Here is a 144,179-nt window from a genome sequence, read left to right as displayed (position 1 = left end):
GTGCTCTCGTCTGGCAGCAGCTATGGCATTAGGGCGGGCACTTTTGCCTCACCAATGACGCGTGATCTGCTGCCGGACTGGATTCAATGCCAGCGTTCTGGAGGATCTAGTATGGGTGTTTGCTCGAAAGTTTTGCAGGTGGGTTTTCGGCTCAGGATCGATGGAAATCTCTGAGGTGCGTGTAGTGCAGTCTGGCGGGTCTCATGTGCAGATCGACGGCATTGCAGATTGAGGGCGCTGGGTCAGGGCAGTTTCGACTTCGGGGCGGCGTTGGATAGGGGTCGTGGCGGTTTCGACTTTGGTTACAGAATTGTGGAGCGCTGGGTTGTGGTAGGGTCCCTGGCGGTGTTCACGTCGTGCCGGTGGGTATCTTGCCGAAGCGGGCGTGGGTGTGGTGGCGGCTGAGGGCTACTCGGCTTGTTGCACGGGTTTGGAGATGGAAGTTGGTCTGGGCCAATCTTGGCCTGTTGAGCTTGGGGTGGGCCTGTCTTTGGAGCCTCTTGGGACAGAAATTTGATGGGCTAGGGTTTTGCTTTAAGCCCATCCCTATGTTTTTAGTTCGTCTAATTACAACAAATTCCTTGTATTTCATGGGATCTATGCACTTTTGTTTTTTATGTGCCTATTTACTATAACTGTTCATAGTTCATAGGCTCGCTGAATAAGTGAGCACTGGTTGTCTAATGGGTGGTGCTAGCATACCACGTCCTAAACTTGTGCTTGGTATGGCAAGGGAAGGTATGTATCAGTGTCATTCTGGCTTAAGTATGAATGAAATTGATGTTTGGTTCAAAAAAATATATATAATATGTATATATTGACCATCTCATGCTGAGTTTTATTTTCTTCACACGGTTTGTTGCAACTCGATCAGGTTCAGAGCTTTGGTATTATGGCTAAGCATGTAGGAGGGTCTTGAACGTTGAATGTTTTGAAGTGTTTAGTGTGTGCTAACCTTTTACACGATAAGAGCATACTATTTTGACAAAAAGAAATTCAATTTTGTTTATTTATATGAACTACATATTTCACACAAAAAAAAAAACTGCATCTATTATAGTGATAACAAAATTTGATTGGATAGATGGAAGGTTTTAATTGTGTCGCAAATTTCACTTTCCCACTCTTTTACCCTAAATCCTAAAATACATATTATGGTGGTAACAGAATTTGACGGGATAGATGGAAGGTTTTAACTGTGTCGCAAATTTCACTTTCCCACTCTTTGACCATAAATCCTCACTACTACAAAAAGTTAATCACACAACACTAATCACAAAACGGAACAGAAATTGTATGTTGTGTGTTTAAGTGAACTCTATTGTACAATGGTATTAGTGATTTTCTGTTGTGTGAATGTCAATAAAGTGATAACTTTTTTCTCAGAACTACATTGCACAACGCAATTAAGTATTGTCCGTTGTCTGAGTCTTAAAAAATATAGCGGCAGATTTCCCTCCACTCTCGAGTCTTGGTTGCCTCTTGACATCTGAAATTTGGGCTACTTGTTACAACGGTGCTTGAGATTTCCGTTGTGTGATTGAAAATTGGATGCCAAATTTTGAGGAAGCTTGCATGAATGTCTTCCACTCAGTACACCTAGTGCAATCTGTAGAAATTAGACAACATAAGTTATACTTTTCTGTTGTGTGAGGTAGGAACATAGGCGGCAACATTTTGAGCCAAAATGTTGTAGGCGGCATATTTCCACATTTTGATTTTATGTATTGCACTCACATGACAGTTGGTGAGGTTTCTGTTGTGTGAGTAACTTGAGAATTTTCTGCTAGGTTTAATTGCCATGCCGCATTGTGTCCCAAAGAAAAAAACAAAACAGAAGGAAAACAAAACCTAGCACGACATACAAAGCCTCTCGACCCTATCTCGATCCTCTCTCTTGAATAGCCTCCCCGAAACGCCTCTCTCTCGTGAAACCTCGATCTCTCTTGTGAATCTCTCAATCTTCCTCAAAAGCTCTCTATCTCGTGAAACCTCTCTCAGCCCTCTGTCCCCAGTTTCTAATTCCTCACTTAATTTCAACTCTCTAAATCCCTAAATCCCTAAATCCTCCACCTTCACGGGGAGCTGACTACGATGGCCTCGATTCTTAAGCCGTCCAATAGGGTGAGATGGGAAGACAATGGCGACTAGTAGTAGTGGCGGTGGTGTTTTGTTGGCCTTTCTAGAGAGGCAGAGGGCTAACTTCAACAATGTTTTGAGAGAGATGAGTATTTTCGCTACTCAGGCGATTGTAACTTCCAATTCTGTGCTCAGTGAAGAGGCCTTCAAGGGGCTAGGTGACAGGGTCCGCCCCGGATTCCACCCTGGAATCTGAAGTGGCCCCGCGGGACCCACCTTTAAAGAAGGTTTACCAAAAATTTCGGCATAACCTCCCTTAAAATGGGCAACCCAAAACCTGTAGAAATTCAATTTCACTTCTAAACAACCCTCCCAAAACTCCTGGAGCCACCCTGCTCCCAAAACCGCACAACTCCACAATTTAGAGTATCAAATTATCCCATTAATTCAAATTACAACCACGTCATAGGTCACAATATTAATACAGAAATCTCAAGGTTATTAGAGCAATCTAGAACCAAAAGAACAACGATACACATAGTAGGTTAGCAAGTAACCTACGAGGGATAGATGACAGCGGTGGTGCTAAGCCTCAACTCCTAAAGCCGAACAGCTACACTGCGAATTGGGCATTTGAAACCGAAGGGCCCAGGGGAAAGTACATAAAAACGTTAGCGTGAGTGGACAAAAATAAACAATTTCAAACAAAAGGGATTTTATACTTTCCCACATTTATTTCTTTAAAAATTCTCGATGCATGCAATGATCAATGAAAATAAAACAAGAGGAGTTCCGCTCAAGAAAACCAACTAGCCCTACTAGTCACATACGATTTAAAAGAAAAAGTTGGAACTCTGATACTCAAGGAAAAAAAAGACCAGCCTCGCTGGTTAAACGAAAATCGAGCTAGCCCCGCTAGCCTAAGTAGTAAAGTGAGTAGGGGAAAGCGATAGCCATACGAGTGAGCCTCCCAGGCTCGGGTGATAGCCTCCCAGGCTAAAATACTCTCATTACTCCCATAATATACCCTCACGCCACTATGTGTAGCGATAGGATACTGGGCTTCAGAATTACTGTCACAGAGACAGTAACCAGCGCCACAAAGGCGGAGGGCTTCGGTGATCCCATCACCTCGCCACAAAGGCGGGAGATCAAAGCTAGCAATGATAAGTCACCCAAAGTATGGCAAAAGAAAATCCGAAAACTTCCAAATCCATAAAACTTCCCCAACTCTTGTAAATGAATTTCCAACGACGTGTCCCACACGCCAAGATAATCTCAAGTTCAAAATAAATAGGAAGAAATAATATTACTCGTAAACCGGAACAAAATCAATTTCCAAAATCATCAACAAGGCATTCTCGATGCCAAAACCGAAGTCGATAAAAAAAATAAGCATTAACTTCATCGAAATCCCATTTCGAAAATCTTTCTAAAAAAAATCTCATTAATAAAATAAATAGGAGGGAAATAAGCATTCCAATGACGTGACCCCGCACGCCATAAAACCTTCAAATAATCATAAATCCAAATCCATTTTCGAAAATAACCATATGCTCGAAAAAGTAAATTGATAAATAAATAGAGCATAATCAAGAAATAAATGCATGCATCATTTACTTAAAAACAAAAGTCCACTCACGATATACGGCTAACGTGGTATCCAAGCGTAAGGATCCTCATCGAGCGATAGGTCGGTATCACGTCCTGTACACAATTATAATCCGTAAACAACAATTTGATAAATATTTACGATAATCAATAATTAATCTCAAAACCCATAACCTCAACTTCTCCAATCCTCTTCCACACCCAATCAAACTTCACCATTAATATCCATCCGTCGATTAATGTATTCCATATCGGAACAAGGGAAATCCGAAGGTCGGATTCGCACAATTCAACAACCTAAACTCCCAAACTTCGGAAATTCATAATCCATGTCAAACTTCTCCCAAAATTAACCAAAATCACATATTTAACCTCTACAACAATTATAGAATTTAATAAGCTAAAAATTGAAATTAAAAAGAACCCCTACGCGCCTCCACGCGCAACCTACAGTGACAGCGCGTGGGACCCACGCGCCGACGGCCACCACCTCTGATGGCCACCAAATTTCGGCAGCAACAACTACTCAACACGCCCAATCTTTTCTCAACTACAACACAATCTAATTTTACCTTGAAACAGTCGAAATCAACCGGTGAAGAAAACCCAGAAATTCAAGAACCCTAGGTTGTCGATTCTGCCTCTACACGGCAAATTGGAATGCAAGGCCTTAGGGGAAATGATCTCCGTCGAAAACCGAGTCTTCGACGCCGGTTTGGTGGCCGGAGACGGCCGGAAACGAAAGAATTGCCAGAAAACCCCAATCTGCTACAGTTTGCTTCTCGCCGTCGATTCTCGTTTCTCCGACCAAATTGGCGTGACTCACGGGTACTAGAGTGAAGAGGGGGAGTAGGCGCGTCGGTGATGATCGGTGACCCGTCCCCAGGTGGCCGGACGGCCGGGAATTGAGAGGAGGAAGATAGAGGCCGAAAGGGAAAAAGGGAGAGATCGGGGGAAAGAGAGAGAAAGGGTGGGTTTCCAGTTTTGGAAACCTACCACAGTAAAATTTCAATATATATAAATTTACCATGAACAGTAACTTCCTTATTTCGCTCATAAATTTCGCATACGAACTCCGATTCCTACGTACCACATATGCACGCGCTCAGTTTAACGTCCTCTACAACTTTCATGAAGGAAATTTTCTCAAATTTGGACCCGAACAAAAAGTCGACTTTTAGGGCCACTAAACGTACTGAAACGATAGTAAAAGTGAAAATAAAGGTCGTTTACGGTCCAAATGACTAGTAAACGGGTAATTGAGATACGGGACGTTACACTAGGGGAGTTTTTGAAGGAGGAATTGGACTCGGAGTCGAAGTATGAGTCGGAGAGTGAGGTGGTTGAGCCGGCTAATGAAGATGAGTTGGCTCTTTTGAAATTGTGCTTGCCTCAGCGGCTTATGGATAGCTTTGAGAGTAGTAGCATTTCTTCATTTTTTCCCATTCAGGTAGTCTCTTATCCTTTGAAGTTGTGTTCTTTACATCAAGACCTTGCTCTAATTTAATCCGAATCAGAATTATCCTTTAGATTATGTGTTGTTTGTGTGTAAAAGTTGTCTGCAGATGAAAATAATTGGCACATGTTCATATAGTATGGCTTAAGTTTTGAATATTTTGTTGAATAATTTGTTTACACTCATATAGGTATGTAATGTTGTGTATATGAAATGCTGATTTGCGACTATCTGTGTAATATCTTCAGAGTTGATGATGACTACTGAGGATGTAATGAATTGAGCAATTACTGATTGATATCTTAACCAGATTTCACTTTAACCTTCTATGCGAGTGCCTTAACAATAAGTAAACCTTCTTTCTTTGTTGTGGGACCTTTGGTCCTGCTGGTGCTTTGTTTTAGTTTTAATCGAGAGCTCTGTATCTTCTTAATATGTAGTGCACCAAAGTATGTGCACACCTAGTGTTTGTGGAAATGCTTGTATGAATATTTCACTGCATTTCAATTGTTATGCTTGTGTGGACTTGTGTGTATGTAGTATTTACTTTCTGCTTGGTTCAACTCAGTCCAGCAGGGAATGTTGTCTGCTCAGCAAAACTTCTTCGTTCAACAGGGCCACCTCCAAAAGGGCTTTGTTGTCTGCCTCACCTAATTCACCTGCATCACAGTCCAAACCCGCCAGTATGTACTAGCTTTTCTCTTCCTTCGTTTTCGAAATTTGATGCTTTTTTGGTCAAGTTTTAATTGATGTGTTTGTTTTGGATTTTTGTGTTATGATTAATGGAATTGAGAGGAAATGATACTGAAGCTGTGTTTTAGTTAATCTAGAATTTTGGAGTCTAGTGCTTTTCGTTGCCCATAGTTGATTAGGTTGGGAGCAATTTACCCCAAAGACAGTTTCTTGACACCTTTTGTGGCTTTCTTTCTTTGTTTTGTTTTTCATTTCTAATGAGATGGACTGGATATTGGATCCATCTATTACCTTTTGTGGCTATCTTTTCTTTTTTTGTTTTGTTTTGTAGTTCATTTCTAAGGAATTGAAAGGTGCCATATTTGCATTGGCCTCACTTCAAGGCCATCTATTAATAGCTTCTGGTCCTAAAATTATTTAATAATAGTGGACTAGTAGTGATCTAACCAGTGTTGCATTCTTTTTTTAGAGAGAATATGGGGGGTTTGTGGTGATAGAACGGGAAATGGGGGTAATTTCAGTATGATCCTTTTGTTGGAAAAAGTAGTAATTCAGAAAAGCTTTTCATTTTTTTCATAGAGGTGATATATGATGTGGGAGAATGAGTCATGAATGTTTGTCATTTTGAAATGAAATCTGGATTGAAAAAAATGAAAATAGTGGAGGATGGAGTAACATATTTTGGCCTCTTATTACTTTTTTCTTGATGAGTCATGTGGCAGTGTTTGTCTCTTTTCTTTGTTTGATTTCATACCAATTTAAGTGTTTGTTCTGGGCTTTGTTCTTGTGTAGAATTGTGAAGTCAATTGAAAGTAGTTGTTCTGTTAAGAACTTGATAGATTGCCGGTAAGCTGATGGTATCTTGAAAAACCCAAGAACGGGAACAACTGTATATGCCATTGAAGATATGTTCCACTAGCTCAATGGTGAAACAGAAAGCGACCACCTTCCGGAGGCAATTAATTAGAAACTTTTCAAGATTCAGTGACTTTTTGTTTGATGTGAATTAATGACATTTAGCATGGATCACTGAGACTGTATATGATTCGATGCTGACAAGTATAATGAAGTTGATGGGGGAAATCAGAGTTATAGTGTGCTCTTGCAATTTCAAGATGTAATTGATTAATAGTGGATGTGTTAATTTATATTTTTTCTTTCGTTATAGTTGATGGATGAAATAACATTCCTTTCTCTGGTTTCAGGTTCTTCTACAGCCAGATCCCTTCCTTAATGAACTAACCAGTATGTTTGAGAAAAGCACTAAGAAGGGATCTACTTAGGTTACCTTCAAAAGATGTATGTGCATACTATTCGAATGAGTTTCCTTTCATGTTAAAATGATATGTAATTTGACAATATTTAGGTAGTATTATTTCAAATGGCTAATTACTTTTCAATCTTATTATTTCAGAATCCTTGAAGTTCAAGGTGCAGAGGAATAAAATGAAAATTGTTGGTCAAGCAATTGACTACAGATGCCTTATCCGTGCAACTTATGGGAACATGACAATATCTACTTCGGTATGTATTTTTGCCTCTTCATGTGTATAGGATTTTGTTGTGCTTTTTTTGTCATGAAACATGGATCCAGGCATGCTTTTAAAATAGGGTTATAGATAGTTTTTTTTTGGTTGTGTCAATTCCATTCTGGTATTGGTTGTGTGATGTATACAAAAGACTGCTAAATATCAGGCTCGTATTCTCTTGTAGTTTAGTAGTTTAGTCTATTAGTTGGGTAGTGAAATTGTTCTAGTTGCTAATGTTGGGTAAAACTCTGAGTTTAATTGATGCCCTTGTGTTGTTGTCCTACTGAATTGATATGAGATAGTTAAACTTGAGATTAGTAGCCAAAGTCACCATGCAGTTTTGTTTTCTTATCTGCATTTTTTGTTGGGCATACATGGTATGTATGAGAAAACACTAATTCATTCATATTCACTTGCTTTCTTATCTTTTCCTTTCTTGTCTGTAACTACTGCATGTTGTAATAGGTCTGCTAATAGCCGAAGTTAATGTAAATACCATATCTGAACTCGGTTCTGGTAGTGTATCACTGGTACTTAATTCTTTCTCTTCTTTACTCGAGAACTGTCTTCAGTTTGTACCAATGCATATACTACTCCCTATCTATACATTATATTTTGGATTGCACAAACATATGTTATATCTACTAGAGAATACAGAATCAAATTATGTCTGAAGAATGATAGCACAACAATAATATTGCTTTAATATTACCATCTATTACCCTATGCTTGTTTTCTATTAGTTTAATTTTTATTTGTTAGCATCATATGCTCCATATGCTCAAAAATCATGCATATGATGGTGTATATACCATCTTCCCTGTGATATTTTGGTCACTTGCACATGAGAGCAATACTGATTTACCACCTCATTAGGCACATTAAACTAAATCAATGTAGCAGAACTTTAAACCATACGTGCTATTTCTTTATCATCTAGACCTGATAGGAGAAGTTGGGAAATAACTATTTTCTTCTTCCTTTCATCAACACCGTCCTACTATGATAACCTCATCTGTATCTCTCATATGCATGGGATTCTAAAAGATAGTAAATTAATAAACTACTGAACATAGATAGAAGTAGATTAATAGACTACTGAAGATAGATAGAAGTGGAGTGAGAAACCTCCCCTTGTAAGACAAGCTTTCTTACTATCTCAGTCTCTTTCGTAACTGGGATTGATGAAGGTAGCTCTTCAATTTCCCTATGTTTTGAAACTATTCAAGTAGATGACACTTGGGCTTACATATTTTCCGTCCTAAAAAGCTAGGAGAAAAGAAAAAGCTCTGACCACTTAATGTTGTGTCCAGAAAGATAAAAGCCATATTCCTTCTATCTCTTCCAATTGATAGCCCCTCCATCATGTTATTACCTCCTTAATGTTGCGTATACATCTAGTCCTAACAATTTAGGTTCCAAAATAGTATAATCATTCTCTATATATTGTATTGTTTACAATTGTCTCTTACCAAGAACAAATATAGGGCTAACAACTCCGGAACCTAATATAGTTGTCTTGTGACTGACTTCAGGTATCCATGGCAATGAGGACTGTTGGTAATGTGGGAGTTCAAATTGTTTGGTAGGTTAACATTTGTTATTATCTCTCTCTCTCTCTCTCTCTCTCTCTCCTAGCCACTATTGATATATTCCAAGTTTGTTTGTACTTTTTTAGCTGTACACCTGCTGGTATTTGATAGTTGAAAATAGAGAGGTCTGTTTGGTTAGTGAGAAAACAAAAGGAGATTGTTATTATCATATTTTGAACGATTTGCTTTGGGTGTTCTAAGCCTTATCTTCAACAATACCGTTCAACTAACAGGGACAATGAAGCCACTTCTATTCACAAATGCAAGTTTGTCCTTCATTTTTTGGATTTTCCCATATGGGTGTGAATTGTACTGAGCTTCTTCTAAGTGTTTCATATTGATCTCTTTCATTAGAATGGGGCTCAATTATTATTTTTGCATCGACAATTTGATCCTGGGAATGGGACTGTTTTCGTACTCTCTAGCTATGATTTACTTAGATATTTGTTTATGCTTCAATGGGTCTGCAAATGATTTGAAGTTTTGTTCTGGCATTGTTAGATGCATATTCCTTGATGAAAAAGAAGGCCCTCCACAACAATGTATTCTCATCCAATGAATTTATTGTGCAGGAAGCATATTAGAATGACACAACACCTTGTCAACGCGGGGGTTTGATCACTCCATATGATGTTATTTGGACAATGTGAAAGGCTCACGTTCCGAAACCCAAGTTTTATGTAAACATTGCGAAAAGGTTCAAACTTGCCTCATGTTGGAAGTTTTATCAACTTTGAAGTCAAACTTTTTCATTGTAATTGTATTCATATGTAGCTAGTTAGGAATGCTATCTAGTTTGGTACATTATTTAGTTACTTAAATGTATGGATGTTTGAAAAATGGTACTTGAATGATATGGAATAGAGTACTGTTTATGTGGTAATAATTGTCCAATACTAAGTCATACAACACAATACAAAACAATGTGTTGTATGACTGTAAAAGAGATCAAAATTAAGCTTCTCCTACAACAGTAATTGGTTATTAGCCAATTTGATTATAATATTCACACCACAGCTAACCAAATATAGTTGTTGTGTGAACTAACAACCAACAATAAAAGAAAACAAAATTCTATTGTGTGAGATTCATAACGCACAACAGAAATAAAATCATCTCTGTTGTCTGAGTGAATCAACAAACAAGGGAGATAATTTCAGTTTGGTTGTGTGTTACTTATCTCAGACAACAAAGAAAGAATTATAGATGTTGTGTGTTATTAATCTCAGACAACAAAGAATGAGTTATATCTGTTGTGTGTTATTGATCTCAAACAACAAAAAATGAATTATAGTTATTGTGTGTTATGAATCTCAAACAACAAACAAAGAGTTATGGCTGTTGTGTGTTATAAATCTCAGACAATAGCAAAAATTATCTTCTGTTGTCTGAATGGCCGAGGCATCCCTGCGCATGTCATGGCAGGCACCTGCTGCGCAGAATTCACACAACGGAAAAATAGCTATTCTGTTGAGCCAACTACTGTCAGACAACGGTGGAATTACCGTTGTGTGATTTTTCAATCACACAACACTGACTTAGATAACGGTGGACTTGGTCATCAGACAACAGAAATCCACCGTTGTCTGATTAACTTTTTGGAGTAGTGCCTAAAATACCAATGACTTATGAGATTTACCCAGTTCTAATATCAAAATACATGAAATAATTATTACAACAATTGCATGGAATCCATACATATTTGCTAGCGAGTCGTTTAAGATTACCCTGTCGATTATAAGCTCCGGAAGCGAGTCATACATGAAACCCGAAAGATTTTCTTAATTAAAGACCAATATGTCTTTATTTTATTTTTATTTTAGAAAAAAAGACCAATAAGTTAAAAGACCAAATTAGTATACCCAGGGTCGCTCTTCTAGATATGTATGGGTCAAACAACCTTATACCCAAGTATCTTAAGCTTCCTATGCAATTGGGCATTTGGTCCATCAATGTATGGAGTTATTGATTACTTATTTTTGATATATTAGCACAATTAAGATCGACAAAAAATTCATAATAGTCATTAGAGTACCTTCAGTTGAAAGCAAATTCCTTAATGTTTCTAAGGCGACATATTGATCCTAGCCTCCGTTGGAAGTACCTTCAGCTGAAGACACCCAAAGAACTGTGGGATGCCCTTAAGGGACGTTTTGGGAACACTCATGACACTTTGCTCCCAGAACTAACCGTTTAGTGGAATGAAATCCGCTTGCTTGACTACAAAAGGGTCAATGACTTCAATAAGGACATGTTGCACCTAAAGACAAGTCTCAATTAATTCTGTGGAAGGGAACTCACAGAAAATGATATGATCCAAAAGACTATTTCCACCTTTCCTACTTCAGCATTTATACTAGCGAACCAGTATAGGCTGGAGTATGACAACAAAAGAATCACAACCTTCAATAAGCTGATCAACCTACTGCAAGTGGCTGAGAGGCATAATGAGGTTCTTTTGAACAACAATGCCAGGCTCGTTAGGACAAAGAAAATTCCCGAGGCTAATTATGGAAAAATGAAAGGTGGAAAGAACCTCAATGCAAAAGGGTTTGGACGTGCTGATCCCTACCCACGTGGCAACAATGCACCACGTGGCAAGGGACGTAGGGGTCGTGGTATGGACCGTGGAGGCCCTCCCAATGCACGGTCCATACCATGACCACTAAGGGACGTGGGGGTCTTGGAAACAAGGTACAAAAGGCACCTAAGAAACCTTCAGTCAAACAGGAAAGAGTTGGCAATGAACCATGCTATAGGTGTGGAGTCATTGGGCATTGGTACAAGAACTGCCAAGCAAGCAACAGAGTAGCAGCCACTTACGAGAGGTATAGGGAGTCTAAAGAACAAGAGGCTCACTATATGGAAGAAGGAGGTCATGACCCAGACGTCAATCCCACAATTGCAGACTTTAATGGCAACGAAGAACTTGCTCAGTCAATGGATGCACTAGATTTTGACTGATCTGCTTTATTTACTTTATTTTCCAAAGATAGTTGTGAAGGCATAATTCCTCCTTTATAATTAGAGTATTGCTTGGTCTAAAAGTTTATTTCAATAATGGTTTGATGAATTAGTTTTCTGAACAAGACATTGATTTGATTATCATTGGCTTATTAATAAATTTTGGATTTTATTCTGAAGCATTGAATTTATTCGACTGTATTTAATACACAAATATGCATGGTTCGAAATAGCACAATAAAGATGTAAAGCAATACATCTAGAAAAAGGAAAAATTATTAGAATGAAAATAATATCATTCTACCCAAATAGGAATACTATAAAGAATAAGAGATATATTTTCGAATTCTTTAATAACCTCCCATTTACTTGTAGGAATGAATCGAGGAGAACTTGAGTGCTTAGTTAATAGTGGGGACTACCCACACCATATTCAGGAATAGGAAATTATTCATTGAATTAATAGCCTATAATTCCTCCGTGGCTACGATGATTGGATCATCACAAGTAATAAAAGGGCGAGGAACTACCAAATTTCTACTACCTAACGGCACAACGTTTAAAGTCACAGACGCTCTGTATGCACCAAGAGCTAATCGAACCTTGTTAAGTTTCAAAGATATTCGTGCCAACGGTTATCATGTAGGAACACATTATGAGAATGGAACTGAATACCTTTATATTACCTCTACTGAATGTGGAAGGAAATGCATTTTAGAGAAACTAATGAGTCAATCTAGTGGATTGTACCTCACTACTGTTCGGATCATTGAATCCTATGCTGTCACTAACAATGAAATGTGGGACTCTGACGCATACAAGCTTTTGCATGACCGCCTAGGGCACTCTGGTCGTGACACGATGATCCGTATTTTAAAGAACTCACACCGACATCCCTTCTTTCAAGTGAAAAATAAAATGGGAAAAAAATCCACCACACTACAAGGTGTCGGTCCTAGTACTACTCAGATGCAGCCATTGCCTTCTAGCATTACCTCCCTTCCATTATGCCTCATTGACTATTTCAAAGGCACATCACTCATTTTGCAAAGCCTGCTCTTTAGCAAAAATAGGATCGAGACCTTCCTATGCTAAAGATACAAAACAAAACATTCCATTCTTACAAAGGATATAAGGAGATATCTGTGGACCTATCCATCCAGAAAGCGGACCATTCAAGTACTTTATGGTTCTGATGGATGCTTTGACAAGCTGGTCACATGTGGCATTATTGTTCACAAGAAATCTTGCATTTACAAAACTCCTGGCATAGATTATACGTTCACTACAAGAAAAAGGCTTATTTGCGACACTTATTTGAGACACGAGACGCGGCCCTCGCAAAAGTCTTTAATTTTAGGCGGTATTAAGCGCCCAAAATTGGCGCCGATATATTTGCGTCCCCCATTAAATGCCGTCGTGCACACTGTCGTAAATAGGTAGAAAATAAGGAGGTTTTGCGACAGAACTCAAAACACGTCGTATCAGCAATAAAAAAACATAATAAAAAATAAAAAAACTGAACATCGATCTAAATCAGTTCCCATCCCGTTTCCTATAGCTAGACGTCAAGACTCTCTCTCTCTCTCTCTCTCTCGCTCTCTCGCTCAAAGCTGGTTCTTAGCAATCCGACCTCAGTTGCTATCACAACTACAGAATCAAGCAAGGTTTGTTATTGCGTTTATGAAGGTTTAAATTGATTGGAGGATTATTGCTCGTTATACCCTAATTTCCCCCTTTTCTTTCAGGTCTCTCTATCACTGCCCTAAATTGGTGATTTATGTTCGTCTCAGTCAGGTAATGTCATTCAATATATTGTTTTTTTGTTTTCTATGAACTAGGTGAGTCTTCTTTTTGTGATTCCTCTATTGTGAATTGATGAGGGTTTAGTTAGTGAGTCGTCTATGAAAGGGAAAGGGTTGTGATTCATCTTTGTTGAAGACATTCAGTTTTGTGTTTGCTGTAAATTCCCAATTGCAATTTGTAGTGACTTAGTATGTGTGAACCCATTTTGTGCTTCTGAAATTGAATGCGAGAAAGTTAGTCTTAAGTTTCTGGATGCATCCAACACTTAATGATCATTGAACTGCCTCAATTTTAGTACATTGCAAGTTGCAAAGTCATTGATTTTTCCTCATATGTTATGATTTCAGATTTACACATAGACTTGTAAGTTTCTGGATGCATCCTTAAAGATTTTGTTTTGATAACTAAAAATTATGTACGAAAAAAAAAAAAAAGATGGCAGAACTACCATAGATATGCTTGTGTTATGGGAAAGCCTTCATGCCCTCTGACATCAATCACTCATGTACTATATTCCTTTGGTACCAAAGCAACATAACCAACTATAGGGAAATTCATATTCGTGTTAAGTGGCTGTGTTTATGTCATGTCATTTTTGTTTTTTTTTTCTGGCTGTTCTTTCCTCTTTGGTTTGCTGCCAAGCTATTCTTTGCTGGGTTGCTTCTGTATTTGGGTGGCCTGATCAATTATTTGAGTGCTACTGCTGCATTTTTCATTTCGTTGCTATTTTGGTTTTCTCTTTTTTTGCTGCTGCAGCATTTTTCACTTTATGTTGCTATGTATCTGAAGACTTGAGAGGGTAGAGACTTGACATGTTTTTGCTAGTAGTTATGTTTCTCCTTTTCTTTTTCTTTTTTGTTTTTGCTATGTTATGTCTTCTTGTATAGTTGTTTTGTTAATAACCATTGATAAGTTGTTGCATTAATCTAGCTGATCTATGTTGTATCTATGAAGAACAATTGAAGCTAGTTTTCTTATATAATGGTCATCATCTGGTATCTCACAGTTGTATTCATCTAGCTCTTTTTTTTTTTTTTTTTATCTCTTAGGTGAAGAAGAAAAGTTACAACTTTGATGCACTATTGTCATCGCTAATTATTCCTGGGATTGGTCTTGGATAGGTATTCTTAATATTGAAGAGGTGCCTATAGTTTTTTTTTTTTGGCTAATGATATGATAACATTGTTTGTTGTTTTTTAATTTGATATGCTGCTCTGCTTTGGTGGTCAAAAAATATACATATATATATAAACATAACATAGACCTTCTTTATCTGATCTCTCTCTTTCTTTTTTTTCCGTTCTTTGTCTTGTTTGGCTTAGATGTTTCCTTATTCTTAATTAAGCAAAGCTTGAGTACTACCATATAACACTTCCAAATAAGTCAGTAGTTTAGTTTAGGAACAGGTGATCAGGAACTTGCCCATTGCTTGCTTATAATAAACTGATATGGGATCTAAACTCCATTGACAATAACATTAAAATTGAACCACATAGCAATTCTTGAAAAAAAAAAAAAAAGTCAGTAGTTTCGTTATTTCATATGCTTGTTGTTTCTACATTTTGCTGCATTTTATTTTGATGCTGCACATTGTTATTGTTTGTGTATCTTATTTTGCATATACTAATATATTTACATGTCAAGGATACATATTGTACTTGGAACATTTGCAAGACTATCAAGCAAGGTGTAGCATTCTCTTGGTAGAAAATCGTAAGTATCTTTTCTATTTCATGTACAAAATTCTCTGTTTTTCCATGCTTTTTTTTGGTCTACTCTGTTTTCCTATGCTTAAATGATTAATAAATATGTTAAAAAAAATCTCTGCACAAAATTGAAGTTTTTGTTCTAATAGCAATGCAATGTAAACATAATTTAGTTCCTACAGTAAGAATTTTGTTAGGGTTGTTCTAATAGCAAGTGAACAGGTATGTTTTTATTATTTTTTGTTTTTGTTTATCTTCTTCAAGATACCTAGGGTATAGCTTTTGTTATTTATTTATTTTTACTTATAGCTTTCATCTCTGTTGACTTTCATAGATTCATGATTCCTCAAGTCCACAACAACTTAGGTGTAATATAGATACTGATGTACATCGTCAATTGGATTTGGAAGGGCAGCGACAATTATCTTCGTCTACAAACACAACTTCATGATAAACTATAAGGTTGGAAATAAACGAATTCATCATTATAACAAAAATAATTTTATTATTTGGCTAAGTATATTGATCAATGGGTTTTCTTCTCTTTTTTCCAGGTTGGAGAAATATCTAGGTGTTGATGCTGGAAGTACAAGATGTTAATAAATTTTACAATTAGCTTGCTACTCTAAACTCGATCATTTTGTTTAGTATTTTGACTACTACTGTATTCGCAGCGACATTTTAGTTTGTATCACTCAAGGCATTTGTTATACAATTATTATATATATTACTCTTTCGTATCATTTCAACTGCGATGAATCTTAAAGTTTATTTTGGTTATAAAAAATCAATTAAAATTCTCAAATTGAATTTATTATAAATCATTTGTAAAAAATTTGACACAGACTTCTTGCGACGGGAAAATTATAATAACTAGTGTCGCAAAGACTATTTAACGACATTTATATGGCGTCGTAAATATTTTTTTTGCGACAGACCTTCGCGTGGCAAAAAAGCGTCGCAAATATCTTTTGTGAGAGACCTTCGCATAGCAAAAGAGCGTCACAAATATCTTTTGTGATGCACCGTAGCGTGGCAAAAACATGTCGCATATATATTTTGCGACGGATTATCGCGTAGCAAAAAGGTGTCGCAAAAAAAAAAGTAAATTCGACGGAATTTTTACAGACGCAAAGTCAACCGTCGCAATTCCGTCGCAAATAATTATTAGCGACGCGAGTGACATGTCGCAAAAAGTGCTCGATTATTTGCGACGCGTTTTTTAACGACATTTCTTTCCCCGTCGCAAGTCCGTCGCAAATAACCTTTTACGACGCTTTTGGCCTCTTTTACGACGAGTTCTTAACGTCGCAAAAAAATGACTTTTTTGTAGTGGTTGAAGGGCTCACCACCCTGATCACCCTATCAAGTCTATAAGGCATGATAACGCTGGAGAGTTTACATCAAAAATATTTAATGGTTATTGCATGTCTATTGGGATCGTTGTAGAACATCTTGTACCCCATATACATACACAAAATGGTCTCACAGAAGCCACCATCAAAAGGCTACAAATGGTGGCTAGTACAAATGGTGGCTAGGGCACTGGTTATGGCACCAACCTGCCTATGCCTGTATGGGGTTATGCAATATTGCACGCAGCTTTACTTTCTCGTTTCAGACCCACTGCTAGCCAACCATTTTCTGCGTACTAGTTGGTAATTGGATATGAGCCTGACATTTCATACTTATGCATATATGGTTGCACAGCATATGTGCCTATTGTGCCCCAACAGCGCACCAAAATGGGTTCTCAGAGATGATTAGATATTTATGTTGGATACGAATCTCCAACAATTATCCGCTATTTGGAACCCTTGACATGCGATCTCTTTTCCGCTAGATTTGCAGATTGTCTCTTTGATGAGACAGTCTTCCCATCGTCAGGGGGAGATAGGAAAAAGGATTTTCCAAGGGAACGACAGGAATTATCGTGGTTTGTCCCCATTCTGTCTCAATTTGATCCCTGCACTTCACAATGTGAAAGTGAAGTGAAAAGAATAATCGATCTTCAGAACGTAGCAGATTCAATGCCTCATGCATTTACTGATATCATAAAAGTGACAAGATCACATATACCAGCTGCAAATGTGCCTGGAAGGTTAGAAGTCCCCAACAAGGGGCACGGCGCCTCAGATAGAGGCGCTACAACCACACTTAGTGGAGGTGTGGTTGAGGCCGTGGCTCCCAAAGGAAGAGGGGGAGGCCCCTTGGTTCGATTGACACTTACCCAAGGAAGAAGAGGGCGAGAAAGGCACAAACAGATCCATTAATCATCAATGTAAAGAATCCCTCTCATGAGATTGTTTCTGATTATAGTTATGTCCATGAATCAATACTAGAGGACGTTCCGATGTTTGAAATAATTCCAGAGAATAAAGAAATCTCAATGGATTATGAGAGTGCATATGAGTTGATGGAAAGATCTTCTATACACATTGATGATGTATTTGCATACATTGTTGCTCAAGAAATCATAGAGCACGATGATATCAAACTACACTCTGTTGCAGAATGTCAACAAAGAGCATATTGGCCTAAATGGAAAGAAGCAATCCAGGCAGAATTAGATTCTCTAGCAAACAGACAGGTATTTTGTCACACCCCGAATTTCAATCACAATTAAGAGAACAAAATCAATCAAACACAAGAACTCCGGGAGTGATGGTTCGGACATCAAACAAAACAGCTAAGAAAATTTTCCTTTAAACAAATTCAACTAGCTATGTCCCGAACCCACAATGCGAATACAGACTCATTCTTTAGAGTCACATATTACATTACACAGAGTTTGCGAATTAAATTGCGTTAACAACATAATAAGAAACCGCTCCTTAGAACTTACTATACAGCGGAAGTCTTAACAACAGTAAAGCCAAAAAATTAGCTTCCTAGCTGATCAGCTGCTACAAGGTCTCAGCTTCAGCCATGATTTCCTTGACCTGCAGGATCAACCCCTACACCATTGAATAGTGCACCGGGTTGCCACACAACAAACCTGGTAAGCTTATGAAAGCTTGTATGAGTAAACTCAAAACCATAAAACAGAAACACATTCTAAAGTCACCTCAACCTGAAGAACGATAAGCACATAACTCATAACTACAACCATCTGTTTCATAACCTTCCATAACATGCTTACGTAGGTCAACTCTGGCTAAAACCACATGCTCAGATCTCAACCTAGCATTCAATTACACAAATTTCAGTCAAACAAAACCTCCTCACGTAATGTTTGGAAATCTTTTAGACGCACAACTGCGAGTCACAGAGATCACACTCCTTTCCTTCCCACTGAAAGCCTTTGTCATCAACCTGACATCAAAGGTGAAAAACAATGAATCACCTTCCTATCCTCACCACAAAGCACAATCGTCACCACTATGGCCTTTAAGATCAATCAAATCATCAACAATTAAAACCAAGAAGAAAACAAGACAATCATAAATCAAACCAAAGTGAAACAATTCATAGTAACCCCTGCATGTAGTTTTAGTTCAGGAGGTTACATTAAAACAAACAATTCAAGTCATCGAAATCATCACAAACCCCTACTCAAACATTTGTAGGTAGCTCCGACAATCACAACAGTCATCTCGATCGTTGTTAACTTAATAACAATTCAACTTCTCTACAGAGCAGTCATCACACTGATCATCACACAAATTTCACCGGTCATCACACAGACAGCCATCATCCTACTGATCATCACACAGATTTCGCCGGTCATCACACAGATATTCCTACACAAGCTTTACATGATAATCATCACAAGGATTCATCACACTAATGTGCTCGATTCATTACGTAGATATTCCTACACAAGCTTTACATGATAATCATCACAAATATTCATCACACGGATATCCTCTATTCATTACACAGATATTCCTACACAAGTTGCCATATCTTAAATCACCCATTAAGATGGTCATACTAGACTCATGGTATCTCAACAATTGAAATTATACAATCACAACTCAATACACAATTTCACCATTCTCGAGCACTAATGAACTCATTTCAAATATTGTTCACATCACAACGAAGCCACTAATACATATATATTTTATGTAAATATATATATATACACACACGTAATCATCCACTCAGGAATGCCACTAATACCAACTATGGTCATAGTTAAACTAATAACTCCAAGACAATATGGTACTATGCTCATAACAAATATAGTGAGATTTACTCATCTTTGAATCCCGCTGCATCTTCACACGCTAACCGAGATAAGCACAATCATCCCAATCTGCTCAACACAACTTTGTCAAGTACCTAATCACATACGGTCTTCACTTAGTACACGAATCACAAGCGATTAAAGTCCGAAAAACCAGTTTTGAACTAAAACCACAAAAGTGATGCCACTCGAGGCAAAACCACATCTGAGACCACCCAAAGTCTCTGGAATACTTCTACAATCGATATGTCAAAACCACAAGTCGATCGAACACTCGAATCCTCACGGATCCAATAATCGAACGGTAAAAACTGTAAAAATCAGAACATACTCATTCAATCTTCAAAAATTATGTATTATATATAGAAATACTCATATCGACGAGTAGATCAAAATCAGGAATTCCTGAGGTGGCCTGATGTAATGCCCCGTACCTTAAAATTTTTACTAGTTACATCTTTACCGTTATTAACCGGGGAGTTGACTTTTCTTTGTCCGTTGAGTTAAGAAATTTCTTTGAGAATGTCGTAGTTTACGGAAAATCGAGTTCGTGGACACGTAATTTGTTTAAAACGGGGTTATATCAGGAAAGTTGTGACCAAAAGGGGAAGTTACTATTCATAGTTGTTGTTTTAAATAAATTTCCATTTTGGGAAAGAGGAGAGAGAAGTCAAGCAGCCCCAAATCAGGACAGACCTGACCCCTCCCCTTTTTCCTCCTTCCTTTCGCCGTCCCTGGTTTTCCTGCGATTCTGTCGCCGTCCGGCTATCTCAGGATGAACCGCTTGGCATGGAATGATCATCTCTTCCTCCTTTCCCTATCCATGTAAGTTTTGTCACCTTGGGTAGCTTTGATTTTAGAGATTCGAAGAGAAATTCCCAGAAATGGGAAATCGGGGATTTGATTCGATCTCCCGTTTTCGGCCGGATTTCTTTAGGGTTTTGGGTCCTGGGGTGATGCTAACCTTCATCCCTAACCTCTTGCAGCTTCTCATGATCGGTGGAAGAAGAATTGAAGGTGTTTGAGAGTGTGAACTGTAGCGTGAACAGTAACTGACGAAATCTTGATTTTGGGACAGAATTTTCGACCACTTCTGCTTGGTTTTGGTTGTTGTTGCAGGTATAAAGATTATTAGGTTTGTTGTGGAGATAATTTTGAGCTAGATAGGTTGACCAGAATTGGGGATTGGTGTGGTGGTGCTTGAAGCCACGCGCCGCCGCTGGTGGTGGTGGTGACGAGGCTCCGTCAACCCCTCCAAAACCCATTAATTGAATCTTTGAGTTATGTTTTAGACTTGAGGTTGTTTGGGTATTGAGACTTCTTGGAAATTTTATGTTGGATATGGTTGTTTTGAATATTATGGTATAAATTTGATGGGTTAAATCTCTTGGTAAAATGCTATTGGTGAATTATTTTGTTGAGAAATTGGAGTTGATATTGTGGATTGAAAAGGTAAAAATTAAGAGAGAATTTGGAGATTTCGGAAAGGGTTTATTTCATAATTTGGTGGTTAGTTATGGTTATTAAGAAATTGAAATTTAATTGGCTAAGTTATCGAAACGATCCTTGTGAAGATTAAAGATTAAGCGAGGGCGTTGATTAGTTAAGGAATTCCGAATTCGAGAATTTAAATCCTAAATTGAAGAGTAGGATTTTTTTTAGAAGAATTTATGAGTACACAATATTAATTTTTTGAGGGAATGAGTTATGATTCTTAGATGATTTTCTTATTGAGGTTAATTATATCCTGTCCATTTGCTACAGGACATATTGATCCCTCGAGCGAGGAGGATATGGGCAGGCAGCAGGATTAGCTGCGAGATTCACCTGTGAGAGGACTTTTATTTTATTTAAATCATGCATGCAGCATGGCATTAAATTTATAACTTGATTATTGTTTGGATAAATGAGGTTTTCGTGGAAAGAAAAGAATTTAAAGAAAGGAGTTGGCAAGGAGACTATTTTCGGTGCATGCGTACATTACCTAGTCGACAGTCCCCTCTAGGTAATAGTCCGGTCGGCAGTCCCCTCCAGACTACATCCCGGTCAGCAGTTCCCTCCGGTGAGTCATCTGGTCGGCAGTCCCCTCCAGATGACATTAGGTAGTTAGTCGGCAGTCCCCTCTATCCACCACCTCCTAAATCCTGCCGGCAGTCCCCTCCAATGCGTCATCTGGGCGGTAGTCCTCTCCAGATGGCATGAGATGTCTAGACAGCAGTCCTCTCTAGTCATCAAATGATTTTCATGAAAGGATGGTTTTCAAAGGAATGAGTTGGAATTGTTTTATAAATCTCGCTGCATGTCGGATTTTATTAACGAGAAAATAGGAAAGCATACAAGCATTGGTTTCATAACTTATTTCAGTTTTGTCTACTCACTCTAATGGATTTTTAATGTTTTCCCCTAGGCCCTTCGGTTTCAAATGCCCAGATTTCAAATTTGCCGAGATCGCGTCCAGGAACTCGAGGCATAGGAATCAGGGCTTCCGTTTTGACTGTAGGTTAATACTTAACCTACCTTGTATGATATCGGCTTAGTTATGTAGAACTGCTCTGATAACCATTTTAAATTTGGAGAATGTTAATGCTTGAGAATCTATTATCGTATTGAAGTTAAGATGACATTTGTGCTTTCGGAATGTAATATATACACTTGGAATGTAAGTCTTGGAATGTATCTATGAGTGTAAGTTTAGTTTTAAGCATGTCCAGGTTTTGAAATTTTGGGTAGTCCATTTTAGGGGAGGTTCTGTCGATTTTTCGGTAGGATTTTACCTAACGTGGGCCCCACAGGCTCGTATCCGGGTTTCGGGGTGAAACTTGGGTCGGGTTCTGTCACCGGAAACCGCCGCCAATGAAAGTGGCAGAGCCGCCGCCGACCTCCGATCTAGGTGGCGAGACCTATGCCAAACTCATCCTCACAACATGTACATCAATGTTCATAACTCGCACAAAGTCTGAATCAAAACCATTTGGCTAGAATTTACCTCGAAAGCTTTGAAATTTGATGAACCCTAGAATGCCAATCTCCAAAATTCGATCTCCATAAGTTGAATCGTTGCAAGCCACCTTGGGAGAAAGCTTCTATGTCCTCTGGGCTCCAAAAACCCCCCAAGAATCTCCGCCTGAGGTGGTCGAAAAAGTGAGTTCCAACGAGGCCAAGAATTGTAGCGCCGCCACCACTTCTCACTATCGTAGCGCCCCCCATAGCTTGACCAGGTGATGAAACTTACCAGACTTAGAGAAAGAAGTGAGGCCAAGAGAAGGGATCATCAAGTAGCATGTCAAACAGTGGCCAGAGAAGGAAGAAATAACGAAAATCAGTCCCCGACTGCGGTTTGGAGAGAAGAGAGAGAAAAAGTTTCCAAAAACGCAAATTTGGCTGTTTCTGAAATTTTCCTATTTAACCAAAATGAAACTTTTTTCGATGGCCATAACTTCTTCATACGAACTCTGATTTCCGCGTTCCATATATCCACGAACTTGTATCAATGCGCTCTACAACTTTAGTGAAGGAAGTTTTCAAAGAAACCCAACGTATAAAAAGTCAACATTTGCGCCCCCCCCCCCCCCCCCCCCTAACACCATAGTTTTCGAATAAAAATTCGTCTGAAACACTTCCGCCTCATCCACGAACCATGAAATCGTCCAACAACCACTAATTAAATTCTGAAAAATCCTCGAAAAATAATAATGAATTTCCAGGGTACTACATATTTGGCTCGGTAGTGCTAACCCCGCCAAGTGTAAAGCCTGTAGGACATAAATTGGTCTTTGTCAGAAAGCGTAATGAGAAGAATGAAGTCATAAGGTACAAGACTTGCCTTGTGGGGCAAGGTTTCTCAATACACTTTGGAATTGACTATGAGGACACATACTCTCCCGTAATGGACGTTATAATGTTCCGCTACTTAGTTAGCTTGGTAGTTTTCGAAGGACTGGAAATGCAGCTCATGGATGTGGTTACTGCATATCTCTATAGGGATCTTGATTCAGAGAGAGAGAGAGATAGATAGATATATATATATATATATATATATATATGAAAGTGCCTAATAGGAGCATAAAATGCGACAATATAATGTGCAATCCTTTACACTTTTCTTCTCTATTTCCTTTAAAAAGTCAGTTTTAACTTTATTTTCTTTTTAGGTAGTTTGTGAAGCAAGAGAAATAAGAGCTTAAAGGAAGCAATGAAGCCATGGATCATGAAGTACTGATGCAAAGGACTAAGTTTAATCACCCTTTGGCCAAAAATAACAAAGGAAGTCCACAAAAAAAGTTGTGCAAAACAATTGCTGCAAAGCAAGAAACTGCAGTTTTAGAATAAGTTTTTCAGGAACAGTTTTGGAGAGCGATTCTTGCATCCTTCCAGCTGCAAAAAAGGCCAGTGATCCTTGAAGATATGATGTTTTACTTCAACATGAGTCAAAGAACTGGTCAAAAGCACCAACGAGGCAGTAGGAAATCAAGCTCAAAGCAGGCTTCCCGATAAGGCAGAAACTGTCATCTTTTCAAGAAGCTTTTTGGGATATCTTTTCCTACGACTTTCTTGGAGTTTTTTTTCATAAGGTTATTGATCATTATAGAAAATGTGATGTCATAGAACACGTAGGATTCAAGAACCATCCAGAAACTTGGCAAAACAAAGTCGTTCCTTGTCCAAGAATTAAGCTTCAGAGACAGAAATTGAGTCCCAGTCAAAACATGACAGTTTGACAGAAATCTTCTATGGACGGATTTTGGGTTCCTTTTTGGAAGGTTATTGATGCTACAAATATCAAGGAGAGTCCTAGAATGATTCCTCAATATTTTGGGAAGATTACTAAGGCTTGATGGCAATTGAATTGTGCACCAATTAAAGGAATCCTCAAGCAACTAGGGGAGGCTTTCAAAGCAGAATTGGAAAAGGAAACTTGGGCTGTGTATTCCATACATATAGAGGCTCTGAACACATTGCTAACCACCACCCTAGAGCGCCATCTTCTGCCCCAAACCCTAGTACACAAAGTCTTGAAATTACCAAGTCCTCCAAGAGCAAAAATCATGGAATCCATCTTTCATCCTCCATCAAGCTTAGACGTGAACCATCTTGAAGGAGTTCTTGCATCCAAGGCTGCCTAAAAGTGAATTTGTGACTCTCATATTCTCCCTTTTATGGTTTTTATCCTCTTGCAACCTAATACTCATGTTTTTATTTGTTGAATTTCAGACGATGTGTGGCTAGTTATTTTTTGTTAGGGGCGAGGTTTGAAGCCCCAATTATGTAGAACATATGTTTGTTTTAATTTAGTTTCTTGATATTTGGTGTGAATTGGTTGTTTAATTCTAATTGATTGAAAAATTTTACATTTGTTTGTTTTATGGTGGCCAACATAGGATTTATGCATGTAATTGGAGCTAGGTTTAGAAAATAATTCACCTAATCATCTTGTTTTCTAATCCACAAGTATGCACGGCTTTGGACAAAAGTTGACGTTTTAAACAACTAGAAGAGCATGCTAGGTAGGCGTTCCACACTAGACTACAACTCTATAACCAATCGTTTCCATGAGATCTTAATGCTTCAATTATGTTGACATTATATGTATTGTTGATATGATAGCATTTTATACCTTGATTGCATGTTTGATAGGCTTAGCTATTGTACGTTCACATAGGCTAAGTAATTAGGGAAACATTAATAAAGGATATGATCTGCTCCGACTGTTTCTTGGTTGGTTTCTGTTCACATCTTAGTAATTGAAACTAGGTTAACTTAACATTATTTGAAAGTAATTGGTGGTGGATTTCCGAGTCTCTAACGTTTTCTCCATCTTATTTTCTAAAAATCAAAAAACAAAATTGTTTTCTTTTTGTTTTCTCTTTTATTTTTGTAGAAACTTAAAAAACCCCAAATCTGTTTCAACTTAGGATTGCAATGCACCCTTCAATCCCCGTTTTGTCCTGCCATCTCTTTTAATCTTTGAAGTTTTTCTTTAGATTAGTATTGTTATTTGTTTTGTGTGTTAGTTAGTTTAAATTAGTTAGTTTTTATTTTGTGTGATAAATTGTAGGGCTGGGATTTGGAACCGTAAAACCGATGGAACCGCACCGAACCGCACCGAAATTCTCGGTTCGGTTCGGTTCTACAACATATGTATACAAATTTTTTTCGGTTCGGTTCCTAGAGTCATATGATCGGTTCGGTTCCGGTTCTTGTTTTTAAAACATCCTTGGAACCGAATTACACATGTCACTGTATAAGTAGACATTAGTGGTGAGCTTATTTATGTAAAATAGACCCTTTCTCATGTGATCGGGCCTTCCAAATGCAATCAGAGCCTTCCATCTCTTCTCATAATATCCTAACCGTTCGATCAAAACCCTATCTGACTTATCTCTTCGACTCTCCCGAGTTCCCTCAAACTCTCACTCTCTCTGTCTCTCGAAACACAAACGGCGCTCGGGCCTCTCCCTCATCATACATCGATCAATCCAGTCATCCGGTCCTCGTCCAGTCGTCCAGTCGTCCTCGTCGTCGTCCAGTCGTCCAGTCGTCCTCGTCGCTCCTTCTGCTCATCCAGATCCAGTCGTCCAGTCGTCCTCGTCCAGTCGTCCTCGTCGCTCCTTCTGCTCATCCAGATCCAGTCGTCCAGTCGTCCTCGTCCAGTCGTCCTCGTCGCTTCTTCTGCTCATCCAGATCCAGTCGTCGTCCAGTCGTCCTCGTCCAGTCGTCCAGTCGTCCTCGTCGCTCCTTCTGCTCATCCAGATCCAGTCGTCCAGTCGTCCTCGTCCAGTCGTCCTCGTCGCTCCTTCTGCTCATCCAGATCCAGTCGTCCTCGGCTCGATTGTAATAGAAGATCGAAACCCAGACGACCTCCGTCGAAACCCAGACGTCCTCCGGTCTCCGCCTAGGTATCTCACTATCTCTCTCTCCCTCTCCGAGCCCCGCTCCTCCTCTTCTTCTCTTCTGAGTTTCTGAATTCTAATACCAACTAATCTGTACAATTGGGTTCAATACTTGGATTTCCATTTAATCTTGTGGGAAATACTTCGATTTTGAATGGGTATAGTTGACTAGGTTGATTCGGCCGAGTTGGGAAGATAGTCTTCTATGGTTGAATTTTTTTTGCAGACTTCATGTGTTTGTGATTTTGTTTGATGGGTTTAATTACTCTTCTATGGTTTTGGTATTCATGTGATTGTATTTAGTGTTTCAGTTTTGATGCAATAAATTGTAGTTGTCATTGTAGTTCCCTTGATCAGTGGTTACAAGAATAACAGAGGAGCTATACTTCCATTTTGTTTTTCTTTGTTTACTGGAGTTCCACTTGGTTATATTGGCTGTAGTGTTGGTTTTGTATCTTTTGGGGGATTCTTTTGGTTTTCGGCCTATTGATGATGAGAATTTGAAAACTTTGAGATAGTACTGTTACTGTTTTAGAAGATGAGAAATTTGGTTTTGGAAATGGATGAGAAGTTGCTTCGTGAGGGTCTGTGTGGTTGAGTGGAATTGCAGTGGCGGTTTGGATTCGTAGATGATTGTGTTTGTTAATGTGTGAACTTGTATGTGTGATTTGTGTGGAAACTGGACATAAAACCACTATACCAGTCCATTCCCTTGAGCTTGTACAAATGATCAAAATAGGTTCTTTAGTGCCAGTGAACTAGTGAAGTGTGCTCGACTTTTTTTAAGTTTGCAAGTTCAAATGTTCAAAGTTTGCTTTTGTTACTTTTGGAACTGAGTTTATTAGAAATTAATCTGTTGGGTATACATATATTAGAAATTAATTTCTAATCTGTTGGGTATAGGATGTTTTACGGTATACATATGTTTGATCGATTTTAACTGATTTGATCTTGATGTTAATTTTAAATGTTGTTGACTGGTCAGATTGCAGGAGGGACTGGTCAGATTGTCAGAGGAATCTTCATGTGTAGCAATGCATATACTAATCAGGTCTGTTTTAAACTTTTAATTTGGCCTTGCTTTTTAGTCAATTTGGTGTCCTGTGTTTACAATTTAACTATAAAATCTATGTGATTTACTGTTTTGAGTTTTGACATTGTGCAGACTATGAAAAAAAGGATAGAGAGAATGATAAGAAGGGCAAGAACACTATCGCTGCTGCATCTGCATCTGCATCTGCACCTAGTGGCAGAGTAACCAAGAGTTCTGAGGCTTCAGCTTCAGCCCCTACAACCAAGAAGAAAAGACAGAAAAAATGATGCAGCAAATTGATTTAGTTTTCAGTATTTAAGTTTGCTGCAAATTGATTTAGTTTTCAGTATTTAAGTTTGCTGCAAATTGATGCAGCTGCATTGTTTAATTTGGACTAAGTTTATTCACTTTATTGTTTAGTTTTATTTGCTGCATGTGAGACTTTGAGTTTGCAGTTTATGCATGTGAAACTTTTGATTGTTTGTGTTTGATAGTTTGAGAGTTTTGAACTTTTGATTGTTGGATAGTTTAATGCTTTCATCACTTTCATGCTTTGACAGTTTGGGAGTTTGCAGGAAATTGTTAATTTGCTATGTTGATGTTGATTGTTAAATATGTATATTGTAGATACCGTATTGAGTTTGAATGAGTGAATAAATTGTGATATATTGAATCATTTGAATGTATGTATGGAAATCAGGAAAAGTGAAAACTAGAAAGTAGAAACAGCTGAAAAGCAGTGTTTCTATATGGAAAAACCGAGGAACCGAACTTGGAACCGATCCGAGTTTGGAACCGAAAAACCGATAATGGAACCGATCTGGAATGGAACCGGGAAACCGAGGAACCGAACTTGGAACCGATCCGAGTTTGGAACCGAAAAACCGAGAATGAGACCGATCTGGAATGGAACCGAAAAACCGAGGAACCGACCCGAGAAAGGTCGGTTCGGTTCTGCATCGGTTCTTCATACAAAAAACATCAAACCCGAACCGAAAATCAGTTATCGGTTTCGGTTCCGGGTTCAGTCCTTGACATTGAAAAACCGACCCGAGTCCAGCCCTAATAAATTGGTAATACTCAATTTCTGGCATCGAACGATCCTTGCTTAGTTTATATTACTAACGACTACATTTTGTAGGGTTAACTTGAATGCTTGATTTTAGCGTATCAGTGTCTGATGGCCTTATACTACCCAAATCAAGTTACTCTAAACCACGGAATGCGTTTGCAATTAGGTTGAAACGCTCACTTTACGGAGATGTGGTATACCCGTCTAAGTGACTACTTGATTGGGAAGGGATATAAGAATGATGAATTATGCCCCTGCGTATTCATAAAGAAAACAAGTTCCGGATTTGCAATTGTAGCTGTGTATGTCGATGATATGAACATAATAGGTACTCTTGATGAAATAAGAGAAACCGCGAGTTACTTGATATCCGAATTTGAGATGAAGGATCTTAGGAAAACTCGATTCTATCTAGGCCTTCACTACTAGAATTATGGCCCCAGACATAGGCCAAAAACCGATGAGAAACAAAAACCTGACCGATGTCTTAGTGGGTGTTGAGAAAGATCCGGAAAATCCAGACATCGGTTTTTAGCCGATGTCTAGTATTAGTTTAGACATCGGTTGCTCGTTATAAATCGATGTAAATAGGTTTAAATGATAACAAACTTGCATGTTTTACTATTGTTAAACCCTCATTTTATTGTATTTAATGCTTAAAGAAATATAGATCATACAGCACAACTTTCCATTTTAACATCGTTATTAATTTAAGAAACGAAGACTGATATTGTTACAGACATCGGTTCCCATAAACATTTCTTGTTGGTCATGATTTTGAAGCGTAATTTGCCGCATATACCACGATTTTAGATTCAAGATACAAAGTGTAGTATTGTATGAACCGATATATTTACTTAAATTAACATCAGTGTATAAGGGAAAAACGATGTCTGGTACTCAGTAATATATCGTTTTTGACAAAAAATCGATGTCTGTATATTTTAGTAACATCGATTTTCATTTTGAAACTGATGTCTGGTACTCATGAATATATCGTTTTTAATAAAAAAAAATCGATGTCTGTATATTTTAGTAACATCGATTTTCAATTTAGAACTTATGTATCTCTATTACTGGACATCAGTTTTTATGGATAAAACTGATTTCAACTTTATATCTAGACATCATATTTTATAAAGAGGATGATGTCCACAAAATATGTAGCTGCTGCTATAAATTGCGATTTGAACAGTTGACAAGAGTGATTTGAATATTGGGGTATTTTATCTGAAATCATCATCTTTAACAGTTTACAAAATGGGCAAAATAAAACCCCAATTCACCTACTACAAAACAATTTGGCTACAAATGGAATGGATCAATTATTCATAATGATCCAATAAACATATATGGCCGTGAGAAACAAATAAGGCAAGCTTCTTTCTTGTCTTCTTCAAGCTTCACTACTTTGACAAGAGTAGGAGCTCATCACAATTCCATGACAAGCAGCACTTGATCTTCAATTCGTATGTTGGGGGATATGTAACTTTGGGTATAGTTGGATGCTTCATTGACCTGAAACATAATCAAACACGAAAGCATAAAAAACTTTCACCACACCAAGTTATTACAATAAACTGACATGCTCTCAGTATACCAATGTTATTGTCTTAGTTATTGATAGGATATGCAGCATATATTATAGATACATTGTGTGCTATATATGGAGGAATGGACAGCCATATAGAGACTATTCTTCCTCTTTCTTGAAAGTTAAAAACAGGACATAAGCGATTTATGTGACCTACTTTGTGTTAAGATAGAATCCCAAAAGGCCAAAACTATCTACACTCTTTTTTTTGCATATTGAGAAAGTGCAATAACATCATCAGCATTATTCCAACCTAAGACTATCTATAATCACTATAAAGCAAAAACAACTATAACAAAAGCCATGTTCTTTTAAAAGCTATTTGCAGAAAGATTATGTGATGAATTTACCCTTATAACATTGTAGGAATGTTCTCCCTGAGGGTAAATTAAAAGAACTCAAAGCCCACGTAACACTGCAAGAATGTTCTCCCTGAGAAGCAAAACAATTGCAACTGAGAAATCGTAGTGAGTACCCTACATATTATACATGTTGTTATCATATATAACAGGAAAAACCTTGGAGTTCTCTATTATATGCAAGAACTTCTTCAGCTTCAAATATGACTTAAAGATGCAAAAGAGAAAAAGGGATCAAGTTACTATATTTACCACATGTCTTCACGCTGCATAAGTACTAGCTCATTAAAACATGATACTAGTAAACAATTCGATGGTCTAATAAATGCTAAATTCTAATTGGTCTGAACCCTTCGTCAGAAAGGGAAAAAGAAAAAAAAACTATAATGAACTCACTTTGTAAAATTCCATGAGTTCATCAGCTCTCAAGTTCTTCACCTAATAAAGATATCAAAATAACATGAAATTAGTGATATTTATAAACTGAAAAAGAGATTTTGCAAAAATATATTCACATAAACTATTGATTTGACAATAGGACAAGATGCCCTAGTGAAACAGCCGATGCTTCACTGGTTTACAGTATAAACAAGTAGATGAACCAAATCTTAAAAGCAACCAAATCTAACATACTTCCCAGATACACCTCAATTGCTTGAAAACTCGACACTACTTTGAGTAGTTTGCAGATTATTTAAATTAACAACAGAAAGACTCATATCTTAAAACAAACTAAAGAGTGACTCACATCTTGAAATCTAAATTCCCTGTTAAAGGACCCATCTAAGTGGAACCATAAATTAAACACTTCCATCACTAAACAGATAGAGTCAAATTCAGATTACCTATTTCAGTGGCACAAAACTTATGCTTGAGGGTGGCAAAGCCTGAAAATGTAAAGATATAAGTAACCAGTAGTATTGACACTATACTTGAAAAAGAACTTAGCATTCAAAATTTTTCAGTGCAAACAATGTGTATAGAGTTCTTGAGAAGCAACTACTTAGGTGAACATGCATTACTATAGAAAACCTTCAAAGCTGGTTTTCTGCAGATGCGTATAAAACCATCACGAGACACTAAACTGATATGGTAAGCAAATGGTCTCAAGATTGGTGAAAATTTTCATTTTTTCATTCCTAATGATGAGAGTTTCAATAGAAGATCTGAAGAACTGAAATAAATTTACCACATGATCCAAAATACTAGCTATAAGAAAATGCAAAATACATATAATAGCAAATAGAACAAGTATTACAAATGCCCACCTCATATGAGAAAGGAGCTTGTATTGTGTCCAAGTCATGAGTCCCAATGGCAACTAGGGTTCGTCGCCTGTAAAAAAAATGGCACATATATGTAAGGACTTTACTAATAAGACACAGAAAAGAAAAAAGGGCTCAGAAGATCAGGACTGGATGAGTTCGACAGTTGCAATATGTGCGTAAACAAGATTGCTAGTCCCTTGAGAAAACTACACAACTCAACATGAAAAAGAAACTTAAAAAAAAAATTGGTAGAAGAAACTACACAACTCAGCCCTTGCTCCAAAATAGATAGGAAACCTTTGTGTCACAGTTCAACTGGAAGCTAGCAACTGCATATGATCTTTTCACATCAAATGGCCACATTATTATACTTGCATAGCTGCTGCTGAAGCCAGCAATGCTTCACATTAGTCAAGCATGGCTTTCTCTTACACTGCTTCAACATGTTCAGAAACCAAACCAATCAGCCCGTCCACCTGCTCATATAAATATAAAGTTTCAAACCATTAGTACATTCTTTTGTGTAACTTAAAGCTCACACAAACTTACCCTGCCAACAATGAATTAGTTGCTTGTAGACAGGGAAGCAGGGGTCATTACCCACAGAAGATTGAATAACTAGACTAATGAACACAAAACAGATTAACTACTCTGACCAGAAACCAAAACGAAAATAAAAACCTAACCTAAACTGCTCAGATATCAATGAAATTTTATAGACATTAAGCTAACATACTAAACTGGATACTGGTAAATTTTTAGGGATTTTGGAGATCATTTGCTATGGTAATTAATTAAAAGAATACAGAGGACAGAAACCTGCAAAAACAGAAACTAAAGAAATAAACAATAAAATGATTTTTGGGCTTTTGGTTTTGAGACAACAATCAAAATAAACAAGTTAGAGACAACCTATCCACTCCAAAATAATCAAGCAACAAAGCTTTATAACTTGCTGAATTCTTTTTTGATGTCCTATACTTCCCCTACCAGTACCCTACCCAAATCTTGACTTATCCCTAGTATGAGAATCTCACCCATAATCGGAACGGTAAATGATCAACTTAAGAAGATAACTAAGCCAATCCCATTGTAAAATGAAGCTCTAGACTACAAATCAAGTTTCTTACTTTTTCTATAAACCTATAAGACTGAATTATAATTCTAACAACAAACACTGTAAAAATATATACCAAATCAACTTCCATATGATGATGTTAGCCCAGGAAATAATAGATGATGATACCATATATATATATATATATAATATATTAATATATATATATAATATATATAATATATATATATATATAATATATATATATATACATATACCAATCACTACAATCATAGCCAGACAACTATACTACAGCAGTGGAGTAGAAAACAGATACAATTTTCCAAATGCAAACTTTACAAATAAAGACAGACCACCTACCACTTAAATCATATCATGTACTTTAAGCTCACTTGACTTATCGTAAGCCATTGTGTCCATTCATAATTCCACTACACAATGTAAACATTCGAATTCATGCTTGAGAACCAAAAATCAAAGTAGTTCCACATAATATACATTCATGAATCAAATCAAAGAAAATAAAAAAGTTGAATTGAATTTAGACCTCGAAGGACTTGTTGGGATTCGTGTTCTAATTGGCGGCCGACATGAAACTCGACATCGAAGAAGCTGCTACTTACTGCGCTCAAACAAAGATTACAGTGACGATTGGTTAAAGGAGAAACACAGAGACGAACAAAGACAGTAGCGATTTGAATCAATTTCAGGGTTGCTGTTTTATAGAGAAAGAGAGAAGCAACTTACAGAAGCTGGTAGTGGCGGTGAAGAGCAAAATCTAGAGAGAGAGAGAGCGAGACGGGGGGGGGGGGGGGCGGGGAACTACTTTTGCTTTGGGGATGGCTAAGGTTTCGTCACGAACCCGGTCCTTGATGGCCTGGACCTAAAGCTCCATGTTCTTCACGGCGGCGTCGGTGGCCGAAAAATTGGTGACGCTGCTAGCTGGGTACACTGAATCGTTCAATTTCAGAGCTTTAGTGGATGCTATGCTTGTTATTGGAGACAAAATCATAAATTTAAGGTTGGGTAATCAGGTCAAGTCTTACGATTTCTGTGATGCCCCGGAAATTCGTATTTATTTTCCGAGGAATTTCCAGAATCTAATTTATGGTTGTTGGACGGTTTCGTGGCTCGTGGATGGAGCTGAAGTGTTTCGGACGAATTTCTATTTGAAAGGTATGACTTTAGGGGGGGGCTCAAGGTTGACTTTTTATTCTTTGGGATTCTCCGAAAACTTCCTTCACGAAAGTTGTAGAGCGCGTTGATACGAGTTCGTGGATATGTGGAACGCGAGAATCGGAGTTCGTATGAGAAAGTTATGGCCATTGGAAGGAATTTCCATTTTGGTATAAATAGAAGTTTCCCAAGTTGGAAACTTACTATTTTCATTTGGTTTCCTTTTCTGGAAACTATTCCTTTCTCTCTCTTCTCTCTCGTTTGCACCTTCAAAATCGAAATTATCCGGCTGACCTGACCCGACTTTTCCAGCGAACTGCGGCGGTCTCCGGCGACGAAACTTTCCAGATCAGTTCGTCTCCTCCGTCTGGTCGTCCCTGTGGTGTCCTCTAGCACCGATTCTCGGTGGTGGTGGCGGTAGAAGGCGGTGCAGGTTGGAGTTTTCGGACCCGGTCGGAAATCCTTGTTCCGACGTCGGCGAGGCTTCAAGTCTTCTTGGTTGAGCTCAGAGCAGCCTCGTTGATCGATCCTTGGTGGTTGTTTGGATCAATTCACGTGAAACTTCGATCAACTCGGATTAGATTACTGTTCACGGCTTGTGAGGTAGTTTTCGATCCCTTAAGCTTGTTTTCTGACTTCGAGCCAGTTATGATAGTTCACAAGCATGCTTAGATGAAGAACTTTGATGTTGGGAGTTTTGTGAAATATTGAGTTTTGGCCAGCGGCGGTGCACCACCGTCTGTGGTGGCGTTCCGGCGGTGTTTCGGCCACTTAAGGAACTGTTTTTGGTATTATATATGTTCTACTCGTTGATACGAGCGTTTCGATATATAATATGCAAGTTTTGGAGTTCGTTTGGAATTGTTATGATTTTTGCAGTTTCATACCGATCGATTTATTCTGTCCGTGAGGATTTGAGCGTCTGATCGACTTGTGGTTTGGTCACATCGATCGTGGACGTATTCCGGAGACTTTGGGAGGTCTCGGATGTGGTTTTGCCTCGATTGGCGCCACTTTGGGGATTTTAGTTCAAAATAGGGGTTTCGAACTTTAATCAAATGTGAATAGTTACTGATTTGAGATCATTGGTGATTAGGTGCTTCTAAAGGTGAATTGGACGAGTTGTTGGTGATAGTGTTAGTTCGGTTCTGTATAGAAGACGCAGCGGGAATCTGAGGTGAGTAATCTCACGAAGTTCATTCACGAACGGGCTTACCTTTATCGTTTTGAGAGTTATTTAGTTAACTGCAAACTATAGTTGGTATTAGTAGGCATTCCTAAGCGGATGACTACGTATATATATATTTACGTGAAATATATGTGTTTTGGTGGTTTGTGGATTTTGAAACAATATGCATGAAATGATGCTTTTTATGGTTTTGGGTTGTGGCTTTTGGAAAACAAATGAGTGTGGAAATGTTAATTTCGATTTGTTTTGAAAAGCGTTGAGATTTGTGTATTTGAGGAACATTTTAGTTCGCGGGTGGTTTATTTAAATATGGGTTTTTACCGGGAGTAATTGATAGGGGTCAATTACGGGGAATCTTTCATTTTAGATTCGTGTAACATTTTGGGTCCACTGTGACTCCTTTAATGTTTTGGTATTTATACCGCGGGTCCAAAGACTTACGAGTTGAGGATTGTGGGTGGGAAAATCGGGACTTCACACCTTTGGCCGGGTTAGTGAATACGATTAGTTAGAGCTCTAGTTTGTCCGCCGTGCTTGTTTATTCATTTAAACGTGTGAGTTTATTTCGTGATTTGAGTGAGTTTATCTCGTGCTTTGTTTCTTGATTGAAACGCGTTTGTTTATTCATTTAAACGTGTGAGTTTATCTCGTGATTTGAGTGAGTTTATCTCGTGCTTTGTTTCTTGATTGAAATGCGTTTGTTTATTCATTTAAACGTGTGAGTTTATCTCGTGATTTGAGTGAGTTTATCTCGTGCTTTGTTTCTTGATTGAAATGCGTTTGTTTATTCATTTAAACGTGTGAGTTTATCTCGTGCTTTGTTTCTTGATTGAAACGCGTTTGTTTATTCATTTAAACGTGTGAGTTTATCTCGTGCTTTGTTTATTGATTGAAACGCGTTTGTTTATTCATTTAAACGTGTGAGTTTATCTCGTACTTTGTTTATTGATTTAAACGTGATTTGAGTGAGTTTATCTCGTGCTTTGTTTATTGATTTAAACATGATTTGAGTGAGTTTATCTCGTGCTTTGTTTATTGATTTAAACGTGATTCGTGTGAGTTATTCTCGTGATTCGTGTGAGTTATTCTCGTGATTCGTGTGTGTTGTATGTGGTTTGAGTTACTCATACGGGCTTGCAAAAGCTTACCGGGTTTGTTGTGTGGCAACCCGGTACACTATTCAAACGGTGTAGGGGTTAATCCTGCAGGTTAAGATAATCGAGGTTGAGGCAGCGAGCTAGCAGCTTTACGGTAGGAAGCCAATTTTGTGACCTTACCGTTATTAAGACTTCCGCTTGTAGTGAGCTCTGAGGAGCATTTACGTTTTATGTTGTTGTTATCAATTTAATTCGTAAGCTTGTGTAATATATTACTCTATGGTACCAGTGTATATTAACTTTGAGGGTTCAGGGCATCAATATGTGTGTAAGTTAAAGGGAAAAAGATTTCAGGTATTTTGTATTGATGACTGAACGTTCACGCATGTATAATTATGGGATTATATATATCGATTTTCATGTGTGTAAAATCAAGGGCGTGACAATTTCGCTCAATAACGAACTCTTGGAGCTGTGAGATCTGACTGTTGAACCCGGCGATCAATGAATCCAACGACGCCTTTGTTGTCTCCGTTCCCATCTCACTCTCTCTCTCGTCAGAAGAAAAAGACGATGAAACGCCGGACAGAAAATCAATATTGGTGGTGGGGAGAAGAGAGAGAGACCTACACTGTTGGTGGTCGGAGAACGAGGTCGAGGCCGCTCAGGTTTGAGAACGAGCTCGGGGTGGGTCAGGTTGGAGAACGAGGTCGACGCGAAGAAGGAGGCGCGCGCCGGAGTCAAAGTGAGAGTTAGTAATTAGGGTTTGTAAGTTTTAGACAAAGTGCAAAAAGTCTAAGTGTTGGGGGAAATGAATATTTTGGTCCCCCCGGGTTTCTGAAATTTTCAACTTAGTCCCTCCGCGTTTTTAAAAATTTTTTGAACAAATCTTTTCACATCGGTTAATTTGGTGACTGATGTCCATAATAACAATAGAAATCGGTTATTTCACAAACTGATGTTAGCACCTTTTTTAACATCAAGTACAATCCTGATCCATTTAATAGTGGTGATGTCTAATAATGACATTATTCTAGAAGTGCTTGAACTAGAACACCGAGTTTGTGGAATACTAATCCACCAGTCTGCGTATGTCCAAAAGATGCTTAGGTGATTTAACATGGACAAATCGCATTCTGCTAGCACTCTCATGATCGGTCGAAGTTTGGATGTAAAGAAAGATCCATTTCGTCTAAAGGAAGATGACAGAGAGGTGTTGGGAGCTGAAATTCCCTATCTAAGTGCAATAGGCGCATTATTGTACTTAGCCCAATGTACTCGACCAAACATTACATTCTCAGTGAACTTGTTAGCTAGATTTAGCTCAGCGCCAACGCAGCGTCACTATAATGGTATCAAGAATATTTTCCGATACCTAAAAAGAACCATTGACTTGGGACTGTTCTTTTCCTACAAAGAGACAAGAGGGACCGCAAATGGAACTGCAATCCCAAGAGGAAATATTGATGGCAAAAGAGCTACTCACTACACCGAAACCCCAAATGATGTTTTGGTTGGTTTTGCTGATGCTGGGTACCTCTCTGACCCACATAAAGGTCATTCCCAAACTGGTTATGTATTTACCATTGGGACCACAGCAATATCTTGAAGATCAACCAAGCAAACTCTTGTGGCTACCTCCTCGAACCACTCAGAGATCATTGCTTTACATGAGGCGATTCGTAAGTGTATAAGGTTAAGAGCTATCATTACACATATTTGAAGGACTAGTGGTTTGAGTTCTACGATTGAAGAACCTACTTGCATTTATGAAGATAATGCAGTTTGCATCGAACAAATAAAGCTAGGTTATATCAAGGGTGATAATACAAAACACATATCGCCAAAGTTTTTCTATAATCAGCAACAACAGGCTCTCCTCAATATTCAAATGAATCAAGTAAGGTCTGAAGAAAATGTGGCATATTTGTTTACCAAATCATTGCCTAAGGCCATATTTGAGAAACACATGAAAGACATAGGAATGCGAAGACTCTCCAAGCTCCCTTGACTAATGCAAGGATCAGGGGGAGGTGTAGACATTATGGGGAGTCTAACACACATGTCATCCTCAAATGTAAAAAGTGCGTTGTGCTCTTTTCCTTCGACCAAGGTGTATTTTTTGTCCAACATGGTTTTTATTGTTACTTGGCAGGGTTTTTATTGTTACTTGGCAAGGTTTTTAGTGAGGCAACAACTCATGCACCATTTCGTCTTTGACTTGGCACAAGGGGGAGTGTTAAAGGAAAAGCACATTATGTGTCTTCGTCAAAGTAACTGACGAAGAGGAAATCAAGGAATTACAATCACAGCTCAATCAGCATTTCTTATCATTATCGTAATTGATGTTTCCGTTGTAATTCTATCCTCATATAAAAGGACTATGAAATGAAATGAGTAGACTAATTCCAATTTACTTTTATAATTCCCAAAGTGTAACACTACTCGTCATATGTATGCCTTAAGCTTAAATTAATCTAGAGTAAAGAGAATTTCAAAATCAACCTCCATACTTGAGCACAATTGTGTGCAACCAATGATACATAGTAAAAGCCTCTAGCTGAACGAACCCACAATCAATCTTTATAGCAGCACCAACCTAGTCAATTATCCTAACATCCCAAGCCCAGAACTAGGAACTAACTGGGTCTATCGCCATTGGCAAACCCTGCCTTCCAATTCCTCATATTGATCCAATCCTCCACCAAAGAATAGTGCCAAGGAGAAAAGCCAGAAGCACGGAATCGTCAGTGTCGAGTGCTGCTAATCCAATGGGATCAATCATAAGAGAATCCATGGAGATCGTCATAGAAACACCAAATCTAGAGCTGCTGGCAAAACCATCAGCGAAACCACGAGCAGACTCCAAAACACCGTTGAACACTGCACCGGATCCTGGCGCGAGAAGAGTACCAAATAGTACAAAGTACAAAGTAGTAGAGCCATTGTGAATCCGAGGCCGATACATCACCAATCCCTCATGGTAGGAAGTCCAGTCCCGCGTGAGAGACACTTCTTGGAGAAAGACAGGCTAGGGCTAGGGTTGTTATAAGAGAGTATTGCCTAGGTTTCTAAACTTTGCTACAGAAGAAATATATATATCAAATCCTTTAGTACTGAATAGAAACAATCTATCAGTTGAAACATTGTTAATCATAATAATTCTAAGACTAAGGCTCTGTTTGGGATTGCTTCGTTTTTATAAAAATCAGCTTTTGTTCAAAATTTTAGGTTTTATTGTGTTTGGTAAATAAATAAAAAGCAGCTTTAATTGAAAGTTATAGGTCACTGGAAGCAGATTTTAGAAGCAGCCTAGAGGTTGCTTTTAGAAACTGTTGTGGATCAAAACATGCTCTGCAGTTGTTTTATGTACTGACAACATTTTTAAAAATATTATTGACCAAACACGAAACTATTTTAATTCACAACTGATTATTCTCATAACACAGCAGCAGCAGTTTTTTTTAAAAGTCACAGCAATTCTAAACTAGCCCTCAGAAAAGCTAAATTAAATAACAGGCACAAATAAAATAAAATAAAAATATGACAATAGTTACAAACTTGAGTAAATTGCATTTTACATGACGAAAAAGCTGCATGCCTTTTGATTCAAGAATCTTCAACACTATACATATTTCCTATTTCAACCCTCGATTATGCCTAATTGTAGGGTCCACAAACCCAATGCAACCCTAGAAATTAAACCTAGGGGTCTTAATTAGTTTCCCCAAAATCGTGCTTTCCATATCACTGGCCGGCCGGACCCTGTTCTCCTCTTTGTACAAAGAGAAAGGGTCCTTTTCAATAATGTAATCGTTCCTCAGATTTGACTAGACCCTTACGAAGAACACACTGAGCTCAGGCCCATTATTCCCATCGGGATTCAACATGTAGTACGTTTCCGAATCCTTGGACCCGATCACACGCTCGAACTGTGCTCTCATATACATGAACTCACCGTCCGGCAACTCGTCGCCGTCGTTTGGTAATACCCCGGCTCCCATAGAAATTGCATGCAATACTTGCATGACACTCAAGTCATCGTCCGTCGCTTCCCTCCGAACCCCATACCCCGATTTCTTCCCATTGCAATACAACATCCATATGGGCTCATCGACGATCTTTGTCTTATCACCTGGTCTCTTCTCACACTCGAGGGCTATTCTCACGAACCCGACTCCCATGTCCTGGAGAAGCTTTCCTGTGGGAATCCCTAGCTCAATTACGAGAAGGGGGAGGCACTTGGGGCTTTCTTGGATTGCAATGCTCACCCTAGATTTACGGTTCCCAAATAGGGTTCCAGTCATCCTGATACCACCGTGGATGTGTCCTTCCCCGGTCCGGCTCCCGTGGTGGAGAGAGACCGGGATTTTGCACGACGGTGCTATGATGGGAAACGACCGGAAAACAGCACGGAAGCGCAGGAAAATTTTTCTGGATTTTGAGGGTCCTTTTTTGTTTGATGCGGGTTGGAGGGAGATGGCAGGTGGTGATTGTGCATTCGCAACAGCTGGGAATGACTTCGCTTCCGGGTTTTGAGACCGCGGTGAGGATGGAGGCAGCGGCCGCGGTTGTGGTTTTGGTTCCCCCATATGTTTTTGTTTGATTTTTAGGGGGCAATGCTAGCAACGCTAGGTTTTATGACTTTGGTAAGCTTGGTGGTGATGATGAGAGTGTATATATATGAAGAGAGCAATGGAATTGATTTGTGGTGTGCACGTTGGGAACTGTCAATAATTTATTGGGAAGAATGGGGAATGTTTTTCTTGTTCATACTGAATTATAGTTGGTTTTTAGTTTTGTGGTTTAGCTAAAGATAGATATGTATTATTGACTCAAGCGGCAGTTTCAACTTTTAGTTTCGGTCCTTATACCAGCTATAATTTTCTAGAGAATTTTCAAAGTTATTAGCTCCACTTGAGGCTTTATTGCTGGCATGTATACCGGGTGAATTTGACTTAGAGAGTGTAGTCTACAACAGATTCTGCTCACTAGGATTAATTAACTAGCAAATGAACGAACCAAATTTCTGTAATTCATCTAATGAGCCACATAGATATGTAATAGAATCAGACTGTTTTATTGATTAATCTACATTCATGTGCCAAAAACAACCATACATCCAAGTTCTTTCTCCTCTATTCCGAGGACCTGGCTATACTGTCATTAGTTTTTCACATCAGTCCCCAATGAGAGCTGTCACTGCTTCCTAAACCCTAACTACCATGGCCTGGGTCTCATAGTAAATCTTGTGATGTTCCCATGAGGAATGGGTGCCGCGTACCGCACCACCCGAGTGGTTTCTAGCCGAAGTGTTTCCAAGGACACTGGCAAGATCAATGCTGAGTACAAAGAGATTGTGGAATTAGCCTTTTGGATTCGAGTGATCGACTTAATCTGGTGGCTTTGCCCGCATAGGGAATCTGGTGGCTTTGCCCGCATAGGGACCGTCTCAAGGCAACCTTACATTATGAAGTATGGAAGATCATGGTGGCTATTATGGCTCTCTATGGCATGGCTTCCTCGAGTCTGGGTGGTATTGATTCCGGAGGAGTCGATTCCTAAACCCATATCCCCCCTTCGGAATCAAATTCCTGAGTATTCAAGAATCGATTCCTTATAAAGAGGTGGGACCTACACCCATTCTGATTCCTTCATGTGTTAGGAAACGCATGAATACTTTTACCCGGAATCATTCCAATTCCTTTATGTGTTAGTAAATGCAGGAATAAATTTACCCCGTAATCATTCCCACCCATTCCAAGTAAGTAAACATGCCCATAATGTTATCATAGTCCCTATTTTTTTAGGGTTCTAGAATTTGGAACACTGAACGAGTGCCTACTGATGTCAACAATGTTTTTCTTGGGGTGGTTTCTACCGTCAAATTCTTGTTGAATCAATGATTGCTATATACTACCACCAAAATGACATTTTGTTTTGTTTCTTTTGTCTTTTCACAAAATATTTTGACTTATAGTTTGGCGGACGAAGGTATCCTTTTCTGCCATATATGTAGACCTGTAAATGGACCGGATTTGGATCGGATCGACCTAAGGACATGTTTACTTACTTGGAATGAGAGGGAATGATTACGGGTAAAAATATTCATGTGTTTACTAACACATAGAGGAATCGGAATGATTATTCATGCGTTTACTAACCTTATCAGGAATCGGAATTGGTGTAAGTCCCACCTCCTTATTAGGAATCGATTCCTGAATACTCAGGAATTTGATTACGAATGGGGGAGATGGGTTTAGGAATCAAATCCTCCGGAATCAATACCGATTCCTTTCTTCTCCCATTCCCTCCGATTCATGATTATTTTCCATTCCAAGTAAGTAAATGTGCCATAAATCCAAATTCGTTTACTTAAAAAAAAAAAAAAATCGATCCAAACCCGCTCCGTCAACCCGGCGGATCATTAATAGTTCGATCCAAATCCATATCCGCTGGATTGACGGATACCCAATCCGCTAATCCGAACCCGTTTATAATTTCAAATATTTTAAAATTTTAAATAGCATTATTAAATTTATATCATAATACCTCATAAGATATTAATAAAATATTAAAACAACATGAACAGTATCACCAAAAGTAGAGTTACATTATCAAAAATTTTAATGCTTCTTGGAATCTTGAGTGATGGATTGTCCCTTAGGGGGATGTATTGTAGTTGGATTTTAGTGGATTTTTCTTAAGTGATAGATTTCAATAGATTTTATGAGTTTATTGATTTGTAAAGACTTTTCAATAGATTTGTAAATTTTTTCAGGATTTTATATAAATAGATTCGTATAGACTTTTTCTTATTTGTATAAACTTTTTGCTAGAATTTATGGATTTTGATGGAGTGTTTTTGTTGGCCCAAGACCAAAAGAGTGAGAAAAAAAAAACAAAAGGAAACAGAAAAGGAAATCGAGACAAGATGGAGAGTGAAAGCAGAGAGTGGGTATGGTTTATCAAATTTTCTGATGGTTTATCAAAAGCTTCTTTTTTCTTCATCTTCTTTTGAGTAGACCATCATGTATTCCCTATATTTTAATTCTGCTAGTCAATACGAACAAATTCAAAGAACCAAGAATGGTTTATATTATGAGTGCATTATCTTGAAAAATACCAAAACATAAAAGAAAAACAATTGTACTAATACCATTGTAAAACAGTCGTATGCACTAGGAAAAAAAAAACAAAACAAAACTTGGAAATCCTGCATCTTCAAACAATCATGATTGTTCTGCTGCATTATTGCCTTCAACAACGAGTGGAGGATTGGGTTCAGGATCAGGTGCAGGTCTTGCATCTCTCCACATATGATTAGCTATCTCCATTCTCCAATCATTAGCTTCCTCTCTTTGTTGGTCTTGGGTTTGGAATTCATCTTCCGGATCTTCTTCATGTTCAGAATCTTCTTCATCCTCCGGTTCAACAGGAAATAAATCAGAACGACATTCCTTACGAAGAAAGTTGTGAAGTCCTGCACAAGCCAACACTAGCTCCGCTTGTTTCTTAAATGGGAATGGAGGTGCAGTCTTGAATATTGTGAAACGGGATTTAAGTACTCCAAATATTCTCTCAACTACGTTTCTCAAGGAAGCATGATGAAGATTAAATAACTCACGCGCATTTTCAGGGTGGCGACCCTGACCACTGAACTCTTTGAGATGATAGCGGACGCCTCTAATAGGTGCTAAGAAACCACGTCTATTTGCAAATCCAGCATCCACCAATAAAAATTTACCTAGTTAGACATGAGGTTAGAATTAGGAGACTAGTCGAATTAAAAGAAAACTTATGAGCTAATAAAATTTAGGAATAGGGTATAGTACCTGGAGGTAACTTAAGCCCATTTCTCCTTGTCAATGCATCATTTAGTACTCTTGAATCATGAGCTGAACCTTCCCACCCACTGAGCACATAAATGAATTCCAAGTCAAAGTTAGTAGCAGCCAATACATTTTGTGATGTTTTTCATATCGGTTTCGGTATGCGCTTATCTCAGGTCCCTTCACCATTGCTGGAATATGTGTCCCATCAATCGCTCCTATACAATCCTAAAATTGAAAAAAAAAAAAAAAAAAAAAGTAATTAGCTTACACAAATGATTCTGTACTAAAATTAATAAAACTTGCACTATTTACCTTAAAGTAAGGATAAAACCTTGTACTTTCTCTTATTTTAGCTTGCACAGACACAGGTTTGACCATTAGCTCTGGAGCTAACGTATTTAATGCTTTAAGAACTTTATTGAAGCTTCTGCTACAAGTGTAATGAGAACGACGAAATGTCAAGATAGCCTGCGAATATCGATTATTTTGCCCGATAATGAGTAGAAAAATTGCAAGCATTTCTTCGATGCAAATATGTCTTGTGTCTCGAAGAAGTGTTTTTTGTCTGATAATACTGCATAGTTTTCGAAACACATCAGGAAACATTCTGTACACACGTCTAAACACTCTAGGGTCTTCATCTAAAATCTTGTTTATATATATGTATCCATCTGTAGTAACTGGTCTTCGAGTTAGTAGACGTTCAATACGTCTATGATTTTGGATGGACATAAACTCATGTACCAGATGGATAATTGCTTGTATTGCCATCAAGATACCCTTTATAGCTTCAAAAAATTCTTCATCAACCATATCATCTTCATTCATGACATCCATATCTTCATTTGTATCTGCCATTATGCAAATACCTAGAAGTATCTAAAAATAAACTGTAGCCTATTAATAGATATAACTCATAATAGCATATCATATTTGGCTATATTTACTTGTGGCTTATAGTTTTCATTGTTCAAAATACAAATCCAAGAAGTTCATTTACATACCTTATAGTTAGATTGTGGCTTTTAGTAGCTAACTGATGTCCAAGTTGACTCCTTAATCTGCATTGACAGCCTACGAGCAGAAAGATATGATTATGCATTTGTAACCAATTTCCCATCTCTTTTGTAACATATCATATTAACAAAACAGATCATATACATATCATAACTCATAATAACTTTAAACAAAAACAGACCACATTATTTAAATCAATTTTCATTCCATAAGAAAGATAACAAAACAAATATCAATTCTGGAAAATAATTCAAACAAGTCATCTTATTATGCAATTAGTTTTCCATTAGACCACATTCAGGTCATCCATAATTCTAGAAACCAAACATAAAGCAAAAGCAACAATATGATCCAAGTAACAAGATTTATTGCATTGTCTTGAATCCAATCCACTTAAATCGCTCCTCCGGGGTCATTTCCAGAAAAACATCCTTCAATGCTTTAGTATTGAGCAACTCAAGAGCCAAGTAACGTGCTTCATCATTCAAGCCTAGAGTGTCCTTAATAGCATTCCAACATTCTGTATCCCTTGATTCTCTTTTCTCCATTAGGCTATACATTTTGTTGAAATTGGTGGCAATGGAACCAATGCTTTTCCTAACATCAGCTTCAGAAATATCATCAGTCAAACTATTATTTCTCTCAAACTCATTCCTGTTGCGTTTTCTCTCAAACTCAAACTCATTCATGTTGCAATGGAACCAATACTTTTCCTATATGTACTGTCTGCGACATTACAACAAATTAAGCAAAATGCTGCTTTGTAGTTTTGTAGCCTAATGCGTAAGTATGTATATATGCTATATGTACTGCAGTAATCAAAAAAGGTCAAGGCCTTCCATCAAAAAAAAAAAAACAAGGTCTTCATTGAATCAACAAAAACACAAGTCCAAGCAGTCGTCTTTGGTATTTTTTTTTCTTCAACTGTATTTCATTATAGTTATCTTTGATTGTTTGTTTCTTTTCTCTTTATCTTCTCTTTACCCTATTTGCTTTTAGGAGAAGTTTAGGTTTCGCAACAAAAGTCAACAAGAACATCCACATAATTTCAAACCGTCTACAGGTTATTTCACATTAGTAAGAATTGATCCTTTCACAACAACAAGAATTGATTAATTTCACACCAACGAGAATTGATTATTTTCACACCAACAAGAATTCTACTGAAGTCAACCTAGGGCATATGGCACAATTCATAGATGATCAAAATATGGATACATACAATAGCAATATGTTCAAGAGCAAAGAAAAGGATTGAAACGAGAGAAAGGAGATCCAAGTTTCAATCCAAAACGAGAGAGAAGAGAAACCCTAGAAAAGAGAGAAGAAGTTTCACGTACCTACGTCGAGCTGCTGTGAAAAAAGAATATTGTGAAAATCTTTGGTGGAGACGTTGGATTTGTTTGGAGCTTTGGTATTTATATCTGAGGCTCTACAATCCACAAGAGTTCACTATTTTATAAATTCTATAGAATTCGTAGATTTTTTGAATACTTTCAGATTTTTATGGAATTAAAATCTCCCTTTACAAATCCACATTGAATACCCTAAATACTTGCAACAACTCTTTAAAAGTCTTATTAAATCATAATTGAATACTCCTAGATTTTTCAAATCCAAAAAAGTCTGCAAAAAAAATTGTATTAGAAACTCTTAATATTTTTTATTTTTTATTTTTTAAAAATAATAATATATTAATAAAAAATAATATGTTATTATTACGAAAATGGGCCAGATCATTAACGGATTTGATCGACCTAAATCCGTATTTGATCCGTTAAATAAACGGATTAACGGATTCGGATCAACAGATCAAAATTTTTAATCCAAACCCGTTTAATAGCCACGGATTTGGAGCGGGTCCGAATCAAAATCCGATCCATTTACAGGTCTACATATATGACATGACATATTTATATTAGTTCAAAAGAATAGCGGAAACAAGTCAATATTCTTTTTTGCAAATCACTCCCTCTTTTTTTTCACATGAACAAGTCGGGGAGTGAACTCAACAGATTTTCTTTTTGGTCTTTTATAATATCATGTTGTCACACGTAAAATTCTAGTCTGACTTTACAAAGTCTCCTACCAGCCGTCCATTGGAGTTGACTTTTGATCTTGCGCATTGACAGCGGACCATATATGAACAAATATATATTTAGCTAGCCAATTAATTAGTAGTTGTCTAAAAGATATGGTTCAATAAACACTTACTCCATCGTGGATCGATGATCAAAGTCCGTTTAGCTCAACGGGGAATTGGGGATATAATAGCACTCCGGTCCTTCCAATGGAGTTATAATTGCAACAGAAAATTTATAGTCTCACGTGGCTCAATCACTACGAAAGAAGTGAACTGAAGTTCAACACTATCTTCAATTTCAATCAAGAAACTAGTGTTCCCTATATTAAAATTTCAGAAATGAAAATAAGATTGTTTTGTTGTCTATTCAATATTCATAATGAGGTAATAAACTAATCGTATAATTCTCAATGTCGAAGTTTCAATATTCAATTAGTAACATAGAATCAAATTTGTCTCATTATGATGCAAGCAACTAAATGTTATAGTAGTCTTAGTTGAGCAGAACCGGACAGAGAATTCACTGAGTATGTGAATAAGACTCTCTGACGTAAAGACATAGGCTATGAGCCATTACACTTGAAGTGAGTTTGCATATTTGTTTCTTCTTCTACTGTTTCTGTTTGAATCTATCTTAACACTTGCGTGTGTACGTCTGTTTACTGCCAAAGGGCATTGCCTATGCAAATTGGCGAGACATCCATTCTAATGTTTCACCTGATCATCATGCTTCCTTAGAGGACTGATATAAGAAGTACGTGAACTATGAGTATGAACCGAACTCTCCATCTGCTCCTTCCCCTTTTGGTTCCTCTCGAGTTTGTAAATTTGCATGGGATGGAGCTACAGTTCAAGGGCTGAGGCAGTCTTCAAGAAGGGGTTTTGCTATTCTAAATTATCAGAATTCGAATGTGTTTTAAGTATTTGTTGGTTTTTTGTGACTTTAACATTTGAATGAGAACTTGTTTTATAAGAAATAACCCTCTATGTTTTCTGTTCTAAGAACCGATGGACTACCATGTCCTGTTGTTGACCAGTAGTCGTTTCAGCTGCTTGTAGCTGGTGTTTCTTTCCTTTTATCTCTATGCATCTGTTGTTCTTTGTTGTTCTCTCTCTTTTTGGGCTTGATGAAAGTTTGGTGGTCTCCCCCTAAAAAACAAGAGGGAAACGAAAAGCAAGAGGTACACAAGAAATTCCAACAGCGAGAAGCTGGAAGGCATCAGTATTAGGATTGCGAGTCCAGTATTTGTCACATCCTTTATGCTTTTTCTAGAGGCTTGTTCATAAACTTCAAGGATATGCACCATAATTAAGAGAAGAAAAATCATTGGGAGAAGGGAGACTTAACACCACAAGATCTATGCACATTCCATGTGGTAAATTGAAGTGGTATCGAAGTCGTGAGCATGCAGGTCGGTGTTTTTTAACCACAAGATCACAGATCTTCCGAATATAACAGAATGAAGTAGTACAATAGTAGCACTAGTTTTCATTACAGAAACATAAATCCATGTCTATAACAAGCTACTACATTAAATCCACTCATTTACATGCCGATCAAAACTGAGCTGAACGTATGGATCCAGCAAATCTTTAAACATTGCACACTAACTATATGGGGTATATGTACAAGCAACTCATGAATGATCTTTAGAGTAATTTCTTTAAAGTTCTTTGACCACCGGATCCTTCCCGTCATGCCACTCTTCAAATGGCCTTTTAGAACTCAGTTGCAGACCCAAACTCACTCATTGGAGTCTTCCTCTTTCCACCAGCATTACTTGTTGAGAAACTTTTATGCACGTCTCTTTGACCAAGTATAGGAACCTCAGCATCATGTGGTAAAACTGAATTGCGATGCGAATGAGAGATTTGTAGCCGGCAGGGGTTGTCAGATTGTTGTTGACAAGACACTCCATTGATTTCATGTTTGGAGTCTGATGATGATCCTCCAGAAAGGTCTTGTGCATTGAAGTCTATCTCATTAAACATGAGGTTTGCAATTGCACGGTCAATGGTGTTTGTCTCTGATTCTGTGCCTTCCTTGCTCCCAGACCTGAATATGAAATTTATGTTCAATGCCAATAACCAGGAAAAGGATGGGAGAAACATTAAACAAACCCACTTGTGCCATGGATAACAGGATATGTCTAAAACCAGGGCCTACCAGATTAGCGTGTCCAGATTGCAACTACAAGCTAATAGAAGGATTAAATGTTGAATATTATATGAAAACACTTCATGAAAGTCCAATTCGTACAATATAATATTTTTTATTCATTTTACATGTACCCAAAGATAAAAGAGAACCCTGAAAGTGCCAAAAGAAAAGTTCTCAAGCTATTGCCAATATGAAACAAAGTTAAAGGGATGTCAACATTAACTGTCTGACATGGATATTAAATTTAGCATAAACCAGCTTATCAACATTATATTTTCATGAAATATGAAACCTTATGATTCAACACTTCGCTTCCATGATAATGTGATGAGGACGTGGATAATATGAATGAAAAGTTACAATCCCGAGGAACAGAATTCAAATGTAGAAAAAAAAGCATAGAACATACCTCGTTGTTTCATCATGTGCTGCCCATGAAGACAGTTCTTCAACAGCAAGGTCTCCATCTTGGCTCTGGGAAACTGGATTTCCTTTTGAGTTATCGGCAAGGCGGTATAAAGCATCTCGAAAACAGATTCGGGTCTTTTTGGTCAACTGATCATTCCGAAACAGAGAAATTTAGCATCAATGTACGTGTATCATCACAATGCATATTATTCTGATTATAAAATGTAAATTTACCTGTGTCATCACCATTTCCAGCTCCTGCAATACAGATTCTTCAACTGATGTTTCCTCATCCACACCACTAGGCATGCACCCTTGCTCAGATGGAGACATGAGTCTAACCGTTCGTGCCTTCAAAAGAATTACATAGATAAGATATCAGCTTTGAAGCCAAGAACTAGCGCTACAAATTTACCATTGGTAAAAGTTAAACAGATGGTACAAACTGCATGCATTTCACCATATTCATTTTTTGTGTCTGCACTAGTTAAAAATAAGAACAGCAACCTTCAGCAAGGGCTTCTGTTTTTAAAGATTCCCTTTCACGGTAGAAGAATTAAAGGAGCAACTTTCCATTTCATTGTCAGCAAAAGAATCCAGCGAAGGAAAGCATAGTGATGTATCAATCAAACAATATGACAGTCATATATATCCCTCTGCAGCAGTCAAAACAATTTTTCCCCAGTCTTAATTTTTTAAAACATTTTTTCACTAATAATAAAGAAACCTAAAGGCCTGTGTGCTTGCTATTATGTATATTTTTGTCTATTTTTTCATTCGAAAACAGTGGATGAGAGATGAGAAAGACCACGTGTACTTTGTGAGGTTACAGAACATCTCATGATCAACCATGTAATGAACAAGAACTTTTCCTGTTGCAGAAATCAAGCTTTATGTTTCTAAAACTTAACATAGAGACTATTATACCCGTGTCAAGAACATGGAATCCTGAATTTTACCCTATTAAAATAAAATGAAATAAAATAAAATAAAAGGCTCAACATTCAACTGACTAAATAACATGCATGCAATAAATAGTAAGATACATATTTTCAACATATTAATATAAGCACACTATTAGTAAGCATGCTGGTGAATATCCATCTTAGCAAGCAAACAACGTAAGCTAACAGTTCCACCATCAAGTTTGGCCAGGTCCCAAGTAAAATGCAAATAGAAATCTCACCTTTACTGGTGGAGAGTCTTTTTGCTCTGAGTTGCATGGACTGAACTGTGAAGTAGTGGTATGCCCCTTCTCTGAACCCAATTCTGGTGAAAATGCATGAGTTTTGAGATACTTTGAGCTGCCAGCACTGTGAACACTGCTTGAAATACTTTGTGATTCCAAATTCATACTAGTCGAGATACTGTCACTGGCTAACATGCCACTGGAATCAGAGCGAAAATAAAACGACGATTTATGTACATTTTCTGCCCCAGGAAGATCATCAAGTAAGGAACTCCTGCAATAAGAAAAAGCTAGATGATGAGAAACCAAAACAAGGAAAGCTAAGATGGCATTTTATGAAGATAAAGTGCTTAGCAGTTCAGAAAATTTTGGATATTGCATGGATATTGAATGACTCTATTGCATAATCAATTATAAAAACATTGTTTTCTTCCAGTCAGCGGAATTCTTGCTTTTTTAATTGTGGACTAGAGAAAAATATGATATGAAAACACAATGGAGCAATTCAATTTCCATTGGTTTTCATGTGATGCCACAATTGATCATGACAAAGTAAGACAGTCAGAGAAACTATATGATTTCCTACATGCATCAAATAAGTATCTTAATCCCAGAAGTTACGCTTGTACAAGAAAATGTCATCCATCTGTTGTAGTCCTGCTACGTCCTCAAGTTGATTGTAGGCCCGATTGTAGGAAAGTGAGGTCTTCTGAAGAGAGCCCTCAGACAATCCTTCACAAACACTTGAACTGCTGGATAGATCTCTGTCATTAGCAGAAGTTCCCATCTCACCTTCATCAAATAAACCTTTCCCACTGCTGAAGTTGAGTTCTTTACTGAATTGTGGATACATGGAAAAACATTTATTAGGAAAGTACTCAGATGCACTTATTCCCCATTTTGACCAGCTATCTGGTGATGGAAGCCTGTCAGATCCTCCATCATTTGGAACAACAAGGTCATCAATTCCATTCCCGAAATACCAATCCATGGAGACTTGTTCTGAAAAAAGCGATCGACATGTTATAAACACTCACAGAGGGAATAATTGTCATATATACAGATCTCCATGTAGTCAATTAACTTCGACTCACTCACTTCAGAATTTTTCATTTATCTTTAAATAATAACACTATACACAATGAATTATAGAGATCTCCTATATAATTTACAATCCCATCTCCTGAATTTTCTTTGGGTTAATCAAACAGAGGCCTAGATCTAGATCCTTTAATTACTGTTACTCTAAAAATAGCTTGTTTTCAGAGCAACCCCTCCAAGAAGGACACTTTTTTAGACAGATTACTGTGAAAACTAGTTGAACTACTTCAAACAAGGCCAAAAACCAAAAAGAATGAAACATGTAAATAAACTAACACAACCTTAAAGCTAGTTCCAAATCTGATGGTACCCAAAGGTGAATCACAAATCAGTATTCAGGACACAAAGTCTCCACTTTTTCACTCCAAAACTGATTATAAAACCATCTTAACATACTCAAACTCTTTGATTCCAGATAAACTGACCCACATCCAACATGGTTCTACAATTCAAATTTCATTTCTTTTTCTTTTCAGGGTAATCACTGAAAACTTGGTAAGCAAAGAAACTCAGCTGAAAACACAGGGTTTGTATCCCACACATCTACCACCACAAAATTCTCCAAAAACAGAAACCAAGACCAAAAAGCTTGATGAAACAACATACCTTGTGATGGACTAGTTAAGAAAGTGATCAAGACCCAGTTTCTGATTCAGGAAATCAAGTCAGCCCAGATGAAGAAAGGTGATGTGAGGCTGAAAATAGTTTAATGGGTTTTTCCTGTGGGGGGGGGAGTCTCTGAGTCTATGAGTGCTAAATTTGGAAACAAATGAAGGAGGCGGCCCTCGTTTTTGGTTATATATTTTTTTATTTTAGGAAAATTGATCAAGTTGCAAGAGAAAAAGCGAGAAAAATAATAAAAGATTTGGTGCTGGGATTTTTTCTTGTGGCTCACAAACCAGGTCGACATTAGTGGCTGAGAAAGCCCATCTAAAACTGCTCTCCCATTCGTCCACGTGTTGGAATCTGGCCCCACCGCAGACGAAATCGGATTTATTACTTGGTGGAAGATTGGCCTCGAGGTTGCGTGCCCAACCCGGCCGCTTCTTGATATTTTTTGTTTCCGAAAACGCCCCTCTATTATTTAACTGGAACTAGGGTCACTGACCGTAGGAGGAACGTGGCTCGAGTGGTCATTTCACACGTCTGAGGCTGGGAGCTCTTCACGTTCTTGGTGGCCCCCCACCCGCGTAGATTTGGAACCCGGACACGCGGTGGATATGTTCCGGCAGGGGGACACGTGGCCGGATGCGCTTGGAGGAGAGTGACACGTGGCGACGTCGCAGAGGGAATGGAGGACAGCAGGAGGGGTGCAAGTTGGCGGGGATAAAAAAGGTAGAGATTGGTTTATTGTGACGAAAGGGATAAGATGCAGTCGGAAACAGAGTCACAGATCAAGCAGGTGATGAGGGCCACAGGATTCCTGGTACGAACTATCACTTTATTTTATTTTATTTCTTAACTGTAAGAGATTTTTCCGATAACATCGCTCAGTCATTCCAAGAGTATACCCAATTATGTAAACGTCATCTCACACTAAAAAAACCTAGCTTGAATATTTTTTTTTGTTAATGAACTGAATTGTGATAGTTTAAGAGATTCTTAACTTGGTGTAAGACAACCACAGACTCGGGGTCGAGCCATGATTTTACTTTTAGGCTATGTTTGGTTGGTGGAAAGGAAAGGAATCAATTTCCTTTCCCATGGCAAAGTGAATCCGGAGGGGAGGGGAAGGAATGAATTTCCTCCACTTTTTCCCTTCATTTGGGAAACACTTTCCCTTCCAATGGCTGTCCCAAACACAAGAAAGGAAAGTGTTTCCTTTCCCAATGCCAATTTTCCGGGAAACAAACATGGCCTTAGAGGAGGCTGAAACATAAATGTAATTTTTTCATGGACAAAATAATTTTTATTATTTTCCTAGACTCATGGTAACAAAAGACGATGTAAATGCATGTACGGGACAAACTTCTACTATGGAAATGCCATGTAATTTATCTTTGCCAAAATTTATATTCATAAATTTATTGAATTTGTAAATATCAATCAATAAGCAGGAAAAAAGGAGATGATATCTTAAATTCCTCGTTAATTGGCGGTTAAGCATCATAACTATAAAAAAAAATTAAAAAATTAAAAAGAAGAAGAAGAAGAAGAAGTTCATATATTAAAAGGAGCTTAGGACAAGATCAATAAAGAGAAAATCCTATTAGAGAACCCTAACGCGCTTGGCTTTCTTCATTGCGCCCTCATGCCTTATCCGACAACCCCTCGTGGCGGCAACGGCGGACAGGCTCTTCAAGGTGTAAGGGCTGATCGTTGGTCCTTCAGTATGTCCAATCAATGTGGTGATTGGGTGTTGCCAGGATTTGGCTTTAGTTAGCTGGCATCCAATCGCGACGATGGGAAAGGCCGGCGGTGATTCAATGGGTGGCAGCGGCTGTCGTGGTCTCCTGGACAAGATCTTGCAGCCCTTCATCTCGGGATTTTGTCAATGGAGACAGATCTAGGTGGCCGAAATAGGTGGGAGGCAAGCATGAGTTCGGATTGCAGTTGGCTTGGTCTAATAAAGGAAAAAAAAATTGTGAAAATGTGATTTTGTGATATTAGGGGTCAGCAATGGGCCGGGCCGGGCCGGGCTTTGCAATAAATTTTAAGCCTGAGGCTTGCCCCAGAGCCGGCCCTGGGATTTCCGGGGCTCTAGGCGGAAAAAAAAATTGGGGCTCCCTACCTTTAAATATATTTTATAAAAAAAAAATAAAAAAAATTCTCTTATGTACTGTCATTCACATTATCATTCTCATTCTCTTGTACTTGTTCATCATTTGCGTTGAAGTACATCCGACTTGAAGCTTAACCAATGCCTCTCTCTTTTGCTTCTCTTTTCTTTTTTTAACCCCAGAAGGATACTTCCTAATCGGAGCCATCATAACCTATAAAAGATAAAACATAATACCAATGTATCAAACCAACAATGAGAAAATAATAAACATATAATGAAGGTACAAAACAATGATCATAACTAGACAACCTAGAAATGAACTACAGAACATTATTCTTATTAAGATTAGATCAGCACAAATGAACCAAGAGATACGAAGCACAGTAGTAGCACAAACAATCAATTTGAAATTAAAGAATTAACCAGAGGCTTTCATCTCTTACATTCCCACAAACCCATTCACCAACCCAGTACCCAAACGCAAACCATCATCACCCAGTACCCAAACACAAATCATCATCACCCAGAATCCCAAATCTCGACCTTTCGTTTCTACCCAATTGAAGAACTAGAAGAGACATGGAATTCGAGCAAGAGAGAATTACCTGGAGAAATTTCTGGACGAATTTCGTGACTTTCGTCTGAAAGTGAGGAGAGAGATTTGGGAGAACACTCAGAGCAGCAGTCGGCGGAAGAACAAAAGTCAGGAACAACCAATCTTTTTTTTTGTTTTTTTAAGAACAAAATGTCCATAATCTTTTTTTTAACATATATATAAAAGGGGTTATATTTTTTTTAGGGGCCCATGAAACTGGGGGCCCTAGGCCTGCGCCTATTGGGCCTATGCCCAGGGCCGACTCTGGCTTGCCCATGGGCAGGGCTAAACCGGGCTTTTCGGGCCGGACCGGGCCTAATTGTACTTTCACGGGCCGGGCCGGGCTTTTTTAACCAAACCTATTCTGAGATCACTTCTGACTTTTAAAGATGAATTATGTTACATAGTCCCTGACTCCCTGTAATTGAGTCCCTGAATTATGTTACATAGTCCCTGACTCCCTGTAATGGAATCTGGAAACCAAATTTAAGTACTTCTACAATATAATTTCAAAACAGCAACTTCAGAAATAAACATCATTTAAATCTTCCATTAGTTTAGCATCAGTCCAAAAAAAAAAAAAAACATAGATGGAGGCCGCCACCATAGTATTGTACTGAAAATTCAAAAGTATGGGAAAAGGCTGCCTAATTTTATAGTCACATTTGCTACGGTGCTTGGATGTCAAGTTTTCTTCTCCTACCTTAATTCTTGACTTGAATTTGTTGCTGACCTTGGATGCCTGTTTCAAGATAAAGAGAAGTCATTCAGTTTTAAATCAGACGAACATGAAATCTAACTAGAAGACTAACTGTAAGTATATTGGGCTATTACCATTCAATGCATGATTTCCCATTGTCACAAGGAAATCGGAGCTTCAAGGAAACAAAGAGGAAGATATGATCAAGCAAAATTGATTCACTGATCTTGAGTTTAATATATATGCATTCCAAATCATGTTACATAATTTAAATTGATTTGGTGCATTTTGCATTAAAGACTTTTTTGCATGCATAACAAATAAACAGGAAACATTGATTTCAGTTTTTGATATCTTTCTATATTTAACTTATTTGATGATTAAAGAAAAGATTTGTTTGAGGGGGAGTTTTTCTCCTGTATAAAAGGTTTCGAAACTAATACAAGTTTAGGGTTTTTACGTTTTTAATGCATAAACGTTGTTCACTCTTGAACCATTAGTTTTTGTTAAAATCAGTTTTTGAAAACTCTCATTATTTGTTCCGTGTTTCTCATGTGTTGTCTATTGCTTTCAAAATTCATTCTCAAAGATCTGTGAGACGTTGAGAACAAGGAAGATCAGTTGGTTGATTAGAGTTGATAGATTGATAATCGAGTAAACGTTAGATCAGTTGTAAATCAAGTTAGCATTTGTTGCTAAGTGAATGTGTTTGTTATGAACAACACAACTTGTATACTGTAAACTCATTTGATTCATATTGGATTGATTTTTTGTGTTGGCTACGTTAAAAGCCACGCAGTGAAGTTTCCTCAGTGGAGAGGTTTACACTGCGTTAGCAATTTCTGTGTCCTTCTTGATATAGTGATGTCTTAGTTAAGTTGTTCTATTGATTATAGCACAATATCATTCTGTTTGGTATTTTCATTTGGCATCAAAGCGGGTTCTAGATTATTCTAGTAGATCGCAGGGACGATGGAACAACATCGAGATAGGGTTGCTGGTGGATCTGTTAATAGTCCTCCATGGTTTGATGGAGGATATGAAAAGTACACTCAATGGAAGATATACATGAAATCATACTTGTATGCGCAAGATGAACATGTATGGAACATTGTGGAAAATGGCTGGAAGACACCAATAATTCTAGCTAAAGGCGAGGGCTCATCAGTCTCTATTCCTAAGCCACGGAAGGACTGGACTGACGTAGAAGTACGTGATCTTCAAGCTGACTTCAAAGCAAAAAACAGCATTTTCACAGCTCTCTCTGAACGTGAAAAGCTGAGGATTAGTCACTGCGACACTGCAAAACAAGCTTGGGATCTGTTGCAGACTACATATGAAGGAAACAAAAAGGTACGTGCACAAAAACTGCAAGGTCTGATTTATGAATTTGAAACTATGACCATGGGAGATGATGAAACCGTAGATGACTTTCATGGTAGAATTCTAAAGATTACTGATCAATGTCGTAGTCTAGGTGCCCCTTTTGATGAAGATAAGGTTGTCAAGAAAATACTTAGAGCCTTACCAGAAAAGTTTCACTCTAAAGTCACTAGTATTGAGGACTCTTTTGACATTGATGAATACCCTTTGGATGAACTCATTGGAAATCTAAAAACTTATGAACTAAGACTAAAACCAGAAAAGAAATCCAAAGGTGTGGCTTTCAAGGCTGTGAAAGGGAAAGAAGAGGAAGATGAACCACTTGATCTTGCTCTTCTGACCAAAGAGTTCAAAAAGTTTCTTAGAAATAAATCCTCCTCTCAAAGTTTCAATGCTCCCAAGAAAAACTTTGTTAACAATGATAACAACGTTAAAGGGAATTTTAGAGCAAATAAATCTGGAAAAATAAAATGCTATGAATGTGGTGGCTATGGCCATATTTCTACTGATTGTGGTAACAGGAAGCATGGAAATAGCAACAATAAATCCCTTCTCTCAACATGGAGTGATGATGAACATCAGGAGGTCGAAAATGTTGCCTTCGTGTCGTTTCTTTCACTGGAATCTGAAACTGATGAAGAATTCTCAGATGATGAGACTAATGTCCTCTGCAAACAACTCTATAAAGCGTCAAAAGCCACATTAATCAAAAATGCAAGTTTGGAGGATGAAATTGTGTTGCTGAAGGCTAAAAATGAGAAGTTGGAACTTGTATGGGGGACTTCTCAAAACACTTGGGAACAAGAAAGGAACAAACTCATAGAAGAGCTACAGAACTCACAAAGTGATAAAAGTTCCTAGACCTGGAAGATACAATGTGCTGAACTGAAAAACAAAATCAAGATTCTTGAACTTGAGGTAAAAGGACAACATGCTCTAAACTTAAATCTACTAACTGAAAATGAATCATTGCAGAAAGAGCTGAAGTCCACTCAAGAGAAGTTCACAAAGTTTGAGATAAGCTCTGCAACAGCATCTAGGTTGTTCAGCTCTGGAAAAGCCCATCATGATATATTCGAACTTGGATAATCTGGAGAAAGCTCCAAAGGCACACACTTTGTGAGAGAGTCCAATTCGGAAGTGGAGAAAAGTGATCCAATCACCCAAGTCATCAAGAACACTATCACAAGGGTTGACAAGGAACCAAAATCTTCTCAGAAGGTCACTCATGTAAGGATGAATCAGATGCTTCCGACTGATCATAATAGGTATGCAACTCTTAAGTCTTTTATTCCTACATGTCATTACTGTGGTAAATTAGGACATATCAGACCAAGATGTAATGAGAGACATAAGTCAAATCCATCTGGTGAGGATAAGCTATCTGTAAAATCTTTACATTGTGAGCTTAAGGAGCAGAAGGAGCTTATCAACAAATTGGCTAACCTGATTACTAAGGCAAACATGCAAAATAGAGATAAACCTGTCTGGATTAGAAAGAACTTGAATAATCATCGTTCTAATCACTCTGATTCTACTGACTCTATTAGTGATATCTGTCTCATGACAAGTGTAAGTACAGATAATTCTTCAACATATATTGAGGCAACCTGCCTGGTAGCACTCACTGCCTTGGCAGACAAGCGGAAGGATTTCTAGTATGTGGATAGTGGTTGCTCCAGACACATGACTGGAGATAAAGCTTGGTTCATCTCATTCGAAGATGAAAGCACTACTGGTTCAGTTACCTTTGGTGATGGAAGAAAAGCTAAAATTCTTGCACGAGGAACAGTCAATACTCCTGGAATTCCTAATCTAAAAAATGTTTTGTATGTAGAGGGTTTAACTGCCAATCTAATAAGTGTCAGTCACTTGGCTGATGATTATGAGGATGTTTGGTTGAACAAGCAAAGATGTGTGATTCTCGATAAAAAGGGAGAAAATGTTATGAGAGGTAAGAGATCTTTAGATAATTGTTATCACATTCAATCTAATGAATCTCTAAATGTCCAGGATTGCTTGTCTGTGAGATTTGCCGAAGAAAACTTCGAAATATGGCATAGAAGATTAGGACATGTAAACTATCAGGATTTACTCAAATTATCCACCAAGCAGTGTGTCAGAGGTCTACCACCACTAAGTGGTAAGACCGACAAGATATGTGGAGTATGCAAAATCGGTAAGCAAGCTAGATCTCCTCATAAAATAATAAACGCTGCCACTACCACAAGAGTATTGGAACTGCTGCATATGGACCTTATGGGACCAGCTCAAACAGAAAGCATTGGAGGTAAGAAATACATACTTGTGATCGTTGATGATTTCTCCTGGTACACTTGGGTTAATTTCCTAAAAGACAAAGCTGAAACTTTTAAATCATTCAAGGGCTTAAGTCAAAGAATAAAAATTGAAAAGCAGTCCACAAACATGTGCTTAGTAAGAGTAAGGTCAGATAATGGAACTGAGTTTAAAAATGCTGCTTTTGCTAACTACTTTCATGAGTTAGATGTTTCCCATGAGTTTTCAGCCCCGATCACTCCATAACAAAATGGAATAGTTGAGCGCAAAAATAGAGTGCTGTTAGACATGGCAAGGGTAATGCTGCATTCTGCTGGTCTAAGCTCGAACTTTTGGGCTGAGGCAATCAGTACTGCATGTTACACCATCAACAGAGTCTTCTTGAGACCTGGAACTGACCAAACAGCTTATGAGCTGTGGAAAGGTAAGAAACCAAACATACACCATCTTCGTGTGTTCGGAAGCCCTTGCTACATATTAAGAGATCGAGAGCAACTCATAAAATTTGATGCTCGAAGTGATGATGGTATCTTCCTTGGATATTCTATTAATAGTTGAGCATATAGAGTCTATAACAAACGTGTCTATTGATGATTACTACACTAGACAGGAGGAAGCCTTTACCGATACATCATCTCCTCTCAGCTCAGAATCAGAAGACACATCAGCTACTGATGACCAGAAAGAGGATGATGACAACATCTTCGAGCCAGCTCCTCAAATGAAAAGAGGGTTCAAGCAAGTCCAAAAATATCACTCTCGTCAAGATATTATTGGACAAATCTCAGATGGTCTCAAAACAAGAAGCCAAGCTGCTCCACAGGTAAGTGCAGAGGAGGTAAGTCGAGGTAATGCCTTAATTTGTTTTATCACAGAAAATCAAATTACAATGAATATCATATCCCAGTGTGGGTTTGTTTCTCTAATTGAACTAAAGAATATTAAGGAAGCCTTTACTAGATGATGATTGGATTAGTGCTATGCAGGAAGAATTAACTCAGTTCACTAGGAATGACGTGTGGTACTTGGTACCAAGACCTAGAAACTGTAATGTAATAGGGACTAAGTGGATATTCAGAAATAAAAGTGATGAAAAAGGGAATGTAATCAGGAACAAGGCTAGATTAGTGGCACAGGGGTATTCACAAGTTGAAGGTCTAGATTTTGATGAAACCTTTGCTCCTGTTGCAAGATTAGAATCAGTGAGACTACTTTTGTCTGTAGCTTGTCACTTAAGATTCAAATTGTTCCAAATGGATGTCAAAACTGCCTTTCTGAATGGGGTGTTGTAGGAAGAAGTATATGTGGAACAACCTCAAGGTTTCAAAGATCCACATAATCTAAATCATGTTTCTAGACTCAAGAAAGCTCTGTATGGTTTGAAACAGGCTCCACGAGCCTGGTATGAAAGACTTTCCACTCATCTGGTGGGAAAAGAATATACAAGAGGATCAATTGATAAAACATTGTTTGTAAAACAAGTGAAAAATGATCTTATCATAGCTCAGGTGTATGTTGATGACATTGTTTTTGGCTCTACATCTAAATATCTTGTCAATGAATTTCAATCTGTGATGGAAAGTGAATTTGAAATGAGCATGTGTGGTGAACTAACCTTTTTCCTTGGACTGCAAGTAAAGCAACTTGATGCAGGTATTTTTCTCTCTCAAACCAAATATGCTGAAAATCTCATCAAGAAATTTGGCCTTAAATCCAAGAAAGTAGTTAACAATCCCATGAGCACAACTACAAAGCTGAGCGAAGATTCAAATGGAAAATCAATCGATTCGACTCTCTATAAGAGCATGATTGGCAGCTTGCTATATCTCACTGCCAGTCGACCTGATATTTCATACAGTGTGGGAGTGTGTGCTCGATTTCAAGCAAATCCCAAAGAATCACACTTGGAAGCTGTCAAGAGAATCATTCGATATGTTTCAGGTACAGTTAACTGTGGCATTTTCTATACCTTTGAAACTAACATGGAAGTTGCAGGGTATTCTGATGCTAACTGGGGAGGAAACTTAAAGGATAGAAAAAGCACTTCTGGAGACACAAACTTGATGACTGGTCTCTATGCCAACTACACCCTTACCAAGATTACCACCATAAACAGTAAGGCGTACACTACAAAAAAAAATTCAATTGGCTTCACCAATTTGCGTCGGCGTAAAAATGCCGTCGCCAAAGCCTCCTATTTCGCGACGGCAAAATAATTTCCGTCGCAATTGTGCGAAATATCTGCGACCGTAATAATTACCGTCGCCACTGGTCTTTGGGAGCCACTGTTGGTCTACTTCAGCGAGAATAGCCGTAGCAAGATATTAAAAGTTTGCTACTGCAAAGTAGCTGCCGTCGTGTCAGGGTGGCTTTTATGTTTCAATTCTCATACTTTGTATTCTTTTAACTTGTAAGGTTAACAACATCTGAATCTCTTGGAATCCCTCTTCTTTCTTTCACTGCTCTGCCCTCTTTCTTCTTTGAATTCATGACTCCGTCTCGATCCGATACCGATGAGTACTTCCAGATTTCCTTCTCTCTCTCCATCACCTCCTTCAGCTATTTTCCATTCTCGATCTATCAAAATCGCGAAGAATGCAACGCGACCAAATGCGCCTATTTAGGTCAAATCCGGCGAGTTACCAGAAGATCTACCAACCAATCGTTCCTCGAAAGCGTCCTCTATAAAACCCAGCAAAAGTGTGAGAAAAAGGAAAAGGTTAGGGTTTTGATTTGATTGGGTTCGTTTAAGTTTCTGTTAATTTGATTGGGTTTTCATATTATGAACTTTCACATAATCTAATATCAAATTCTGGATAAGATAGGTTAGGTTTTTGTCTAAAGAGACCGAGAGAGAGTGGTGATTTCGAAACAGAGAGAGCGAGAAAGAGACCGAGAGAGAGTGGTGATTTCATTTTGCTACGAGGGGAAAGAAGATCTGTGTCGAATCTGTCTGCAAGATTCAGATCGGTGGAGAGAAAGCGTTTTGTATCGAAGGTATTGTTTCCCAGATTTCTATGTTTTTTTCGTTTTTGTTGGGGTTTTTGTTTTCTCTTTTCATTCATGTTATTGACTCTGTGTTTCGGAAATTGGGAATTGAGTTTTATTGTGTTGAGTTTGATTAGCTTTTACGGTTAGGGTTACTGAATTGGGGTTTTTTTTGGGTGATTGAATTTGATTCTGTAATTTCAGAGTTTTGATTCTGAGTTTGTTCTGTTTATGCTTTGAAGAGTTGGCTAAGATTTAGTATCTGCCGAGGCCTTTAAGTATTGTAATAGCAATATAATTTTTTTCCAAATGTGGTTCAGTGCTATGTTCAAATGGTAGAGGAAGAAGAGGAGTAATAGATATGAGTTTGGTTTGGAGAGTAGGGATTGCAGGTTCAGAAATTTGTGTTTTTGCTGTTGTGTTCTTCTTCTTTTAGTTTTGTTTGTGCTGGGGTTAGAGATATAGGTATTTGAGTGGAATGGTTTTATCAATTTTGGTAACCTAAGAACTTTTTATCAACTTTGGTGTTATATGATGATCATAATGAGAACGTATAGGGATGTGATGGTGGGATTATATATATATATATATATATATATATATATTTGGTAATATGATATTATAAGCAGCAGCAGTGTATTAATTGTTACTACTATAAGAAGCAAAGATTTTCACTATCTGCAATCTACAGTGTGTCAAAACTTTTATTAGGAATGTGCTTCCAAAGAGGCAATCTTTGTCAAGTTTAGTCATGTTATTCATTCGAGTCACGTCTTCTAAGTTGAATTTGAGTTTAGGTTTTGGTTTCTCCAATTTTGGTTATAGTTTTGAGTTTAGGATCATGTTCTGGACTTTGCCTTTTGACTGATACAGATTGTGATCTTTTGAGTACTTTGTTTGTCCTGCACTTTGCAATTTTGATGGTTGATTGAAAAAATTAGAAGATAGAGATTTCTTAAGTTATGTTAGATTCTGATTTTTATTGGGTTATTTTTTTCTGAATTTCTCAGACATTAGATAGTGGCTTGCTTGATTTGACGAATTTTTATATGTCTTCTGTGATTTCATATGATTATACTACTTGATCTTATTGTATAAGAAGTGAATCTATTTTTCAGGTAACCTAAGGGATGTGAGAGTTTAAGCGAACACCCCCTGAAAAACTAGAACAGGTTTGATTTTGAATGAAACTGTTTTGCTATTATTGTTTTCTGAATTTTTATGTGGTGCAGTTTTTACGTAATTATCTGCTGTTGTTAGTTTTCAAATGATGTGATTTATTATGTTCTGCAAATTTTGTTTGCCGTTTAGTTTGATGTGTGTAGTTCATTGGAGTGGCTTGAAGGGATAGCTTTTGTTTTTAAGGATTTAAAATTTTTCATTAATTTGTATATGCTTTTCATAAATGTTTTCACTATGTAGACCTTTGCTGGATACTGATCAGTTTCCTACTATGCGCTAATGATGTTGTCTTCAATTTTGTTCGATTAGAATTTCGGGGATATGTGATGATAATTGTTTCTTTATGTTAGGAACTATTTATAGCAATTCTGTTTGATTAGAGTCCAGTGAATCAAAATAGTATTTGATTGGTTCAGACTTGCAATTTATAATATCTAAATATTTGTTGTTACCATCATATCTTTGATGGTGGTAGTCTTAGGAATATGATTTGATCTTTTCATGATATTGTTAAACCCCAGAAAGTGAATTTAGTTTAGGCTTGGCAGATTCAATGTTCTTTTTGCCTTTGACTTGATAATTACCTTTTTGATTAAAGATGTATATCCTGTGCAGTAAATTGATTGTAAATTCATGGAAAAATAGAGCCTTCGGTTTGTATTTCTTCAAACAGCATTTAAAAGATTCAGTTCTTTTTGTACAAGTATTTTCATTTGAATGGTTGGCCAATTTATCTTCTTTTAAGCATTTGATAAAGTTTGTGAGTAATTAAGATTCTTTTAACAGTATTTGAGTTTATTTAGTTCTGTTTAGTATGTTGCTGAGTTAAAGTTTGCACAGTATGTGTTTTTTTTTTTTGGGTGTAATGAGACTGTTTTGATTAAGGTGATTAAATTTCCTTTTTTTTTTTTGTTTGATTTCAAGGGACTGTGTTTCAATTAAGTTGGCCAGTTTACTTATCAAGGAAAGGATCGATCAAGGTAATACTAGAAACTCGAAGTTCTATATATGTTCTGATATCTTTTAGCAAGCATGTTAGTCCTTTAATAGAGTGTTTTTCTATCTTGGCAAACTTTGTCCTTAAAGTTACCTCCTTGAATATTGTATATAATATACTGAATTTGTAGTGATTCAAAATCTTCAATGATAGGTAAATTCCTTCTGTGAAGAATGAAGAATAGGTGTTCTTTTTTGTTGTTTCGTGTCTAAATTACATTGTGTTTTAAGTTGTTGATGAACATCACTGTATATACAAATTTCTCTTCTTTTCTTTAATTTCTTGCCAACCTCAAGTAGGAAAAGTGGGAAATATACCATGCCACAAGATGAATACCATAGAGTTGAACTCCAACAAATATCTGCTTGTAATTTAAAGGCAGTGATTTAGGTGTTCAAGTCTGCTCTAGTACTGCATTTAGACTTGAATTGTATGTATTTGTTAATCTTTTGCATGGTTCTGTATTATATTGAAATAAGTGACAGCCACATATTTCAGGTTTGTAATCTTTCTCCAGTCTTCGAACTAGAATGAAGTTGCTAATATCTGTTCAGTTTCTGTTTTGCTACATATTTACAAAAGTTTTTGTATGGTTGTAAATATGATCATATGCAAAAACTGATACAAATGAGCTTCGGATCTTTTGGCCTTCAAAATGTAAACTGCTTACACGATGGTTCACATCTTCTTTAGATTGGATCATGCAATAATATTGCCAGTAGAACAAAATAGCTAGGCGCACATTATTTCATGTCCTTCTCGTATTTGATAGTATATTAGTTATGGATGAATCTCCAGCCCATTGGTTCTACAAAGTAAGATTGGTGATTGGTTACTCAAACATGATCGAGTTATCAATTTCTTTGTAGTTTTGGTTTGTAAATTACTAACTTATTTTCTTTTTGAAAACCAGTGAGGCAGACAATGGGGTTAAGAAATCAGAATTTTCAAGGAATCCAGCTGAGGGTGCTGTGATCATTTGCTTCACTTATGGTATGAACTGTCTACTTTTTCTATCTGTTTGCGAGTGAAGGTTTGATCTTGCTTTATTTGGATTGTTGTTATTGTAGCTCAGCTGAGTTCTAATTTACAGTTAATATTTCCTTTCTGATGCTGGTTCAGAGGCTAAAGAGTTTTTGATAATATGGTTGAATTCGTTATCTGATTTACATTTTTCAACTTTCTCAGGGAAAGGATCGATATCTTGGAAATCAACCATCCCGAAAGTCCTGTCGGCACAAAGTCCAGAGTGATATGAAATTTTAGTAAATTTAGATTATGTATAAAATTTAAGAAAATCAAACAGAAACTGGCAGCATCGCATGGGCGAGCTGCCTAGTTTTAGCTAAGGTTCAAATATTGGTGCATTTTTGTATATGTATAATCATACCTCAAATATTATTTATCCAGACTTTGTATTTCAAATTTAATTATCGTTTGAGACTTTGTTGGCTCTGTACTTATAGATTATCTTGTTTGCATAATCAAGTAATCAAACAGAATGTCAATTGTATGTGTTTTGTTAAAAAAGAAAAGATTTTTTTTTAATTAATAATTCACATTTTGCGACGGCATTGTTTCTGTCGCAAAAATTCCGTTGCAGTAGGTGGCGTCGCTATTGACCTTTGCGATGGCATAGTTGCCGTCGTTAAACTTCAAGCTACGGCATAATTGCCGTCGCAAATAGCAATGGCGACGCCCTCAACGACAACGGAAAAATTGCCGTCGCCTAGCCGTCGCCATTGGTCTTTTGCGACGGCAATTTGACTTTCCGCGACGGCGTTGCGCCGTGGCAAATTGAATTCTTTTTTGTAGTGGTAGCGAGAGTGTCAATTTACGCCGTATCACCTAGAAATGGTGTGTCACACCTCAAAGGATGTATGACGCCATACCATCCATACAGCCCCTCCAGGGGTTTAGGGGATCAAAACCCAAGGTAGTCGCTATGCTTCGCTCACTCTCAGGTCATCACATGATATAGAAAAACATTGAAATCAAGCATGGCAATAAAATATCAAATCCTTTAAATTCATAGAGAAGTAATCACAGTCATGCAATATTATTTATATAGAAGAAAGATCATAACCGAGAGAGTCCCGAGTCACCTTACCTGGAATATAGCAGCTTTGACTCCATTCGTTTTCTTAGGCCAACACCACCACCTTTCACATTCCGGATAACTAGAGTCCCTAAGTTCGAAAATGATTCAAGTGCTTGTCATTATAAAATCCCAAACTGTAATGCTTGATAATAATCAATCCCATTTAGTTAATTTCTTCCAAGAATGGTTTCCTTTCCTTGTTGGGCGTAATCCTTTTTATTTATCTGGACACCCAAAACTAGTTTTCTTTCTAAACAGTTCTTCAGTTCGAACCAAACTCATACTTAAGTGACCAGAGTTCTTAGAATTCTATTTGACAAGAATTTCATATGATCCCAAAATGCAAGGCTCTACACCTCTATGCCATCCATTAACACACAAGGTGTACATACACGTACTTAGAAATTTTGTCCAGTGCCACAATCAATGATAAACCAAGTGCACTAGAAGCGATACCAAATTAATTAACAATATATACACCAGGTCCCAACTCATAGTTTTCATATATACCACAAACAAACTTATAATTATCCCGCTGGCTTAATGCCTTAACCATTAACTATGCAAAATCACAGGAACTTGTGATAATGACACTGACAAATTCATTCCTTAGCTTCCAGATAATATCGAACCATGATTACAGGAGCTAAAGCCTTGCAACTTAATTCAAACATCACAAATTTCATATTTACAGTATCATGACTTCATACCCTTGAAAGAAATCCCAGCTTACCTTACTTCAAATTTTGACCAATTTTGTCTCTTTATTTAGCCGGGTTCTTGGTCCAAGGTACACGTTGTCATTGTTCTTCACAGCTTCAACTCTTGTCCAAATGACAGAGCTTCCACCACAACCTTAGTCTGACCATTTGCTTCTCCTCAGTCTCCAATCTAGGTAAGCAAAATCAGTACCTCAATCCAATTCCAATTCAAACCAAGTAGAAATCTACAAGTCTCCAACAATTATGGCTGGACGTCTTTTCTAAGCCTAAGGAATTTACCTTCAATGATACATGCTTATAATTATGAAATCCCAGACTTCATTGTAGTTCCATTCAGCCAAGTCCATGCTCTTAAAGTCTGGAAACAACAAACTATATTTTGAAGCACATCAACCATAGCTATTTTGTACGTCGTTTTCCATTTACAAAGATAACCCACTTCATCTCACCAACTCAACCAATTCTGCAGTTCAAGCATAACCAGGCATTATTATACGCTTTAAGATATGAACCAAGGTGAAAAGTAAACTAAAAATGACCCAAATCGCCGTTGTTCACAATGAACACAGCGGTGGCTGTACAACCCCAAAACACCAACTTTTCCAAATTTTAACTGAAATTGACATGCAGTTACATTTTCTTGTAGAGCTCGACGAGGAGATAAATCTTCATACCTCAGTTGCTATCGTCAGTGATCGGAGTCGCCGGAGAATGCATCAAAACCGCCATAGCTTTCAGGCTTCATTTTGCTATCATGAAGATTTGGTTGATCAATCTGAGTCTATTGTCAGAATGGCGCCGTCGAAATGAAGAGAACATTGCCGGTGCGACACCGTGAATCGAGCGGAGGGTGGTGATAAGGTCCGGTAGCCTGCGCGGGTTGACGGGTTGAGAAAATGGGTCGAGAGACTGGAGTGTTCTAGACTTCTAGGTTCTCCGATCAAACTTGTGTTGCCGTGAGTCATACTTACCTTATTTATATAGATATTCTGTAATATTCCATGATCTCTAATATTCTGTAATATCTGTAGTATAATTAACTTTACTACTTGCTTTAGGAGTAGTACTTGTCTTATTAGGCGCAATTGTAATTTGTATATAATTCCTTCTTGTAAGATGAACGAGATATCTGAGTTATTCAGTCAAAATTATCTCTTGTTTTTTGTTATATTTGACTTGGTATCAGAGCAGAGATCCAATCCTGGACTCTGACTCATTGTTCTTTGATCCTTGACCCTTGTTCTTTGTGATTGGATTTGTTCCTTGTCCTTTGATCCTTTCATCACTGTTGCCTTCTTATATTTCCAAGTACTTTGTTGTTTTTCCTTCCGCTGTATATTCACCATGGTGAAAGATCAAGACGTTTCGACTGTGATCAAGCAAGATGGAGATAGTGAGACTTCTCATGGTTCCAACCAAATTTTTGTCTCCATTAAAGATGATTCAATTGGAAGTTATGGAGGTGTCAAGCTCAATGGCTCTAATTACCGAACCTGGAAAAAGATGATGGAGGCTCACCTCTGTGGAATCGATAAGGTGGGCTATGTTGATGGTTCAATTACTGAACCACCAATTGCAGCAAACAGTTGTTCAAAATGGAAGACTGCAAATGGCTCGGTAACCTTTATTCTTTACAAATCCATGAATGAAGATGTTTCACAGATGATTATGGGGTGTAATACAGCTGAAGAAATCTGGGAAAGCCTTAAGGAGATCTACTTTAACGGAACGGATTTTGCCTAGGTTTATGAGTTGAGCACTCAAGCCTCCCGTATGACACACGATGGAAAACCAGTTGCCATGTATTTCGCAAAACTAAAGGAGATTTGGCAAGAAATTGATCAGATGCGTCCATGTCGCATGAAGTGCCCGGATGATGTCAAGATTTATAAGGAGGAGCAGGATCTCATGAGAGTTCATGTTTTTTTGGCTGGCCTTGATCCAATATTTGAGAATGCAAGGAGCAAATTACTTCGCCGCACTACCACACCAACCTTGCAGCAAGCCTTTGCTTATATTGGCAAAGAAGAGACCCAAAGGGCTGGAACTAGAGTAGTTACTTCAGAAGTTGCAGGCCTTGCAATATAATCAAAGCCATCCAATCCCTCAAGTAATCGGTCACTCTCAGGTAATCGACCTCCTTCTTCTCTGCGTCCCTCTCCTCAAGGTCCTCCTTCAGGGTTTTCCTCAAATCTGACTTGTAATTATTGCAAGAATCTAGGCCACATCAAAGCAAATTGTTACAGGTTAGTTGGTTTTCCAGTAGGCTACTTTGATAGGCCCCGACCTCAGGACAACAAACCCAAGGGAAAGGCTGTTGTTCATCTTGTTCAAGATCAAGATTACTATGCGGTGACAGAACCAGATTACACCAACTTTGCTTGACAGGACCCACCCCGAATTTCACCCTGAAATCTGAGGTGGCCCTGTGGGGCCCACCTTAGGAATAAGTTTACCAAAAATTCGACAGAGTCACCCCTAAAATGGACTACCCAAAACCTGTAAAAATACATTCACACTTCTAAACAACCCTCCAAAAACTCCTGGAGCCACCTTGCTCCCAAAACTGAACAACTCCACAACATCTTCCAATTCACATTACACAAATCTCAACTTAACAATATTAATCCCACATGTTATCAGAGCAATTCTAATAACAAAGATAAACAAGGAAAACATGGATAAAAATGAATACGCGGACGCGGTGCTGTTAGCTATGCCTCAACTAACTCCATGTACGCCCGACCTCAACTAATCTAGCCTGCAAATTGGACATTTGAAACTGAAGGGCCCAGGGGAAAAGTATTGAAAACACGTTAGAGTGAGTGGACAAAATAAATAATCAAGATAATATAAATGAAGCAAACTTGAATACTTTCCCACATTTATTCCTTTGAAAATCCAATGCATGCAACATTTATAAAACCATAATTATTTAAACTCTAAAATCTCGTGAAAACATACCAGCCCCGCTGGTTAAGAGAGAACTGACTAGCCCTGCTAGTCAAAATAAATATAAAATATGGGGTCAGAAGGGAGCCATACGATAAGAAGGGAGCCTCCCAGGCTCCGGTCAGAGTGTCCCATGCTCTGCTCAACTCACCCACAAACACAAAGTAAGTGGGGAGGGGTACTAATAGGCTAACTAGCAATACAATATATCGACCCAGGTATGATAGGTTAAAACCACGAAAATCGAAAATCAGAAGGGCTTCCCCAATATCTCACAAGAAAAGAGATATATTCCAATGACGTGGCTCCGCACGCCAAAACGTTCTTGAAAACATAAACAATTAGGCGAGAAATAATAAATATAACAATCCTTCCAAAAACCTCAAGTCCGATAATATGGCAGAAAACTCAAAATCGACAAATAAAATATATAATGTTTAATTCCGGAAATCACTTCGGAAAATAATTCGTCGAGAACTCATATAAATCATAATTTCAAATAATAATCAAATCTCGGAGAAAAACATCGAAAGCTCAATATCCAAAAATGATGTGACGAATCCATTTCCCAAATCATAATTAATCTCCGAAAAATCGATTCATATTCCCAAAAACAATTCATAAGTCCAAACCTGAGTATGATAAATTCAATTCCGAAACTCATATGGAAAAACAATACAAAAGTATAGTCCAAAGCCAAATATTATGCTTAATAAATAAAACGATAAATAATTAAATAAATCAATCATCATTTCGGGAAAATAATTGCATGCATCATTATTTAAAACAAAAGTCCACTCACAGTACTATATAGGCGACCACGCATACGAGTTTCTTCTTCGAGCAGTAACTCGGTATAGCGCCCTGTACACAATTATATTCCGTGAATAACAATTCGATAACAATTCGATTCCCAAAATCAATCCTCTTAAGCCAACATCTCTATTTCCTTCTCCGATCCAACCCAAACTTTACCACTAACTCCATTCCATTAATTTACAAGTTCTAGGGCAGATTCGAGAGAAATCCGACGGTCGGATTCTCGTAAATCGATAATCAAAATTCTAAATCTTCGAAAATTTATAATCTACACAAAATCCTCCAATCTTCACCAAATTCACATATATAAGCTCTAGATCAAAAATAGGATTTAACTAGCTAAAAAATCGAAGCTAGAAAAATGCTTTACACGCCTCAACGAGCCACCCACAATGGCGGCATGTGGGCCCCACGCGCTGTCGGCCACCACCTCCGATGGCCACCAAATTTTAGCAGCAATACCTACTCAACAAGCCTAACAACTTTCTCAACTGTGACAAAGTCAGAAAATACCTCGAAGTGGTCGAACAATTAAGCAACCCGATTGTACAGTAAAATCTTCCAATTATGCTTTCTTCCTCCACGCTGCAAATTGTTGCAAGAGGATTGGAGAGCATGAAGACTAGCTCAATGCACTTGTAATGGACCTAAGTTTATGGCCGGAGGTGGCCAGAATCGATAGAAATCGGCGTTGACCACTTATGCTACAGTAACTACATGCTTCTCAGTGTTGGTTCTTCATTTTCTGGCCATGATGCCGTGAAATACCAGAGTAGGCGTCGAGAGGAGGAGGAGACGAGTCGAACGGCGTTGGTTGGGCGTCGTTTGGTGGTCGAAGTGGAGAGCGAGATATAGTTGTAGAGGAGAGGAAGAGAGGGAGCTCGGGGAGGAGAAAGAGAGAGCGCAGGGGAGGAGAGAGAGAGAGAGTTACCGGCTACAGTAAAAAATTCAAATATATACTATCTACCATAAACAGTAATTTTGGTATTTCGCTTATAACTTTTGCATATGAACTCCGATTTTTACGTACCACATATGCATGCACTCGGTTTAATGTCCTCTACAACTTTCATGAAGGAAATTTTCTCAAATTTTGACCCGAACAAAAAGTCAACTTTTAGGCCCACTAAAAGTATCGAAACAAAGAAAAAAGTGAAAGTAGTTGTCGTTTACCGTCTAAATGACTAGTAAATCGGAAAATTCAGGTTCGGGACGTTACATTGCTGGTAACGATACCGCATCTGTAAGTCGCGGTGGTAATGGTATGATTGGAGTTGCTTTAAAAATTTCTAGCTTTACTGGTGGCAATACTTGGATAATTGATTCTGGAGCATCTGGCCATATGACCTATGATCGTAGTTTCTTTCTTTTTCTCAATCCAGCCTCTATTTCCTCTATTGTCAATGCCAATGGTGATTCTTTTCCTGTTTTAGGAATAGGGTCTGTTCATCTCACCCCTTCTTTGACACTACACGATGTTCTTTATGTCCCTGATCTCTCTCATCATCTTATATATGTGCCTTAGCTTAATACTCAATCTCGATGCTTAATACTCAATCTCGGTGTTCTGTAACATTTTTTCCGTTGTATGTGATTTTTCAGGACCTCCTCACCAAGGAAATAATCGGCAGGGGTTGGGGTCAACTATTTCATCTGGATTGCATGTTCGCCGGAATGAAGCCGGAGAAGGCCGTTCAAGTAGCTTTGATTTTGACTGGGGTTACTAATCAAGTTGAAGAATTATGGCTATGGCTTCGGAGATCGAGACATCCTTCCTTTAGTGTCATGAAGAAATCTATGCCATCCTTGTTTTTAGGCATTGATGAGTCTAAGTTGCACTGTGAGTCATGTGTCTTAGTTAAAAGTCATCGTACTAGTTATCCTTCGAGTACTACTAGGAGGTCTTTTCCTTTTGAACTTATTCATTCTGATGTATGGGGACCTTCGTGAGTCAACCTTGTTTGGCAAACATTGGTTTGTTTTGTTTATTGATGATTATACCCGTCTTACTTGGGTCTCTTTATTGAAACACAAATATGAAGTCTTCTCTGCTTTCCAAGAATTTTCTACTACAGTGACTTTGATTATCCAGCTGCGAATCCGGTCATCTTCCAAGCTCTCCGAACCAGATCTTCTTCTATTGGCCATTACCGAAAGGGAAGCGAAGCTTCACATTGCGAATCATGAAAAAAGACAAATGGCAGGAAGACTAAGCGTGGCATCCAAAATCATAGGCGAAAATGACATCGTCCATTATTCTATCACCTCCTGTCTTCGGCTCCACGCCAACATGACCTCCTCGGCAAACACATTGTCCCCAAAATATCTCTCCCCGTCAACGACAAGCTCGTCTGGGACAGCAGCACGCCGTTTTCCAAACCCTGTATTAATTGCATCGCAGACACTGTCAGAAAGTATGAAGCTTTGGCTTGGCTGACTGGAGGTCTGAGTTGCTTCGTTGGCCTGTGCTTGTTGGCCGTGTGAAATGAGAAGGCAATCAAAATTCCATTTTCCCTAAAAGTGTACCCATATGAGAATCTACGAGTGCAGCTCGGCGAAGAACCATAGAGGGGTATTTAGCTTCTTCTAATTGTGTGGTAATTGTTGTTTCAGATGTGTTTTTGTGCATTTCCCATATTTGATATGGCTCTAAACAATGTTCTGTACCCCAAAACTATGAGCATTATATGTTTTGGATGATACCAGCTTGGAACAAAGTGCCAATCTGATTTCATTTGAATCACTTTCTCTCTGATGTTTATGCATTGTTTCATACCAAAAAACAGAAAAAGAAAAAGAAAAAAAAGAGAACAAAGCGTGAAGTTGCAAAGAGATAAGAGAGATGAATATTGAAATATTGAAAATACCCTTGAAAAGTTAACAGGGTTAACGTTTTTACTGTTGCTAGGTACGGAAATTGGGTCGGGCTTAAATCGTGATGTACCATTTTAATATTTTCTAAAACATAGGTATGAAAGTTATTAATAATCCGAGAAAGTTCAAACACCGTTTAGAAGATTTTCTCTTTTACATAGAAAAGACTTTACAGGAGGCAAAAAAAAAAAAAAAAATGGGATGATGACCATTAACTACAATGGGCCATTAATTCTTCCCACACGCAGGATTTATATTTTGCTGTCCATGTGGTCATCTTTAGGATGAGTAACACTAGTAACCCATTTGCACATAAACAAAAGGGCACAACAAGTTCTAGTTAATTACGACAATTGCCACAACTGTTATTTCAATTTTCTCTCAAACCAAATCCGTAAAATCTAGTTCTCCCAAAATCAAAGCGATCCCAAATTCAAAACCGTTTGAAAATCACAATCCTTTCTAAATTGGCATCTAGGGCTCTGGCGAAGCAACAACGTGACCTCGGCGGAGAAGTAAGGACGCGACCCCGACAGTGAACCAAGCTCGCGACCCTGGCGGCGAAGGAAGCGCTTGAACTCGGCGGCGAAGCAAAGGCGCTACACGTGTAAGTCAGTGGCTATAGTCTTGAAGGCCAGTAGAGAAATTTGTAGTTACTGAAGGTCAGTAGCTATATATAGTCTGATTTTTGTCCGATGCATTCAATACTGTCAAAATTTGATTATGCTTATGCTTAGGTTGAGAAATTTTGGTAAAAAAATTTTGAGGGTCAGTACCTTCAGCCTCTTCTTGTCATAGTCTGTCCCTTAGGTAAATGATTTTAGTTGAGAAATTTTGATTATTCTCAATGGTGGAGAAATTCTGAGGGTCAGTAGCTTTAAAAAGAAATTAACATTTAGGCTATTGAGAGTCAGTATTCTATAGAGCGTTAGTAAACCTGTGTGCATTGCAACCTCATTTTTATGTGTAGCTAGGCAGCGAAAATCGATGTTATGTGGCTGATAATAGTACGAAATGAATTGTCTGAGCTTATTGATAGTTAGTAACATTAAAATGCCGCAATATGTGAAATCTATGATTATTGAGAGTTAGTAGCAGTAAAATTCTGCAATATGTGCAATCTATGATCATATGGACCCTCTAAAAATCATTAACTTTAGTTTCTAAGGGTCAGTAGCTTTAGTTTCTGAGATTTTTTTGTCCTGGTGAAAAATGATGAATTCTGTAACTAACAATAGTACAAAATGAATTGTACGAGCTTTAGTTTCTAAGGGTTAGTAGCCTTAGCTTCATGATTTCACTAACCCTATATTTATTGTAAGCTCATTTTTATGTTTATTTCTTAGGGTCAGTAGGTTTAACTAATTTTATTTGTATTGCAACCTCATTTTTATGTTTATTTATGAGGATGAACAGGTTTAGCTTCATGATTGCATTCGCTTGATTGCATAAAGTATTCAACTCAAATCTATTATCAGTTCGGCTGAGCTTGGACTTTTCGACATATTTCTTAGCTTTACTTTACGGGAAGGGTCATTGAAATTATGTCTACCTATAGGCTCTGTGGATAATTGATCTTATTATTGTTGTTAGTCTTTTTTCTCTACTTGAAATTCCGGTCATTGATATGCTGCAACTGTGAGGATCTTTTTATTAGGTCTTTCGCATTTTTATAAGCTACAATGGTTTCTTAATCAAACTAAGGGTTAGTACCCTATTGAGGGTCAGTAAACTGCAGAGGCTCAATACTCATATATTTGTATTTATCATATACACAGATTAATAGCAAATGGCAAAGAGGAAGGCTGCTGCAATAGACAAAGAAGATGTATCGATTGAAGAACATGAGAAGAACATGGTGGAAAGATTTCTTCATCGCTATGATGAAAGCCAGTAAAGTAGGTGTGATTGAAGGCAAGTAGAGACCATATTAGGTTGGATTGTATTAGGATTAGGATTTGCATTTGATCAATCTGAATTGTTTTGTTTTGTTGAACGAGATTAATAGCGAAAGGTTGATATTTAACAGATGTGGATTTGTGTTTATGAGTTGATAGGATTCTGACAAAAGTAAATTGACATAGATGCATGCTTTTTGAAGTCTTCTTTATTGGTTAATGTTAATAGATCGATTTAATTACTAAGTTTCAAAAAAAAAAAGGGCTAAATACTATTTACCACCCTGTGGTATGGACCTCGCATTAATTCAGTCTCTCGACTTTCAATTTCATCAAAAACACCCCTGCGGTATTATTTTCTCGTCTAATAGGTCCTTCCGATTCAATTCCGTCAGTTTCTAACGTTAACTGCTGACGTGGCATTCCAACTCAGCAAAAGTGGGACCCACACGCATGTGAAATTCCCAAAATGACCCTGGGCAACAGAATATGGAAAAATCCAAAATTAATTCCAGTTTTGAGGTTGAGGAGATTCGAACCGCTCCCAAACCATATGTAAATGAATGGCCCAACCACCAGATCACTTGCATAGTTTTGGTATATTGTAAACAAAAATAATATATATATATGTATAATATTGGTTTTTTTTTTTTAAATCTCCACCCACCTCTCTCCTCCTCTTCTTTCTCTTGGGGAAGTTGCAGTTGGCCACCATTGGGGAAGCTTCTCCCCGAAGCGAACTCTCTCCATCCCAGCCACCATTGAGCTCTTCCTCACCAACCCAACCAAAACCCCAGCACGACGGCGCAGGTCAACACGACGAATCGCAGCGTGGAGGGGCAGCAGGAGACGACTATCCTGCGGTCAACGTCGACGGAGACGAGGGTCTGGAGGTCGTCCGCGGCTTCGGCGGCGGAGGCGAGGAAGTGGCAGAGGTAGGAGTGGGAGGAGTGGTAGAGGCTGTTGAGGTTGAAGGTGGCTTGGAAGTTTTCAGGGTCAGAAGAAGTGTAGAAGGCGGGCTTGGCGGTGGTGGTGGTGGTGGTGCTGTTGGAGTTTCGTCTGCGGTCTCTCTCTCTCTCTCATGGCATTCATGGCAGCCGTTTTATCCCCGATAACACCGTCTACGGCGACCCATAGTCCCAGAGCCCAGACCACCGAGTCACAGTCACCCAAATCAAGCAGAAGCACAACAGGGGTGAACCCATCATAGTGGTTACCGCCTAGGACTACCACTTAGAGGTTCACCTCGACTCCCCCGGAATTGACATTGTCTTGGCCGGCGACTCCGCTGCGATGGCTTTCATGGCGGAAGAGGAAGAAGAAGAGGAGAGGAGGAGAGAGGTGGGTGGAGATGACAAAGTGTTTTTTTTTTAAAAACACTATTATACATATATATATTATTTTTGTTTACAATATACCAAAACTATGCAAGTGGTTTGGTGGTTGGGCCATTCATTTGCATATGGTTTGGGAGGGGTTTGAATCTCCTCAACCTCAAAACTGGAATTAATTTTGGATTTTTCCATATTCTGTTGCCCAGGGTCATTTTGGGAATTTCACATGCTTGTGGGTCCCACTTTTGCTGAGTTGGAATGCCACGTCAGCAGTTAACGTTAGAAACTGACGGAATTGAATCGGAAGGACCTATTGGACGAGAAAATAATACCGCAGGGGTGTTTTTGATGAAATTGAAAGTCGAGGGACTGAATTGATGCGAGGTCCATACCACAGGGTGGTAAACAGTATTTAGCCCAAAAAAAAAAATTGTGCAAGGTCAAATAACTTTGGCTCTTTTATGTGTATACGAACAATTCAGCTGGTTAATCATTCAGAATTGCCTCTAGAAACTGGAAAAAACTGCAAGTCACGTATGTCGGAATAATAATGAAGCTCACTACATTAAATTTGCAATCCCTCAGAATGATACTAAAGCCCAATACATCAAGTCTGTACCTGTAATTTACTAGTTAACATAATCAATTGAAAAAATGAAGGAAACTGGCCGCACGGGCCTGGACCTTGCGCAAGGTTCAGCTACAGTACCGCACGGGAATTGAAAAAAGAAAAGAAAAAGAAGGCTACTATTAGTAATAAATGGGCCAAGATAATTTGCAAAAAAAAAAAAAGCTTACGTAAATAGAAAACGGCGGTCTTTCTAAATAGACCCAGTAAATATCTAAATAAATCCAACAGTAAAAAAAAAGTCATTTAATTTTCAGTTTTACCCCATATTGTCCATATTGCACCCAGCACTGAAAGCAAGCGTCCTCCACTCCTCATCCCCACTACCTCTTTATCAGATTTCTCTGACCTCCAACCTTGATATTTCCCTAATTCGTCTGATGCAATTCTCAATTCCTTCAGTTATTACAGATTCTTTTTCTTTTTTCAATTGTCCAACTGAGAATTTATATATCCATCAAGAAAACCAAGTTCTTTCTAGGATGGTTCATCTAACTGTAGAATTTTCATTTAGATATTGACGATTTCAACAATTGGAACACTGGGTCATGGGTTTCTTGTCCAGCAGAAGTGATCATATCCTGTTGGTTTATGAGACAAAATGAAGGCTCTAACCTGCAAGTGCTGTAATCCAGATTCAAAGCCTTATTACTTGAGATTTAAGCTCCGGCGGAAATCGCCGATGTCGTGATTCGATTGTACATTGTAGAGAACGAGAAATAATGAGTAATTGAAAAAGGCATGTTCTTCCCCATAAGGAACTCTCTTGATCTTCTCTTACATTAAGAAAAGCAACCAAACATTTTAGAATTTCCAGAATCGGTATTTGAGTCAATGATTTGATCAAATGTGAGAGAAATCGGAACCTGAGAGAGTTATCTGGGTTTTCTAAGTTGGAAATTTAAGGGTAAATTTTTTACTACTGGGTGTATAAAGAGATTTGCTGGGTACATTTAGCAAAACCCATAGAAAAAGGGATAAAAATGCAATCTAAGGATATTTACGAGCTGAGTCGAAATTCGAATGTTCTCTCGAGGCACAGCCGGTCGCGGTTGAACTCTTTATGAGTCTTTCTTGTCACTCCCGGTCCTTGTTCTCCACTCTCCAACACCACACTCGTCTAAAGGACCTCCAAAGAGGCAAAACCCTCCACGCTCACATCATCACAACCGGTTCCTCCTCTTGCGTCTACATTGCCAATGCCCTCATCAACCTCTACGTCAAATCCGGACACTTACACACAGCCCACCTCGTATTCGAAACCGTACCTCACAAAGACGTGGTCTCATGGAACACCCTCATCAACGGCTACTCTCAACAGGGCTTCAGATACTCCTCGTTTGTGTTGGACCTTTTTCGACGCATGCGGGGTGAGAACGCCTCCCCGGATTCGCACACTTTTGCTGGAGTTTGTAATGCTGCTTCATATGTAAACGATGTTTTGGGTGGCGGACAAGTTCACACGGTTGCTCTTAAGGCTGTGGGCTGTTTTGATGTGTTTGTTGGAAGCTCTCTTGTTAATATGTATTGTAAGATGGGTCTTGTAAGGGATGCACGTAAGGTGTTTGATGAAATGCTTGTGAGGAATTCGGTTACTTGGGCTACTATGATTTCTGGGTATGCAATGCAACAGTTGGGTGCAAATGCGTTAGAGGTTTTTATGCTGCTGCGTAGGAGTGAGGAGAGGGAAGAAGAGAATGAGTTTGTTTTGACCGCGGTTCTTAGTGGTTTGGGGGTTCCTGAATTTGTTGATACAGGCAAGCAGATTCATTGTCTTGCGGTGAAAAATGGGCTGATGTGTAATGTTTCTGTTGGGAATGCGCTTGTCACGATGTATGCGAAATGTGGGAGTTTAGATGATGCTCTTAGAACTTTTGAGCTGTCTGGTGATAAGAATTCTATCACATGGTCTGCGATGATATCTGGTTTTGCGCAGAGTGGGGATTCGGAAAAGGCTTTGGACTTGTTTTCAGACATGCATTTTTCTGGGATAGTGCCGACCGAGTTTGCGTTTGGTGGGGTCATCAGTGCCTGTAGTGACATCAATGCTCTTGAACAAGGAAAGCAAGTGCATAGTTATGTGCTCAAGTTGGGATTTAAATTCCAATTATATATAATTTCAGCTTTGGTTGACATGTATGGCAAATGTGGTAGCGTTAGTGATGCTCGGAAAGGGTTTGATTGTATAAAAGAGCCTGATATTGTTCTTTTTAGTTCTATGATCGGAGGGTATGTACAAAATGGGGAGAATGAAGCTGCCTTGAGTTTATACTGTAGAATGCAGAGGGAGGGATTTTTGCCCAATGAACTCACAATGGCCAGTCTCCTGAAAGCATGTTCAAGCCTATGTGCTTTTGAACAAGGAAAGCAAATCCATGCGCATACCATTAAGTATGGATTCAGTCTTGAATTTCCAATTGGAAGTTCTCTTTTCACTATGTATGCAAAGTGTGGGAATTTGGAAGATGGGAAGTTAGTGTTTAGGAGAATGCCTACAAGAGATGTAGTGTCTTGGAATGCAATGATATCTGGTCTTTCACAAAATGGGCAGGGTAACGAAGCTCTAGAGCTCTTTGAGGAGATGCGATTGGGTGGCACAGAGCCGGATTACGTTACATTTGTGAATGTTCTCTCTGCTTGCAGCCATATGGGATCTGTGGAGAGAGGATGGATTTATTTCAAGATGATGTCTAATGAATTTGGCATTGCCCCAAGGGTGGAGAATTATGCGTGCATGGTTGATGTCCTGAGCCGTGCTGGGAAGTTAGATGAAGCCAAAGATTTCATAGAGTCAGCAACTATTGATCATGGCATCTGTTTATGGCGTATTTTATTAAGTGCTTGTCGAAACTATAGGAATTATGAATTGGGAGCATATGCCGGAGAGAAGCTAATGGAGTTAGGTTCACTAGAATCACAGGCTTACGTGCTATTGTCAAGCATCTATACTTCCCTGGGTAGGTGGGAAGATGTTGAGCGGGTAAGGAGGATGATGAAACTTCGAGGGGTGAGTAAGAAGCCTGGCTGTAGCTGGATTGAGTTGAAGAGTCAGGTTCATGTGTTTGTTGTTGGTGATTTGATGCATCCACAGATTGATAGTATAGGTGTTGAGATCCGAAGGTTAATCAAGCATATGAAGGATGAAGGATACCAACCTTCCTCTACCACTTTTTGAAGTTCATGACAAGTTCATCTGCAGGTTCATACACTAAGCTTCCATTCTTTCTTGAGGAACTCTGTTTTACTTGTTTTCTTAACAAATCAATTTTTGAGGGAAAAATGTTGCCAACCCCCTTTTCCTCATGAAGAACACTATTGGATCAAATTACAAGTAATTGCAATTTGCAATATACAGTTGATTCCTCTTGTATACATTGGAATTCTTATAGTATATGTTCCGCATATCAAAGTATATCCATCATATCTTGAAAATTTCCTTTTGCTCAGTTTTTTGCTGTCAAATGCTGTTTTATTTAAAATAGGTATGAAGAGACGTGTGTAGTCACTGCATACCCAAATAATTATGTATTTGTTCATATAATTAGGATTTTTGTTTTATTGTCAGACATCTAGATTAGCTTGAAGTGATGCTACTGAATAATGAATCATGTGCCTTGGTCTAATAATTCATGCTATATTTATGAATTGGTCTTAGAATCCCAGCCCACTTTTCATCATCAGAGTTTCTTTCTATTTTCTTTTCATGTTTATAATAAACATAAATAGAGGTAGAGTACAAAGAAAATGAGTGGAATATGTGTCCCTCATATGCTAACAAGCTAATAGAAACAATAATACAACATCAACTATTAATGAATGAAGAAACCAGTCCTAAACAACTGAATTTTTGTTACTCTGTTCCTTGAATTTTTGTTCTCATTTATTTCTGTTGGTCAATTTCTCTCTGTATTTTTGTGTAGCTGAAGGTTTCAGTTCATTGTTTGAGTTTTCCTATATCATCAAATGTAGCTAGGATCCACTGTAGAGAGCTGCAAGGAGGCTCACTGTGGAACCTAGCTGCGTTTCTTGCCCTGATGAAAAATGATACTCTACTCATTTGCTTAGACACTGTTCAAGGAGCCTCCGGTATTTGGACTTCTTTGTGCTGATAATCAGTCATGCCCTAAATGTTAATGGGAATGGCTGGTATATATGAAAGTGATCAAGGTGATTTTTAGCATGATTTCCTTGCCTCGTAATCCTGTTTGAAATCATAGTGTATGCTGCTGATGAATGGTTAACTGCTGAAGTTGTTACTACTAAATGCAGAACAGTGTTAAGGAGCCAGGAAACCTTCTGTGGATGGAGATAGGATTGGTCATTCCAGCCAAATTGGTGGTGATGGTAGCAATAGAGATGGATTCTGGGCTTTAGGGCCAACCTTGGAATTGGTTAAGTCTTGGATGCAGAAGTCTAGGGTCTAGTGTTGTTGGGTCTAAAGACGGCCATTGCTAAATAGTGTTAGCAAGATAATCATGGAGTCCGGTTCTGGTGTGCTGGGGAACTTGCTCTAGGATGGAACTGATGATCTGCTGATTGGAGCTGCTATTAGGAGGTGATGACTTTTTCTTTATCAGTTTAAAGAGTTTGAAATTAGTGATGTATTCTTGGTCTAACCAACTGATTTCATTTGTTTGCTTGCTATGATTGGACTTTTTATCTCCCATTTCTCGACCCAAAAAAGAAAAATCCCATTTTACCAGAAAGTGAAAAGAAAATTAAATAAAAAGGAGCAGTGGATATTTTTTGTTCTATAAGATGAAAGAAATGCAATCAAGCTGACAGTAGTTTTACTTGTCTTTTATTTTCACTGACAACACTTTTATTTTCTCAACTATTGTTGTTCTTGTTACATTTTACAATTTGTTATCCGAAGGTTTTCAGGTTATTTTCATCACCAAGGCTAACACATTTGTGACCCAAGTCAATTACCTTTGTTATTATTATATTTTTCTATGAAAAAACAGGTAGCACTCTCATAGTGGTTTCCTAATGTCTATCAATGAACTTAGGTTTCCTACGCCCTTTTTTATTTTTTTATTTTGGCTTATTGATTGTAATTGCTGGACTCATCCCTTGCCGGCCTACTCAAAATTTTGGTTTTGATGAAAATTGTATATGGTGCAGATCTCAGTCGCCTTGGAGGCTATAGCATTCTGTTGGATATGGTTTGTAGCATCTGTGGTGAAATCTTCCCAAGTTGTATGGAGAATGAGTTTTAGTATAGGATTCAAAGTTACGTTTGTCTTACAGTAATGCAACTTGAATCAAATGTGCATTGAACTAAACTAACAACAAGGTCTGCCCAAAGATGGGAGTCACAGCCTAGCTCTGGTGTCACAGCCTAGCTCTGGTCTATGCATAGTGAGTAGATTTTTGTCTTCAATTTTGTCATTAAATTATCCAAGAGCCAAATAGTACAAGCTTGCAAGAACTAAAATAGAAGCCGCAGCAAGTCTGCGCTCTTTGGACTTTTCAAACTGGGCTGATGTTTCTGTGGTACTTCTATCCCATGCTTTCCGTTGGGCAGCACCCAACTACACCTTTCTGTAGTTCTTCACTACTCATACGAGAAGGTAAGAAAAACTTGCTTTTTTGGGGGGGAATTATTGTTTGTCAATCAAGAATGCCTCAACTGTGAATATATATATATATATATATATATATTTATTTATTTATTTATTTATTGGATAAATTCACTTATTTCATACAATTCTTCTGATCATGTCTTTTCCTCTTTGTTAACTTAATGAGCAAACCAAGATCGTTTCACAAAATGCATAAACACACCCAAATGATCAATACAATATGAACTAGAATATAACAAGAGGAGATGCATCACCTGCTTCATGCACAACAGCCATTCCTTCAAAAGCAGTAGCAGCAACACAGTTATTCAACACAAATAATCCGAGCTCCAAAACTTCAAGCAGCCACACGCAAGAAATCTTCTACTCAACTATGTGTTTAACTCCTCTCTATGGGGCAGGACTGAATGTTTTTTCACATAGTGAATAGGGACTTCAAGCACCTATATATACAAGCTAGATAGGTCTTCCCATAAAAGAATCCTTGATTCTAGCCAATGAGTTATTTCTGAAAAGATGCTATAATTTATCATATTAACTAATTAGAAATTTATCTTTATCAAAATGGATTCCTAACCATAAGAGTGACATATCAAAGCTCATTAGGTGTCTAGGTAGATAATTCATATATTTCTCATTTATTGTAATAAGTTTAATCAGTTTGTTATTTAATTATTTAATGTAGATAATATTAGGGCCAAATAATATTTTACAATCTCCCCCTTGGACCAATATTGTCTACATAACAACTGAACCAAAACTCATTCAAGAAAATAGCCAAAGTGTGCACTGAAATATATGGTTTCTCAAGATCCATTCAGTTCTGTCAAGAACGTAGCAGCTAAAATAGAACTTGGAAATAAACATGCTTATGTAAACATATTTGTTCCAAATCACCAATAATAACCTCTGCATCTCACATGAACTACAAAATTGATATGATGAAATCAAGTGGTAAAGTATGTCATTCTGCAATAAACACTTGATTATAGTCCAACTAAAAATTTTGAATATCAAAATCATAATGCAGACATTATTTACTTAAGCACCAGTGGATTGCATGTTTGTCTCTTACTGAATATATGCATATTTCCATCAACCTGATAATCAACAAAACTAGAATAGCAGCAATCAAATATTTTCAAAATAAGATCAAGCTGTGAAACAATATATCTGGAAATACCTCAAGCTTTATTCATTTGACCAAAATAAGAATACATATTGTTTCTGACATGAACTGCAAACTGAAATAAAATTGAAACTTTCAAACTAAGAAACTGAAAACATAATCTTTATGACTTTTGCTCTTTCTGAACTCAGGAATCTAAACTAGAGAGAATTCCCATGTCTTCAACATGCTTCTTGAAAACTGAAACTGGTAATGCCCTGGTAAAAGGGTCTGCAAGCTGTGCATTTGTGCTAATGGCAGCTATTTCAATCTCTCCATCTTTTACCCTCTTTCTCACACTGTAGAAGTAGAACTTCAAGTCTATATGTTTTGAATTATTGGACCTTTTGCTATTCTTACTGAAGAACACAGCAGCTTCATTATCACAATAAACTTTCAGTTTTCCATCAACAAGATTACTTAAAATCTTTGTTTCCAAAAGAAAATTTCTGATCCATAGGCCTTCACATACACCTTCATATATGGCTATAATTTCTGCTTGCATGGTGGATGTGGCTATCAATGATTGTTTCATTGTTTTCCAAGTCACTGCACCACCTGCTAACATATATACATAGCCACAAGTAGACTTCATTGATGCAGGATAATTGCCTGCAAAATCTGAGTGTGTGAAGCCTACAAGTTCAAGTTTCTTCACACGCTTATACACAAGCATGTGACTCTTAGTCCTCTTTAGGTATCTCAATACCTTTCTGCCAGCAGTCCAATGCTTGTGTCCAGGATCAGATTGAAATCTAGACAACATGCCAACTGCAAACGATAAATCTGGCCTAGTGCACACTTGTGCATACATGAGACTGCCAACTAATCTAGCATATGGTACAAACTCCATTTCCCTTTTCTCAACACTTGTTTTAGGGCATTGATCCTTATTTAATTTATCTCCCTTAGATATTGGAACCTCCCCATGAGCACAAGTAGCCATATCAAATCTCTGAAGTATTTTTGAAATGTAGGCTTGTTGAGATAATCCCAATAAATCTTGTGCTCTGTCTCTCTTTATCTCAATTCCTAATACATAAGAAGCTTCTCCTAGATCCTTCATATCAAAATTTTTCGACAGAAATATTTTGGAATCTTTCAGTAACTTAATGTTACTGCTAGCAAGGAGAATGTCATCTACAAATAGGATAAGAAAAACAAACTGGTTTCCAACAACTTTAAGATAAACACATTCATCTACTAGATTTTCTGTAAAACCAAAAGATGCAACCACATAATCAAATTTTCTATACCATTGTCTAGATGACTGCTTAAGTCCATATATAGATTTCTTAAGCTTACAGACTAAGTTTTCTTTTCCAGTTTCAATATAGCCTTCTGGTTGTGACATGTATATCACTTCCTCCAGTTCACCATTTAAGAAGGCTGTTTTTACATCCATTTGATGTCACTCCATATCATAGTGAGCTACAAGAGCCATTATGATTCTAAAAGAGTCCTTAGTTGAAACTGGTGAAAATGTTTCTGTAAAATCTATACCCTTCTTTTGTGTGAACCCTTTAGCTACAAGTCTTGCTTTGTGTCTTTCAATGTTTCCCTTGCCATCTCTCTTAGTTTTGAACACCCACTTGCTGCCTATAGGCTTGTGATTTGGATCTGGCTTTACAAGCTCCCACACTTCATTATTATACATGGATTCAAGCTCTGCATCCATGGCTTTCTTCCATTGTTTTGACTCATTACTTTCTGCAACTTGCTTAAAATTTACAGGGTCATTATCATCTGCTAAAGTGCTCTCAACTTCTTGCAGATAAACCTCATAAATATCATTTTCACCTCCAAAAGTTGGCTTCCTAGTTCTTTGTTATCTTCTAGGTTCAACTGCATTTTGTTGAGGTTCAGGAATATTTTAGTTTGGTATAGGTTCAGCCACTTCAACATTTTGGGTTTCAAGCTCTAAGTCACCATCTGCTTCATTGTGAACTTCACTTTCAGTTTCTGCATTATTTTTAAAGTTTGGCATTTCTATTTTTGTATCCTCAGTTTCTGCAATTTCCTCAAAATCATCAGTTAAATCCAAATTTTGTATTGCAAATACTCTCCCCCAGAAATTTAACCTGATGAGTTTCAAAAATTCTAGGTGAGTAGTGAGGTGCATAGAGTTTATAACCTTTAGATTTTTCACAATAGCCTATAAAATGACAAGTTACAGATTTAGGGTCAAGTTTTCCTAAATTGGGATTGTAAATTCTTGCCTCAGCTTTACAACCCCATACATGGCAATGATGCAGACTAGGTTGCCTACCACACCAAGTCTCAAATGGTGTTTTATCCACAGACTTGCTTGGGGACCTATTGCAAAGATAGTTTGCAATTCTTAAAGCTTCTCCCCAAAACATTTTTGGCAACCCAGAAGTACACATCATACTTCTTACCATATTCAACAGAGTTCTATTCTTTCTTTCTGCAACACCATTCTGTTGGTGGTTGTATGGTGTTGTATATTGAGCTTTTATACCTACATCCTGCAGATATAAAGCAAATGGACCCTTTTGTTGCCCTTGCTCAGTATATTTACCGTAAAATTCACCCCCCTATCAGACCTCACAGTCTTAATTTTCATTTCTAGTTGATGTTCAACTTCAGTTTTGAAAATTTTAAATGCCTCAAGTGACTGTGATTTTTCTGACAATAGGTAGATGTAACAATACCTTGAATAGTCATCTATGAATGTAATGAAATAAACATTTCCACATATTGTTCTATGCCTGAAGGGACCACATATATCTGTATGAATTAACTCTAGCAGTTTTTCACTTCTGCTAGCAGTCTTTTTTCTTAAGTTTGTCATTTTACCCTTAAAACATTCAATGCAGTCTGCTAGGTCTGAAAAGTCTAGTTCTGGAAGTGTTTTGTTCTTTACTAATATTTGCAGTCTTTCTTTTGAAATGTGGTCTAGTCTCCTATGCCACAAGTAAGCTGATTTATCATTGAATAAGGTCCTTTTAACACTTGTGATGGTGTTGTTACTTAATGTGTTATTTCTGTCTTCAACAAGTGAGATTACTTGTTGAGGTATTGAACAATTCAATTTCATATAATTATCCAAAATAACACCAGATCCATATAACAAGGAACCTTTAGAAATTTTTATTCCATCCAAATCAATGTAAAAACAGCAACCAGTCTTAACCAAAAGAGACATAGAAAGCAAATTCCTCTTAATCGAGGGAATGTAATAAACATCATCCAAAACTAAAAAATTTCCAAAACCTAGATCTCGTCTTAAGGTTCCTATAGCCTTCACTGCAACCTTCATGCCATTTCCCACACAGACATTAGTTTCCTCACTTCTTGGTGCCCTCTTCTTTGTGAATCCCTGTAAAGAATTCGTAATATGTAAGGGTGAGCCAGAATCTAACCAATAAGTGTGAGGCTCAATATTGACAAAATTAATTTCTAAAGAAAAAGTTTCTGTAGTACTTAAGAAATTCTTACCCTTCTTCACCAACCAAGCCTTAAAACCTGAGCAGTCCTTCATATGTCCTACTTTCTTGCAAAAGTAGCACTTGAACTTAAAAGCTGTGGTGGTGGTAGCTGCTGCAGTGTTTCCAGATGGCTTAGTGATGGTTTTGGTGACCTTAAGCTTGTTCTTCTTTTTCTTTGGCTTTTCCACCAGGTTCACAGAGGTTGCAGGCTTTCTCTCTTTCTTAATTCTATCTTCTTCATCAGCACAGATAGATATGAGCTCATCTATGGTCCAGGTACCCTTTAGAGCATTGTAGCTAGTTCTAAGTCCACTGAAGGTATTTGGCAAAGAATGCAGTGCAACATGCACCACTTGGCTATCATTCACTCCCATCAGTAACTCCCTGAGCCTAGCATTAATGTGGATCAGCTTCATTATGTGCTCTCTAACTCCCCCAGATCCTTCATACTTCAGCTCATGGAAAGCCTTAGACAATCTTGCAGCCTCTACTTTCTCACTCTCTTTAAATTTTCTCTCAATGACCTCCATATAGTCAGTAGCCAAGTCAGGTTCTTCTACACTACCTCTTACAGTGTCACACATAGTGTTTCTAATGGTGTTCTTGGCCATTCTATTTAACCTTTGCCAGGCTTTAAATGCCTTAACCTCCTCAGCTGAACTATCTTTAGTTAATGCCTCAGGTTCATCCTCATGAAAGACTAGGTCTATATTCTCATGCATCATCATATAACGCTCTACCGAATCTCTCCAGGATCTAAAGTTTGTTCCAGTGAGTATCAAAACATTGTTGAGGTTTATGTAAATACTTCCTAATGAGCAAAGTCAAAAAGAAAATTCTGTAAGTTTCAGTTTCAAAACTCAAAAAATACAAAGTTTCAATTTAGCAATATTTCTGCAGATTTATGTGTTAGTTCCAAAAGCAGTTCAAAAACACATAAAACACCAAAACAAAATATCAACTATAATGGCAACAAGTACCACAAGACACTATGTCAATGAAAATACCCCAAAACTGAATTTCACATTAGGCAACACTTTTGTAGCAGTAGACATAATGTACTTAAGTTTCTGAATCTACACCCCATAATTAGAGAACTCAAGTTATCCAAAAAGACAATCAACATCTTATGACAGTAGAAGAGTCTTTAAGTATCAAAATATGAATTCAAAATCATGTGGGAAGCTGTTTGTCACCAAACTATGCTATATTAACACTTCTTTGGAAGACACGAGTAAGCACAGTTTGAAAACAATTAACATAAGTTTCTAGGTCATTTTTATCTTAATGATCAAATGCAAATAATAACATAAATTTCTTTATGCAACATGTCTATTTTTATTTGCAACAACCTGTGACCTAAATAAAGTTTAACTAAGTTCAATTCAAGACATCAAGGCACTTGAAAAGAAACTTTACTCAACCTGCAATTTTCTCAATGAAAATATGACAACATACAGGGAGACAGTGAACTTCTTAACTCAAACATTCATCAATTTATCATATAATCATTGTTCAATCACAGATATATGTTAGCAGAATGCAAAATATTAAGCACAACCATCCATAAGAAATCACAGAGAAAGCACAAAATCATTTCAATTTAACTCAATTCAATTCAGAGACACATGCAAGCACACCAAAACTTAAATTTCATCCGGTCATCATCTACTCTAGCCTAGGTGCACGCCGGGAATGCTTCTAGTGTTCTTGTAACTCAAGAGAAAACGAATTAAAGCTTTGAATCGAAACATGGTTCTCAGAAGGCCTAACCTTTGCGACTGCAATTCTGCAACAATTTCAGCGGAAGCAATAATTCCCAATACTTGTATTCTCTAAGAACGATCTTTATCCGATTAAATTTGTTTTTTATTGGCCCGTTAACCAAAACCCTAATTTTCCAAAACGTTTTGCAATTCAACATAACACAAAACTCTAGTTCAAAATACAATGAATTGATCTTCTAAAAATGATTTATGAATTGTGAAACTAGGCTCTGATACCATTAATTTGTTAACTTAATGAGCAAACCAAGATCGTTTCACAAAATGCATAAACACACCCAAATGATCAATACAATATGAACTAGAATACAACAAGAGGAGATGCATCACTTGTGTTTGGACCCAAAATGAGCATTTTGGCCTGACAAGGCATGTGTTGGAGAAATTGAGCCAATGTCAGTGGCTCAAGCGATATATTGTCAACAAGTTCGAAATATATTATTTACAGGCTAAATAAAGCCTACTATGGAGAATTATGCGAGCTGTAAGAAAAGGAAATGATGCAAGCATGGAAATGAAAAGTCAACTTTAGCACATTTTCCTACTTCGGCTAGGAGAAACCGAGCTAAACAAGGAAAGAGGGACGGAAGACTAACCAAAAAAGATCCAAATAAGCTGAAACTTTCCAGATTAATACTAGATATCCCAAGGATAATTTCTTATGAAGAGTACAAGATCTAGTTTCAAGTGCAAAGCTTTCAAACAATCAGTCCAATTTTCTACAGAAGCAAAACTGGAAAACTGGACCTGTGAGGAGTCCAGCAGAATTTCCGCCCCAACCATATGGAATTAAGCTCTGAAATTTCATCACAATGATCTACACTCATTTTGGATCATTTTATATGAAGGAGTCGAAGACCCATTATGACTTCTTGGTGGAGATATAATTGAAGGAATAAAGGAGCTGAAAGTGATTCAAAATCACTCCAAAACTCATCATTTCTATCTCCATTTAGTGCTCCATTATCTCCAACTAGTGCTCCACTATCTCCAATTAGTGCTCCACTATCATTTGTTTAAGGCCAACCACTTTGGCATGGTAGCCTATAAATAGAGGTTACAATGAAACACTTCAACACACACACATTCACAACAACAATCTCTAAGATTATCCAAGCCTCTCTAGAGCAATCCTCTCCTTCTCTTACCAGTAGCCACACTCTAGTCCTAGTCTCCTCAAGAGCTGACTGTTAGTGCCACCAAACCTTCCAGCCAAGCTAAAGTCACGCTTTAGCAAGTTCTCCTCACTTCCTAGTAGTTCTCGCTCTGCTCGATCTACAACATTGAGTATCGATTGTGATTTTGAAGAAGCTCAGCAAAAGTCCTCGCCACGAGGCACAAAGAATCCCACGACGAGGTTAGTGCTCTCCTCGTCCACAATCGTTTGAAACAAGTCAGGTCAAGGGACACCCCCGACGACCTCACCCGAATGGTGCTAGCACGCCCGCGCAAGTAAAGAGACTGTTGACTAGCTGCAACAAAACTGGAGCCAAACATTTTGGCACACCCAGTGGGACATACTGTGAGCTGTAAATCACACCACTATTAAGAAATTGAGGTTGGTAAGGGGTTGTGAATCATAACGGAATAGGTGAAGTCTCTTTTGTTAATATTGACCTAAACTCCTTATTGGTGCCTAGTTCAGGTCCCTTAAGGTTAAGGACGGTTTTTATTAACACTTGTTGAACTGTCTTCACACTTATGATCTTTCTCATCTTAGTAAGTATAACCTATGTGAAATGGTGTCTAGAAAGGGGACAACGTTCATAACAGGTTATTGAATCCAGAAGTGCGTGCAAATGGGCCTAAAACCACTATGTGGAAGTAGTTCATGCCAAAATGGATTCTGCCTCTTTTGTTTGCCCTCCCCCATCTGGCCATTTTAGTAAGGTTGCCCAAAGGATTTGAAAGAAAGTTTGTGTCTAGGCGACTATACTTGGGCCGCAAGTCTAAACCTTGATTCACAGTGTCTTATTGAATTCAGCTACTTTCAATTCAGACTTCCAGAAGCCATTGGGAAGTCAAGCGCAAACCCTTATCAAAAGGTTTACGTTAACTACCCGAAACATAAGACCTCCAGTTACAGACTGCACTCGCATGCAGACTGTCGTGGTCTTTCTGAAGAACAAGTAATCCAAAGATTTTCTCCCCACCCTCCATCGACAGAGATGTCAACTGAACGAGGAGGAAATCAACATCCTACTACTGAAGGCGAGAAAGTTCCCGCCGCCCAGCCTAATCAGGTTGGCGATACGTCTAGCATCACCCAGGTAGCCGCGAGCGCAGTTACAACTATTGACTTTGTGCCTATTCTCGTTCCAGAAAATGCGACCATTGAAGAGCGGCTTAATATCCTTCAACAGAATTCTGCTGCATACCATGAGAAGATGGAAAAAGCCCTTGCGGAGGACCGTCGACGGCTTGATGAGTTCACGATCTCGGTCAAGAGGCTTGAGCTAGGGGCACAACAAACACAAGGTCAATTGGATGGCATGAACCAAAATATGCAGAAGAACCACAAAGAGCTGTTGGTCGCAAGCAAACACATCGCTTCAGAAGTCGCGACGATTCGTAAAGAAGGATCCAACGTCGTGACCCAGGTGGCCATGCAGAAGGCTGACCTTGATCAGACCAGAGAGGTTCTACATAAAACACTGGGAGATCCTAGCGCCATTCTAGGCTCTCTAGGTTAGTCCCCCATATCTGGCAAGTACATACCACCAAATGCTCGAGAAAAAGCAAGCGGCGGCAGTACAGCCACATCCGCTACCGCTGTATCAGTCAGAGGTAAAGAGACTACTCTGGCAATGGGTGGGAAGAACAACGCCTCGTCATCAGTCACGCAAGGGACCAGGACTTTGAAAATCAATGAAAGGGCCTCTGTTGGTCATATCCGGTTTCCCCTATATGACAGCGACGGAGTTGAATACGTGCACCACGATCCACCTCCAGCAAGTCATTATGGTATCGATCGGGTTGAAAGTCCAGCGAAGGTCACCGCAGCCACAAAGGGTCAGCCAACAGTGGGTTTTACGTCGCAGACGTCAACCCGACACAAAATGACCAATGAAGGCGGCATATCTTTGGTTAATCAGGCTTCACAGGCGCCACCGCTGGTCTGGCCAGTTGATAATACAGTGGTTCACCCACCTCCTCCTGATCCAAGATATATAAGGAGAGAGGAGGTAGAAGCAATGATCAGGGCTGCGAACCAAAGGCCTAACCTGGAGGAGGCCTACCAAGGACCCTTCCCACCACATATTACACAGACACCTTATCCTAGGGGATATAAGAACATTACGTTCTCTACTTTCTTGGGAGAGGAAGTCGAAAATGCCGCGGCCCATTTGGTTAGGTTTCGAGTACAGTGTGGCCAGTACCAAAACGACGACAATCTGAAGTGTAACATCTTCACTACTTCTTTATCGGGGTTTGCCTTCACCTGGTTCACTAAGCTGCAACCAGGATCAGTTGCGAGTTAGCCCACGATGGAGAAGATGTTCAAGGAAACCTTCGGGACTATCGAGCCGGAAGTAGATCTGGCTTCACTCACTCAGATGGCTCAGCAACCAACTGAATCCGCTGTCATGTACCTTCAGCGCTTTCAGATCCAGAAAGGAAAGTTGAACGTGATTCTGCCAGAGAGAGAACTGGTGAAATTGGCAATCAAAGGCTTAGTTCCCCGCCAACGCAAAAAACAGCATGGAAGCATGTTCAATTCCATGGGGGAACTGATCACAGAAGTAGGAAGTCTCGAGCACTTGCTCAAGGAGATAGACGCTATGAAAAACGCCTCGAAGGGGACATACATCCCAGGGAAACGCCGAATAGTGGCTGCACTCAGCCATCAATCCAGTTCCTTTTATCCTTACTACAAGAGTGAGGAATCTAGTACAGCAGAGGCTGACGAGTCTGAAAAAGATGAGATAGCTGCCCTGGAACTCACCGGGAAAAAGGCTTCAACGCTAAAGCAACTGAAGCTGTGCAAAGAGCCGGTGAAGCTCAAGTCGGTGGTTTTCACCAAACCAGAGTTCGCAAATTATACTTACGACGCGAACAAAGCACATGAAATCTTGGATGAAATGATCGCCGCGAAGATGGTGAAAACAGACTTCGGCCCATTTCCCAAACCAGAGTAGCTAAGGGGGAAGAAATACTGCAAACTCCATAATATATGGAATCATAATATAGCCGATTGTGTTAAGCTGAAGGATCAGATCCAAATCTGGTTAAATAACGGTAGTTTGCAAGTAGAGGCACCGACAACAGCAGCAGCGTTAGTGGACCTAGATCCCTTCCCAGATACTGGCATCAACATGGTAGACGTGGTTTGGGGTGAAAAAGATCAGCAGAATCAAATTCCAGACCATGCGGCTAAGGATTTGAAAAGGGTTGGAGACAAAGTCATGAAGCGGGAATCCAAGACTCGTTTACCCATCGTCCTATGCTCGCGGTGCAAGGAAGAATATGACACTCAAGCCCTAGATGAGGAAACATCCCAGACTGTCCGCTTTGGATCTCTACTGCCAATACGGTTAGTATCATCCTCTAGAAACTTCCAACCATGCAGCCCAAGAGTATACAGTGGTTCAGAAACTCTTTCTCCAAGGGACTCAAACTTATTCAAAAAGTTGAAGACCGCGAGGGAAGAAGAGTAATTAGATAAGCGACAAGGGGTTTTAACCAGACCTTACATTCCGCCAGTGTCGACATCCTCCATCAAAGAAGGGAGATGGTATACACAGAAGAATGGCAAGGTGGTGGAGATGGAGCTCTTCAAGGAAGAGAAAACTCCAGCGGAGGTTTGGAGAAGCAAAGCGAACCTTGGAAGCACTAGATCAAGGACTGATCAAACCATTGTAATTACTGAAACCTCCAGAAGAGTATCAGAGACAATTGGAGGCATTGGCCTCTAAGAGATTCGTTTCCCCGCAAGTTCAGAAACAATAGCCCAAAGTATCACACAAAGAGCAAAAGCCACGTGCCCCCAAGAGCAACGCCCAGGAGAAGTCCCTAGTTCCCGCGAGGCAAGAACCACCGCCAGCTCGTAAAGTCAATGTTTGGAGGAGAGTATCTCGCGAAGGAAGAAATAGCGAGCCTTCCATCTTTGATAGGCTGGGGGGCAAAGACAATCGGTCCGCAATTGTGCAGAAAGTTCAAAGCTTGGTGGTCACTCTCCTAGAGGAAGTGCCAGCGACAAAAGAAATTTTAGAATCACTGAACCAGGTTCCCATGGTACAGGAGCACGAACAAGCCAAGGTGGTGATCCCCGCAGAGGAATCATTGGTTGCTTTCATGGTTAAACGGTTCAACGCCGATATCCCAGCAGATGAACCCAAGTTCAATCTTGTTGATGACATGGATGAAACAGAAATGGTGGATACCTCTTGCAATGTGGTTTATGTGCTCCATGCTAAGTATGCCTTAGCAGTCGCTGCACAGGAATGTGTAGAAGCTGACACGATTGAAGAACAGCAGTTGCAGATCACTTCAGCCGCAAAACAACACAGGTGAAAGAAGTAGTGTTCCTTGAGACTGAAGATGCTAACAGCAAGGGTTTCTTCATGAGCTTCATAAGACCCACACCCGCCATGGTGCAACACATGAGACCTTTGTATATCACAGCAAAAATGAATGGGACTAAGGTTAGCAAGATAATGGTTGATACCGGCACGGCTGTGAATGTCATTACTACTAGAACCATGCATCTACTAGGGATTAAGAAAGAGAAGATCCAATCCACGTCCCTTACGCTAAAGAACTTCGCGGGGACTGTGACCAAAACATTGGGTTTGATTTTCCTACGAGTCAAGGTGGGTCCAGCAGAAGGGGTTTACGCTTTCTTTGTTACAGATTTCTATGCGGAATATAGCACAATTATAGGCCGCGACTGGATCCACAGGAGTTATTGTGTCCCATCCACCCTTCATCAGAAGCTGATCATATGGGACAGAGTCGCGAACAAGGCGGAAATTGTTAAAGCAAACCCGCGACCTTTTTCGGTGTCCGCCAACTACTTGGACGCAAGGTATTACCTAGAACCAATCTCTGCTTTACAAGTCGTTGGTATTGATGATAAGGGCCGCCCCACAGGGTGACGACCTCTGAATTGGCACAATAGGGGCTCGTAGTCGCAAAAGACGACCTCGAAAGGCCTGGATATGCGGTGCCATCTCCAAGTACTAATTAATGGATCACGAACTCATGGAGGAAGAGGTAGAGGCCATCCATTCCTTATACGAGAGGCCATCCTCATACTTGGTGGAAAAAAAGGCCTATGATCGAGTCGCGACCTTAGAAATTGTTAATGAAGAGTTCACGGACCAAGAAGAGGAGGAAGAAGAGATTCAGCTTGCTCCAGCGGCATTGGATGACACACCTCTGAAGGTTAGGGACCCTACTGAAAAGGTCAATCTGGAAACAACTGATGAGCCTATAGAAGTGACTATCAACACTTACTTAGAGCCTAGCGAGAAACAGAGGCTCGTCAAATTATTGCTGGAATTCAAGGACTGCTTCGCTGAAAAATACGAGGACATGCCAGGCCTATCACCAGACTTGGTATGCCACCAACTACCAACGCTGCCTGATAAGAGGCCTGTGAAGCAAGAGCCGCGAAGAATGAACTTGGAGACCCAAGTTCTGGTCAAAGAGGAAGTCAAAAAGATGCACAAGTCGGGCATTATCAAGGAAGCCAAGTACAATAAGTGGCTGTCCAATATAGTGCATGTTCGCAAGAAGAATGGCAAGATGAGGATCTGCGTAGATTACAGAGATCTTAATTTGGCTACACCTAAAGACGTCTACCACATGCCTGTTGCGGACATGTTGGTAGACGCAGTTGCAGGGCACGAACTGTTGTCTTTCATGGATGGTACAGCGGGATATCACCAGATTCCAGTCACGGAAGAAGATAGACACAAGACCGCATTCCGCTGCCCTGGGTTTGCAGGAGTTTTTGAATATGTGGTCATGCCTTTTGGACTGAAGAATGCGAGAGCAACATATCAAAGAGCCATGAACCTGATCTTCCACGACATACTTGGGAAGATCTTAGAGGTTTACATTGATGACGTCGTCATGAAGTCTAAGAAGAGTGGAGATCACTTCACGGATCTCAGAAAAGTTTTCGAGCGCATGCAGCTACACAAGCTCAAGATGAATCCCGCCAAGTGCGTTTTTGGAGTTCAGGCAGGAGATTTCCTGGGATTCATTGTCCATCAAAGGGGCATTGAGGTCCCTGAGGATAAAGCAAACGCGGTCATCAATGCATCTCCCCCGCGAATGAAGAAAGAGTTACAGCGGCTACTGGGTAAGATCAACTTTTTGTGACGATTCATTTCTAACTCTTCAAGCAAAATCCATCTTTTTTCCCCACTGTTGAAGTTGCAAGGACAGAACGAGTTTGTGTGGGAACCTAAACATCAAGAGGCTTTCGAAAAAATCAAGGCCTATCTGGCGAGACCGCCAGTGCTTGTTCCTCATAGAGCGGGATTTCCATTAAAGTTGTATGTTTCAGCAGCTGAGGCTTCCATTGGCAGTCTCCTCGCTCAGGATGATGAAAAGGGTGTTGAACATGCCATCTTTTACCTCAGTAGGACACTCACAGATTGCGAAACAAGGTACACTCCAATGGAAAAGCTGTGTCTTACATTATACTTCTCAGCATGCAAGTTGCGGCATTACATGCTGTCTTTTATTACTTGCATCATTGCTCAAACTGATCTAGTCAAGTATATGCTATCGCGACCTATCTTGAGAGGCCGTATTGGCAAGTGGGTGCTCGCCTTATCAGAATTCTCGCTACAGTATGTGCCACAGAAAGCAGTAAAGGGGCAAGCCATCGCAGACTTTCTGGCACATCACCCTATGCTGGATGTCCCCGCGGTTAGAGATTTAGAGGTCGCTGCCACAACTTTAGATGGCCCAGATCTAGCGTGCTTGCCAGAGCATGCCGCGCTTTATCAAGCCACAATCTCACTGTAGCCTTCGGTGTTATATTTTGACGGGTCAAGAACATATACGCTAGCAGGAGCAGGGGTTGTCTTGGAAAATCCGGCCGGCGATCGATTTTCCTACTCTTTCCAGTTGGAGTTCCGGTGTACCAATAACCAAGCAGAGTATGAGGCCATCATTATAGGCCTAGAAGTATTACTGGAAATGGGAATCGGAGATGCACAAATACTTGGCGATTCTCTCTTGGTTATCAATCAGTTATGCAACGAGTTCAGATGCAATAGCTTCACGTTGGTTCCTTATTGGAACAGGGCATTAGACCTGTTGGACCAGTTTGATAACGTACATCTTGAGCCAGCTGGCAACAGGGGTAACATTGAGATATGGTGTGCGGGAGAGAATCCTTAAAGTCGAGCGTTGGTGAGAAGAGATCTTCCAGATGATGCCTCAGTCACCACCCTAGAAACCATTGACGTGGATTGGTGCATTCCTTTGATCGCTTATCTGAAGCAGCCAGATCACACTGCCGACAGGAAGATTAGTTTTCTTGCACTAAATTACTTTCTTAGAGGTGACGAGCTGCGATGACGCGGCGAAGATGGCATAGACTTCAGATGTGTTTATGGCCACAAAGCGAAACAACTCATGCGCGAAGTTCATTCCGACATTTGCGGTGCTCACCAAGCAGGTCCAAAGATGCGATGGTTGCTCAGACGACATGGATATTTTTGGCCCAGTATCTTGAAGGATTGCATCGCATTCGCTAAAGGTTGTTTAGACTGCCAAGCTCATGGGCCGGTCCAGCATGTCCCTAATGTTCCAATGCAACCCATTATTAAGCCTTGGCCCGCAAGAGGATGGGCGCTAGATTTAATTGGGATGATTCACCCACATTCATCACTTCAGCATAAGTTCATCATCGTCGCGACTGATTTCTTTACAAAATGGGTCGAAGCAGAACCTTTGAAAGAAGCATCTGGTGGTACGTTGCGACAATTCCTGTTTAGGAACATCATATGCAGATTTGGTATCCCAGAAGTTTTTGTTTCGAACCGGGGGGTAGCTTTTATGGGTGGTGAAGTTGATAAATTGGCAAAGGAATGGGGAATACAATTCGTCCATTCCAGTCCTTATTATGCTCAGTCTAACAGTCAAGCGGAGGCCAGCAACAAAATCATCATCACTTTGCTGAAGAAAATGTTGGAAGTTAATCTGCGACAATGGCATGAGACCCTTTATGAGACTCTTTGGGCCTATTGCACATCGAAGCAAAATCCCACCGCGACTACACCTTATGCTTTGATGTTTGGCCATGATGCAGTCCTGCCTTTGGAAGTCAACGTCCAATCATTATGAGTTCAAGAGCAACATCATCTCATTGGAGAAGACTACGTTCAGGCTATGTGGCAGGAACATGAAGACCTTAGCGAAAAGCGCTTGGAGGCTTTAGATAGTTTGGTCATGGAAAAGCAACGAGTTGCTAGCGCCTATGACAAGCGGACGCGGGGAAGGAGTTACAGCGAAGGAGAGTTGGTTTGGAAAGCAGTTCTCCCATTTGGCGAAAAATTAGATGGTCGCAGCAAATGGACTCCAAGATGGGAAGGCCCGTACATCATCTATAAAATCTTAGAGAAAGGAGTTTTTCATCTCAAGGACCTGGATGGAGATGTCCATCATAACCCTATCAATGGGAGATACTTGAAGAAATATTTTCCCAATGTCTGGGACTCGGAGGAGTCGTAGACAATTTATTCGCATAAGACATGGGGGACAATTCTAGTGTTCCTACACTCGCGAAGCCCATTCATGAAGGCCTGTTTTTTAGGCCCATAATCATTTCTTCGCTATGCCTAGCAACACTAGGGGGGGCAACACTATACAATACTAGGCCCATTTAGCTTAACAATTATGGCAAAAAAAAAAAATACAACTCTTAGGGGGCAAGTCTAAGTGTTCCTACACTCGCGAAGCTACTAAGCCGAGTCAGCGGCTCCGGAAACTTTTTTCAGCTTTGCCCTAGCAGGAAAGGCTAAGCTCAAGGGAAGTGTGAGAGCTACCACCGTGACTGCCACCTCCATCGGAAGTAGTCCTCATGTTGCCAAAGATGTCCTCACCGTGCATGGGAAACAGTGGAAGGGTTTTAATCTCCTGGTGATCTTCTCCTCGTTGTTCCATGATGGATCCACCAATACCAGCAGAACTAGTTGACCCAAAATTGAAATTAATGGATCCACCAACAAGCCTTGATCTTTGCTTGGGCACTTGAACATCCGAAGTGAGCTTCTTCTTCTTCAGCTTCTCCCGAGCCCTTTGGTTCTGGAACCAATAAAAGACGTTCTTGTTCTCGATCTGTCCGTACCATTTTAGCTGGAGAGTGATCCTCTGAACCTGCTCTACAGTGGGGGACTTAACTCTCTTGTCATCGTAAAGCTCCTTGAGGATTCTTATCTGATCTGTAGTAGGAAGCCACCTGGTATTACTCTGCTTGCAATGCATGGTAGGACTACTCTCGGCTGCTTTGTTGCTTCCTCCATCCTCGGTTGGATGCCGGTTTTGTGGTTCCATTGGTGATGGATTGAGAGAATGTGAGAATTAAAGAGTGATGATGATAAGTAATTAAGAAAGATTGCTGTTAGAAATATTCGATTTGATGAAACGATTTTGGGATTGGAAATTTGGGTTTATAATGTAGAGGAAGATATAGGCATGCAAATATCCACCCTTGGATGGACGGTCAAAGAGAAGAGTCAAACTAAGTGTCAGTAAAGCGTGATTAAAGTTGCCCTAAATTTCAGAAAAGAAGGAATTATTGGCGCGTGAGGGAACCGAACGGTTTTCGAGGATGCAACTATTCCATTTTCAATATTATCTTCTCACGGTGGAGTTTTCAACAGCTAATTAATGCGAATTGAGTTGGGGCCAGCAAGTGGATCCAAAAGATAAATATTTTCTCAAAACCCTCGTCGCGAGGCTCGATTTGACGCAGAACATATTTTAAAAGTTCATATTATTTTCAATATACAACTATGGGAGCCTATATTTGATGCTTTGCGAGACACAATTATTGGCTTCTCACGGATATTTAAATATCAGAATAAGAAAATATTATTGTATTCATAAAGTGGCTTTGCGGCCAAAAGCAGTACATTCATTACAAAGCCAAAAGTGGCTAGAATACAAAACAGGGATCTTCGGATATCTTCTGAATCTTTTCTCAAGTGGAAGCAGCTATGGAATCCAACGTCGGGTTGAGCCGCGCCATTATCTCTCAAGGAGGGGCAAACTTCAGGGAAGGAAAAAGAGGAGTAACGGAGCCCCCGTGCCCCCTTTACATGGAAGCGGCAGAGGAATACGACATAGGCTTGGCCAACGCCATTATCCATGAGAAAGGGAGACTCCAATGAAAGAAAATGGAGCCTCCAAGCCCCCTAAATTGGAAGCAGCTACGGAATCCAACATCGGGTTGAGCCGTGCCATTATCTCAAGGAGGGTCAGAGAGTGAAGAAACAGAATATCGACTCGAGTCTTTGCACCCCCTTTAGCCTTGGTAACTGCCATTAGTTGGACGTGAAGCATGGGAACAGCCATTCTGTAGCTTGAACCCATTTCTTCAAAGAGTCCATCCCTTCTCATCCCTCCAAGATTCTGTCAAGAAGAGAAAGGGGGAGAAGGAGGTTACCACCAAAGCCCTTCTCATCTGGAGGACTCAGTTTGGTCCGACTCCAGAAGGAAGGGGTTGGAGGAAGGATCTTTGGCCTCAATTTGGCTTCCCTCCCTTCCCCGATTTGCTCCAAGTGGGGGATCCTAATAAAGATGATCTCGCATGATCGTGGATCTCACACTCGGAGCCCCCTCGTGTTTCTAAACCAATCTGAAGCCTGACATTTTTGTTGCAAGATTCTAGAAAGGCGAAACAAGGGGTTGCCTAAGATTACGCCATAAGGCCTAACCCAGGCTTAAGATTACGCCATAAAGCCTAAAATTTAGAGGCTAAAGGTCATTTCATGAGGGGAAGATTTGTGAAGAAGGAGAAAGAGAAGCAAGGACTGAAAGGCCATTTCTTGAATGTTTCAGAAAATTTGTTGTGAGTATTCCTTGCCCAAAATACAACTATTTAAAGGGACTTCAGGAAAATCCCCACCCTTGGAGGGATGGTTAAAGAGTCAAACCGATGTCAGTAAATCGAGATTAGTGATTCCAAATCTCGGGAAAACAGGGACTAGTAGCATGTGAGGGGTGGTTTTTGAGGAGTTAGCTATTATTAGAGGATTAATAGCATGTGAGGAGACCGAATGGTTTTCGAGGAGGTAACTGTTCTATTCACGAGATTATTTTTTCACGACAGTTGTTTTTTAGCGAGTGATTAATGCCTTAAATCTCGGAAAAGAAGGGATTAATAGCATGTGAGGAGACCGAGGTTTTTGAGGGGGCTTACAGAGATTGGCCCGCAAAGCTCAATTTCAAACAAAGTTCCTCCACGCGGAGTTTCGCCGCAATGGCACCAGCTTCGGCCTGAGTGGCCTGTTCTCTGATACGGGCCAGGTTGCGGCCCATTTCTTCAGAAGCAGCCAAAGGCTCATCGAGTTGAGCTTCTTCTGCAACAATCGCATTCTCAACAAAGGCTAAATGGGCTTGGAGGTCCTCGATCTGAAGTTTGAAGTCGGACCTTTGGATTTGTAGTTCCCGCAGGCGGATGGATCGTTCATTTAAAATATCGCAGGAGAAGTCCATTTCTCGAGAGACACTATTCAAAGCCTCTTGAGCGTCGTGAGCCTGGGTGTTCGCCGCCGATTGACGTCGGCGGGCCATATCAAGTTCATTCAACAGAGAGTCGATAGCATTAAATTGCCACGGAGTCAAAACCTTCTCTTGGCGAAGATACCTTAGAGCTTCCAAGACTCGCGGGAGGATGTCAGTCTCCAATACCTGAGGACCCAGATGTTCATGAAGCACCATCTTAGCCTCATCCATAGCAGAAGGAGGAGTTACCTCCAACACCCTCATCAATCTCTCGAATCTGGTAGGAGGAGGAGGCGGCAGAGGCACCACAGGATCACGAACCACCAATGCAAAAGGGTGGACAGCTTCCTCAGTTTCTTCATCTCCAATAGGTTGGTCTATGCCTTCAGCCGCAGGAGAATCTGGAAACTCCACTCGCGGCTCACCATGGGCAAGTGGAGTAGATTCAAGCACAGGGCCCTCGGCTTCGACGGTTGTCACATTTATTCGCGAGACTTGGGGGGAACCACCACCGTCAGTATCATTTTCCATCTCTGGGGTGACTGTCCCACCGATAGGACCCTCAATGTTTGTAGCCACCTCCTCGGTACAAACAGAATCCTGGTCAGATTCAGAAAGTCAGAGAGCGGTGTTGGATCAAAAAGGAAAATGGAAAGTATTGGCCAACAGTGGCTTACCTCTTGAGCTGTCGGGTCAATATCTGGTACGTGATCACCAAGAGGAAGAGGCCTCATCTCATTCACCTTTTGGACCTCTAGTGCCGCGAGAATCTCTGTCGTCATCAGTTCCTCATAAGCGGCAGAAGCCTCAGAGTGACTTTCCACGCTTTCATGCTCCAAGGAGTCGTCATCGGAGATCATTATTAGAATGGTAGGACCTTGCAGATGCTCTGTAGATGTGGGAGACGGAAGAGGCGCCACGGATTAGTTGATGCTTGAACTAGCGAGAGAGTTGGCTCTTCTGCAGCGGCTGAGGATCCAGCCTCGCTCAGGCGAGAGGGATCAGTGGTCCTTTGACGGACCTGTCAAAAGATATGTAATGAAGATCATGCCCAGATTCTAAAATTTAAATAGAATAAGACGAGGCCGGAGTTTACCAATCGCATTCCCAGAGGTTCGTCATCTTCAAAACTCTCTTCGACGGATTGAGACCTATCGCATTTGCAAGCAAAGACAGCAGTGGCCTGTACGAGAAAAGAATCACAATTCAAAAAGGGGGAAAGCACCAAATATGCAAGTTTGGGATCGTTCTTAACCAAATTACCTCAGCAGGATCTTCATCATGAGAAGACTCTCCATCAGGAGTCTCCTCTACTATTGCCCTTTGTTTCCTGGCCTGAACAGAGTTTGTCTTGCTCCGGGTACTTTGCTGCAAAACACACTCAGGAATAAGAGCGGGAAAATCATTTCATGAGGAAAAGGAATGGTGAAGAAAGACAAAAACTTACTGTTGCCCTAAGCTCGTGGATTTGTATCCCTGGACGCGATGAGCGAGAAGGTAGAGTAGGTCGCGGGGGTTGTGCTGCAGGGTTGGAGAAGCGCTCAAGAATCTCGCGGTCCTCCGGACCAGGACTACTCATGCTACGAAAGATCAGGACGAAGAGTTCGTCATGTGGCAGGTCCCAACAGTTCACGGACACTTCTTTCCACCAATCAGCATAATCATCGTTGACATCGTTGAGGGGGTACAACGCTCTGACCCAAAGGGGAATCACTATCAAAGTAAACTGACTCTGAAAGGGGGCAGACCCAGGTGGGGCTAATCTCCGCCAAGAGGTGTAATAATTGGCAGAATCAACCAGAGGCCAAGGTACCAACGGGGCCAACCCAAATTGGCGAGCGAAGTGGTTAGGGGCATAAAGCTCAAAACTTATGCAGTCGGTGGCAAGACGAATATCCAAGCAGGAGATGGCGCGACGAAAGGCCAGGAGGGCTCTTTCGCTATGATCCCGTCCACTGGGTAGAAAGCCATCGTCAAGGGGAGGAGGGAAACGCCTAGAAAGGACTATTTTTGGGTCCGGCATCTCCCACAGCAAGTACAAGTAAATAAAACACTCGGAGTAGGGAAGAGCTCGATACCTTACATTGCGGCAAAGCCAGTTCCCCAAAAGGGAATCGACTGGAGGTTCCTTTGGAATATCATCGCGATGGAAGCGAGGGAAATAAATCTGCAGCCAAAAGGCAAGAATCCAGAAAGGGCCACTAATGTCGGTATCAAAGGGGCGCATTATGGCCCTATAAAGGGAACAATATAATGCACCCAATACAGGTTGCCCAAGGCCAACGCAAGTACCATTGTAGAGAGCAGTGGCCAGAGAATTCCAAGGCCCAATAGGTTTGTTGGAAGAAATGCAAAAGATAAATTTGCAAAGCCAGAATTCCAGGAATGCGATACCTCCTGCATGGTCATGCTAGGTGCAGTAATAGTCGCGCCAGATTGGGTAGGATCTGCTGTGATGCCCCCGACTAGCCATATCCATTCTCAAAGAAAATTGAATGCCATCAAACTGACCATGCACATAGGGGTCAAAGTCAATGGGCAACCCCGTGATGCTAAGAACATCCAGCAGGGTTATGCTCATCTGCCCAAACCCAAAATCGAATGTATTGCTGGAGGTGTTCTAGAAGCAAAGAGCGGCGGCCAGCGGTGCAGGGTTAGTGTTATGGGGAAGACAGAAGCATAGATCGATGGTTTGGGTGATACCCACCGCATCCCATTGGGCCAAATCTCTCGCTCGAACCTCCTGATACCAAACCTTTTCCTCGGGAGCGATGGTAGGCCAGAAGCCCACTTTCCTCCTTGGTCGCCAACTGCTAAAATCACCAGGCACCTGCCAAAGAGCCGCTATGGGACGGCGGATGGGAAGCCCATAATAGGCCATAGCATCATCTGGCAAACGATCGCGAGGTGTGGGACCCAGACTCGCTTGACTATCACCGCCACCAAAGCCCATCAGTCGACTTCTCTCCTCTCCGGTCTGACTTCTACATCGAACACTCATGTTAGTCCGCCAGGTGAATGCGGCTTTCTCAGTGATTTCATCTGCCTGATCGATAACGAATGGTTTCTTGGATACCATTTCTAGGTCGCAAGGAACACTTCTCCATTACACCTTGATTTATAGCTCAGATATTTTTGGAGATTAATTTATTAGCTGGGCCAGTGAGTGGCCCTAGTTGATAATTAATGAGTCATTATTCCATCTTGAGAATCGCATCTAAGGTGACAATGAAGATACTTCTCCATTACACCTTGATTTATAGCTCAGATATTTTGGAGATTAATTTATTAGCTGGGCCAGTGAGTGGCCCTAGTTGATAATTAATGAATCATTATTCCATCTTGAGAATTGCATCTAAGGCGACAGTGAAGATATTCCACCTTTTCCAACCACCGCAAGGCTAGCATAGTGGCCTGATGTTTTTTAATTAAAACATGATTAAAACCGATGCGGTTTTAGATGCTAAAGTTGCAGCAAGTATGGTGGTTTCGCTTGGTCACATGTCATGATGTCGATAGCCATGATCCAATCATCCTCTTCAGCATAAGACTCGCGAAGGATTAAATGACAGCAAACAGTTTGCTATTCTGCATCTTATTTCGCCAAGTACGTAGGCCTTGATCAAACTTGATTTAGCCAGCGAAGTGGCTCCAACACCTACATTTGAGAAAATCAACAGAGAGCCAGCGAACAAGGCAGATACGTGCTGCTATACACATGGCGAAGTTACCACCAAGGAAGAGAAGGATCCTCATTCGCGATAGAAAGCAGTCTCCTTCGCACGGGGGGGGGGGGGGGGGGGTGGCACGCTAAAGTTCTGATCTCCTAACACCTACCCAAGTTTCACCAATTCACGGCATACCAGACATCAGATACATGAGAGGCAATAAAGTTGATAAAGAAAACGTGAGTTCATGACAAAGGCAATTCAGATTGTGGTGTTCAAGCTTTATGGCCTATTTAGAGGCCTATATGGAATCAGTCAAGCAATTTCAAGCCAATAAAAGTGGCCTTGGAGCAACGACTTTGAAGCAACGACATTATAAGAGCGGTACTGATTCAAGACCTCTTCAGTCAAGACGAGGACCTTTGACTTCGAGGTCTAGGGGGCAATGTTTGGACCCAAAATGAGCACACTACAACAGAAAGTCTTTTTAGCGACCAAGTTTTTTTCGAGGAATTTATTTTCCTCAATAAATGTCACCTTTTACGAGGAATATTTCAATTCCTCATTAAATGCTATTAAGTCTTCTACGAGGAATATATTTTCCTCACTATATATCACTTTCTACGACGAATATTTCAGTTCATCACTAAATGTGATCATAAGTTGGTCTCTTGAAGCGTCATGTTATTAGCGAGGAAAATATGAGACTTGGGTGACGAATTTTTTCATCGCGAAAATGACATTCAGCGAGGAAATAACGATTTCGTCGTTATTTTTTTGGCGGAAAATTGTCTAAGACCCGCCAAATTCTATGGCGATAAAACTAGCGTTTCCTCGCTACAAATCTGTGTTCTAGGAGGAACAATTTCCTCGTCAAAAGAAGTCATTAATGAGGAAATAACACTTTCCTCGTTAACAGTTTGGCGGAAAATTGTGTAAGACCCGCTAAATTCAACGGCGACAAAATTATAGTTTCCTCGTTAAAAGTACATGTTCTACGAGGAACCATTTCCTCCTCAAAAGAAGCAATTAGAGAGGAAAAAAAAATACTTTTCTCGTTATTAATTTGGCGGAAAATTGTGTAACACCCGCCAAATTCAACCGCGATAAAACTATAGTTTCCTCGCTAAAAGTATGTGTTCTACGAGGAACCATTTCCTTGTCAAAAGAACCAATTAGTGAGGAAATAACGATTTCATCGTTATTAGTTTGACTAAAAGTTCTATAAGACCCCCCAAATTTATTAGCGATGATCTGAGCATTCCTCACTAAAAGTCTTACTTGAGCAATAAATGATTTCCTTCCCCCTGATACATTTAGCGAGGGTCTAATTATTTTGTCATTGTAGGTTTTGCAGGGCAAAAAAAATTGGAGATATTAAAATTAAAAAACAAAAAGCGTGCACATAATTTTTTTTAGCGGGCACAAAAAAAAAATCATAGAATCGCAGTAAAATATCAATAAAAAAGAGAAAAAGGATGACAAAATCATTGCTACCATTTACTTAAAATTATTATTTTGATGTCAAGTATAAAAATGTTCTTCTTTTTTTTTTTTTTTGTCAAAAGAAAATTTTGCATTAATATACATTGCAGGACAACAAAAAAGTGAAAGGCGAAGTCACAAAAAACAAAGAAAAAAAAACAAAAAGTTTGCAAATTCGCAGAAATTAAGGACTCAAACCTAAGATAGCCGCGACAATACCCATTGCTCGAACCACCCAAAGGACCCTGCTAATAATAAATCAAAAAATTTGAGATGAAGAAATAGATCCATAAATAATAAAGATTTTAATAATTTTATACCACAAGTAAGACTACCAATGAATGAGATGTGCTAGGTGTATTTGTCTTAATCATTTTTCCTTTTTCTTTTTGAGTGTGGAATGCGCTACTGACGTATTTGATTTCATAATCATTATTCATTTACACAAGTAGTATATGAATATTTTTGCTTTTAAAAGTATGATTGAATATCATGAATCTCTAAAATCGTAAAGCGAGTATGTAGGAATGATTTCATCGTTATTAAACAAGTTAATGAAAATCGATAGTTATTCACAATACTAATTTGAAATGTTAATATGTAAATATCAATACAAATGACTTGTTTTCACTCCCCATTTTTTGTAATTGAGCTTCCCTCAACTTTGTTTGTCTTCTACCAAAGAATCATGACATCTCACATAGCATAAGTTTATTTGTTACCCTGATAGTATGACAATAACTCATGATAGGACCTATATTGTATATACATGAATCAATGGTCGTTCAATAATGGATGTCTTTCTTGTTCAATTTGAAAGATCATATATGAAACACGCTATGCAATTGAACTTTGACAATGCAAACTCTAATTTGAGGGATAATAAGTGGAACACTCTATGAAATAGAACCTTGACAATGCAAAATCTATCCGATTCTAGTATTTAAATAAATTATGACAACAAATATTCAAATCGAAACCATTAAGCTATTCACAGTCATAAAATTACCCTAAAACCTAAACCCTAATCCATAAACCCTAAACCCTAAACCCTAAACCCTAAACCCCGTTTTATATTTATGGCACATTTTATTTTAATAAACGGCGGAACAAAGGATTAGAGAAAAAGAAAAAGAAAAATAGAGAAGCGGGACATTTGAGTTTTCATTTATCGAAGGCGGGGAGGAGAAAAAAAAAAGGGGGAAAAAAAAAAGAAAGATAAAACCTAAAGCATACTTAACTTTGTCTTTCGCATTTTTCTCTCAAACCCTCACGGCGTTCTCCTCTTCTGAAGCTCCGTCTCTGTCCTCTCTGAATCCGTCAAAGATAAGCTCTCATCTCTGTGAGTAAGATTAGATTCATCTTTCTTTCTCCCTATATCATTCTTGTATAGCTTGATTAATCAACGTCTTTTTATCATCTGCTAAATCTAAATGTGAGATGTAGTAGTTTATATAATTGGGGTAATTTCAATTAAACGCATTCTAATGGAATGCCCGATTCGATTTGAACTCAACCTGTATTTTGATTTTATTGTGAGTCCAGGACAAAGGGTTGTCAATCCCAGGTCAATTCAAGCTTTTAAAGTCGCTGCACTACCAATTGCTCTCTTATTCTGGGTTCGAAATGGGTTTTCATTATCTCTCGTTGTAGTCCAAAAATTTTGGATCTTTAGGCATGTTTTCATCCCTATGGACTTTTGTTGTTTCAATTTTGGATTCTTCTCTCATTCTGAGCAATTGGTTATCATTATTCAATCTCATCCTAGGTACCTGTATATAATTTACTTAATAAGATGCAATTGTTATTATTGGTTTGCTTTGTGATCCTATCCCTCTTTTATTCAGTTATTAGTTTTGGTTTATTGGTGCTGATCTCTTTGGTTTATTCATTTTACAAGTATAAACAGAATGAGCTAATGAAGTCAATGGGTGGGAAAAAGAAGTCTGGCAGTTCTTGGTTCATATTATATATATATGGAGGTCTAATTTCATTTTAGTTTTTGTTATGTGCAGTGCGTGCAATTCTCTTATTCTACTCTATCAATTTGTATACATCCTATTTCTTCTTCTGTATTTTTGTATTTGCCATTACTGTAATTTATTTTTGGCTTTTTTGTTTTTTGTTTTTTACTTCAGTGTACTTCTATCTGACTAGATGGCATTGGATATGGAGTTAAGGACGTTGTGTACTGGAGCTAACCCAGAATAAACATGGAGAATCCTGTGATAAAGAATACAGACTAATTGGAAGACCTCTCGAAAGGCCTTGTGGTTGCATTCTAGACTTAGCTCAATCTAATTTCTGACTTGGTAAGTGTCTCTTCTAAAGTGTATGTTCTGGTTCTCTAAAATGATTCTGAAGAGTCTTGGTTGGTACTGTCCCTTGATTCCATGCCATTTGAAGTCATTGTTACTTCTGATATCCTTTTCTTATGAATGGTTGTCTTTATTTTGATTTGCATAGCTATTGGCTACTATGATCGGTAGGGAACAATGAATCATTGCATCTTTGCATTTCATTTTGTTCTAATTTAGCATTGCTATGATTAGCAAGCTTTGACCAATCTCCGAATCTAGTTTGTGCTGTAGCTATTGCAAGTGTTTATGCTTTTCATAACCCCTTGCCTCTTTTGTTTGCATGAACTATCTGTTGGCCCTTGTAATGAATTTGCTTATAAGAAAATGGTGAAAGGATTAGCTTTGACTAATCTCTGAATCTAGTTTGTGTTGTAGCTGTTGCAAGCGCCCTGCCACTTTTTGTTGTTGCATTCTCCTTCACAGTAAATCACATTGTTTCATGCTTTTCATTTGCAGAATGGTGTTGGGTGGTCAATTCAGAAGTGCAGCACTGCAGCATCTCTCAAATAGTTAAGAGTTCTGCAAAGATGGTTTCTTTTATTGTTCTAGACTGTTATTTTGTATTTCACAATTTTGATGGGTATTCATCACAAATGTTCAAGTGTAATGGAGATCCAAAATTAAAAGGCATATAAAGGCTATTTATTTAATTATTCGCAGATTTATATTTTCTTTTCGATGATCAATGTTTTAGTGGTCTGTCGACATGGTCACTAATATATGCCTGTGACTGAAGTTTATTCATGACCAAAAAGTCAAAAACCTGAAACTTTGTGGTGGCTATAGGCTAGAATCTATAGCAACAAAACTAAGTTTCCTCACTATAGATTAGAACCTACAATGACAAAACTCAATTTCCTCGCTATAGATCACAGTACTTATATTGATAAATTTAAAGTTTCTCGACATTGAGCACCTTTGGTGAGAAATAATTTTCTCACTAAAAAGATATATATTGGGGATGAAAATAAATTTCCTTGTTGAAGATAGCTTATAGCGAGGAAATACTTCCTTGTGGAAAGACATCTATAACGACGAAATATCATCAGCGAGGAAATCAAACATTTAACGATGAATTCTATTTTGCCAGGAAATATATATAACGACTATTTTTCAACACTGAAACTTTTTTAACAAGGAAAAACTATGAGTTTAGGCGAGGAAAAAAATTGTAGCTAAAGAATAACGGCGAGAAAATAATATATTCATCGCGAAAAGGGTTTAGCGAGGAATTAATATTTTCCTCGCAAAAACTTTTCTTGACCACCCTACTGCGAGGAACTGACGACCAAAATATTTTCCTCGCTAAAACACTACAGCGAGGAAATTTTGATTTTCAACGACAAACTTGTTCCTCGCAAATTAGCTTTTTTGTTGTAGTGGCATTTTGGCCTGATAAGGCATGTGTTGGAGAAATTGAGCCAATGTCAGTGGCTCAAGCGATATATTGTGGACAAGTTCGAAATATATTATTTAGAGGCTAAATAAAGCCTACTATGGAGAATTATGCGAGCTGTAAGAAAAGGAAATGATGGAAGCATGGAAATGAAAAGTCAACTTTAGCACATTTTCCTACTTCGGCTAGGAGAAACCGAGCTAAACAAGGAAAGAGGGGCGGAAGACTAACCAAACAAGATCCAAATAAGCTGAAACTTTCCAGATTAATACTAGACATCCCAAGAATAATTTCTTATGAAGAGTGTAAGATCTAGTTTCAAGTGGAAAGCCTTCAAACAATTAGTCCAATTTTCTACAGAAGCAAAACTGAAAAACTGGACCTGTGAGGAGTACAGCAGCATTTCCGGCCCAACCATATGGAATTAAGCTCTGAAATTTTATCACAATGATCTACACTCATTGTGGACCATTTTATATGAAGGAGTCGAAGACCCATTATGACGTCTTGGTGGAGATATAATTGAAGGAATAAAGGAGCCGAAAGTGATTCAAAATCACTCCAAAACTCATCATTTCTATCTCCATTTAGTGCTCCACTATCTCCAACTAGTGCTCCACTATTTCCAATTAGTGCTCCACTATCATTTGTTTAAGACCAACCACTTTGGCATGGTAGCCTATAAATAGAGGTTACAATGAAACACTTCAACACACACACATTCACAACAACAATCTCTAAGATTATCCAAGTGTCTCTAGAGCAATCCTCCCCTTCTCTTACCGGTAGCCACACTCCAGTCCTAGTCTCCTCAAGAGCCGACTGTTAGTGCCACCAAACCTTCCAGCCAAGCTAAAGTCACGCTTTAGCAAGTTCTCCTCACTTCCTAGTAGTTCTCGCTCTGCTCGATCTACAACATTGAGTATTGATTGTGATTTTGAAGAAGCTCAGCAAAATACCTCGCCATGAGGCACAAAGAATCACACGACGAGGTTGGTGCTCTCCTCGTCCACAATCGTTTGAAAGAAGTCAGGTCAAGGGACACTCCCGATGACCGCACCCGAACGGTGATGGCATGCTCGCGCAAGAAAAGAGACTGTTGACTAGCTGCAACAAAACTGGAGCCAAACAACTTGCTTCATGCACAACAACCATTCCTTCAAAAGCAGTAGCAGCAACACAGCTATTCAACACAAATAATCCGAGCTCCAAAATTTCAAGCAGCCACACGCAAGAAATCTTCTACTCAACTATGTGTTTAACTCCTCTCTATGGGGAAAGACTGAATGTTTTTTCACATAGTGAATAGGGACTTCAAGCGCCTATTTATACAAGCTAGATAGGTCTTCCCATAAAAGAATCCTTGATTCTAGCCAATGAGTTATTTCTGAAAAGATGCTATAATTTATCATATCAACTAATTAGACATTTATTTTTATCAAAATGGATTCCTGACCATATGAGTGACATACCAAAGCTCATTAGGTGTCTAGGTAGATAATTCATATATTTCCCATTTATTGTAATAAGTTTAATAAGTTTGTTATTTACTTAATGTAGATAATATTAGGTCCAAATAATATTTTACACTCTTTACTTTCTATATTCCCATATGCAATGATGGAGATGGAGTCCTTGGCATCTGTACGTATGATGATGGCATTTGGGGTTTTGGGAACCCAATCATATGGTCTTAATGATATGTGGAGTAATTGAGAAAAAAAGAGAGAAAATGATTGCAATCACAACATCATATTAACGTACTGCGCTTCAAAATATTATTTGGTAACTTGGTTATGCGCCATAAATAAGAGTAACAATAAAACGTCTGAATTTATCGAGCGAATTTCACTTTTACAAAATATTTTACATAAGCGAACACAATATCAAACATGATTGAATGAGCCTAGAATAACCTAGTCAAAGGATAGAACATCACTTTTATAGTTGTTATGACTTCATTTTGCTTTTATTAATTAATGACATTTAATGTAGTTTTGTTGTGGATGGCATGAGTTGTAACTTTTAGAACTCTTGACCAATTGCCTAAATTTGACCTAATAAATGCTCACTTACTTTACTAAAAGATTTGTGTGCCCACACCTCATTTAAATGTAACAAGACAAGTTTGACCTCTGAATAATTAAAAAGTCATTGGAGACTTCGTGGGACTCTAGTCGCCGGAATCTGGTCACCTGATGGAGGTTACCGGAGGTCTCCAAAGAGGTCGTCATAGATCTTATAAGTCATCGGAAAGCTTGCCAGAAACTTTTATTACCACTTAATAAAAATTTATTGGGGGTAATAAAAGTTTATTGGGCATTATTGGGGGGTAATAAAACTGGACGTTAGACTTCAGTCACCAGTTGCAGGACTCCGATCGCTGGACAAGATTCTAAAAAACGCTAGGCGCTAGTCAGGCGGTGCCTCGAGGGTTTTCTTATTTTAAATTTTATTTTAATTTCAATACCATATAATTATATAATAAAAATATAAAAGGTATTGATTTCCATAGTTAGTTAACATATATACTAGATCATCACAGCCACAAAAATATTTCTAAACTAATATCCCATTGTCGGTTAGCATCTAAGATCATCAATCTCCTCCCAATAACTGACCCATTTCTACCATACCAGTAGTGTACTCGTATGCGCATAAACCTCATTTGTTTCTTGTTCAGTCTAAATTTCCAGAAGAAAATTAAGAAACAATAAGTTTCTAGCAAAAGTATACAAATCTCACAAATTATTCCCAACTTTATTGCCTTCCAAGAGCAGGAAACTGAAAGTCATATTTTCACAACTAAAAAGTCCAGGAATTCCAATTATGCCAACTCCCTCATTACAAAGCTATGAACCAAGCTGATGTAACTTTCAATTTTCAGGAATCGGAGTTGAAAGGTTTTACTAGAACAATACATCAGTGTCTCAGTAACCAAGAACATTAATTCTCGAAGAACATAATAAACAACACTAAAGCATTTCCACTAAACCACATCGAATCAAGAACATAACAAACACCACTATTTCTACATAGAAGTATAGAAGACAGCCTACGTACACTATATCAATTTTGATTAAAGTGAAATAAGTACATAACAGGGGAAATTGAGAAACCAAGAACTGGGTTTTAAATTTCAGATTTTCAAATAGATTTGAGTTTTGTGAGAGAGAGACTGACGAGGATAGGGAGGGCCGCATAGAATTTGACGAGAGAGAGAGAGAGAGAGAGAGAGAGTCACTGATGGCCAGATTGAGTTCGAGTAGAAGGCCGGATCGAAATTAGATTCGAGGATAGACTGAGAGAAGATTAATGTGTCGCCAGCCCACCGTGCCTGTGTCATCGACCGTCATCCGCGGAGGAGATTGGGGGAGAGTGAGTCTTGAGAGTTGGAGAGAGAAAATCTAAGATTCTGAGAGTTTGAGAGTCTCGTTTTGTGTTGAGACTTGAGACGAAGTTGTAGTTTAGACGATGACTAGAACGCCAAAACGCTCCAGCGCCTAGAACGCCTAGGCGGTCACCAGCATACCCCAGGCCATAATGCTAGGCGCCTAGGCCGATTTTTAGAACATTGGCTGAAGGTCCTCAAAGAGGTTGGCAAAGATCTTACAGGTCACCGAAGAGATCGTCGGAGACTTTTATTACCCCCAATAAAACCCAATAAATTTTTATTAGGGGACAGAAAAGTTTATTGGTATTATTGGGGGGAAATAAAACTAGATGCTAGACTTCAGTCACTGGTCGCCAGACTTTGATCTCTAGTCTTCGGATTTCGCTAGTCGGTGACTAGATTCTTGCGGCCTGTGATCGGAGTCCGACGAAGTCTCCGATAACTTCTCTCTCTCTACATGACAGAGAGAGAGAGAAGGCAAAATTATCCAAAAAATAAAAATAAAACTTAATTGGGTATTAGGTAAAAAAATATGTAATTTATTAGGTAAGTTGGCAATCTCATAAGATGTTTAATTAGGTGAGTGGGGTTAGTGTAGCTCAAATTTGGGTAAATAAACATATTCCCTAATTTTTATTCCTTTTAATATCTTGTTGTTAATAGATGGAGTGATTTAACATAAAGCATATTGTATGACCAAATCTAACATAACATAGGTGCATATGATCTTATTTATAACTACCCCATTTTTACAATATATAAATTTGAATAATAACAAATATACAAAACAGCTTAGTTTCCTCAATATATAAATTCAAAAAGAAAAATTATTTTCGTATCATTTTGTAAGTCCATTGGACTATCCCTATTCAACACATGACTTTCCCAAAGCCACAAGGAAATCAGAAGATACAAAGGATTAAGAGAATATCTCTCTTGCCTTTCCGGTGGTTCAAGGCTATAAAGGAAGATTGCAGAATCGGATCATCCAAGAGGAAATCAAGGAAATCATGCTCACTGATCTTGATAAGATGGTATTTTTTTTAATACATATCATTTTTGCATGGTTCTAAATTGATTTACAATGCTTTCAAAATACATATCTTATAAAGATTTGATTGCATATTCAAAACAGTTTTTAAACCTTTCCATATTTACCTTATTTGGGGATTAAGAAAAGATTTGTTTGAGGGGGAGTCTTGCTCCTCTATAAAAGGTTTTGAAATTGCATTTCTAGAGGTAGAGTTTTTGAGTTAAAAAGGGTGTTGCGTGTGTTGCATAGTCTTCACAATACGTTTTCATAAAAACTCTCCATGATTTATTATTGTGTGTGTTTTCTTTGATGAACTACATGAGATCAGAGGGAAAGAAACTTGAGATAGTGCAGATTGCTTTACTGCTATAGATCAGTTTGTTCTTGTGTAGAATAAGTTGTGCAAGGTGTAAACAAGTTAGCTGATTTGCTTGTAATGTGGTTGTGTTAAATACCACAACTTGTTTCTTGTAAAAATCTGATTTCATAGTGTATTGATTTATACGTGTGGGCTACAAAAATAGCCTCGCAGTGATGTTTCCTCAGTGGTGAGGTTTATACTGCGTTAGCAAGTCGTTGTGTTGTGAGTTGGTATATTTACGCATCTTTACTCAACATAGATCCATCTAGTATTTTCATTTGGCATCAGAGCGGGTTCTAGAACTTTCTAGTGATCCGGGAATGATGGAACATTCACGTGATAGAGCTGCTGGTGGATCTGTAAATAGTTCTCCATGGTTCGATGGCGGATGTGAAAAATATACTCAGTGGAAGATATACATGAAATCTTATCTCTATGCTCAAGATGAACATGTGTGGAATATTGTAGAAAATGGCTGGACCGTACCTATGGTGAAAGCAAAAGGAGAAAGCTCTTCCACTGCCACTCCCAAACCAAGGAAGGACTGGACTGAGGAAGAAGTTCGTGATCTGCAAGCAGACTTCAAGGCTAAGAACAGCATTTTCACAGCCCTATCTGAACGGGAAAAACTGAGGATCAGCCATTGTGATACTGCCAAGCAGGCGTGGGATCTTCTACGTACAGACTACATATAAAGGAAATAAAAAGGTACGTGCACAGAAATTACAAGCATTGATCTTTGAGTTCGAAACCATGACTATGGGAGATGATGAAACCGTGGATGACTTTCATGGTAGAATTCTTAAAATTTCCAGTCAGTGTCGTAGCCTGGGAGCACCTCTTGATGAAGATAAGATAGTCAAAAAGATACTCAGGGCCTTGCCAGAAAAATTTCATTCAAAGGTCACTAGTATAGAGGACTCATTTGATATCGATGAGTATCCACTCGATGAGCTCATTGGAAATCTCAAAACTTATGAGATGAGGTTAAAACCTGAGAAGAAAAATAAGGGAGTAGCCTTCAAGGCAATAAAAGGAGTAGAAGAGGAAGAAGAAACACTAGATCTTGCTCTACTGACCAAGGAATTCAAAAGATTTCTCAAAAGCAAGAACTCCTCTAGAAATCCGAATGCTCCTAGGAAGAAAACTTACAGCAGCAGTAGTGACTACACCAGTAAAACTGGAAAAGGAAGCTTCAAGGGAAACTACTCAGGAAAACCTAAATGCTATGAGTGTGGTGGCTACGGTCATATCTCCACTGATTGTGGAAATAGGAGGCATGGTAATTTGTATTGAATTTCTGAGTTTTCATCTCGACGTACTCCGATGAGGGAAACAATCAGAACGTGCCTTCAATTTTTTTCGAAAACTATTATTTGCATACTTTGTTTTCCCACACTCAACGTGCCTTTAGTTTTCTCTTTTAAGTTAATTAATTTTGAGGTGGAGGTCATTTTCTCTATACCTTTGCATGCCTTTGAACCCGGTTCCGGACAGGCTCTAGCCGTTGGCATTGTACTAAGAGTGGTCTTTATACTGTTAAAGTGGTTATCGATTGGCACAGGATAGCGCAGGAAAGGACTGAAGGTGGTGAGGGTTGTTCACACTTGCAGCATGATCCGGTCTGGAAGTATATTTGGGACTTAAGCTATCGGCAGCAGCAACGGCATATGTTTTGCGCGCTCTTCATAATAGTTTGCCTTGTGCTTATAACCGTGTATAAGCGACACATTTACTTCGCCCTCCGATTTGTTAGTGCATGCTCTTTGGTCTTGTCCTAAAGCAAAAAAGGGTCTGGTTTCTTTCACCTTTCCGAAATGCTGTTGGCATGGTGCCATGGTGGTTGGAAGCAGGGGGTCTTTCAAAGAATTGTTTGGTTTTGCTTGCTCTATTTTATGCAAATCTGAAATTGCTTTGGTTGTAATTTTCGCCGGATTTGGCAAGCAAGGAATGATGAGGTCTTTCAGCATAAAATTGTTAGCGTTTCTTAAGTTTTTAATTTCCCTAATACTCCTGTTCCATCTCAAGTGAGGAAGAACGCAGAAACTCTTGCAGGCAGATGCTAAAACATTATGCTACAGCCCCAACCTCCAAGATGGAACAGAAGTTTGACACATTTGGTACCAATAATTGTTGAACAGTAGTGCAAATTTTACAAAGCTAATTAATGAAGAGAGTTACTTGTACGGTTTTACTTGAGTCTCTTTACAAAAAGTTAATAAACATTTTCTGTAACCAAAAAAAAAAAGTTAATAAACATTTTCAAGAAATAAATAGTACGATATTCAGAATCGTGCTGCTATTATTACTTTCCAATTGCCCCTATGCCCCATGCATTATTACTTTGACTAGAAAAAGAAAAAGAGGGGCATCCAACTATAGAAGTACGACAGAGAGAACGGGCGTGAATCGAATCTTATCTTCACAATCAAATTCCCACTCAACTGAGAGATTAACAACCAAACCTCTGAGATTTTGATTTGTTGGTTTATCCATGGCTCTGTTCCGAGGTCACAAGGCCTCCCTTTCCAAATATACTACCTCTCCTCATCCATATAGCTATCATGTGTTCTTGAGTTTTAGAGGTGAGGACACCCGAAAGAACTTCACTGATCACCTCTACACAGCCCTTGTCAACGCCGGATTTCATACTTTCCGGGATGACCCTGAACTCGAAAGAGGTGAAAATATCAAGGAAAAGCTTGGGAAAGCCATTCAACAGTCACAAAGTTCTGTCATTGTGTTTTCGAAAGACTACACCTCTTCCAGATGGTGTCTGGACGAGCTTGTGATGATCCTTGAACGCAAGAGGACCTCCGATCATGTTGTTTTACCAGTCTTCTACGACGTTGATCCATCTCAAGTGAGGAAGCAGGCAGAAGCTCTTGCAAAGGTTCCTAAATACCAAGAAAATCAATCGTCGGAGAGGTTGAATGGATGGCGGGCAGCACTTAGAGAAGTCGCAGATCTAGCTGGAATGGTTTTAGAAAATGAAGCTGACGGGTATGTAAATTCATCATAACTAAAGCCTTGATTTGGATATACATGTTATGTAATTTTTTGATTTCATATTCCCATATCTGATTGTTTGAAATCATAGACCTGGCCATAGCTAATTAACCAGAATAATATATGTTCATTTTGATTGCAATTTTGTAGGCACGAATCAAAGTTCATCCAAAATATCATTAGAGTGATCCAAGACAAACTAGGTCGTCGTGTGCCCCTGACCGAAGTCCAGGAGGTGTTACAGAAGAAGTTGTTGTTTATTAACCCTGTTCTCGATGACGCCGAGGGGAAGCAACTGAACAACCCAACAGTGATGGCATGGCTCAATGAGCTTAAAGACGCAGTCTATGATACTGAGGACCTATTGCAGGAGATCAAGACAGAAGTATTAAGGCGAAAGATGGAACCTGAATCTGGAACTAGCACGAGTAAGGTACAAGATCTGATCTCTACTCCTCCATCTCATGTTTTTGACTTGGCATTAATATGCCCCAGGGTAGAGGAAGTTCTTAATAGACTAGACTCCATTATGGAGCAGAGAAGAGATGTCTTGGGTATAGAAGCAAGTGCTGGATACAGTGCATCACAAACAATACCGTCAACTTCTTTGGTCGAAGAGTTTGGTGTGTATGGCAGGGATGATGAGAAGGAGACACTAATGAAATTGTTGCTATCAGACGATCAGAGTGGCAATAAGATAAGTGTGATTCCTGTTGTGGGGATGGGTGGGATTGGAAAGACCACCCTTGCCCAGTTTTTATACAATGATGACAGAGTCAAACGGCATTTTGACCTCCAAGCATGGGCATGTGTTTCTGAAAAATTTGATGTCCTTCGGATCTCACAACAAATTTATGAGTCCGTTACTTCAGATGCTTGCTTCATTATGAACTTAGATCTGCTTCAGTCAAAATTGAAGGCTGCTTTGATGGGGAAAAGGATTTTCCTTGTTCTTGATGACTTGTGGAATAAAAATTACACTGAATGGGATGTTTTAAGGCGTCCATTTCAATTTGGAGCACATGGAAGTAAGATTATTGTCACAACACGCAATCAAGATGTTGCATGCATGGTGTGTACTCTTGAAGCTCACCGTCTCAGGCCGATGTCTGAGGAAGATGGCTGGTTGCTATTTGAAAAACATGCCTTCAAAAATGCAGGTGTTGGTGCATACTTACATCTTGAAGAAATCGGTAGACAAATTGTTCGAAAGTGCAATGGTCTTCCTTTGGCTATTAAGTCTCTTGGGGGTCTCTTATGTTCTAAATTAACCGTGGGGGAATGGGAGAGTATATTGAACAGTGAGATGTGGGAGTTGCCACAGGAGGAGAGTGACATTCTGCCATCTCTTTGGTTGAGCTATAAGCATCTGCCTGCACATCTCAAGTGTTGTTTTGCGTATTGTTCGATATTTCCCAAGAACTATGCGTTCGAAACATCAAAATTGGTTTTGTTGTGGAAGGCTGTAGATCTATTGCAACCTAACAAAAACAAAATGGCAGAAGAAACCGGAAAAGACTACATCAATGATCTATACTCAAGGTCTTTTTTTCAATTTTCATCAAGAGAGGGTCATCAAACTTTCACCATGCATGACCTTATAAATGATTTAGCAAACTTTGTATCCACAGAATTTTTTTTTAGGTGGGAGGGCAGTGATTCAGCCAACATTTTGAGCAAGACTCGTCATTTTTCATATATGCTGGAATATTATGATGAGGCTGATGGCTTAGAGATGTTTGAGGCTTTACAGCAAGCTAAAAGTTTGCGCACCTTTCTACCATTACAATGTTCAAGTTATGAGAGGTCGAAACTGTTGGGGAAAGGACTTGAGTTATTGTCAAAATTACAATATTTAAGAGCGCTCACGTTATCAGGGCACGATACTGAAGAATTGCCTGATTCAATTAACAACTTGAAACAACTTAGGTACTTGGACTTGTCTTCGACACCAATCAAAAAGTTACCTGATAGAATTTGTACTCTGTATAACTTGCAAGTGTTGTTGTTGTCACATTGTTCTGCTCTTACTGAACTGCCAGCCAACTTGGGAAGATTGATCAACTTGAGCCATCTGGATACTTTTGCTACAAAAAGGTTAAAGAAGATGCCCCCTCTTATGGGCGATTTGAAAGACCTCCAGATTTTAACCGTATTTGTGGTAGACAAGCACACTGCAAGGGATAATTTGCTAGAGTTGAAGAAGCTTCAAAATTTGCGCAGAGGACTTTGTATTTCAGGGCTTGGTGATGTCGTGCATGGCAGCGCTTTGGAGGCCCACATTCTGAGGGACAAGAAGTTTCTTAGTGTTCTAGTTTTGAATTGGGGAGGAAGGCATGTTAGTGAACTAGGCAATAATACTGTAGACGATATAGAAGTGCTTGAGAAGCTCCAACCTCACCCAAACCTAGAAAGGCTTACAGTTAGAGATTATGGAGGCAGATTCTTTCCAGGTTGGTCAGGATATTATACTTCCTTGCTACCAAGAAAAGCTCTAGTTTATCTTGAGCTTGTTGATTGTGTGAATTGTGTCTCCTTGCCACCATTGGGACAGCTACCTTGCCTCAGAGAGCTTGATATTTCTGGGTTACATGGAGTGCTGTCCATTGGTTCCGAGTTTTATTATGGTGACAAAACTAGTGCAAACAAACCATTTAGCTCTCTACAATCATTGAGATTCTATGATATGAGCGGGTGGCAAGAATGGTGTCATGTTGGAGGTGAGGAGGATGAAGGTGGGGTTTTTCCTAGTCTTATTTACCTTGATGTATCAGACTGTCCTAATCTTTCCGGGAGATTAGCGTTAGACAGCTTCCCGATGCTAAAAGAGGTCGACTTGATCAGGACTAACCTATCCCTAGTCACCAGGTCACGGGACTCTAAATTATCCCTGAACCAGTTGCGATTACAGTCGTGCTCAAATATTGTAGCTTTTCCAGCTGGAGGGTTACACGCACCCAACTTGACGGAAATAGAAATCAGACGATGTGAGAAATTGGGTTCGTTGCCGGAACAAATGGAGACCCTTCTCCCATCTCTTGTGTCTTTGTGTTTATGGGATTGCCCAGAACTGGAATGTTTTCCGGAAGCGGGATTCCCGTCAAAGTTAAAATCACTTATCATCATGGAATGTAAAAAACTGAATGCAAAGAGTATGCAGAATATGAACAAAGTTCTCCGAAGACTGACCTATCTTGAAGACCTGAGACTTGACTTCGACTGCGACGAAGAATGTGAAAAGGTAGATTGGTTTTCGGAGGGCCTGTTGCCCAGCACTCTCGATTACCTCCTGATCCACCGTCTCAAGTGTGAGGCCATCGACGGCGCCAAATGGTTTGGCCATCTCAACTCTCTTCGAAGCTTGGAGATTAGCGACTGCTCTTCGCTCCGGTGCTTGCCAGATTGTGGGTTACCCTCGTCTCTTACTCAACTATTTATCCATGGATGTCCTTTGCTTGAAAAACGGTGCCAAAGAGAGACAGGTGAAGATTGGCCCAAGATTGTTCACATCTCTATGATATTGATTGATTGGCATACGATATGACATGCCATGTCTCGAGAGAGGGGCCGCATTTTCTAGTAACCGTAATCATCCGATTGTCCTGGCAGGTATTTCTCCTTCGATATGTACTTCAAACCTCAAATATTGCCTCGAGATATAATCTCAAGGTACAAAGTTTAAATGCCATTATAAGTGTCTTTTAATCTTTTTCTTCCTTTTCATGCTAACAGCATTGTTTCCATGGACTGTCATTTTCTCCAAAGGAAGATAGGCCTCAACTAGAAATGACCAATATCCCAATCTCTGGTCCCAAAAATTCTTAGCTCAAGTTAACTAACTAGCATAAGGTCAATAAGAAACTCAGCATCAACTTTAACAGTTAAAATAACAATCTATGCATCATAATTTTTTCATTGTAACAAAGAATTGGGGTGTGTATAATATTCTAAAAAATCTTGTGCTCAAGTCCACAATAGTGTGTCCTCAACTTTTTCATAGAAAGATTATAAGCTGTAGACACAATGTGGAACAATATAGTAAATTGAGAAATTGAGTATAAGATAAAGTTTACTCAATCTTCATCCCCTCAAAAGAAAAATCATTAATATCTTTATTAATCTTGTGTCTACTTAAACTTTCGGATTCTCTTGCTTGAGGGTCAAGCTGCCACTGATGATTTTATCTTTCTGTTGCCAGTGTGATATCAGCTCCCTAGACATTACAAGTTTACATCTATATGCAGTGCTGCCACTAAAGGTATGTTTACTTTCGTAAATGTTATGGAATTGAAGAATTTATGATCTTTTTAAAGGTTATGGCTTAGACCCTGCATTTTGGAAAAGATGGCTAATGTCCTCTCACATTCTGTTTTTTAAATGCAGCATCTCATAATGTTCGTAGCTGTTGAACCCTCATCTCAGTAACCAGTTATGTGACCTGCTAAAGAAAACTTTGTTGCAAACAATTTGCAGAATGTGAAGAAGTTCTCCGAAGACCCTCCCCTCTCAGAAAATTGTCACTTGACTTTGGCATTGATGATGTGAAGAATTGCTAGATTCATTTCCGGAAAGGGGCAATTACTCAATAATCTCACTTATCTCAGGATCTACTGTCTTAATCTTAAGACAATGGATAATTTGGACGTCTCAATTCACTTGAAACATTGAAGATCATGTATTACTCTGAGCTCGATTTCTTGCCATCTCACCTCTCTTTCTTCGGTACACATCATTAGTGCGTGTGCTTTACTGCTTTGCACAAAAAATAGTGCCAAATTAAGAGAGGAAGGGGAAGATTGTCCCAAGAATATTGCTGATATCCGTAGCATCCTATCAATATGGAAAAGATATAATTCAGTTGCAATGTCTTGAGGGGTCTCATTTCCTTTAATCATAATCATCCAAGATTATGTCAGGTATGTCTCCTTCAATATAAATCTAATGCCTTTCATCGTAGTCCTTTATAAAACTATATGATGAAAATTGGAAGCCAATAAATTGTCAGCTGGACTCCACAATCAGGAGAGATAAACACTCAATAATGATATTGGAATCCTCATAACCCATCTAATTTACCTATGCACATAATATTGATATGTAATCGTATGTAGAATGATAACAGCTGCCCTTACTGACTAGTGACTAGTAAGATCCTTTCTGTTCCAAATCACTATGCAGTTCCTTACGCTTATTGCACCTGTTACTGAGTTTTCTTTGGAATTGAATAGAATGAGTTTCAAATGGTTGCCTTAGCATGGTGGAAGATCATGCATCTTTCGACCTGTTGATGTTCTTATGTATTCTCAAAGCATGCTCAGAATTAGTTTTTAGTGTTATTGTATTGAGTAAAAATGTTTCGGTGCTTATATTCTGGTAAGTGATCATATGTCTGGTGTATGCTTTACTGTCTCACACTCTTTTTAGTTGGAATTCCTTAATTATATGCCGACTTGACAGTCAATCTCAATGAACTTGCACAGGGATTTAGTAGCATTAGATAGTGAAGATGCCCTGTAGGCCTACGAGGCATAGTGGACTGATGAAATCATTGTCCAGTTACCTTTTCCCAATTTTCTCGTCAAGCTGCTAGGATTGCCTCTGTCTCTACTGTCAACCATCAAATGCACACTGCACAAGTCCATCAAAAATCACCACCAAACTCCGTAGGCATGATCATCAGTTTAATAAACCATTTTATTAATACAAGTCTCGCCTTATCATTATTCTTACTATCTGTTAAGTTCTTTGGATTGAATATACATGAAGGCTCTCTAGCTCGCCTGCTTTTCAGGTAATAAATTGGTAAAGAATAGTTTGAAAGCCAAGAATGAACTGTTGGAATCTTCTGAAGAAGAAGGGTTAGGTGTAAGTAAATACTTCTAGGGGTACCTATCAATCTCTTATAATTACAGATTTGTGTCGGAATGGCTGAATGTCAATGGTACTTGGTATGTCTTCATTCATACCAATTATACTTGGATTTTTGTGTGATTTTGGTTCTTATCTTTGTAGGCAAATGTTCGAGTAGATTTTTCATTCTTTGATCCAAAAGGCAATGACTTTCATGGAGTGAAGACCTTGCTGCAGACCTACCTTGATGATAAAGAGTGGGATTTGAGTGGTTTCGTAGACTTAATATTGGAACAGACCACTGTAGGGTCTGTTGTTAAAATAGAGGATGATGAAGAAAATGGAATTTTTGCTCTTGTTACCGCTCTTAACTTGGGCAGATATAAGGCAAGTAACCTATACTTTTGCGTTCCAGTTATTCACAGTCACATATTTCTGCTTTATACGGGTAGGTTGGCATGTTATTGGCTTTACATAAGACTCTTGATGGAACTTATTTCGTTCTTATCAGGACTATAAATGTATGACGGAGATTAAGGAGTTTCTCCTGAAAGTATGTGAGGAGAAGGACTGAGAACACTATTGGGAAAGGAAGTGCGAAGTGTTGGTCTCCTGGTCTCTCAACGTGTGACAAATTTACCTCCTCAGCCACCACAGCTCTTGCCAACTCTTTATGATGGCCTTTTTAAGGAAGTCTCTTAGGCTACAAAAGATGAGGTTAGAATCATAAGACTTATTATTCGGATTATCAGCTTGTCTATCTTCAAATCTTGTGAAAAGGAATTACTCTACTTGATTTATATATGTTGTTTCACTTGTCGCAGCCAACAGAGGAGCTCAAGAATTCCTTTCGTTTGAAAATTTTATATAATTGTCAGTATATTTTACAAGGTAAGCCATTCAATCATTTCTCTGCTCAGTGAACTCTCCCTCTCATACTCTCTTTCTCTCTCTGCCTTCCCATTTATTTTGTTCTTGATGCAAAAATACAGCACAAATATGCCGACCAGAAAAGGAAGAAGAATGTTAAAATTTCTCACAAGGTACTTTAATTGATAATGTAATATTTAAATATTATTTCATGTCTCTCACATCATTCACTATTGTATTTTCAAATGTATTTTAGCTGAGCTCCTGGTCCTTTGAATTTTCTTTGCACACTCTGCAGATTGCACCTTATGAGGCAAGTAGTAATGTTGGCTACTTTTCTTGACTTCTCAGGATCTATCTCTAATCCAATAGGCTCTGATTAGTCATCTTAATTTAAAGAAATACAGGACGGAAAACTTTTAATTTCTTCTGATTCGTCCAGAGGATCCACAAAACCAGATTTCGAAGTTACTCCAACTGTCCCGGTAATAGTTTTTACCGGGACACTTTCTCAAGATCATGGGAATACCAAGTTACACCAAAAGTTCCACATGACTAGTGTTATCTTTTAGAGCTTTTATGCTATTCTATTTATAGTGATTTCATTACCTTTGACAGTCTAACAATTTCTTGTGTTTTCATTGTTAATTCTACAGCTAAGAAACTATCAGCTAACGGGATTAATCATGGCTGTTAAAGCAGACAAGATCTCTACATTCCAACAACAGTTACAATCTAGAATAGAGGAAGAACCTTGATTCTCATTGAAAGGGTGAGCAAAATCTTTTGGTTATTTGCCTCAATTATTATAGTCACATACTAACATTTACTGTAAATTTATCTATAGCATATATGTTTGCACGTCCCAAATTTTGATTTCCCTTTGCCGGTGCCTGAATAATAGAGATCTTATATAATGTCAGCTTTGGTGTGAACGATTCGAATTCCAATTATATGTAATATCAGCTTTGGTTGACATGCATGTACATCAAATGTAGTAGCGTTAGTGATGCTTGGAAGGGGTTTGATTATATAAAAGAATCTGGCTGGTATTGTTCTTTGGAGCTTTATGGTCGGAGGGTATGCACAAAATGGAAACAACAATGAACTTCCTATGGCCAGTCTCCCAGTAGCATTTTCAATCCTATGTGGTTTTGTACAACGAAAGCAAATCTATGCATGTACCATTTTATGGATTCAGCTAGTCCTGAATTTCCAATTGGAAGTGTTCTTTTCACTATGCATGCAAAGTGTGGAAATCTGGAAGATTGAAATTTGGTGTTTAGTAGGAGACGTACAAGAGATGTATTGTCTCGGAATGCAATGAATCTGGGTTTTCCCAGATTGGGTGATGACATCTATATCTGGTTGAGAATTTTCACTAGTTGAAAAAAAAAATGAAAAAAGGATTTTTCTAAATTTACTCTTTGCATTGGATTGGAGTGTACAAGTGTACAACAGCACATGTGATTTTAGTTTGTCAGTACATTGCTTTTAGAATGTTATTTACCGTTTTGGTTTGATAAACAATGATAATCATGTGATACTTTGAAATAAAATGAAATTCCCCCCAAGACTATAAAAAAAAAAAAAAAAAAAAAAAAAAAAGACATGGATTAGCATTTGTTTTATTACAACGACTTAACTCATTTGTGTGTCAAGCACCTACAGAATTTTTATTTTATTTTGCAGTAATGTTAGGATTTATAGTTTTTTGTAGATAACAATTGGACTTCTAACGCTATGAATTCCATCAGACCACACCAACGATGCAGACACATGTGATTGTGCTTCATTGGACAAACCTTTTCCAGCAACGGTCACATTAAAGGTCTTCTCCTCTTCCAATGACTTGAAGGAAAGAACTTGAGGCACCACTTTGATGTCAACTTCAGTAGAGTTGGCGAATACTGTAGCATTGTAAGTGGAGTTTGCAAGGCCAACATTCTTCACTGTTCTGTGAAAATTTAACGAAAAGGATTTGTTTGGTACGACAACGGCTGCTAGTGAAGGGTAATTGTGATCTTGTAAAGATCCTTTGTCGGGGCCTGTAGAGCAAGTGTTGTTATCTCCTGATATAAGTCTAACATCGGTCTGGTTTAAGACCAAGCAGAGCAACTTGATGTAGTCTTCCTTAGAAGCTTCATACACAAGCCCTGGGTCTATAGCTTTAACAGGATTGATATGTCCGGATCCATATGCAAATTCACCAGCGGCTCTGCTATTGTCAGTAACATTCATAGGAATAGCTGTAGTCATAAGAGATGATTTGATGGCTGCTGGAGACCAATCAGGATGGAATTCTTTAACATATGCAGCAGCACCGGCCGCGTGAGGGCAGGACATGGAGGTTCCAGATAATATACTATAATTTACATGCCTTGTGTCTTCAAGACTCCTTGTAAGTACACCAGCAGGTGAAAAGGCAGCCAAAATAGTTACACCTGGGGCGCTTATATCTGGCTTGATAATTTCTGGTAGAATTGAATTTGGTCCACGTGAAGAGAAGGAAGCAACAACAGGTGCAGTGGTATCCCTTTTGACTTCACTTTTTAATATGTTTACTCGAGCATCTTTCGTGGAGTTCATGTACAACTTGATCAGACTATGCTCTTCGTAGGTGAAACCTGTTGCAGGAAAGGGTACAATTGGAGAAACATCATCCCAATCAAATCTCAGAATCGAGCCTACTGCTCCAGAACTATTGGCTTCATAAACTCCGAAAGGCTCATCACATAACACAACCTTTCCCTTAACTAAATCACTGTCTAAGCAGCCTTCTGTACAACTCTCAGCTTTGGACTCGGAGCATTGACTTGAAGCATCTTTTCCATATATCAATGGAAAACTTCTCCCATTTAATGTGAAAGTGTTCACTGTAGCCCCAACCAATGTCGTCCCATTTTCTAGAACAACGTTGTCAATGATTCTACGATCAGTACTACTTGCTGCAACTGCAAGTATCCATGGTGCTACACTTACAACACTTGAATCATCAGGACCAGTGTTGCCTGCAGAATTTGATGTAAGTATCCCCTTTGTCATTGCATGAAAAGCACCAATAGCAATAGGATCATGCTGTAATAAAGCTGCTTGCACATTTCCTATTGAAATTGTAATGATATCAACTCCATCGGCAATAGCATCGTCAAAAGCAGCCAAGATATTCTCTGTAGGACACCCAAAAGCATCACAGACTTTATACGCAGCAATTCTGGCTGAGGGAACCCCTCCTCTTGCAGTACCTTGTGCCAGTCCGTAAAAGCTCACATCCTTTACAACGTTTCCTGCTGCAGTTGAGGCTGTGTGGGTTCCATGGCCTATTTGATCCCTTGCATCCTTTAAGTACGGAGCATAAAACCGAGCTCCAATCAGCTTCTTGTTGCAAGTGAAATTTTTGCCACCTTCACAAGCACCTTTCCACTTCTTGGGAGGAGGACCAAAACCATCATCTTTAAAGCTCTCTGATTCAGGCCAGATTCCAGAGTCAATGACACCAATAATGGTATCACTCTCAACACTAGCATTCCGTTTGGTTTTCTCATTGAAACCGATAAAGTCCCAAGATCTTGTTGTATGAGGATGGAGAATTCTGTTCGGAAAGACAGAGACTACTTCCTTCATGTTAGCAAGCCTTTCCCTTTCGCGGTCAGTGAGCTTTGCAGCAAATCCATTGAAACTCCTTTTGTAACTTCTTGTCAAGAAATTTGTAGCGGAGTTGCTCTCGACAACTTTTTCAAGTAGACCAAGGTGGTGAGACAATGGTGAGTACACCTCATTATCAGGAAGTGAACCCAGGTACACAATATGGACCTTTCTGTTTTCATCAATGGCTTTGCACAGGAAGAAGTTCAAGGTAAGTATAAGACTGGGGAAAACATAAGAAAATAGGATAGCTCCATGCTTAGCCATTGTTTTTTTATGCTCTAAAACATTGCTACTGAAGAGTGCTTTATACTGAGATTAATAACGCAGTAGCACATCTCCATTATGCATCCAGATTTTATTTCCTTCAATTGATGATGCATTTTTGGCATTGCAATTAACCTAATAATGATTTTTTGTCCTTAATAACAATTCAAATTCATTTTGTCCATTCCATCATGTATGAAGTTCCAGATTATCCTTGATAATTTCTACGAATGTTGTGAATCCTTAGATTTAGCTCTGGTGCGATAAGAAAGTATCCATATATAGCTATGAACTAATTATCACCTAAAAGAAGGTTATGTTCATACAAATTATTACATATTCTGCTTTGTTGGTGATTTTGTTCTTGGCCAAATTAAAAGCCTTAATTTTATTATCATATTTGCCCTTACTGATTAGCCTTGATAATTTTTAAGAATCTTGTGAAATCGTGGATTTATCTCTTTTGCAATAAGAAGAGAGTTTTTATTGGGACCTCTAAATCACTATAAAATGACTATTAAGGAAAATAATTATACCAAAAAAATATTATACTTATTTTATGTAGACTTTCCAATTCAATAATATTAGATTGTATTTCTTATCTATTTTCATTTTCCAATTTCATTACATACTCATTAAAGCATTCATATATATTTAATAAGAATTAAAAATATTATTAAGATTATGTGACATAAAAATATATGATATATATGTTGAACGCATATTAGTGAAGCAAAACAAAATAAATCCAATTTATGACCTAAATCTAAGTCAATCCATTATATTTGTAAAAAAATTAAAATTAAAATTAAAATAATTATTCATGTGATACAAAAAATAGAAAAAAAAAATAAACATTAAAAAACGAATCTTTTTTTTTTTTGAGAATAAAAAAAATGATTTCTTCATTTTTTTTTTGCACAGCTAAAGTAGAAATTTTTTTTTTAAAATAATAGGTCATGGCATTTTCTTATTGATTAGACATTAATTTTTGAAACTCAAGTTTGATTAAGAAATGTATATTTAGTTAAGATTTATAGAGTGATTAAATCATTGAAATGACTAAATTTTTATTTTAAAGATAATAATTTGTTTGCAAATTATATGAGTGAGGTTTAGTGAGTAAATTTAGTATTTGAAAATTTGATAAGAGGTGTAAAAAGCATAGAAGTCAAGTGAGTAAATTTGGAGGTTCTAATAGAAAAGCTCAATAAGGAAAGTATGCATATATAGCTATGAACTAACTATCACCTAAAAGAAGGTTATATTCATCCAATTGTCGCATTCTTTTTTTTTGGTGATTTTATTCTTGGCCAAATTAAAAGCTTTAATTTCATTATCATATTTGCCCTTGCTGATTCTATCTTAAGCTGCCAAAATAAAAACAACTAGATAAATTTTCAACTATAGATGCTTAGCCGGAACAAATTAACAAATTATATATATACATAAGGATCTAAATCCTCTCCTGTGCCAAGCTCTCTGCTGAGCTACCTAAGCTTTAAAGAAGATTGTGACACATTATTATTATTGGATCCAATAATCTACAAAAGCTTAGCTCTTCTTTTTCTATTTTATTTCTCTCTCTACTGTTCTTTTATTCCTTCACTGCTTAGTCTACTCTCATTCTATCTTGTTCTTATTTTTCCCATCCTCTCAGACTCCGACTACGTTTTCAATCTTCTTGCCTCCGCCCTCCGATACATTCTCAAGTCTCTCCACAACCCGACCCAAACCCGGATCCCCAACTCTCCCAGATCTTCCACTGCTTCCACTGCATCAACACCTCACGATTGACCTCCTTTTTGGCAATCTCCGCCTCGAGAAGGGGACCGTTCTGAAATGAAGCAAGCCACTGTTGAAGGGTTTCATGTAAGAAGTGAGTTCATGTAATTGATTTCTCCATGAATCAAGAGATGCGATGGCCTCCTTTGTCAGTTGGCGAGAAGGAATACAGAGTGAAAGAGTACGACAGGTGTTTGATGGTCTATAATATTGTCAATCAAGCTCTGTAAAATATGCTGGAATGAAATTTTGGTACTAGGTATATGAATAAGAGCCCAATTGTTTTGATATTAACCATGTTGTTTTTATAGATTTTATTTGTTTTGCTTATGTATTTTCACATATTTGGGGATAAAGAAGAATCAACTTAATCTTGATTAAAAACTATCAGATTTGCTCACTTAAGGGACAATTTTGAGGGACTATGAGGGATAAATGCATCTCAATTACATGTATTAAGTATAAAAATAGAAATTATAACAACTTAAAACCGTGCATTTATTTTCAGCCGTCAAATTCACTTATCCCTCACAGTCCCTTAAAAACTGTTCCTTAGATGAGCAGACTTAGCCTTTAAAAACCATATCAATATAATGAAATTAAAATTTCAACTCCATGCGATTTCAATTCTCACAGCTTAATTACATAAAAAATAGAACAAGACTATTCAACTTCATCTCATATTCAAAAATCCATTTAAAGGCAACAAGTAGTCAGGCGTCATACCAAGAAGCTTTTTTTATTTATTTAATTTTTTTTTTATCAGGTAGTTAGCTGTTAGTAACTCACACATCCATGCAGTGGTATCCCAGTGCCAGGACACCTACACCGACATTGCGGCGAAAGCCAAACTAATCCACTGCACAGCAGACGCACGAACCCAAAGGGTTCCTCAAATCTGCTGGCCACGGGATAGAGTTGGGATTCGAACGCTAGACTTGGGAATTTTAGACTAGGTCGTTCGACCAACACACCACACTATGTGGTCATACGAAGAAGCTTGAATTTGGCTAATTAACATAACCCTGCAAGCTGTTTTAGCATGGTAGTAACTTGAACTAAATATAATGGATCTAATACACTGAGCATAGGCAGACTCAAGCTAAGCCCCCGTTTGTGATAGTTTAGCTTAAACCATAAGCAGTTATAGTTTTTAGCTTATGAAAAGCAGGTTTTTACCAATTTCTATAAGCAGCAACCTAATGATGTAACTTTTGAAATAATCAGCTACTTTTTTAAATTTCATCAAACACATTTTGCTACTTAACTTATAAGTTAAACAACTTTTACACTTTAAAAACTATGCCAAACTGGACCTAAGCATATATACCTTGATAAATAATCAATAACACAATGGTACAAATATTAGTAAGAATACAACTGGAGAGATGAGTAATAATGGGTCTCTTTTTAACTCTGGTAATAGGACTGTGATCATCAATCTATAATTCATGTATGCAGATATACGTACCGTCTTCTAAGTTGCCAACAATATTGAGAAAAAGCTTGAACTTCTTTCTTCTGATATATTTGTATCATCTGTAAACGTCCATGCAAAATTATCAGTAGTTCACACTTTCAATGATATGGGTGCGTGTTTTTATTAATGTGTATATTGTTTTCTCAATTAACAAAACAGGTTCTTTATTTGAATAATGCTAGAAACAGCTTCGCAATGGCCTCGCAAAAGACTAAGGATCAATGTAATGCTAAAGCTCGTAAACTTTATTTCTTAACAAGCTTAGCTGATCGAAACTGACAAGCAGCGTACAACATAAGGCCGCTTACATGCATATAGGCATAGCAAGCTTAATCTACAGAGAAACTAGCCTTAACAAAAAGGAATTCTGGGGCATCATCAGAAGGAGTAAATATATAGCTTTTTTTTATTATTTATTTATTTCTTGTTTTAATCATTGAACTCGATCGACCATTCGGGGAAGATCGGACAGCTAGCAGCTAAGTTAGCTATCTAGTTCACAAGCTCGATTGGGAGGGCTATGCCTACATCTCCTGTAACAAATAAACAATTAACTATGATTAGCAACATTATAATCAAATTTAATCAAGCACGTTCTAAAATAATTAAGATAGTCACACCCAAATTTTGGATTGCTGGTTTCATGCCGCAATAGCATAATGCAGCCTCAATTGGATAAGGTTCAGTGCAAATTACACACTCATAACACTAACAAATAAGTAATAAGAACATAAAATCAAATTGAAACTAGTTACCCGCATATTGAATTACTGGTTTCTTGGTGTTGAAAGCAATCTTTTTATCACAATAGTACAATACTTTCTCCATGTACAAATTACACACTCATCACATATTTCAATGAATTCCGGATATGAAATAAAGCCTCCCACTGATTTCGAAACTAGTTTGGAGACCAAGTCAAATTTTGTACGCAATTTTTTCTACATATCTGCGCATGTTATTAGTAATACATGTAGGAATTTAGGCTATGTTTGGGGGGGCTTTTTTGCTCCCCTGCTTATAAGCACAAGAGCTATTGGCGTTTGGTAACCCAGCTTAATTTCAGGCTTTAAAAAAAGCTGCCCCAGCTTATGGCGAGAAGCAGAAGCTGGCTCCCCCCAGCTTTTAAAAGCCAGAAGCTCGGGGGTTACTGTAGCGCGGAACACTGTTCATTAATGAATTTTTGAAAATCCCGTTTTCTATCCTCCGTTGGCTGAAACAATTACAGCCGATGCCACCCATCTCCATCGGTCTCTCGATCCCATCTCTCACTCGATCCCATCTCTCATCTCCCTCTGCTCTCTCTCATCTCTCTCTGCTCTCTCTCATCTCCCTCTGCTCTCACTCGATCTCCGCTCTCACTCGATCTCCGCTCTCCTCTGCTCGGTCTCCGCTCTCCTCTGCTCGGTCTCCGCTCGGTCTCCGGTCTCCTGTCTCGATCTCCGCTCGATCTCCGCTCTGCTCTGCTCGGTCTCCGGTCTCCGGTCTCGATCTCCGCTCGATCTCCGCTCTCCTCTGCTCGATCTCCGCTCTCCTCTTCTGGGTCTCCGGTCTCGATCTCCGGTCTCGATCTCCTGTCTCGGTCTCCGGTCTCGATCTCCTGTCTCGGTCTCCGGTCTCGATCTCTACTCGGTCTCCGGTCGATCTCCCTCCGCTCGGTCTCCGGTCGGTCTCCCTTCTCGGTCTCCGGTCTCGATCTCCGGTCTCGATCTCCGGTCTCGGTCTCCGGTCTCGATCTCCGGTCTCGGTCTCCGGTCTCGATCTCTACTCGGTCTCCGGTCGATCTCCCTCCGCTCGGTCTCCGGTCGGTCTCCCTGCTCGGTCTATCTCCTCTGCTCGGTCTCCCTCTGTTCGATCTCCCTCTCACAGAACCCATCCAATCACAGAACGCATCTCGGCCTCTCACAGAACCCAACCAGTCTCCCTCTGTTCGATCTCCCTCTCACAGAACGCATCTCGGCCTCTTTTCGAATCAAGCAAGTCAGTCTCCCTCTGCTTCGTTCTAATTGTTGTTATAATTATTGTTATTTTCGTAGTTCTTGTTATAATTGTTGTTAAATTCGCAGATTGTTGTTATAATTGTTGTTAAATTCGCAGATTGTTGTTATAATTGTTGTTAAATTCGTAGTTCTGCTTCGTTCTAATTGTTGTTGTAATTGTTGTTATAATTGTTGTTATTTTCGTAGTTGTTAAATTCGCAGTTCTGCAAAGATTCTAATTGTTGTTCTAATTGTTGTTATTATCGTAGTTCTTGTTATAATTGTTGGTTATATCTTTTACAAACCAGAATAGCAGGTAATTGTTGTTATAATTGGCGTTTTTATCTGTGCTAGATGGCTGTTTGGAATGATGGTTTAGTAGATGTCTTTTGTGACTTATGTATCAAGGAGGTGGATAACAATAATCGTCCAAATACTCATTTTAATCCGGAGGGATGGGTGAATATAATCAATAATTTTTGTAATGAAACGGGCAAAGAATATACTAGAAAACAAATGAAAAATAAATGGGATTCCCTCAAAGATCATTGGAAATTATGGAAAGATTTGAAGGGAAAAGAGACCGGTCTTGGGTGGGATCACAAGCGTCAAACTATAGATGCATCCGATGAGTGGTGGCGCCTCAAGATTGAGGTATGTAAATCAATTTAATTATTTTGGTTAACAATTATACTTCATTTGAGATACATTGAACATTGTTTGATTTATTTATTTATTTGTTTGTCTAGAAAAACAAGGAATATGGAAAGTTAAAGAAAAAGGGAATTGCACCCGATTTTGAAGACAAGTTGGATAAGATGTTCATGGGTATTTCTGCCACTGGTCAGCATGCATATTCACCATCTTCTGCACTACCTATCCCTAGAAGTCCACATGAAGGTAACAATGAGGTGAACCTTGAAGGTAGTGGTGACTCTGAGGATAATGATGATTTGGCCCCGGCTCTGCCTAAAAGAAAAAGAAATGAGAGAGCTGAGAAAGGTAAAGGAGTAGTACCAAAAAAAGAAAAGGTGGGAGGTGCTGCTCATTTGGCTAAACAAATTAATCGAATGTGTGAGGCAATTGAGAGTAGGAGCACAGGAACTTCCATGATCAATAAAAGTGTAGAAAGTGGAGGCACTAGTATTAAGGACGTGATGAAGGATGTCACCTCATTGCCTGGTATCGAGCAGGGTAATAGTTTGTGGTTTTTTGCTACTCGACTGTTTTTAAGTCAAGAGAAGAGAGAGATGTATTTCACTATGGAAGATCGTAACGTGAGGTTGGAGTGGCTGAATTTTGAGATGAACCATAACTAAGACATTATTGTTGTTTGTTTCAGCATTGTTTTTAATAATAAGAATTGGAAGTATTTTATTTGTTTTTCATCATGTGGATTATAAAAATGGGATTTGGTGAATTTTTTTCATTACTGCTTGTTAATGATTTAGATGTTGTTTATCATATGTATATCATATCATATTTACATTTAAATTTGCAGGTTTTGGATTGATATATGAACAATTCCGAAGTAGATGAAGTGGAGGAGGAGATATTCTTACGAAGTGTGCAATTTAATGCTCTGCTCATTCAACATTATTACATGAACTATGTTCATAAAACTCCTTGCATGGTATCTTCTCAAACAGGTAATAAGTGGATAATGGAAGTATTACAAGGGAATGACAGTCGGTGTTACAATGCATTTAGAATGCAAAAGGAAGTATTTTATCGTTTATGTAGTGATTTGGAAGTTCAATTTGGGGTGTTGGGTTCAAACAGAACAAGTCATATTGAAGTTATGGGAATGCTATTGTGGTGCCTAGGACAGGGATGTGGAATTAGGTCAGTAGCAGAACGATTTCAACATTCTAATGAAACTGTTTCTAGATATTTAGGAAACGCACTAGATCATGTGTGTAAACTAGGTAAACGTATAATGAGACCTTCGGAGAATGAATTTAATGGTGTTGCACCGGAGATCATGAGGGATAACAGATACATGCCTCATTTTAAGGTATTTGTCATGCGTTACTAGTCAATAATTTCACAATTTAGTTACTTCTATTAATTGACAAATAACATCATTATTTACAGGATTGCGTCGGCGCTATCGACGGAGTCCATATTCCCGCTTCTATAGCTCCTGAAAAACAAATACCGTACATTGGTAGAAAAGGAATACCAACACAAAATGTTATGGCGGCATGTAATTTCAATATGCAATTTATCTATGTATGTGCGGGATGGGAAGGGTCTGCTCATGATACGAGAGTGTTTCTATCGGTACTTCGAGATCCCGAAATGAATTTTCCTAAACCTCCACTAGGTAACTATATTTATTTTTAGATCAAATTTTATGATGCTTTGAATGAAGTTTTGTTAAAATTTGACATTTCTTTATTTTACAGGAAAATATTATGTTGTAGATTCCGGATACCCTCAAATGAATGGATTTTTGGGACCTTACAAAGGTCCGAGACAACATTTTCAACAATACCGTAGGCAAGAACCAAGAAATGAAAAAGAGGTATTTAACCAAGCACACTCTTCTCTTAGAGGCGTTATAGAACGCACATTTGGAGTTTGGAAAAAAAAGTGGAAGATTTTAAGGGACATGCAAGGTTATTCATTTGAAAAGCAAGTGAAGATTGTCATTGCTACCATGACACTTCATAATTATATACGGATACATGCACATGGTGATAGACATTTTGTCCGCAGTGAAGAAAGAGAAGGTTATGGGTCAAGTGATGAGATAGAAATGGATGATGATGTAGAAGAAGAATATCATGGTCACGGTGCACAAGAAATGGAAGCAATAAGAAATAACATTACTCAAAGTTTGATGAATGCGCGTAATAACGTGAACATTTGATGTGAACTAGAAACTATGATTTATAATAATATAGTCACCATGATTTAAATTCATATTGTCCAATATTAATCAAATAGTCACCATGCTTTATAAAAATTCAAAGTTAACAAAAATTAATACGGACATAATAAAGATTAAAAAGAATAACAAGATCATTTGAACAATATTGTTTTATATACAATTAATTAAGCAAAATAATCTCTCATGTCCAATTCGGTCATTCCACAAATAAAAAGCACAAGCCAGTTTGATTTACCAAACACTTTGCCACTGCTTCTGCCACTGACAGCCCTTATAAAAAGCCAGTTTACCAAACACTCAGCAGCTTTGCTTTTCAGCCACTTATTCTCAGAAATAAGCAGAAGCCAACTTTTTCTCAAGGAACAGTCATACCAAACATAGCCTTAGTATGGTTGATAAAGAAAGCATATGTACTTTTATATTCTAAAGTATATATAGAAAGTACATATGCACATCCCCGTTGTTTTGATGCATGCTTTTGCTGCATCTATGTGGATAATTCCGAAAGAGTTACAGTAGTTATCTTTTTTCATATGAACCATAATAGAAACAATATATCAATTATCATATATCAACTACAATAATGTTGATGGAAAACAATAAAATTATTTCATAATCTCTTAAGTTGGTCAGATTACCAGATTTCTGGAGTTCTGCAGTTGGTTTCCACCCTGCACAAGTGCACTCTGCAAATTCTGCAGCACGCTTATCGCAAATGCAAGCGTCACAGATGCGGATGCACAGTAGATATGGAATTCGCTGGCATTCTTGTGATTGAACAATAACATATATATATAAGTTAATTTATTACAAAAATAATATACATCTATTCTGATATGATTTAACTAATTTAACAACATGAGGAAACATAGACAAACAATAATATGAACATGTATATTTTGAACTTGAACTAATTAATGTATAGCTACTTAGCTTAGCTAGCTAAGTAGCTAGGTATAGGTAATTACCAGCATTAGGGTCTGGTTGGTTCTTGGAGGTAAGCAGCTGGCCAAATAGGTCTAAGCGAGCATGAACACTAGTTGCTGCCAAAGCCATGGCAAGCAACATTAAGAAACTCACTTTCAACATATTTCTGAAACTCATACTGTTCTCCCACTCAACTCTCAGCTCTGTGTGTGAGAATTGATCAATTGAAGAGGCCGTGAGGGCTATTTATAGCTCTAAAATTCAACGGACCAATGATAACTAAATATTCAACATTAATTAATTCAAATGGAAACATGTTTTTTTCTTCTGGCGAGCTGTCGACCTTATCTGTGATAACCTAAATAAATCAATGACTCCGATTTATTTACAACACAAGCTGTACACACACACTATTAGATTACGATCGGTGGAATATTGTTGACGATGATATGCAACTATCTAGATTACAATTGTGGAATTGGGTGGAATATTGTTGACGGTGATATCTCAACTATATATAGATTACAATCATGGAATTGGGTTGCTGAGTTTTGATGAGATATTATGGGTCTAGTCTCACCTCCCTAATCATATGGTTTGAGATGTAATTAATTTGTCGTGGTAGTACGTACCTGTGTGGTGAATTGTCGTGGTAGTAACTTGTGTAGTGACCAGTGTGGTGAACATTGTGTGAAAGAGAGTCATGAGTTGGTTAGTTTTCTTGAGCTGAAAGATGATTATTGATCATGTGAAGTTACTTTATTGAATCATGAGTTTTATTTCATTTTGTTAAGGAAAATATTTGCATGTGAACCGGTATGTATGTGAGCATCCAAACGCTATCTTATTCACATATATATATATGTTTGAACCCAAAATAACATTTTTTCTCGACGAGGGAGACTTGAAGAAATCCGGGCCAATATCAGTGGCCCAAGCTATTTATTTTCGATAAGCTCGGAATATATTATTTAGAGGCTAAATAAAGCCTACTTGGGGACCAAGGAATCCTAAGGCAAATCTGGATATTCATTGATTTATTATTAATTAATGGTAATTTGTTTGCTTGATTGTCAAGACTCTACGAGGACGCGAACAAGTTTGGGAAGGAATCAGCCACCTTGAATATCAAGCGATTATCAAGGGAGAAATATAATATAGCTTCTCATGCAATTAAGGTCTTTGGTTGATCAATCAAGGAAGGAGTCAAGGTGGGCCACCAGCTAAGCTTGCCCATGCAATTGATGGTGGCTGGACGTGGGAGAGATTATTGCATGCAATCATGCTTCAAGGAATATATATATATATATATATATATATATATATATATACACACACACACATATATATATAATTGTTACATGCATGGAAAAAGCCAATACGTGGCTAACATATGTGACATTATATATGCATGCAATTAAAGTCTATTGCATGAAGATATGAGTGCTCGCGAGGATTCCTCGCAAAGATATATATATGCATGAATTAAAGATATGTGCATATCCTACCGCATCTAAGAAGATTACGTCCAGGACTCCAGAAGGTAATTAATCTTGCCTAGAAGATTGCTGCGACAGAGTATCTATACGATAGATATCAAAGCTATTAAGAGTTTTGATTTGATTCAAAGGCCAATAACTGTGGCCTAAAATATAGTATTTCATCCCTATTTGAAAGGAGAATCTGCAGCAGCCTATATATAGAGGCTAAAGCAGAACAATAAAGGACCTCTCTCTAATCAATCAATCCCAGTGATTACAAAGCCTCCCCGGAGCAAACCTTCAACCTCGTTGAAACCCGGTGACTGCCCGCCAGTCCTAGTCTCCGCGCGAGCCGACTGTCAGCATCACCAGATCAACCCGGCGACTGTGCTTCCAGTCCTAGTCTCCTCGCGAGCCGACTGCCAGTACTACTGCCACCGACACACCCAGTGAAGCAAGGGTAACGCCCTCGCAACCCAGCGAAGCTAAAGTCACGCTTTAGCAAAACCCGTGCTTTCTCACAACTTCCCAGTGATTGCTCTGCTCAACCTACAACGTTGAGTATCGATACGGTGAACGCAAAGAGATCACAACCAAAGTCCTTATCCGTAAGGCAAAAGTCCTTTCCCGAAAGGCAAGAGAAGAACCCTGTGACGAGATCAGGTTGGTGCTCTCCTCGTCCACAGCGCTTGAAGAAGAAGTCAGGTCAAGGGACTACCCCAACGACTGCACCCCACAGTGCTGGCACGCCCGCGCAATCACTCGCTCAAAAGAGACAGTTTGCAAGCCAACTGGTTTTGAGCCAAACATTTTGGCACGCCCAGTGGGACCAAGCTAGAGTCTTTTGTGTTCACCATCATTGGGATGCCAGAGGAAAATCTTTACCAAAGGAGATTCCTAAAGTGAAAAGATGGCCAATGTTGCCACCAATGACGACACTACGACAGAAGAGGCTTTCGTTTCGAAGCCTATTACAGAGGGAGCGACCGTCGAGGAAAAACTCGCGATCCTCATGGAGAATGTCGAAAACCATCGCAAGAAGATGGACGCTGATTTTGCCAGGAAAACCGCGAAGGCGAATCGGCTCACACACGAACCTGAATGAGCGTATCGCCCAACGGACTGAGGATACCAAGCGACAAAAGCAAGTCATGGAGGCCATCGCGAACCAAAACAAGCATACCTCATCAGAGTTCGCGACCTTGCGCAAGGAAGATCCCAGCTTGACTACTCAAGTCGGTTCACAGCAAGGCGAATTGGAAAGCCAAAAATCTTCGCGCGAAGAGGTTGTTTCTGAGGTTGAATTGCCTACAGGTGGCAATAAACCTAAATGCCTCATTGATGAGTCACGGCCTTACATAGAGGCTTTGCATGGAGAAGATGGTCAACAAGATTGTTCTTCTGACAATATAATTGTCTCAAAACAAACATATGATTTCTCCACTGATCAAGCCAAATACGTGGCTACTGATCAGATGCATGGGGGGCATGATATTGTCCAGGTTCAAGCCCCTAATAACCAGAAGCAGCTGTATGATCAATTTAATTATGGTTATGCTACTGGACGTCATCATGACCAAGGTAATCAAAGCCACAATCAACTTAATTATGAATTAAGTTGTTATATGGTTGCTGGACGTCCTCATCATGTAGAAGGTCAAGAGTGTGGTCCAGTTAATTACCAATTAAGGCATGGGCCACTTGATTATCAATTATGTTTTGGTCTTGAGAAGCCAATCTGTGGCTTTATTAATCAATTCAATTTGAAGATCTTCATATATGTTTCAAGGCCAGTCAGTGGCTTTGAAATTTGTAAAGAAGGATTTGGTGACCCCAAGTCCAGTCTTGACACAGAGCCAATCTATGATGAATATGATGATAATTATAATTTAATTATTGGTTCCAAAAATCATATGCAGCAGTTCAAATCCCTTGAACAAGTGGTCGAATACAATAGCCAATCTGTGGCTTATTCTGAAGACACTATGTTCTATGATATGGTAGTTGGCGACAAAGCCGATCGTGGGACATTATTATCTCCAAAATTGCAATTGAGGATCTTGCTTCGTCAACCAACAAAGATACTTGGGGGGCAATATTACTCCTTCTACGAGTCAAATTTCTTTCAAGTGTCTGACGCAAAGTATCTTTGTTATTTTCTTCCAAGCTCCCGCGAGAGGGATTTTCGTGCCATAAATTTTGATGCATCGGAGCTTGGAGTGAAGCATAGATGGCCTCCCCCGTGGCCTTCTAGAGGTTAGCCAAACGCACTGATGATAGCCTCTTTCTTTGCTTCTAATTTTTAGTTCAATATTACTCCTTCTACGAGTCAAATTTCTTTCAAGTGTCTGACGCGAAGTATCTTTGTTATTTTCTTCCAAGCTCCCGCGAGAGGGATTTTCGTGCCATAAATTTTGATGCATCGAAGCTTGGAGTGAAGCATAGGTGGCCTCCCCCGTGGCCTTCTAGAGGTTAGCCAAACGCACTATTGCTAGTTTCTTTCTTTGCTTTTAATTTGCAGTTTGCATCTTTCTTTTAGTTAAAAAAAAAAAATAGAAAAAAGAAAATACAAAAAGAAAGTTATGCGGCGCATCAGCGAGTGGCCGCGAGCGTTTGTCCGCATAAGTAAGCGACCACTAAGAGACTGGCCGCTAGAGCAAGTGACCGCTAAGCGATGGTCGCGAGAGAAGGCAAGCGACTGCGAAGAGATCGCTCGCGGCCGCGAAGCCAATTCCCCGCGAGCAAATTGGCGCGAAGACTGGCCGTGAGCGAGTGAAGAGACGGCCGCGAGGGACTGACCGCGAGTGCTCGGAAGGGGCATTTCGCGAACTTTTTTCTAGAGAGCAACGATTGCGTGAAGTAGGACCCGCTGATATACATCGCCTGGGCTTCGCCAGCGAGCTTCGCCAGAAATTTCCAACAAGCTGAGGCGGAGGTGATCTAAAGGCCAGTGAGTGGGCTTTAATGGACAACATGCCAGCCACTGTGGCAGATGTCAATGCGAAACAAAGTGGAGGACTTTCGACGCTAAAGCACCTTCAGAGAGAGTTTTTCTCTAGAAGCGAGCAGAACCATGGGGAGCTACATGTCCAAGCCGGAGTAATCTCCCACTGTTTCTATGAAGAATCAAGTTCAATCCCCATGACCCAGTGATTGGTTGTGCTTTTTGTTGATAGATTGTTCCTCTGTGGGCTGTTTCTGTTGGATTTTCATCATCAATTTGGGAAT

General features: G+C 38.8%; 8 protein-coding genes, 4 long non-coding RNA genes and 1 pseudogene across 23 annotated transcripts; 5 read left to right on the top strand and 8 right to left on the bottom strand.

Annotated features, from left to right (window-relative positions):
• The first annotated feature begins 13,512 nt into the window (after positions 1-13,512).
• LOC121050096 lies at positions 13,513-14,972 on the top strand. Its single transcript, XR_005801815.1, has 3 exons — positions 13,513-13,591; positions 13,673-13,721; positions 14,780-14,972. It is a non-coding gene; the product is annotated as an uncharacterized LOC121050096 (long non-coding RNA).
• A 16,002-nt stretch (positions 14,973-30,974) lies between these two features.
• LOC112179608 lies at positions 30,975-32,075 on the bottom strand. The gene is made up of 3 exons (XR_002927817.2): positions 31,848-32,075; positions 31,425-31,466; positions 30,975-31,017 (listed from the first exon to the last, which is right to left on the bottom strand). It is a non-coding gene; the product is annotated as an uncharacterized LOC112179608 (long non-coding RNA).
• A 7,854-nt stretch (positions 32,076-39,929) lies between these two features.
• LOC112189388 (protein MIZU-KUSSEI 1) lies at positions 39,930-41,113 on the bottom strand. Its single transcript, XM_024328721.2, has one exon. It carries the CDS (start codon positions 40,977-40,979, stop codon positions 40,218-40,220), a length of 762 nt encoding a protein of 253 aa, XP_024184489.1. The 5' UTR covers positions 40,980-41,113; the 3' UTR covers positions 39,930-40,217.
• A 2,506-nt stretch (positions 41,114-43,619) lies between these two features.
• LOC112202302 lies at positions 43,620-45,080 on the bottom strand. The gene is made up of 3 exons (XM_024343252.1): positions 44,967-45,080; positions 44,253-44,346; positions 43,620-44,134 (listed from the first exon to the last, which is right to left on the bottom strand). Exons 1-3 carry the CDS (start codon positions 45,078-45,080, stop codon positions 43,620-43,622), a joined length of 723 nt encoding a protein of 240 aa, XP_024199020.1.
• A 3,686-nt stretch (positions 45,081-48,766) lies between these two features.
• On the bottom strand, positions 48,767-52,964 carry LOC112192949 (protein LNK3). Its single transcript, XM_024332898.2, has 6 exons — positions 52,788-52,964; positions 51,710-52,082; positions 51,078-51,354; positions 50,126-50,242; positions 49,893-50,038; positions 48,767-49,378 (listed from the first exon to the last, which is right to left on the bottom strand). The coding sequence occupies exons 2-6, from the start codon at positions 52,069-52,071 to the stop codon at positions 49,042-49,044; spliced, it is 1,239 nt and encodes a 412-aa protein (XP_024188666.1). The 5' UTR covers positions 52,072-52,082; positions 52,788-52,964; the 3' UTR covers positions 48,767-49,041.
• Positions 52,965-55,068: 2,104 nt separating this feature from the next.
• On the bottom strand, positions 55,069-55,692 carry LOC112190209. The gene is made up of 2 exons (XR_002932301.2): positions 55,509-55,692; positions 55,069-55,114 (listed from the first exon to the last, which is right to left on the bottom strand). It is a non-coding gene; the product is annotated as an uncharacterized LOC112190209 (long non-coding RNA).
• An 18,145-nt stretch (positions 55,693-73,837) lies between these two features.
• LOC112193416 lies at positions 73,838-74,208 on the top strand (annotated as a pseudogene).
• Positions 74,209-79,074: 4,866 nt separating this feature from the next.
• LOC112185137 (pentatricopeptide repeat-containing protein At2g33680) lies at positions 79,075-83,889 on the top strand. 3 transcript variants are annotated; one of them, XR_005804751.1, is made up of 4 exons: positions 79,075-81,573; positions 82,440-82,541; positions 82,644-82,929; positions 83,502-83,889. XR_005804751.1 is itself a non-coding variant. In XM_024323359.2 (2 exons), exon 1 carries the CDS (start codon positions 79,438-79,440, stop codon positions 81,547-81,549), a length of 2,112 nt encoding a protein of 703 aa, XP_024179127.1. In that variant the 5' UTR covers positions 79,075-79,437; the 3' UTR covers positions 81,550-81,573; positions 82,295-82,433. The 3 variants fall into 3 exon arrangements, 1 of the variants encoding a protein (XP_024179127.1); XR_002930153.2 differs by lacking the exon at positions 82,440-82,541 and having other exon boundaries at positions 83,502-83,887; XM_024323359.2 differs by lacking the exons at positions 82,440-82,541; positions 82,644-82,929; positions 83,502-83,889 and adding an exon at positions 82,295-82,433.
• Positions 83,890-88,441: 4,552 nt separating this feature from the next.
• Positions 88,442-89,310, bottom strand: LOC112202273. The gene is made up of 2 exons (XM_024343214.1): positions 88,593-89,310; positions 88,442-88,473 (listed from the first exon to the last, which is right to left on the bottom strand). The coding sequence occupies exons 1-2, from the start codon at positions 89,308-89,310 to the stop codon at positions 88,442-88,444; spliced, it is 750 nt and encodes a 249-aa protein (XP_024198982.1).
• A 20,118-nt stretch (positions 89,311-109,428) lies between these two features.
• Positions 109,429-111,225, top strand: LOC112182153. Of its 4 annotated transcripts, none has more exons than XR_005804754.1 (3): positions 109,429-109,557; positions 109,761-110,527; positions 111,032-111,225. It is a non-coding gene; the product is annotated as an uncharacterized LOC112182153 (long non-coding RNA). The 4 variants fall into 4 exon arrangements; XR_005804756.1 differs by having other exon boundaries at positions 109,441-109,561; XR_005804755.1 differs by having other exon boundaries at positions 109,475-110,197; positions 110,354-110,527.
• Positions 111,226-119,122: 7,897 nt separating this feature from the next.
• Positions 119,123-126,001, top strand: LOC112189303 (putative disease resistance RPP13-like protein 1). Of its 6 annotated transcripts, none has more exons than XM_040512740.1 (6): positions 119,123-119,762; positions 119,919-123,377; positions 123,978-124,026; positions 124,242-124,684; positions 125,560-125,633; positions 125,781-126,001. In XM_040512740.1, the coding sequence occupies exons 1-2, from the start codon at positions 119,254-119,256 to the stop codon at positions 123,310-123,312; spliced, it is 3,903 nt and encodes a 1,300-aa protein (XP_040368674.1). In that variant the 5' UTR covers positions 119,123-119,253; the 3' UTR covers positions 123,313-123,377; positions 123,978-124,026; positions 124,242-124,684; positions 125,560-125,633; positions 125,781-126,001. The 6 variants fall into 6 exon arrangements, with proteins under 6 accessions (XP_040368674.1, XP_040368672.1, XP_040368673.1 ...); XM_040512738.1 differs by having other exon boundaries at positions 124,152-124,684; XM_040512739.1 differs by having other exon boundaries at positions 123,967-124,026.
• A 2,105-nt stretch (positions 126,002-128,106) lies between these two features.
• On the bottom strand, positions 128,107-131,014 carry LOC112202252 (subtilisin-like protease SBT4.3). Its single transcript, XM_024343201.2, has one exon. It carries the CDS (start codon positions 130,398-130,400, stop codon positions 128,193-128,195), a length of 2,208 nt encoding a protein of 735 aa, XP_024198969.1. The 5' UTR covers positions 130,401-131,014; the 3' UTR covers positions 128,107-128,192.
• Positions 131,015-133,812: 2,798 nt separating this feature from the next.
• Positions 133,813-139,669, bottom strand: LOC112182435. 2 transcript variants are annotated; one of them, XR_005804752.1, is made up of 4 exons: positions 139,512-139,669; positions 139,182-139,310; positions 134,421-134,614; positions 133,813-134,198 (listed from the first exon to the last, which is right to left on the bottom strand). XR_005804752.1 is itself a non-coding variant. In XM_040512742.1 (3 exons), exons 1-3 carry the CDS (start codon positions 139,645-139,647, stop codon positions 134,158-134,160), a joined length of 306 nt encoding a protein of 101 aa, XP_040368676.1. In that variant the 5' UTR covers positions 139,648-139,669; the 3' UTR covers positions 133,813-134,157. The 2 variants fall into 2 exon arrangements, 1 of the variants encoding a protein (XP_040368676.1); XM_040512742.1 differs by lacking the exon at positions 134,421-134,614.
• Between the last annotated feature and the right edge of the window lie 4,510 nt (positions 139,670-144,179).

Source organism: Rosa chinensis, chromosome 1 (assembly GCF_002994745.2).
Source record: "Rosa chinensis cultivar Old Blush chromosome 1, RchiOBHm-V2, whole genome shotgun sequence".
Lineage (NCBI taxonomy): Eukaryota > Viridiplantae > Streptophyta > Magnoliopsida > Rosales > Rosaceae > Rosa > Rosa chinensis.
The sequence above is the reverse complement of the archived record's forward strand: the minus strand, read 5'-3'. Positions and strand labels throughout refer to the sequence as shown.

Coding starts and splice junctions, on each gene's coding strand:
- LOC112189388 (XM_024328721.2), bottom strand. CDS start 40,979: ATGGGGGAACCAAAACCACAACCGCGGCCGCTGCCTCCATCCTCACCG.
- LOC112202302 (XM_024343252.1), bottom strand. CDS start 45,080: ATGGCAGATACAAATGAAGATATGGATGTCATGAATGAAGATGATATG. Junction 44,347..44,966: donor TACAAGCAATTATCCATCTG/GTACATGAGTTT, acceptor TCACAAAATGTA/TTGGCTGCTACTAACTTTGA. Junction 44,135..44,252: donor AGTACTAAATGATGCATTGA/CAAGGAGAAATG, acceptor ATGTCTAACTAG/GTAAATTTTTATTGGTGGAT.
- LOC112192949 (XM_024332898.2), bottom strand. CDS start 52,071: ATGGATTGGTATTTCGGGAATGGAATTGATGACCTTGTTGTTCCAAAT. Junction 50,039..50,125: donor TGGAAATGGTGATGACACAG/GTAAATTTACAT, acceptor CGGAATGATCAG/TTGACCAAAAAGACCCGAAT. Junction 49,379..49,892: donor GCACATGATGAAACAACGAG/GTATGTTCTATG, acceptor TTTCATATTCAG/GTCTGGGAGCAAGGAAGGCA.
- LOC112185137 (XM_024323359.2), top strand. CDS start 79,438: ATGAGTCTTTCTTGTCACTCCCGGTCCTTGTTCTCCACTCTCCAACAC.
- LOC112202273 (XM_024343214.1), bottom strand. CDS start 89,310: ATGATGATGCATGAGAATATAGACCTAGTCTTTCATGAGGATGAACCT. Junction 88,474..88,592: donor GGCTTGGTTGGTGAAGAAGG/GTAAGAATTTCT, acceptor AATTCTTTACAG/GGATTCACAAAGAAGAGGGC.
- LOC112189303 (XM_040512740.1), top strand. CDS start 119,254: ATGGCTCTGTTCCGAGGTCACAAGGCCTCCCTTTCCAAATATACTACC. Junction 119,763..119,918: donor TTAGAAAATGAAGCTGACGG/GTATGTAAATTC, acceptor GCAATTTTGTAG/GCACGAATCAAAGTTCATCC.
- LOC112202252 (XM_024343201.2), bottom strand. CDS start 130,400: ATGGCTAAGCATGGAGCTATCCTATTTTCTTATGTTTTCCCCAGTCTT.
- LOC112182435 (XM_040512742.1), bottom strand. CDS start 139,647: ATGAGTTTCAGAAATATGTTGAAAGTGAGTTTCTTAATGTTGCTTGCC. Junction 139,311..139,511: donor CCAACCAGACCCTAATGCTG/GTAATTACCTAT, acceptor TTCAATCACAAG/AATGCCAGCGAATTCCATAT. Junction 134,199..139,181: donor TGCAGAACTCCAGAAATCTG/GTAATCTGACCA, acceptor TATTTGTTACAG/GAGATGTAGGCATAGCCCTC.